The following is a 138,867-nucleotide window of genomic DNA, read 5'->3' on the forward strand; positions in this document are numbered from 1 at the left end:
CGGTTGATGCTCCGTTATTTAAAGTCAGTGGATAAGATTATAGTTTTCAAATTATGTACTTAAATGCGCTTGGCTTATATCGTCCATGTTGCTCCGCTTTTTAACCAAATTACTGTCGTCATAAGCGTTATAATAATTGTCAAATGGTTTTAACGTCAGCAACATTGGTTATGGTCACCTTAAAGGATTAACATCCTATTTCTGAATCATAGACGACTCATTGTTATTTTATAAACCAAACCGCAGGTAAAAAAATAAATAAATAAATAATCAGATTGAATGTGCAGTGTAGTGGTTCTCCGAGAAAAAATGTAGGTTGACCACTAACACGGTTTCCCTTCCCTTGTGTGTTATTCGTAGAGCATGATAGTTCCAGGCTTTTAGTATCACAAGCATATTCCTGAGATTATTCATTACCACGAGAAATAACATCAGCAAGACAACACAGTAACACTGGGCGACCATAGTTCCCCAAACCGACAAATAACACACACACACACACACACACACACACACACACACACACACACACACACACACACACACACACACACACAGATAAAAAGATGTGGGTGTTCAGTCTGATAAAGACCTGTTTTAAACTGCTTAAAAAACGTGAAAAGGCCCATTATGACGTATTGTGTAATTTCTTGTGTTTTTTGCATGTTTTATGATAAAAAAAAAAACACAAACTTTATTCATGCAACACACTGATGAGTAAAGCACAGATATAATTAGGCCTACACATTATTATCTCTCTGCACGCGTATTGAGATGATACTGATCTGTCCAGGTCAAGCTGCTGCAGCGAGACCAGTTGAGACCAGTCAGGCTCCTGCAGCACCTCAGGCTGTGCTTGGCGCCTACGTTTAAAAGATCAGATACGAGACCGATTGAACACGCTCTGGTTTGCTTCACGCTATCATAAAAAAAAGCAAAGAAGTATACAACTTTGAAAGCTGGTTGATGTTGGGCCCAAAACTTGTATTTGTCGGTGGTATTATGGTGGACACAAATACTGTCCACAAGCTTTTCTGTACCTGTGATCGAGGGGCTGTTGTTCAGAGTTTCAAAGTGCTTTGACATGACAAACCACCTTGTGCATTTACAAGTTTTCAGGCCCTGACCTCAAGATGGGATGAATTGAAAGATAAACTTCAGTGTCACTCACGCTCTTGTGGCTTTATGGGAGAAAATCCACGCAGCTAGGTTCTCGTACCCTGTGGGAAGCTTTTCAAGTAGAGTAGTGCCTTTCAGTTGTGCGGTGTAGTTGTTCAGCAACTGGTTTGATGTTCAAGAGTCGAAATGTTTTTTTTCAATAAATGTGTGTCTTCACCTTTTTTGTTCAACAGGAAATTTCATGTGCGTCATTGGTGAACTCAGATTTCTTTACAATGCCAACGGAAGAGGAAAAAACACTTCCAAGGTCAGAGACGCCTGATATTTTTCCCTTTATAAATTAAATAAAATTTGTGAAAAATAAATTGTTCTAGGAAGCAATGAAGTCGAGTGTTGGAAGGATTACTCAGAACCTTTATGGAAAAGAAAATCCTCTTGTACAGATACAACTAGTGCATTCAAAGTACAGACATTTTATTATATGGGACTTAAAGTATCAACAAACTGCAAGACAACTGCGAACACCTGGTTCAGTCATTATCGATGTTTTGTTTTTCATAACATGATCTTAATTGTTGGTTATGTAAAATCGTAATCTATGGAGTAAGTGGAATCAGCTGTTTAATAAATGCAGTGAAGTCAAAAGTACAATACCCTGAAAGTTTTTTAAAATAGAAATACTCAAGTAAAGTACAAATTACTCAATACGGCACTTAAAACTCCCAGTGATAAATCAAGTGCGTGTCCACTGATGTCAGTTACACGCAACTCAGATTGTATGACGCAGTTGGATAAATATATTTTTTGAAAGCGCAACGGCAGCCACAGAGACTAAATGACTCCTTTGACACAGACGGAAATTATGAAGCAGGAGATTCTTCAGAAAAACGTCATTTTGTGTGCATGTGTGTGCGTGTGTGTGTGTGTGTGTGTGTGTGTGTGTGTGTGTGTGTGTGTGTGTGCGTGTGTGTGGTTGTATGTGTGTGATGTTTATTCCAAATAACCGACGTTAGCGTCACAGGGCCGGTATGAGTTTGACTGACTCAAACTCATACCGGCCCAACGTGATTTTTATTTTTTAGAGAAATGTCTCAACAATTTTTGAAAGTTTCTTTTTATAAAACTTTGAGATGCATGTTGATGTCCCTCTCAGAATCATTTTTCCGATAACTGTGACGATCTTCAGTCTGCAAGGTCAGGGGGTCGTCCCGCCGCGGCCCTTCGCCTGCGGCGGGCGGTGGCTTGGTGATCATTTCTTTTGGCCGATGTGTCACCATACGCTTCCTCCCAGTTCTCACTTCACAAGGGAGGCCCGGTTCTCCTCATGTTCCCGGGCCGGGTGCTGCTACTCTTTTCTGGCTGACTCATATAGGGGTCACTTTGGCATGGGAGACCCTGCCAGGAACTATTGCTTCCGACAACACAGCTCCCAGGGTTCAATGGAGCGCACACACACACACACCTCTACCACATGGCTATTAAAGCCAGAAGAGCCCAAAGTAGACCGAGAACACTGGAGAGATTAAACATTATTTGAACTTTTAATACATACAGCAGCTGCCCTTGTGAAGTATATACTGTTGCATGCAGTATGCAATCATTTGGGACACACTACTTCCTGATAACATGAGGAACCTCATAACAATCTTGACTCTCTTTCTCATACATCTGCAGCAGAGGATTGTGGGTCAGAACAGCCAGAAAAGAATGCCAGCTTGCAAACTGCAAAATGTGACCGTATTTAGTACATCCTCATATATTTGGCATACTGCATTTGACATACTATGTCTTGGGACACGTGTAATCTCTTTCTGGCATACTAAATCCCCAGACTGTAACATATTGATCTTGAAGTTATTTACTATTTTAATAGAAAAGTGTGTTTTGTTCTCATGGAGCATGTCGTGTCCTGGATCACTTAACCTTTAGTTAGATTTATCTCATGTGAGAATCACCAACTATTGGCTAATGCTCTTCGGGCATGGGAAAACTAACAACCAGCATTCAGAGAAAGTTGCAAAAGACATTTTGTATTGATAATAGTCACAGATGATAGAAACCTCAAACCTGTGGAAACCTGCTCCCACCATGTTTCTGCTCCGAGATGAAGAAACGATTGTTGTCTTCTCAAAGTAGGCCAACAGTCTTCATCCGTAGAGAATCACAACAGCCTGACCATTATATATGAGACCAGTTTTTGCTTTTTTTTTACAACACAAGAGCGATTTAGAATCCTGCCTCTCATACAAACAAACAAACAAACAAACATGGAGCACATTCACAGCCGCAGAGTTATTTTAAGCAGGAGCTCAACACCCTCATAATTCTCTCAAGAGATACACGACCAGCTGGCCCTCGCTGAGCTCACACACAAATACTCTCTTTTCCTTCCTTAAAGTTTGTTCAGCTTCCCCCTCGCTCCAGAGGGCTGCATACTGAACCGGCAGGAATGCGATTGTACCGCAGCTGAGGAGCCGTCAGACTTGTGGCGACAAGCACACAGTCGATTGCATCACATCCGAGTGAGTTATCTGAGTGACTCTGAGGGTGTGTTCGTGTGTGAGTGTTTTTTTTTTTTTTCTTTTCCGTCCTTTTCATATATTTAGTCAGATCAGGAAGTGTGTGATGCTGTGACAGTAGAGAAGGAAGTGGGCACACAATGGCATTATGTTTGCTGGTAGCATGAGAGGGCCCCGGATGAAGACCCCTCTGCTGCTGCTGCTGCTGCTGCTGACCGCTCTGACTGGAACAGGTAGGACTCCAAGATTAGTTTCTTTACCCTCCCGACTCACCTCCGCTTCCATGTCTCCTCCCTGCTTTCTCTTTCTGCGCTTTAGTTTAGCACTTTAACACTTTGTGAGTGGAACGCCTTGATAGGGCGGATGAATTAAATAGCCATGCTTGAGGACCCCAAAAGGACTGAAAGGTGAAGTTAGAGTTTGAAGAACCTTTTGGGAAAACTTAATCCCGATTTCAAGTTAAACAATAGAACTTTTTTAAAGATCAGCCAAATAATTATATGTGTAATATACTGCACACTGTAGTCCTAGTATTTTTTTTAAAAAAGTGATCTTTTGCTCCTTTCCTTTTTGGTTTTAAACCAAAGAGGAACTTTTTTCTCACAAAGTGAAATCGTTTGCATTGTGACAAAGCTCAGACGGGAACTACTTGCTCAACATGTTGCGTATCTCCACCTACTATACGCGCTGGCCTGAAGGAGCATTTTGCAACAGTTTCGGTCTTTGTAGCAACGGTTTGAAAACATGCTGGCAGAAGTCTGAAGTTCCTGTGTGATCTGACTGTGACAGTTTCTCAGATGTTGTTTTAGAAACTAAGCGGATGAAATCCCTGCAGAAGTCACTGTCCTCGTTCTCTTTGTGTTTCACTTTCAATATAAACGCTGGACATGTTTCACCATTTAATGACGGTACCATGAAGTAATGAGAGGCGTTAAATTGCAGGGGTATGCCAAGATGAATATGACGGCGCAGACCCAGACACTGACACACCGGAAGAGGAAGCAGTTGTTCCAGAGCCCGACGTTGAAACAGAATTATCATCAGGTGAGACGAGAATAATACATAAGAGAAATAATAATACACCATGTGGCCAAAACGTGGACACTGTGAAGCTAGACCTCTTAGTAACATTTTGTTTACACACTTACTCAAAGAGCAGCATAAAAACACTGTTGCTGATGAGAATCAGACATTTACAGATGTAAATCAGGAAACTTTTAAAAGTTCGATGGTGTTTTCTTCAGGGCAAAATATCTTACTAACGATATACTTTTGTTCAATAAAAAAAAACAACTCCTGGGAACATTTTTAACTGCAGATTATAAACTCTTTTCACCTGGTGTGTGCTCTCACACCTGTGAAGGGTCGTCAGGGGACTGCGTGGTGGTTGGTGAGGGGACTTTGGGTTCCTCTTTTCTATCAGAGACAGATAGGAATACAACTTCTTTTTTAATGACATACACAGAGAGAAACACAGATGGTAATTTCCCTGAAAGGCTCCTCATTCTGTTAAAACGTGAGGTTTGCTGTCTTCAATGCATTTGAAGCTACCCGGTCTTGCCCGCGCAAAATCACTTTAAAGGCTTTCTACAAGTTTTAACTTGTTGTGAACTTTTTTTTTTTATTTTTTTTTTAGAGGAGTGGAAGCTCTAACAGCATATCAGTAGAAGGCAGCCTGTCGTTTTGGAATGAGACGTCAAACAATCAGATAACGCTCAAGTGTCCTCTTGGCCATGTGTAATAAATCTTAAAAACTCACAGGACTTCCTCGTTGAGAATGCTGTCACGATGATCACGTACCTCTCTCTCTCTCTCTCTCTCTCTCTCTCTCTCTCTCTGTGTTGTTAAAACAGAACCATCTGATCCTGAAGCCACTGCAGCACCGGAGGACCCCCCCCCAGACTGTGAGTCCACAATAGCTTTTAATCTGGTGTTGTTTATCATCCAACCTCAGGAAGGCGATACAAGAAATTCAGAATGTAACAATATAACGCATTTTCATGTCACTGCTTGTCACATTGTCATGGTGAGACAAGAGAAAAAATGTTGTCGGGCATGTTTCAGTAAAATCCTCCAATCTTTCCTCTTCGCTCGCTTCCAGATCCAATTCCCGAAGAAGATCCCGGCTCAGGACATGGGAATGGTATGTCATGGTAATTTACTACCTATGTCATTAGATTAAGTGTCAGGACAATGAGAGCGACCCTGCACACACAGCAGCACACGTTTATGACAGAAGTAACACATCTGAAGACAGACGACCGTTGCCTTGCTTCTGCAGAGACTTTTGACCTAACGTTGGACGGCAATGCGACTGATTCTACCGAGGATGGAGGAGATACGGAGAGTTTGAGTCTCATCATCATCCTGATCCCTGTGGTGCTGGTGGTCGTGATCATCAGCATGATAGTGTGCGGTATCTTTATCAACCGCAGGTGCAACCAAAAAGCGAGGAATCAAGGTATGTTCATCACGAGAGGGAACTCGTTCATGGGGGTGAAATATTTCTGTTTGTCACATTAAAAGCATTGGAAGAAATCTGTGTAGTATACTTTCAAACATCAAATTTCCTGCTAAATCATCAACATGTCAAATTGTACATTATCTCAGCATTTTAAAAAAATAGCACAAAAAATCTCTGGGGAACTTTTCACATTCTTGTTTCCTATTTTGACTTAATACTGTTGAAAAATATGTGTTGGCTATTAATACAACTCATGAATACTCAACTTATTTAGTGTTTAGCTCTTTTAAGTAAAAGATGGCGATTTCCCTTAATGAAGATGACTGAGCCGTGTTCTCTTCTCATAGGCCTGAGAAAAGAGGATCCATATCTGGATGGGTCCAGTACAGAGAAGGTGCCAATGTAAGTATTGAGAATTTAACTTTTTCCTTCTTTGCTAATTTCAAAGACAGTGGGAAATTACAAATTTCACAGAAACATTTAGTAGCTCATCCTCATATCAAATGCTTGGAGAGAGATACCACTTTTTCTGTTTGAAAAACAGGATTTTTGTGAAAAAGAGGTTCAGTTATTATGCGCTTTCTACCGCGAGAGTTAAGTTAAAGTAATGTAGGGTTAACACAAGAAAACTTTGTGGCTATGTATCTGTCTTGACTGCTACTGAACATTATATCTTGATACATTGAGTCCATCAAATTGCTTTTGCCTTCAGATACAATGCAAACACATTATTCTTCTCTCGACGTGTGTGTCGGTGCGTGGCTATATGCTGGGAGCTGAACAGCACCTCAAATAAAGGTTGAAAACAGACGTTGACCTCAAAGTCATCATGGAAGCAATTGTGAAACTGTGAAAACAGTATTGAAGAAAACACAATACATTCAATAAGATTTCAAATCAGTGAACATTAGAGAAACAAGAGTTGGCCAAAAGGGAATTAGGACAGTAAGAAGGAAATGGGATTCACAAAACTCTAACACCAATTTAAAAAAAAACAAACATAAAACAAACATCAAAGGAAGTACAGCACAGTAAACTACACATAGTTTGGTCTTATTCCACAAAAGCAACACATCAGCATCTTAATGCTAACAGCTTGGTTAGCAGCAAACTGATTACAGAAAAAATAACAAATCAAAAGTTCGAAAAATCTAAAAAAAAATTTAAAAAAAGTCAAGCAATGACAAACATAAAATATGTCTGTCATTACTTGGTCACTGATCTGGTCCTAGACTGTGTCCAAAATTGCTATATATATATATATATATATATATATATATATATATATATATATATATATATATATATATATATATATATATATAAATGTCCTGTGTGCAATGGAGACAACCTGTGATACAGCATTTGCTTCTGGGAATTACACCACCAGCACCATAATAGTTAAACTGCAAATATTGCAGCACTTTCATCAGTGCGTCATAGTCCCAAACACCACTGTGTGGCCTCTTTTGGCGATTTTTAAAGTGACCTGTTAACCTGTTTTCTGTGTGTTATTTGATGTCAAAACACTTTTGTACCTTCCAGGCCCATGTTTGAAGAAGACGTGCCCTCCGTGCTGGAGCTAGAAATGGAAGATTTTGACCAATGGATGAAAAAGGATGGTTGGTAGCTCTAAATAAATTGTGTAAGACATCAAAGTAAATGTTTGTCATGTTTTCTGCAGGTTGGAGTCAGTCTTTTATAAATTATTAAAAAATTTAAAAATGATTTCCCGTGTCTGGAAGTTGGATTACACGCTCCCTGTCTGGATGTCGAAGACCCAAGATACTCAGAGTCAATTTTTCTAACTTCTAAATGTATTTGTTCACACTTTTATCTTCTTAAACATATCGTTGTTTTTTTTCTTACTGTATTGTCCTTTCCTGACAAATTGGACGATAACATTCCTTTGTGTCTAATTGTCTGCCCTGAAATGAAAGCTAGGAAAGATTTATAAAAGGGGTAAAACGTTTATCCAGCAGAGGTCACTGTTGCTCTAATTGTTGCTGTCAGTTTATCCCAAAGTCCTTTTTGTCAGCAGAGTATTGTACGTATTTTAAAGTTTGAGGGTGTAGACTATTTGAGTAATCTCATGTGTATGTTCATTGTTTTGTTTGTTATAGTTGAACCTGTGGAGGACTCTATACATGCATGAGTATATTTGTGGTGAGTACAATCTTCACTTAATTTAGTTTATGAACACATGCAGATTGTATTCAGTTTGATGCCGTCATGATTTATAAGCATGTTCTCATCATCAACTTGTAAAATGATCTCTAAATAATCATCATTAGTCATAATTTGCCTTAAAATGAGTGATGCCTTTAATTTCTCAGCGCTGAAATATTGTTTTTAGGTATCAAAACAAGTCCAAATGCATAAAATAGAGTGCATATGTATACATACTTTTACGTTTATATTTTCTTTTCTGTAAACCAGAGCGCTCATTTGGTATTGTAATGACTAGTCACTAGCATTGTGTCACAGCATGAGCAATTATTTATTGAGCAACGTCCCCTGCAGGTGTGAATAAAACCTGCTTCTTTAATATGAATACACTCAAAACAATAATGCATGTCAAATATCTGTCTTGCACAATAATGTAAATATCTGTCTTACACAATAATGCCACATAGTACAAACAGTCGACTTGGGCTGTTTCCAAAATGTTAGCTCTTTCCTGGCAGCCCGTGTTTGTTGTGATGCAGCAGCTGGTTTCAGAATAGCTCAAATGAACTGTGACCCTTTCGTCACTGCACATCGGTAGCGTTTGAACACCTGCTAGTCATTACGCCAGGCATGTATTGAAGTGTGGCGCAACTTAACCCCGGGATAGTCTCCTTACTGGAAGCGCTCGGAAGGCGGGGTCAAGGTCCACTTCAGCGTGAAATATGTTGACTAACATCATTTACGCTCAGCTTTTTTTCCTCCAGGATTTCATTTCTAAAGCTGTGCAGAGGTTAGAGGATACTTTCATTAAATGTGGAGGCCCTCTGTACACATTAAGTTACACAAGAGATGTCACAACAAAAGTAAATGGGATGTTACGACTGCTGGGATTCCACACTGCAGTAGCTCTGCCCTCTTTGTCAGGCCTGTTGGAAAAAAAAACAAAAAAATCTTCAAACCAAATTAACAAAATAGCTCTACTTTAATCAAAGGTCAGAAGAACAAACTGACGACCAGTGTTGCGATATCGTTTAGCGGTGGCCTCTCTGATGCTGACATCTCTTTTGATTTCTGCAGGTCAACAGAGGACGCTCTCCAAGATGGCAAGAACACACAGTCAACAATGTGTCTGACAACTTGGACATTCTGACCTTTTTCTACAATAATCCAGAAACATCTGTGACCACAGCAACTAATGTGACTGCCGGGGGAACAACACCACGACACTTAAAGGACGGCAGCAAACATTAGTTTCATTTTTTTTAAGAAAAAAGGCATTCTTAAAACAACATTGTCACAAGTTATTCTCCCTGAAAGTATTCAGTGGACAACCATTGGACTTGAACTTGTTAAATAGTGTCTCTTTGATCAGCGATGTGCCTTTCATGTATTGCTACATTGCATTACATTTATTTTGCTTTTCATCCAAAGCTACTGACAATAAGTGCATCTAACCATGTGGGCGTAACTCCAAAAAAGGGCAAGAACCAAGCTATTACATTGATTTACCATGCTGATCTACTTCAAGTGCTACATGTAGAGACATTATGCGATGGAAAAATATGTTTTTGTATTTCATGGGTCAAGGTGTTGTTTGAACAAAAGAGTTCGCACAGTCAGTTCTGCCAAAATCAATCATGCAGGGTGAGAAGTAATTAGATTGAACTTTTAAAAAAGCACTGTGCTTCCCTTTTCTGCAAGATTCATGCTGTTAAAAAGACTCTGCGGTCACCACAGATATGACCGCTCATAGTTTCTGCTGATGGCTTCTCTTCAGCTCAATGCCTCTTTGTTGTATTACACTGTGTGACTCCCTCCAGCTGCAGGTTTTAATGGGGAAATATCCTGTTGAAGATTGCAGGCATGCATGACAGAGAAGGCCACTCCTTTGCAAGCCTGTGCAGAGCTGGTTAGGAGAAAAAGTGGTTTTCATGAAATCTCTTAAGTGTGAAAGCAGTTGCACTCATTTCTGAGTCTTTTGATGAATTATTACCCGTTGCTGAAGCAGCTTTCAAAAAGCGGCAACTGATAATATTTTCATCTCACTGTACCGTAGATAATAACGCTCTGACTGAATACTTTATGTCTACAAATGCTGTTATGTTTCCAGTTTGGACTTAAAAGTGTTGAATCTAATGGCACAAGTGAGTGCCACTTTCTCAACGTGTCAGTCAGTATTTTGCATTATCTTGCACTGTAAATATGAGAATACAGTAAACCAAAAGATATTATTTTCAAGGAACACCTTTTGTAAATATTTCATACGAGGCTGTTATCTTGTTGTTTTGCTGATGACACAATTTTAATAAATAAAAACTCTTGATAAAATCACAATGTGGCTCAAGGGATGGAAGCGATGCTTTGCTTTTCAGACATCTGCACAACGAGACATTCATGGTCCCCAGAGAATGAATCCTCTGACATTGGTGGCCCCGCCTTCGACTCTTCTTCTGACGTCTCCACGTGGCTGACGTTTGTGGTTTTGAGTTAAATGCCGTGACAGCTCTTGGATGAATTGACAATAACTTAGATACACATTCATCTCGGAATGAATTGTAATATAAAAGCTGTACACGGTAAAGGTTTGCTGATCTCCATCTCAGTGTTTTACTTTGCTTTAAAAGCAAATACCTACAAAATTAAGCTTAAGCTTTCCTTGATGCTAATTAGCATTTGCAGCCAAGATTAAGAAACATTTCACCTGGTAAACAACAACTCACTATTGCTATCGTGAGCATGTTAGCATGCTAAAAGCACAAAATAACTGCGAGCAGCCTTGTCGTATACGTGTGTAGAAAACAAATAAGGTCAACGGCACATTCCATCCAGACACACATGATAGTTGCTTCCCGTTTACATCACATACAAAACGGCGGCTTTAAAGTGCCTCACATCTGTCCCATATATGTGTTTCTGTCACAGTCGCGCTCTCTACTGCTAATAAATCCACCGATGAGCTCTGTATGTGTGACGGAATTCAAACCAGTGGAAGGTCTGAAGGGGTAAGGGCAGACAATCCATGCAAACCAATGAATACAAATGAGAAATGAGTCTCTCAGTCCATTCTCTCTTTCTCTCTCTCTCTCTCTTTCATTATAATTTTACTCACAGTGTCTGCATTGTCACTGCAGTCTGGCGGTTCAGACGCCGCTGACTAAACATAAAGGTCAGAAATAAACACCCTGACTTTGTATTTTTTTCATAATCATGAAGTAACGCATAGATGGAAATACTGTTGACACAGGTACATCAAGCCTGCCGCATTTTGTCTGGAGTTAATTTAAGATTGGACTGGCATACTCTAAGGCTTGTCCAGTCATGTTTGTATCAACTCATAAGCAAGATATGTTTCAAATTTTTTGGAAAAACACACTTCATCTTACATTCTTCTTTTCACACCTTGAAAGTTGCAACAGCCTCTTGTCTTAAGAAAAGAACTATTGAGGCTGCAGACTGTATACACACCTCAGCTGCCAAGGCTTTTCATCAGAACTGTGTGATCACATTACACCTGTCGTTCCCTCCTTATACTGACTGCCAGAAATTGATTTTATGATGTTGTTAATTATATTTAAAGAGGCACTCCGGTGAGTTCACTGCTACTACTCAGCCGGTGAAAACAGTTTGATTCTGTGGCTTTGGAGGAGCTCTGTCAAAAGTATTCATTTTGATATCACTTGACTTCAGCTTGGAGACAGAAATATTGTAACCTTTGATTTTGAAAGACGACGTGGGTGTTTACCTGCTTTTAGGGCTACTCAAGGTGTTTATATCTGACCTTTTACAGTGCACAGCTTGAGATCTCTTCGGCCAGAGGTCTTTTGTTTGTTCCAGACTTAAAACGGGTCAGAGTCTTTGCATTTGAAACCCAGAGGCTGTGAAATGACCGGGCTGAATGAGAAAAAAAAAACATTTGAGGTTTCCTTACTTCCCTTATGTTTGTATGCAGGGTTTGTTTTGTAATATTTCAGTTTGGGTCGGTGTTATTGGCTTTTTGTCCTCTAGATTCTTACATTTGCTTTAATCAGCACATTTAGAAAACATCCCCTGCATCCCGCACCAGAAATATGATTTATTTGTCTCATGATAGTATAACGTATGTATGTATGTATGTATGTCTCTTTTAATAAACCTAACTAAGTATTTCACCATTTTAAACTTAACTAAGTAGTTCATTGTCTATTATTAAATCTAAGTATTTCACCATCTTTTATTAATCAAACAATTGGTCAATCCATTGAGAAAATAATCTGCAGATTAACTGATAAAGAAGTGCTTGTTTATTCTATTCCATAAATACTCAGCTCATGAAGACAATATTACTTTATAGATAAAGTACAAACACTAGAACTTCTACCTTTTGATGCTCTCCAGCAGCATGGGGAAGGTTTTTTCTTTTTGAAGTGCACAGGTAGCGTGACTTTCAAACAGCATTGTTCCCACTGTGCCATGTTCTGGCCTGACTGGTTTTATAGGCAAATAAAACAGCAATGCCTCTTCCCAAATATGACTGTGGCAAACAATACTCACACCAGGTACGATACATATTTTCTGGTGTATGTAAGGAAGGGTATGTTTCTAACTTTGATCAAAGTCATGTCTTTAACAGTGAACAGAAATGTGATGTAATCCCCCGGAGGTTCATACCATCATATTTTCAGTGACCCGTCGCTCGTAATTTACTAAGCTTTTGTAGACTGAATCACATTCTACCCAGCAGGCACTGTGGCTGCCTGTCACACTCTATCAGTTCCATTTCACAGCCGTGTTTGTTTGCTTTCAAGAGCTGTGATGTTACAGAGCATCGTCCGTCTGTCGCAATCATCGCATTCGGTCGTTCTTGGGGGCAATCTTTGAGTGGAAAACACAGCGTACACCAGGGAATGTGTGTGTGAGAAAGAAGGAAAGCGAGCAAGAGAGTGTGTTTGTGTCATTATAGGGGACTTACTTCACAATAGTTTTGAATTTGGTCCTTTGTGGAGTCGTGATGATCAGTTTAAAGTGTGTGAAACTTTCCTCTGCCTCTTATGAAAGTCTGCTTCTTGCACCATTTTGTAAAACATTGATAAGACACACCAACAGGCTGTAGCTGAGGACACCGGGGTCATGTCCTCTGTACTGTTTTCCCAGTAAATCTGGGAATCTGAGGCACATACTTTACATTATGGGACTTTAAAATGGTGAGACCTACTTTGGTTTAGACTTAGACATTCAGAAAAATCTGAATGAATAACAACAATTAAACCAATTTACTTACAAGAATGTATTTTATTTAGGTGGGGAAAAAGCTATTATAAAACAGCTTTATGACCACTGGTTGTCAGTCTAAGGTACCCTTAGGGGTCTCAAGAAAAATATGAGGGGGTTAGCAACCACTTATTATTTATACTTTACTGTATATTTGCCACATAAAATCACTCTCTACGTTACTGTTTTTTAAAAAGGTCACTGATTAAAAGATAGGGAAACTCAGAGATATACAACCGTTTTACATGACATGGCAAAGCAAGATTAGAGAAAACTGTTTCATGAAATGAACATATATGACAATTCAGGTCTCTTCAAAATCATCTGCAATTTGTATGCGGAAATACAATCTCAGTATTTCTCAAGTCCTGGCTGCGGCCCTGACACAAACACAGACAACACACAAGATTATCGGACATGTTTTAGTGTCACTGACAAAAAGCCCTGAACAGCGCGTAGACACAGGACACCAATGAAAATCTCACACTTTAAGGTCAGATTTTTGAGTGGAGTCCACTTTTAGGAGCAATTTCCATAAAAAACACACAGCGAGAGAGTATTTAGTGACAAAGTGAGGATTTTTACAGTCGTTCTTTGTCCCACGGTCTGTGTTTCAGTCTTCGTTGACTAGATGCCAGTCTCAATTCCACACTTCTCAGGATCACATGTTTGGTGCTTAGTGATATCTCAGGGTTTCAGACTCTCCCTGGAGGATCCAGATACAGGGCATGAAAATGACCGTGAGCCAAAGCTAACCATGACTGGCACTACAGGGCTAACCTAAGCAGCAGCAGCAGCAGCCACAGCAGCAGCAGCAGCAGCAGCAGCAGCAGCCACAGCAGCAGCAGCAGCAGCCACAGCAGCAGCAGCAGCAGCCACAGCAGCATTCTAATCCATTTTAACCTTTTACCGCTAAATGTGGTTTCACAAAAATAATAATTATCTTCAACTGTTCTTCAGATAAAGCAAGATTTTGTGCACAATTTAAGTATTCCACCATTCAAGGTATCAACATTTTATTTTTTCAATCCCAATGAATATGCGTTTGCTTACCATGAATTCATGCTGGCTTAATAGAGAATTTGCATCTGTTTGCAAAGCTATTGCATACAGTATGTTTCATTCTATAAAAAGCCCTTATGGGCTTTGAAGTCATTACGAATTTGAACCACAGAATATAATCAGTGGTCTACATAACACTGATTAAAGTTTCACTAATTGGCATATACAAATACATTTCAGATGCACAAATCCTCTTGGAAAGTATTTTGGATTGAATTAACTGAAGAGAATAACTGGAATAACAAAGGGGTCATTAACATATGAATTCTGCATATAAATAATGCTTAAGAAACACATTAAAAATCCTGCTTGACATGTTTTTATTCAAGCTTCATTTTTTATTCATGTCCATCAGTGAACTTTTAACTGCTTACTGTCCAAAAAGGCCTCTCAGATCTGTTGGCTTAGTCCTGCTCGCTGTTCAAGAGTCCAGGTTAATTTCAAAGGCTTATCAAGCGTTTGCTGCACTGCTTTGGAACAGTCTTCCAGTTAGTATTCGATCTGCTTACACTGATTTTGCTTTTAAATCCGGTCTTGAGACATATTTTTTTTACAGACTTTCCTTTTTTGTCTGAAAATGAGCCTTAATGTTTACATAATACAACTATGTTGTGCAATTTTAAGTTTCACTTGTTCAAGCTTTTGAGGGATTTTGAACTGTGTGCTTGTATTCAGCTATTCTGGAGTTTTTTTATTTTTTAGTTTGGAATCCCTTTGTGCGATACACATACTTTGAAAAAAAAAGTACTGTTATCAATAATATTATTATTTGTATGTGTAGTGTGTGTTTGTATTTACTTTATATTTATAACATGTAATGTTCCCTAATATAAAAGGTTAGGTTTGTTACCATTACTATGTAATATAAGTCACTACCCTTGAATGTGTATATATATTTAAGTTGCTGATTTGAATGCTTTACGTACCAAACATATTGCGACTGCACTGCACATTGAGCATCAACTCTCTTTTTCAACTCAACAAATCTTCCTAAAAAAAAAGAAGAAAAAAAAACACCACGAGCGTTCCCCCTCACACGGACGTCTCTCAGGGAATATGATCGTTACATCACATTCAAGCGCCCACGACCAAACAAAAACGTGTCGTCATCACGTCGCGACGGCCATTCTCTCCAGTCGGTGGAGAGTCAGGAGACGAACAAACCTGGCGGTTGTCGAAGAGCCTGTGAGCGGCTAAATCACTCGCAACCGACACGCTGTTTGGTCTCAGTGGACGCGGTTCGCCTCCTCTCGCAATGCACGGACGCCTTCACGCGTCGCCCAGAGAAACAACGGAGCCAGCGGGTCGAGCAACGGTCAGTTTCAACACGGCAGCTAACGTCAGCGGCGCTTCACCAGCCAGCTAACGTTACACGAACTTGGAGTCTGTGGAGGCTAGTTAGCTCCTCCCGGCTAGCGCGCTAGCTCCTGTTGGTCGGGTAACACTTTGACGCGCTGCTGCTGGAAACCGAGACCCGAAAGAAGGAGCGTCTCCACCTCACCGGAGAGCCCCGTCGCGTTAGCGTCACCGAGCTTCAACGGGGATATATTTCTGTTTGGATACACAGACCAAAAGGAGTATTACCGGAGAGGCCTGCTGTCTTTTGTTCGCCTCCACACTTCTGAGGTAAACACGGTGTGTATAATTACCAAGTGCAGGGTCACAATAAGTCATAATAATAACGTGGACACGGAGCAGTGGGCCCGAGCGTTAGCCCCCTCGCGAGGGGCTCGCTCGTGAGTCTGGTTAGCGGCGCTCGCGCTCGCCGTCCCTGGACGGACGCACTTCTTGTTGATGTGGAAGCTCGTTGGCGACTTGAGAGAAGTTATCGGTGTCGGGTCCGGCTCTTCTCCGTGTGTCTCGTATGTTTCCACCGTTCATTTAAAGAATCGGGACCGGGTTTGGTGCTTGTCTCTTGACTCACGCTGTCGCTAAAACTTTTTGGGGCTTTTGAACGAGCCGCACAAACTTGAGTCAGAAGCTGCGAAGTGCGAGGAGGTGAATCCACGTGCAACACGTTACACTGTGTGCCGAGCACACACTTTTTAGGAGCTGGATGGTCGAGTTTTCTTCATGCAGACCACATGCGCGGTCAATTTCTGCCTTAGTTGTAACCTTTTTTTTTTTAGCTGAATCAAGTCGTTCTCGCGAGCTCAAGGATGACCAAAAACCACGGGACAATAATAGCAGTTTGTATGTTCATAGATTTAGGCTGCTAAAGTTTCAGATCCCTCTTATTTCGCAATGCACAGGGGGCTAGTTACTCTTGAAGAAAGCATCTCTTGAAGTAACAGTGTGTTGACTGGTTTTTAGAGGGGTCCAACTATCTTTCCCCCGTCTAGTTGCCACTTTATTAGGTACTCCGAGCCAAAGCTAATCTAGTCTGCAAACAGCCCTCAAATATATCATACCTTCATAGAGGTTATGATATTCAGTTTTTGTTGAATTGGTTTGAGATGTTAATTGTCATTTTGGAAGCTGTAGTTTGCTGACCCTTTTTTGATTTGCATAATGTTCTACTTTGAATGGTGTTCATTACATTCAGTCTGTTTATTGAAGTATGTGTTGAAATATATTAGAAACCCTAGTATTATAGTTGTTAGTCTCATCCTGGTTTGGATGCTATGAACCACATAGAGACCGGTTTATTTACGTCACCATATAAGATTCTAATATGGTCAAAGTACAGGCCTGTCTTTCACTTCTTGGTATTTAGAAAATCTGTAATTTCTGTATTGACTGAGTGAACTCAACCATCCCGATTGAACCCCGTTTATTTTCTTGCTGCATTTGACACTTTGGTCTCCAGTATAATCCTCTGTAATGGAAGAACGAAACGGCAACACAATTTATCAGCTTACTGGTGTCAGACTTTTACTTTATTTCAACATGTGGACCATCATTATGCATTTTTTTGTTTTGTTGAATTACTTTCGTCAAAGATGCACTTGCACACTTGGCAAAGAAAGTTGAGAAACTTTGATACAATTTACATGCCAGTGTCCTGGTTTCTATCGGAAGAATCCAGGTGACAAATTCAGCTTTTTCAAAACAGGGATAATGTATCAAGGTTCCTGATAAAATATATTTACATGTGCTACACATAATCTGGATAGTGCCAGAGCACGCTCACTTTCAAACTGAGTTTGACCCCATTGCTTCATGTGGAGAGTTAGAGAAATCTGTGGGCGTGTATATTCACACAGACTCAAGTCTGGAACTGTTCATTACACATTAGAGACTAAACAATAGCATTACATGAACACCAAATAGATTTTCAGTTTCATATATCTCCACGCCCTGATCTTCTCTCACTTGACCATATGGTGTCTTTTTCTTACGCTGTTTTCCAAGTCTTTAACTCACTAAAATTGGATTTATATATCACTGAGATTTAGATTATGTACCATCCCTAACATGAAAGGAATTTCACAAAAGTTGTGCTCAACTGTTAAACCAAGGTCGGGAGGAGGCCTGTGAAGTCTGGTCAAATGACACGTGATTGACACAGTTAACACAAGTTCAACTAACTACTTCACTGTTACTTTGAAAGAGGATGTAGATGGCTCTTGTTTCCTCACCAGGAGAATACAGCAGCCCCTCCACCCAACCTGCCAGTTACCTGCCTTCCCTTGACCTCTCGGGTCTGAGCATGTCCTTCATGAGATTACTAGAATAAGGCACACATCCATCTCTCGCTCCCTAAAGGTGATTTGGTATGCGATAGAAATAGCATAATAAAATGGGCAAGTCAACCTGATAATCAGTGTGAAAGCTTTGATAAGAAAAAAGGAAATGAAAGAATGATATGTGATCACTTCTTTTGTCAGTTGTGTTCTGTATTTGGAGCAGCGTTTTTAAGGACAATGTCAAAAGAGAGTCATGTTGACTCAACAGGCTCAGGGCGAGAAATTGAAGTATTGTTTTCTATTCCAGGGATTACAAAAGTGGAGCTGCAAAGGTGCTTTTCTTTTTGCACAAGATCCATGTGATGCCCAGAGCCTAAAGCACAAAATCCAACTGTTTACATGCAGTCAATAGACTGAATAGATATATTATTGTTTACTTGATTCGATCAACAAATAGGCTTTTCCTTTTTCATATATACATTTACACAACTTTCTGTTGAGGTATTTAAAATCATAGCATGAAGTACACCTTTCCCTGACAGTGTCAATAAAAGAGGAACACACCAAGCCCAGAGATATATTTCAGTGCTGTTATATTGGTCTTTGTAAGAGTCATTTTTTCCCTTCGCCAGCAACATTTGTATGTTTCCCTTTTAATACTGAAAATCTATCTTAAATTGTCAAGTTAGTTTACAATCACAATAGTGTCGACTAGTCGTCAACATGAAAACATTTGGCCTTAATGTATCAGTTTTGTTATTGCGGGCTAACAAACGAGTCTATACGGATATAAGAGATTATCCATTGACTACATTTTATCCACAATCGCCAAAAATAAGTCAGTTTATTTGATTTAAGGCCAACATAGAAGAAACATTTTGTTTTATGTAGTGCAGCCTGTTCAGTTTTACCTTTTTTTTGGCTTAAAAAAATGTGACTTGAAATACTAAGTCCACGCATCTTCAGGGTTGTCAAGTGAACCACGGCTTTGGGGAATATTTGTTGTCGTGTGAAAATGTTTGGACTTTAGAGGCAAAGTTTTTGCTGTTTATTTGATGTCAAATATTGATATTTGAATAATTTTTGCCCTCGTGGTATGTACACTCATGGTCTGGTCATGGTCCAGTAATTGATCATTTTGCATCCCAGTGTGATGAATGGACGAGGCCGTTTAGTTTGACCCAAAACGACTGAATGCTCTGTGTTTCACTTTTAAAAGTGCTTGAGCAAGTATTTAATCCTTCAGTTTATTGCATCATTTTGTGTGGGACTCCTTCATCTCTACGGTTGAGGCGATATAAAATTGTAGTAGTGATGTTAAGGAATACCTTTTTTTTTCTGGCTGCGATTGCTGCTGCGAGGCCTTGGAGAGTGAAAGACGAGGGGGTATCCTCGACTTTGTTTGCGGAAAGCTTCACATTCCCACACTCCTGACTGTTGCTGTGTAACTGACCCCGGGGCCTTCCTCAAACCATTCTCATATGGACAGTGAGATTTCCTGGCTTTGAAGCTTATGTTGACAAAACATGAAGGGGGGTATGAGTCAGATTGGTTATTAAGGATGTCAATAGATGGGAAGTGTGGTATACATTCCTGTAGACAAGACTGATCTTAGTCGCTCCAGGCTGAACTTTTTATTATGCTTAAGTGAGACTAATGTTAGCTGATGATCACTGTGCTAATAATATATTTCCTGTAGGCAACCACTCAACCCTCTGAATGCCTACCCAGTTATGAAACCGATCATATAATCTTGGGTTATTGAGCAAAACTGCAACCGCAAAATGTTTTTTTTTAATATGTTGCGGATGTTTTACTTCTGCGGATGTTTTATTTCTGCTTTGTAATACCAAGTTTGCTTTGTACTGCGCCTCTCGTCACTGCTATCTGTGCTTTAGGCCCGAAGGAGGCCGTAGACGGATTCGTCCTTTTCCTTTCGAACTTGGGGCTAAGAGGAGGTGGTGTCATTGTAAACTTTTCAATTTCCTGCCATAAATTGTGAATACCTTCAAGTCAACAAGGATGGCAAGGTCCATCTGGCCGATGGTCTTGGGTGAAGATGAGGAACGTCTTGTTGTAAGTGCTTTGGTAACGCAACAAGTGCGGTCAAGTTATAATGGGAAGTCCTTTAGGTTTTTGGGGAGCCAAAACACTGTTAAGTGAATGAAGCATTTGGATAATGAGGGAATTGGGACATCCACAGGATTGGGTCAATTGATGATAGAAATTTGATGAGGAGAAAGGGGAAGGTTTGAGGACTTCCTGATACTTAGCTGGTACACTCCTGTGTTAAGAATATTTTAGCTGCAGAGGTTGCGTCTTGTCAAACATGCCAATTTATTTTATTTCACTTTAATTTATACAATCATGATGATGAAAAGAAAATTTAAAAAAGATAAATTGGAGGAAGTAATGTGTGTGTGTGTGTGTGTGTGTGTGTGTGTGTGTGTGCGCGTGCGCGTGTGTGTGTGTGTGGGCACGACATATTTAAAGAAGTTAGTAAACAGTGGAATGAAGAAAGAAATTAAATATTAAGAGGAGCAATGTAGGCGCTACGAAAGTCCAGCTAGCTGCCAGCTGTTTGTGTGTGTGTAGCAGAAGTACTTGAGAGAAAGTGAGATCAATGGAAGAGAAAATTAAAGTGTTTTTCTGTTGGGAGATCCTAGCCACCTTGAAGAGAGCGGAATCTCTTGGAAATCTCTAAGAAACCCATCAAATAGGACTTTAAAGCAACAATGGACAACAAACAAAGGAGGACGGAAGTAAAGGTTAGGCTGCACCTCGGTCAGATGTTATAATATGGCACAAACCCTCAGCTTTTTATCTCACTGTGATGGAACTCCGGACTGCTGTGTCCAAAATAACTGCTTTGTTTACATGTTCACACAAGTTCTTAACTAGACACCCTTCATCATCATTTGGTGGCGTCACTGACTAATGCTACTACTTTGTTAGTTCTATTATGTACATTTTTGAGGGAATGATATAGAACATACACTTCACTTTTGGAAGCTCAGATATAATAGTTGATGGTAACTGGAGTAGACAATATAGTGATGGTAATAGTTTGCTTTTTTTTGTTTGGGGTTGACAGCCCCTGAAGTAGATACTGCGAGCCACATGAATGTGCTAAACCTTAACTGAATCAATTTGAAGTCGTGGGAGATGTATATACTTGTAACATTAGGTAAGTGTTGCTATGATATGCAGTCTCTTATGTTATCTTTGAAATACAATGTCAACTAGTTTTTAGTTAGCATTTAATAGCAATTGCACAAGGTAGAGGTAAAATCTTGGCGCATCATGAGATAAATCTGGGTATGAGCTGGAATTCTAAAATTATGTTTTCTGATTTTATTCAGATACTGTTCTGTAGCGTGTAACCTGTGTAAACGTATGAATTGAGGTTATGCTTTAGGCAAATTCTTTGGCGTGACAATAGAAGTTGTCAATGTTTTAAGTTAAATTTGAGACCTCTTTCTTAAAACTTACAATCACGTTGAGAACTTCATTTCCCTGAAACTTCTCATTTATTCCCTTCTCATGCCTCGCTGTTTTCCAACTTCCTACGAATGTACGTTCACAGGAAAAATTAAGCTACATATCTTTTAAATTCAATACTTTCAGTAGTTTTATTTCATGCTTTCACCTTCCAATTTCTCTATTGCTGTCACCAACCATGTGATGGTACCTTCTGGTCTGCGCTCCCTTAATGTGCTTTAATGAGTTTTCAGGGTTAACTAGAGATGTAAAGACAGCCGAGCGTGGGCGGGTTCTGCAGTTGTGAATGGCCCTCTGCTCTGTATCTGTGAGGCACAAGGAGCACGTTAATAATTCAGTGCTGTGCCATGTAGCCGAGTTGGTTAATGAACACAGAAAGGAATCTCCCAGGCATATTGCTTTGATGTGGGCTATACTGTGAACGCTGTGTGACATTGTGGGGAGGGAGTCGTACATTGGGACATACCAAGTCAATAGTGAATATATTATAGTTTCAAATTATGCTTTGGCAGACTATTCTTTAGACTCCTGAAGATTACGGTAGTTAAAATAGGAAAATGGAGGAGTGTCCCTCTTCATCCTTTCCATGAAGAGACACCTTCTTTGTGTCTTCGTGCTGAAGAAGCACATTTTTTACGGTTCGAGTATCCTTTTACTTGTCATGTCGACAGGAATGTGTAAGGGGACAGTTTTCTCACAAACAGCAGATCTTACCGCCCTAAAATGTTTTTTTTATGACAACATTTTTACCGACTACAGTTCAAATTAGTGGTTTTGAATAGTCAGCTCTCTGAGGCAATTATTAATCTGTACACTTCCACATTTTAAAATACTAACATTAAAATTAATAGTGATGAAAAATCATTATTATATTATTATCACCTGTTATGTTTTTGGTTTGTTGGTGTGTTTGTCAGGGTTACAGAAAAAAAGTAACTGTCCCATGTTCATGAAACTTAGTGGAAAGGTGAAGCAGGGGCCGAGGAGGAACCCAGTAGAGTTTGGAGCGGATCCAAATCGTTGGGCATTATTTTTTTCCCTTGTGGAAACTGGCATAGAGGAGTTCTGCATGCTCAGAGCCTTTTTAGATCCATATGGTTCTTTACATCACTTGCATCCTGATACAATGCATCAGCATAATACAGCACATTTTTTGTAAATTCACTTGAAAATAATTTTAGAAATATAACACTTAAACATTTCATCAAATTAAATAACCTCATCACTTAAACATGCAGTAACTAATTGAGGGCAGGAAGTTGTGAACACAACACAGACATATTGGCACCTTCGTTGCCAGTTAATGTCAAACATGTTGGCAAATGTTTTTTCTATACATTCAGTAGTTAAACAGCAACATTTTATTTAATCTGGAGTTGCGTTTTCGGCTACCTGATGCATGCTAATCCAATTTTCGCTCTTTCTCATCTTTATTAATGCATTATTTGGTACATAATTGAAATAAATGTTGATTATAGGTCCTGTAAATTTGAATAGTACGTCAAGCATTTCCACTCATTAATTTACAACAGTTATTCAAAGTTAAACACTGCCTGAGATTTTTTAGTATAAATATAGTTATGATGGCTGGCATAGTAATGTCTCTTATCTTATTGACAAATTGATATTGTCCAATGATATAATTTGTCACGTAAACACTCGGAATACTTATCAAGAGTTTAATTAGTATGTACATTAGTTGCAGCCCTGATGCACTCGGGCTGATGACGCGTGACCATGTCATGGCGTAAGCAGCACCCCAACACGCCTCAACACCATTGCATCTCCTCCCTGCTACCCACAACTCATTCCCTCTCAAATGCCCAACCAGTCCCTCTGTGAGACTGCAGCAGAGGTGCAGGACGAAAACCATTTGAAAGGAGGCCTCTCCCAGCAGAGGTCCTGTTGGCATGGAAACGCCTGTCTTTGTGAATGGGGGGCTTCTTTTACACGGCTTGTCAGAGGTTTCCCACTGTCTCGTGGTCCAAGAGGAAGCTGTCAGACCTCTTACAGGCAACCCTTTAAAAGTTCACCAGAACTCGAGTTTGTGTCTTTTTTGGGGTAACGCCATTTGTAGTTTTATTTAGCTTCTTAACTGTTTATAAGCTTCTGTGGTCATGTTTCTGCAGATATTAAGCGTAGTTACCTGATTTTGTGAAGGCTAGAGTGTCTCACTCATCTGCTGTTCACACTAATTATACAGAGCCAATGTGGACTTAAAGTTTAGAGAAATGCTGATGTTGCTGGATCAAGCAGTAAGTTCTCTCGTTGACAAATACTTTAATTGATTAGTTAATTTATCAGCTCGATGAGCTTTTACCAAATTTCACAAATATTGAGTTTAAGAGCTCTTCATGTTCATTTGTGGATGAGCACTCATACCATTTGGCAGATTAACAACCTACTCCATGATACATTAGAGATGTTCACCAGATTCTGATCAAATTTGCTTTACATGCAGGTTACAAAAGAGTCGCCATAAACAACAACGGTGCTTTTCATCCAAATATCAAAGTCTCCGTTTTCAATAACTACAAATTAGTAATTAGCTGGCATTTCATCGGTTCTGACGGGTTCGAGATGACGAACCAGAAGAGTGGATGAAAAGAAAATAATGAATAGTGGATTTTCTAGGTAGTCAGTCAGGTTATTTGTCTAAATTAGTACATGATTAGAGGTCTTGAAGGAAAAGCAGCAAGTGTCTGTTCTGTGTGGAGCAGGACAAAGAACCCGTGACCTAATTATGAATTACTTCATTCACCATAATCAACTAAAAAGCCAAGGTCACTGCAGCTTGCATTTCATGTCTTTTCTTTGCCACACAGGTGTCTACAGTCGGCACGCTCTTCATCCTCTGCCCTTCAGACAGTTTTTAAATTATCACAGTGTAGATGCACTGTTTGAAACAGTTTTACGTTCTGAATTTTGCCCATATTTTAATGTGGCCAAAAACCAACATAACCATATGTGGCAATCGAGGTAAAGTCATTGTATGTAGTCTGTAGATTCAACACTAATTATTTTCCTTATGGCGCAGTTTGCCAACATAGAAAAAATGCAGAGAAATTGTCTCAGTTTAAATTTATGTAGATCACAGTTCACTGGCCCACATACCCTTTTTTTCTGGATGAATTATTTACTGTTTATCAAAATTAAACTAGGTTGGGCTGCGCTTACTGCAGCTCTAAAATGCATCTTGTATGAATTGATCCCAATTTGACAGCTTTGAATAGACACAAATTTATTTGGTTCTAAATTCCTCAATATGAAGACAGTATTTGTACCTACATTTATTAAAATGTTTTCCTTTTCTTCTCTTACATTGCATCGTATCCAATCTTTCTTCGGATCAATAATTGACTGTTTTGATGTCATAAAGAAGCAAAGGCATTATAGGAATGTGTGGCATTGTCATGGTAGGATATCCTCCCTTAGACTTGACCTGGGTGGCTTTCCGTTGGAGACGCAGGCAGCTGGCAGCTCAGTTAAAGTGCCTTTAAGTCTATTAGAGAGGATAATCCTTGAGGGAGAGTTGCAGTGAACAGAAGGAGCCGGCAAAACAGTCTGTCATTTCACTTTCCTCACTTTTGCCATCTGACTGTGTCCCGCGTACATCCCCTCTCAATGCAGCCTATCGCGCCCCAGCACATGGCCACCATATGCTTTCTTCATAACTCCCTCAAAGAAAAGATGGCCCCCCCAAAAAAGATGCAGCATATAAAGGAAAAACAATCGAGCCTATGTAGCCAGAAATGTTCCACTGTGCTTATAACAAAGTTGCTATAAATTATCTCTGAGGTGCATTTTTGTTTTGTTTGACATTACAAGTTGAAAGTTAACTGACATGTTTTATTTATTTCTCTGGTGTTGCGGTCTCTTTTGCAACCCATCGTTGTTTTCTCACCGTTTATTGCTCTTTCTGCATTTTCTCTAGCCTCCCACCTTCCACCTTCACTGCCCCTGGCTCTGTCGGTGTTCAGCATCACTTCAAAGAGGAAGGTCTGCGGTGCTGCAGATAACACGCTGTACCCCAAAGCACCGGCAAGCTTTTCCAGAGCCCCTACGCAGTCCCTCGCCTGACAGGTTTGGCCCCTTCTGTCTCTTGTCGGAAAGCGTTTCTGCTTCTCTTATTTCTTTGCTGCTGTTTGAAGGATCTTGTTTTTTTGTTATAGCTCTCTTACTCTCAATCTGACTTAAATGTCCACTTGAATTGCATTGTAATTTTTTTTTCTAATTGAGCTGGAAAAAAAGTGGAATGGGTGGACATCTCGGATGGCCGCTCTACGTTTCAAGCACCAAAGTATTTTGGTAATGGTCGAAGTCGTGGCATCTGTCGGCTTATCTGTGTTTCCATGGTAGCAGCATGTTGCTGCTCAGGTTCTCAAGATTTCCTCTGGGATGCAACACCTTTAATCTGCTCTCTAAGAACATCTTTGTCTGCCCATGGGTTTCTGTGGAAATTACTGTCTCAAGTGCAAAAAGATTAATTTAGAAGTGTGTCTTCCATATAATATGGAGTCAGATAATAGATTTAATATGAAGTACAACCTAATTTAATTCGGAGAACATAAGAACGTAAGTAAACTGTCCTACGATAATGAGCTCTATGAAACTGTTGGACTCGTAGTTGTTCGCATAACAGGAACCGGAAAAGATGATATCAAGCGCAGAACAAAAGATTAGTTATGTTTATCTTTGTTATGTTTATTCTCTGGCAGTAGACACATGTTGGCATTTGTCCCTCTCAATATAATGCAAACGTATCATTCATCCTTTTAAATTATAGGATATAAAATCATTTGAATTGCATTCATTTTCATGTGCCGCAGACTCGGATCCTTGCTTTTATCTCCAATTAGTTGGAACTTTAGGCGACATCACAACTGCACACTGTGTTGATATGATGCAAATCAGCCACATGACAAAATAGAACATTTTGTGACACTACAGATTAAAAAAAAGAACACTGTTTAAGGCACATACCTATGTTTGTCTGTTGACAAATTCTTGTGAATTTTTTCCGGGCAGTACAAAGGAAAGGAGAAGCGTTTTAAAGTATAAAAATATCAACTGAGCCAGCCTCTCATCCTTTATAGTTTCCATTACAAGTTTAATAACAATGTCTGTAAAAGCTTTTTATTTTTTCTTTGAAGTAATGACATCAATCAACTCCGAATCAACAGCCCGACACCGACACGCATGATTGTACTCTTTCATTAATTCGGCCTCCTTTCATTAGTCTCTATTTTACTTTGTAACGCCTGCTTTGCATGACTCTAACGTGAGGTAGTTTGCTGCAGGGAAATCTTTTTTTTTTTTTAAACTGCTGAAACGCAGCTGCAAATTGTGTCATGATTGTGATGTTCAGGTCTCAGTGGCTTGGTGTAGAAAGCTCCTGGAATTGAGGAAGAAGCTGTTGAGAAGGTGGGGTCGCACAGGAAATGAGGCTGCATTCCAGCTGTGATTTATGAAGTGTCTCTCATTCTCTCTGTACTGCTGGCAAGTTAGCAGCTGTTCCAGACAGTTCCCTTACTTTAGGGGAGCTCGACCCACCTTAGCATATTGAACGGTAGTCATTAGTTGCCAGGCGAGCAACGTTAATACTGTGCGATAAGCTAAGTAAGCTCTTAATTTGAAGATTCACCTGTGGCTCTTGAGATTTTCATTTTCCAAAAATCCCTTCCTTTTTGCTTTTCCCTAATGCATCCTCCCTGCTTGCATATCCTCCCCTCTTGGTATCCTCATTGTGAGACTCTTTTTTTTTTTTTATGCACCAAGGAAATATCATGAACAAAGTGCTTATGTGGACAACAGAGCTTGGAACTAAAATGCTGAAAAATATACAGAATGAGTCACGTTTTAAGCTTGTGTCCAATGTGAGTAGAAAAGGCCTGCTTTATTATTAAGCTGTTGGAGACTGTTGGCACTGCTGTGTGAGAACATGTCAACCAGACGGGGCTTGACGTTCACACCTGCGGCAGGAATTAAATACATTCTTCTAACCCCTCTCAGAGTTTGTCTCACCATGTTGGAATACCAGTTCATGGTCTACAATATACAATGTATGCCTGGTATATTACCATCTGAATTAAGCAGGCTGAGCAGGTAAAATCTTCGGCGGACTGGGAAAAAGCCCAACAGACACGTTTATTAAGAGTATCTTTCGATTGGATAGAGCTACATGGCAACTTGTTACTCGACGAGACTGCCACACAAGGTGCCGCCTGCTCATCAGGATCCAAACTAATGCTCATTCGCATAGCATTTCGGGAGCAATTTGTGTTTCAATATCTTGCCCAAGGACACTAAGACATGGAGGACCTGGGGATCGAACACTTTCTTCCCCCACACTTCAAACCATTTCAAGTTAAAACAAGTAAGACCTCTGAAACTACAGGCCCTTATTTTATTAATGTGTCTCAAGTGTTATCTTTTTTTCAAATCAAATATTATTCAAGATGGAGCCAAAAAAGGACAACTATTCTGAAGAGAGCCTTAAAGCAGGATGAGTGTTTTATGCTTGTGTAACTTCAAGTATTGTTTAAGTTATTTCTGTGATGTAACTTTTGTTTTTAGTTTGCTATAGTCTTTATAAGTTATGGCATAATAACAAAGTAATGTATTTTTGTTATGTAAAATAAGGAAGAGCAAATCCCCTAAGCAAGTGCATACATATGAGTTGAGATACTTAAAACTTGTATGATTTTCCAAAGCAAAACTCGAATTGGAGCAAGGATTTTGATAAATAATATGAGGGAAGCACTGAGTTATGCAACCGTCTTCAGTGAACAGAGTTACTCGAACTGAACCAAGGCCAGGAAACACGGCAGCTGCATTCCTCCATGTAGACTCATTTTATTTGGCACATCCAGACCCAGTTGACCCAGACTGAAGTTGCAGGCATCCATAACCTGTGTGTTTGCCTCACTTAAAGGCCTTTGGGAAACATTTAGAACTTTTCCTAGAAAGCTTTTAATATAAGAGTTTAAAGGTGGGTTATTTTGTGTCTGAAATGACAGCTGCGGCATACCTTTGTGTCCATATTAAGAAGAGGTTATAGAGACCAGTATAGTCCCCGACTGAATAGCACAAGTATGTGTATACTCAGTACGCCACTCTAGAGCCAAAGGGACTTTGGCTGAGAAATACTTCTCCTGTTTATCTTGAGATCCTTCAGCTTCACTTCTGTACTTCTCTGCAAATATAAACCTAAGCGAATAACCTCAAATTGTGAAACCTTTTTATTGCGTTGACCATGTCTCTGTCTCACGGTTATCAAATGTCAAACAGCTGGACGTCTGGACATCTGTTCATTTCCCAGAACTGGAAGATCATATCCAGTTTTGTTTACGTCAACTTAGAAATCCTATTCTCTCCACTCAAGCCAGCTACCCGGCGCTGCTGGTGAGTCTAGTGGGTCTAATTATGTTTCTATGCAGGTGCTCAAAAACCAATGGCTCCATTACTCATGTTAAAACACCTTTTGTCTGTTTGACCTGTTCAGCAAATTATACTCTAGGGTACAGAAATAAGATATTGGGTGATTTATGCTGTGTTGATTTGAGTTATGGATTGGATTAGAATGATAACAATCAGGGACTGCGGAAGTAATCTCTCTACTAGTATCATGGATGTCAAGATTTTATTTGTTGAACATTGTGGGGACTGGCTTATGTAAGCACACTACATTTATTTATATTGGGAGAAAAGGTGATTGAATTTTGATATAAAATATGCAGAATTATTTTGTTACAGTATGACGAGAAATATGAATTAAAATCATTAAAAAAAGGCATCTTTCATTTAATCTTCTTGACTTTGAAATTGAACTAACATTATTGATAAAAAAAATTATGATATCGTGCATGTCTTTTTTTTGTGTAAGCAAGAGTCCTGTTAGTGAAACCTTTATTCATAGCATGTCATTAACTTAAACAAAGATCTGTATCAGGACGAGGAAGTGAAAAATAAGGCGTGTCAGCGTTGGCACCTGTTATTTCACTGACAGATATATCTAATCAACATTCAGTTTTTATAAAAGTATGAGATCCGACTCGGGATCGGCATGTACTCAAAGTTAAGTATTTCGGCTCTTTACCAAAAGAGACGGATCAAGACATGCCTTATTCCTTACACATAAGCGAGTAGAATTCAAATTTCAGTTTGATTTGCAAAGAGGCAGCATCGTGTTCATGTGGTTAGCTGTGCACTGGTTTGCCATCAGCTTCTCCCTGTTCACTTCCCTCAGACGAGACGGAGGAAGAACTGACGCATCTGTGGTGGTGACTCACTGTTGAGTGCTGATGCAGGTGTTGTATGTTGTGCCAGGTTGTTAAATTTGAGTTTTTTGGCGTGTTGTTCCTGGGTTTTGGAGAATAAACTGTGAAATGCCAGCATCCCCATCTCACCACTCTGGCCCTCCTGCTTTCTTCTCCTCGTATTCCAGACGGCCCCACGGCCTGTTAACTCTTTGATGACCCCTGAGATTGCTGCACTGACGGCTCTTTTTCCCTCTCTTTGTCTACAGAAAGAATCAACTCTTAGAGTCGGACCTGGAGTGGAGAAGACCAATTGTGCCCCGAACAAAGACAGACAGAGAGAACTGTAAGTAAACACTGCAACTGTGTCAACTTCTCAGGGGTCAGGAAGTTTTTGTGTGTGTAAGTTGTGCTCGATGCATTGGTTTACACACAGGAATCGTGAGGTTTGTGGATATTTTGAATGGATCAAAGTACACGTGTGGTGTTTTGTAGATGAGAGAGGCCGTATAAAGTGTGCCTTGGTGTAACTGAGGTGTTGTTTGGATGTCTAACAGGCAATTATAAATAGTGCTGCAACGGATCGTAAAACTGTCTGTTCGGATCGTATCGGGGATCAGAGTCACGGATCGGATCGGCACAAATTTTTTTTTAGTGGATAACGATCACCAGTTAACCACCACAGTGTGCAATAAAGTTTAACGTTAACTCTGTAATTAATCTGTGGTTCATATGTGGGCTGAACCGGGGAGGGAGAGGAGGGGGGATCACGGATCGACAATGGTGTCCATCACACCACTATTTATAAGGGTCCTTGCGATCATATTTGTATTCTTCAGAATGTATATCTCGCTCTGTCTGTGAACATCATGTTGTTCACACGCTATTGTCTGAAAATAAAATCTTGAAGGTGAACAAAGCAAACAAAGATATAACGCTTCAACTAAAAAGGTGAAGATGAGGTTTGCTAATGTATAGGCCCACTTTCACACGTGTTACACATTCACAAACACATTGACAAACATCGTTACCGGCCTCAAGGTAATGTCATGTTAGTGTTTGTTGGTAGGTGTTGTCAACAGGTGATGGGATGTAAGCTTGAACCCAGTTGTTTCCTAGCAACACATTTCCCATGTCAGGGTCCGTTATTAAGTAGCTTTTATTACCACCCCACTGTAGCGTCAGCCTCCATGAATACGTTCTCAACCTAAAGAAACACTGGATACATAATAGGATTCAAACTAAATAATAAAACTAACACTCAAGACCAAAAAATGTACATTTGAGATTATGATGAGATTATAACTGGAACACCAGAAGAGTCTACAAAGGCTTTTTACATCAGTACAAGTATCTCACGTTGGCTGTTGTGCAGGCTTGTTTTTCATGTCTTAAAAACAGAAGTGGGCTTGTGGTAATGTCTCTTTTTCTTTTCGACTCTGAAGTAAAAGATGACACAGCGTATAGTTGTCAGTGATCCAGATGTAGATGAAAGGCAGTTTGTTTTTCATTACGGGGCACAGCAGAAAACATGCTTTAATTTTCAGTTTCATGTCGTGGTTTAATGGCAACGCCACACAGGCTTACTGTGACTGACTGCCACGGTCTTTCATGATAAATTCATCTGCAGATTCAATTTTGGTCTACTTAATGTAAAATACGTCGCAAGCTTTACAACCAAAATCGCGTTCTTCGAATACCCGTTTTGTTTGACCAACAGTCAAAAGCCCGAAGATATGCTGTTTTCAGTGGTATGAAACAGAAATGAGCAAACTTCATTATCCAGTTAGTTGCAGATTGATTGTCTGCCACATGTTAAATGGATTGTTTCCGCTCTACATGCAACATCCTATGATTTTATAAATCTCAAGCGATGAATAATAGAGATTATCTGTCATATACTGTATGGTCCTTAGCTTTGTTGTTTTAATGTTGTTTTAGATACTGGTCGTTATATTTACTGGTAGAATATAAGAATGTGCCCTGCCAAAAGTAAAAGATGTGGGACATGCTCCACATCAAAGTGGGTCATCTTCAGCATTTTGTTTTTGTAAGCCATGTGTTAGCTAATGAAATAGAAACAAGGTGCCACAAAGATCAAGAAGGGCAAGACAATGTTTGCTGTTGTGTTTGTACGGAAAGCCCCACCCTGGGTTTCATTGTCAGCATCTCAGGCAGGATGCAGACCTTTCACACTTGAGCACAAGACACAGTGGAAGTTGTTGGAGTTGTTATGAACAAACAGGAGGCAAATTCACTCAAGAGGCATCCAATATATTGTTGTGTGTTTGTGTGTGTGTGTCAGTGTGTGTCATTTGCCGGTGGGTTTGTAGGAGATGAAAAAGTACTCGTTTGTAATTTTATACTGTTTTGTTTAGACATTGGGAGAGATCATTTGAAACTTTTGGAAATCTTGAATATTGGCAAATTTGTACAGTTAGGAAATGTCTTTTTGGGGAGGGGAGACGGGGGGATGAGAGGGGAGGAGCTGCCGCTATAGCAGCCACTTTGATAATCAATTACTCTAATTAAAAAATACAAACAACTTTATACAACATCAGTTTGCGCTGCTAGCACAGTTAGCTTCTCGCACAATTAGCTTCTGGCACAGTTAGCTGCGAGCTTAGCCATTGGTAGGTTGAACTGTTGAGTGGCAATAGAAATACTTTCAATATGGTCTCAAGCACCTTTTCACATTTTTCGCCTTTTTACGCTTAGCACATGGCCAGAGGGTCAAGTTGCAAACATCGATCATTGTGATGATACATTGAGGTCGTTGCGGGTGTAGTTACGGGGGTCAAAGGCACACAGTTAATGTGTTCATGTATTCAGTTCCCATCGCTGGAAGAAGGATTCTTCCTTTTAAAGCCATGAGTGTGGTGCAAGGTGTGAATTATTCATCCTCTGCACGCGCCTGTGAATTAAAGGTAAAGCGATAGATAGCACATCGGGCCTTGCTTGGCTCGCTGCTGCATTTTTAAAGTGTGGACTGGCACTCGAATGTCAAAATGTAAACACTGTCTTCCCCTAAAACTGTTACCACTGGTCTCAGGGACCGGATAAAGGAAATGTGATATGTGTGTTTAAATAATTCATCACGAGGGTTTGGGATTGAATGTGCAACTTCCCTATGTATGAATGTTCAGTGTCCTCTCCTTGTGCTCGAGAAAATTATGAATCTTTCGGTCTTTTGTGGAAAAAAATAAATGATAAATAGTCTTCTTTATTTATTACATTTATTTTGACAAATGGAACTTGAGGAAAAACAGGAGGTTACATCTGGAAACCAAATCACTTTGATATTTGTTCACTCAATTGAGCATGCTGTTACATTTTCTGGCAGAGACTTTTTTTTTTATTATAGATTGAACATGAAGGAATATAATAAAAATGTCTGCAGAACCCATGTAGGAAGAAGGGCACTGCTGTCATTTCAATGAAAGGTCCTTAAATAAAAATTTGAATTTGAAACCGCTTCCTAAGCGGAAAGTAAAAGGTCTGAGATTTCGCCATCCTCTGTGTCGCTCCCTAATCAGTCCCACACCTCTCACCCCCTCATTCTCTGTAAATAATTCAGAACAGCCTTTTGACTGCTCCAGAGAGGAGCGTACACACAATTGATAATGGAGGAAAGCTGCAGGGGACAGTAAAGAAATTGCTGCTGAGGCACATTTCAGAAGTCTAGAAAGTTTAAACAACTTAACGTCAGTATTTGTATCATTTTATTCATATAATTGGACATATTCTCATTAACGTCATGTTTACAATGCACATAACCTCGAGTCCTGATAAGACGTCACTGGATCCAACAGTCTGGAGCAGGTTGAAAGTATATGAGGTGCCGAGTATATGTCTTCTATAAACATCTTTATAATTGTATACTTTAAAGACAGTCATTCTTAAAGTGAGCCGAATGGGGGTCAGCATTTTTAATCAAGCTTCAGACTCACTGAATATGGTTAACCAGGTATGCACTGTTTTGTGGTACCAAATTACTTTCCACTAAGTTGTATGTATTTGTAATGTGATGCTGGATACAGAAGATGAGCAGTAACAGCTTTCAGTTCCAGTTTGCAGCATCATTTCTTTTTTCCTATGATGCCATTTAGGGATTGGAATATATAGCTCGCTGATGTAAGTGGGGATCTAAATATCGTTGTTTTTTATATTTAGGCTGTGTGTTTAATTTTAATATTGTCATTGTTATAGGACAAGATGTGTGTTGATGTGAGCATCTGTGTCATCCTTTTGAGGGGTGTGGTTAGCACTTTCTCAGTCATTCATGCTTTAGGGATCCGGTTGGAAACAGGAAATCCTGCTTTGTCCCTGTGTTTGGGAGACAGGAAATTGTGACTTTACCTCTTTTTTGCTTTGGCGTGGTGCCCAGAGATGATTTCTGATGATGGTCAAATGTATTTTTTGTACATTTTCTGATAAAATATGTATTGTGGCTGGTAATTTTTAGCCGAAATCTACTATCACGATATAGGTAATTTCGTATCAAACTATATATTTTAGGATAATTAAATGCATATTTTGTATGAAATAGTGTCATGGTAAAGTCTATTGTATACTCCTTGTGTGAATTAAATAGCTAACAAATGAAAAGTAGTGAGTATGTTCTCCTGTTTTAATTAAGACATTTAGTGCAAAATCAACTGAACAGTTTCAAGTAAAATTACAGTGAAAGATTTCATATGTACATCGTTTGTTAATCTCATTGAACTGAATAATACTGTTAAGTCCAACGTAAAAACTACTCTTGAATTGATATTCCCTTAAAATATTTCACATATTTTCTGAGAAATTTGTGTTGGGATGTGCTTATTATCAATGTATGACTTCATCTCGACATGATTCAATTGAAAGATGATGCATTGAAATTGAAATATTGCCCAACCCTATTGCGTATCCATGTATTATTACTTTATTTAATCCTATTAAGATAAATGATGGATGATAAGTCCTCGGCCCATCCTTGATTTAACCTTTTGATATTCAACCTTGTAGATAAATTAATTCTGCTCGCAAATGCATGCAGATGCTTTTTAATGGCATCAAGAGCCAAGCAATGATCCACAATCTGACTTTTCTCCACTAGAGTGCAGCCTACTCAGAGAAAATGATCCTCCTGCAAATCACATATCTTGTAATAATGTTGAGAATTTTTTTTGTTTAAAGTGACACGCAGATTTGTGCGGTTTTGAAATTGAATTACTCATATTTTTCTAGCAAACCGTTAAAATGTCCCACTTCGTCAGGGATTTTCCTTTCAATATGTCAAAAATTGGGATCTTCCTGGTAATTGAGGACACAATTTGCGAACTCACTTAAATTTATCAACCACTAATTGCTTTGAAGAGATTAATGGCATCGTTTGCCACTTGATTAATAACCACTGAAGTCATTTGTCTACAAATCGTATAGCTCAGAGCGTGTAGCTCGTCACTTTGATATTCAAATACTAAACATTAGGTCACTGTCGTGTTAATAATTTACCTCTGTGATGTTCTGCTGGCATTAATAGTTCTATTGTTTTGTTTGTGGAGTTTATAGACTCTATAAACATTGGACAGTGGTTACTTACAGCTGTCTACCTCAATGTCTCACTTGTGGCGTCATCAGTTTTCTCCGTGAAGAGCGTTCTGTTGGTTTTCTCGACAAAGAGGATCATAGCTTTTAAATTTTACATCCAGGATATAGAAGCTGGTATATCACATCTATTTTGCAGAGAAGAGTGCTTTACATTGACATCAGGACAATATTAAGAAACTATATGATCTTTACCTCAACTGCACACGTTTAGTTTTTAGGGGGTGGCAATATGAACATGGTATATTATACATTTAAGTATTTTGCCATGATACTTTTTCTCTCTTTTCTTTGCACATATAAATAAATCTACCTACTCGCCAAGAAAACAAATATCACGTCGGACTTTGTGAAACAAGCCAAAACAAAAGAGAGCGATCATCGGTGGAGGTCAAAGTATGTTTCTGTGACCTGGCATATCCCAGTTAGATTTATATAGCGAGGTGTACAGTGTCTTTGGCTCTGCACCGTGTTTCAAAAAACAACACTGGTATCGAAACATCACTATCAATTCATAACAAGGATTTTGGTATCAGAGTTTGTATCAAGAGAAAGAAAAAGTGGAATATGTGAATTTTCTTTTTCTTTTTCTTTTAATGGTTGAAAAGCCATGAACTGTGATCTCAGTAATGAAGAATAATACAAAGAGCCTTCACAAAAGCATAATTCAGGATGAAGTGCAGCAGTTTGAGTCATGCACATTTTTGGGAACATAATTAATGATGTATTGTGGTAGTGCTTCAGTATTTCATACAACCAAAATATACAGTATGTTTGTATGATAAAAAAGGTTTATGGAGTTATTTCCTGCCAGAGGACGTTTACAAGCAGGGACAAAAGGTATGATTACATTGATTTGAGTTCATCAATACTGCTTTTTTAGTTGGGAGAAACACGGCAGCAGAAGATGGTAATGATTCGATTGAGAAAATATTCTTTGAGTACATTATTAAAGGCTTTTTTTGTGCTCCTGAGAGGATCAGCATGCGTGAAATGCGTTTTTTTTTTAGTTATTAAATTTGAAGTACAAAAAGCAGCATTGGCCTTTAGGCTACTGTTTGTTTTTCCACCAATTGTTGAGATGCATGTCTCATAGACTTTATCAAATGTGTTTTCTGGCTTTTTAAGTTTTAAAGTCAGTCTGCAGGTTAAATGAAGTGCAGAGTTATCATCATTTTATTGGCTCTTCAAGCCTATTGTGGAATATTTGTAGATTTGTAATCCAGTCAATAAACAATTTTAGGACCACACAGTCATTACATGGGGATGACAGTGGTATAAGCATTCGATTTATTTTGGAAATTACACTTATTGTAAACTAATGAACAGCTTTGTCCATTGCCTCATTCTCCCCTTCGAGTGCAAGGAACAACACAGATCGTTATAGAGCACATTATTGATCGGAACAGCATTTGTTCAGTTAATGCAGTGCTGGATATTACTTGAGGCACACTGCAAATTGTAGAATTTATACAGGACAAGTAATACAGCGATATTCATTCCATGTGAGATGCCAGTCAAGCTGGCCCGCTGGGATTCGATTCTCCCCCATTCGTGCTTCATGTAACCTTCGAGTCATTATGTCTTCCTCTGAAACCCTCCGCTATGGTGCAGGGAGTCTCCTCTTTATGGATCAATACAGAAGCAAGCGGTGAGCTGACAGGGTGAAAAGTAATATTTATAAATAATGAGCGTCCCCCCCCCCCACTTTCACCTTTGTCTTTTCAGTCCTGGTCGTCTGGAGCGTTCAGATTTAAGGCAAACACATTTAGTCACTGTTCAGCCGTAATGTTCACAGCTGCATACCTTAAAGGGAAGGCTTGACTTTTGTTAATGCAAACGGCTGATAGCGCTACCTTTTTTTTTCTTTCCAGATGATTAGAGATAGAGGTCTCTGTGTTTGATGTGTTCAATTTATCCCCTGATGCGCTGTTTTGTTCCGAGGAGATGGCAACCTGGTGTTGGAAGAAACCTCTGTTGCAATGATTCATAGTGAGGTGTCACCTTTAGTAGCACTCTCATCAACAGCCCCACGATGTGCCAGTGAGTGAGCGAGGAGATTGCCCAAGTGCTTTATTATTCGCTGTTTCACCACCCTTTAAAAAAAAAAAAAACTTTGTGCACTATTGGCAAGCGATCACATCTGCACACCAAATTATGATGCACACCACCCAAATAAACGGATGTAGCAATAACCGTTCTTGTCATTTTTGCAATATCCAGATGAAAAGATACTAATGGCTGTTGATTTTAGAGTGGGTGTCTCTGCGTCATTTAACCCAGCCAGCCGGTAGGAGAGGACTGAATAACAGGGTGGACAGCCCAGGGCCAGAGTACTGTTGTACCCTTTGTGGATACACACTTCAATTGACACATTAAAGGTGTATTTATGCATGAAGACAATTTAAGAGGTGGCGTATTTTTACATAAACCATATGTAGACATTAATAGACCCAGATTTGCGCTTAGCAGGACAAACTGAGAGAAGTGTCGCAGTGTATAGCTCAACCTCCATTTTAAACTACACATCTGTAAAGTTGTAATGCATTTTACTGCAATGATGGTGACAATCTGTCTAGTGAGAAAACCTAAACACCCAGACATGGTCTCGCAAGGTGAAACAAATACCAGCATAAAAAAGAAAAGAACGGAAGGAGATCTGTTCAATTCTGAGCTGTCAAACGCACAAAACTAGACATCACATGCGCACAAAGTCGCTGAATAGGTTTCTAGCTTGTTGCGTACGGTCGGCTCATTCGGTTGTTTGGAGCAAATTAACCCTGACCACAAAAACCTATCAAGAGTGTTTCAAATTACATTTCGATTGTTGGACTAATTGTTTTGCCTATAAAATGTCTGAATGAATTGAAAAATGTCCATCAAATTATCCAAAACGTTCAAATAGTTTAAAAAGTGTTCACAAAAAAAAGGTGGTTCACCGTCATTCAGTTTGCATGAAACATCGCAGTAGTTCATTGAGTCATAACTTTTAATCTATGAGACATGATGAACTTTTTTAGATTAGATGATTCTTATATTATCTCGGATGTCCATATAAATAAACATCCATAACTTGATTAGAAATAATAGAAAGATCCCCAGTCATGGCAACTTGAAATCAGTTGCTGTCCAGAGTGACGAAAGGGAGGTAACAAAATGCAAAGACTCTACCGAAAAACAACTAAATGCCCAATTATTTGGCTGTCGCCTTCTTGCACCAAAATATTGTTTATTGGCTTTTAAAAACATCCACTTTCGTTTGTCTTCTTATCTGCATGGCCTTTACCATTTTTCATTGTCTTTTGTATTTGTGGCAATAGCAGTTAGTGAATCTGAATGAGCCATTTAATGTTATTATGTGTGTGCTATTAATAGCATGCTGCTGTTGTTCCTTTAACAGAGAACCCTTTTTTTGGGTCGATCTTTGCCTTGCCATTATTACTGCCCCATGCTATCGCTCCCTAAGGCCTCACAGTTTCATTAACTCTGGTAACTATTAGCTACTGTGCTGAACAATGTTAAACATCGCTGATGAGGTGTGCAGTAAATATGCACTCTCCCTAAAGCTGGGCAGACATTGACTCAAGGGAATTGAAAAGGACGCCTATGTATTGCAGATGTTTGCACTGTATTGGCACTAATCACAGACATGCTGACTGCAGATGTATAGAATATTGGCTTTGTCTATTTGCATTATTAGAAGCGTTATAACTGAAATATGAGCAGGAATTAACAGTGTTTATTTTCCACCCTTTATCTGTTGGAGAAACTGTCATTAAAAGAAATGTTCGGCTTTTAAAGTGGTCATTTTTGTGCTCAAATTATTAGAGCAGACATCAGCCACATCTTGATCGCAGTGACAGATTATTACCATAATAATAATCCTGTCCGCCCCATTATTGTCCCTTAAACGCTTCTCCGGACCCCTCCCCCTCTGCGTCTCTGGCTGTATCATGCTCATCGGCTCATCTGGTGCCTGCAAGAGTGGCTTCGGTTTCTTATAATATTCTGCCCACTGCTTCCTCAATTAATGGAACAGCCAGGAGCTCAGATGTCATGGGATGCACTTTTATCGGCAAGTTGGAGGAGCTCAGTCTAAGTGGTTTACCGCTGGAGCTTCAGGGGGAGGGAGTCTGTACAGTGGTGGCAGCAGCGTTGACGGTGATAGCATCCTCATTGCACAGCAGACGAAGGCAGTGGAAAGACCCACATGGAAATCGTTAAGGGCAGGAGCGAGTAGTGGCCCAGACATTGCATTTGGAGTATTATTTGCAGTATCAGTGTTTCATGGATGGGAAAGGGAACTACAGCAGGATTCATGCGTGCTAGAAATAGAAGTAGAGCAGAGGGAGTGGAAGAAGTGGGAAGCAATCACGCGGGAAATGGAGCGACAAACTGTACTTCACAACTCGCGTGCGGTTTACTGTGGATTAATGTGAGCGTCGGCGTCTGTATTATGTTGACTGTAGAAAGATAGTAGACGGATCTCCGTGGCGGAGTACCTGTGGATCAGCTCCATGTGGAATAATTACAGGAAAGGCACCAGCTGTGAGCACAACTGAGAGGTTTCGGCAAGGACCAGGAAGTGGCTGTGGCTTGCAGCTCGTCACTCTTTTCCACGCGTCTTTTTACCCCAGAGCAGCGGGGCCACTAATGAGCAAGTCGATGTGTGGTTGTGGCTGCAGCATCATCTCCTCTTTGATGAAGAGATTGGGCCGCACGGCGTGCTGCTCTGATCTCTTCTCCAGCCATACTTCAGAACAGCTGCATCGACTGGCCACCGGCTGCCCACCTCAACCGAAGGTAACAATGCGTCGGCGCCCACTGACGGAGCCACAGCCTCCCGATCAGTCAGCTGGAGGCTTTTTATGTGTCATCGCCTGTGTGAGATGCAAGAAACGCATGGCTCCAGAAAGCATGTTTACAGAACGCCCAGTGTGTGAAATACAGCGTCCTTGTTTATCTGCCTCGGTTGTCTAAAACAATTTTCCAGGTATAAGAAGTGTGCTTCCAGGGAGAGCAGTGCATTAATTGATTATTTAATGGCACCAAGTGATTTAACTTCTGTCTCGCTGCCTTGACAACAGTGGACTTTCTTTCAGCTGGCAGTATTTAAATGGATGCCTTCAGACTGCCTGTGGTTTACAGGGGGAAAAAAGCTTTTTCTAATGGAACAAATAATAGCCAAACCAGATTGCGTCTAAGTGCTCGTGTGCATGTGCCAGTGTGTGTGCGCGCATGTTTGTGAGACTTTGCTCTAAGACGGACCACTGTCTCACGGCTGTTGCATCTAGGGTTCCCTCTTTCATTCTTTTCTATGCACATGATGGCATTAGTTTTAATAGTTGGCTGGCACTGACTGTCCCTTCTAGAGTCCTTCTGGCAGAAGGCCATCCTCACAGCGAAGATGGATTGTCTTGGTTTCCAAGAAGATTTATGCTCTCTGAGTAATGACAGAAATCCACCAAGGAACATGTTATTGGGCTGTTGTTGCGTGGCAACAATTCAAATGAAGAGATAATGAGTGACTGAGGCGTGGTGCGTATAGACGAGACCGTAATGCCACTTTTATGTTGGAAAGAAGTTATTGTTTTCCCGAGAACGCTTTGTCGCAAAGTGAAGTAATTTGAAGTGTGAAATTCATGTGGCAAAATGTTATCCCTCTATCGAGCAGCTCGGGGATTGAGGTTTCACTTTCCTCCTCTGAGACATCAGAGCACCAACTCTAAATAGAAACATCGATTACATGCTTCGGCATTGAATTGGAGATGCAAAGATTTCAGCAAACACTGAGTATTTATAGAATTTCTAGACTCTTTAAAATGCAATATTTTTTTTTTTTATGGCCAAATTGCAGAATTTGAGGCTTCAAAACAGCGGAAGTCCCGATGACTACGTCCACTTGTATACAGTCTGGTTTGTTCTGAGGCTGTGTTCTAAAGGGGTTACAATACATCACGATATATTGCAATACTGTGAACGAAGCGCTATATTGCGTTTTTTCAATCTAATTTTAGGAAAACTGTCTAAGCACAAAGAACATGCCACAATATGCACAAATAAAGACAAGTTTACTTTTTAAATGCAATCAGGAACATTATGGCACTACTTTTTGTACAATCTGAGCCAAGGAATTTACATTTGCCCAGAATGGTATGAACATATAATAAAAGTACTTGCAGGATTCCTAAAATCAAGCATAACAAATGTAAACACACGCAGACAAACAGACTATATACATCTTTAGCTATTGATTTAAAAATCATTACAGTATCACAGAACATAATATTGTGATACTGAAAAGTATCACTATTCACCTACACCCCTCGTTGGTTCAGTTTGAACCACTGCTATTGGTCTGTTTGAAAAAACCAAGAAGAGCCACAATACATCAGCTAGATCTATATCTGTTACCATGTTTCTTGTGTACAGCCAATATTTCTGTACTCTCTCCCGCTGCTCTATTAAGGTCATATTGTTGAGATTTATTAGGGCCATCTGAGGGTGTTCAGCTCAGTCCTCTTAATTTTCTTCCCCTACTCTCAACAAGGTTCATGTGCTCGGTGTACCCAGCAGGCTTGAATCAATTGAGTGTCTTTTTAAGTCAGTTTCATCTTTTTCAAAGATCATTGTCACACGTTAGGCCCCCCAGGATCTCAGTTCTCAAAATCTAATATCAAACACAGAATCTCCTCATTAACACATCATGAACTTCAACATTTCGAAAAGGCTTTTTTTCATAGATGCCTCATTGTTTCCACATAATCAACCACCATCAGACATCAATAATTCATGAATAAGTGTCAGTAGAACACTGATGGTTTTAGTCTACAATATAACCGCAATCAACGGAATAAGAAGAGAATATTCACACCCCATTAAGCCAGACTTGAATTACAAAGAAACACTTAATGGGAAACAGTTGTTGTGACAGATGTTACATAAAGTGTGTTTTGCGCACACTCTTGTAGAAAGGAGATGTATAATTTTACTTTTAGCATCACTTGTAATGGAACCCGAGTCTCTTCATACAGCTGTCTCCAAACTGTGTCTCTGTTCTCAGGACCTTCAAAACATTGCTTTCTTAACCAGCTTAAATAAAATGGTCATATACTGGACACTACCTAAAGGTGGAGGAATCACAGGACTAATGGGATGCGGTAGTAAGAGTTTGGTTATTTTACTCTGCAGTGAAATAAATGAGCGCCTCACTTCTGTAAACTGGGCCGTTACTATTGTTGGTTTTTGAGCGTTTCAAAAATACGTCAAGGACTTATTGACTGATGGCATTTTTTTTTTTTATCATAAAAGGGTAGGAATATTTTATTTTTTTGTGTTTTGTAAGATTGTTGTGAAATATATGCACTTAATGGGATTTGCAGTTGAAAATATATATATATTTTTGAATTTCTTTGACATCTAACACCTGACACTCGGGAGTGCAAAAGGTTCAGGCTGATTTAAAATGCGTTCACTGATCAGATATTGGTCAGGAAAGGACACCCTTATAAATCATTTTCAAATATTAAAATGATAATGCTAATAAAAGTAGCACTTTAGTAGCACTTAAATGGCACTTATCACATTTTGTAGTTTGGCCTTCTTGAAGAAATTGTACTTTCTTGTTCTAAGTTTGTACTTGTGGTTGAATGCACTTATTGTGAGTCACTTTGGATAAAAGTATCAGTGAAATGAAATGTAATGTATATTGGCATCAAAAGTTGACTTCTGGCCTATAACATCATAAGCCATCACTAAATTACATCTCCGACAGCCTTTTGAGTTGAATTTGAATTAGCAGTGATTTGAGTGATTTTAGCCATTTGAGAAAATATAAAACGACTCTAAATTGTTATTTCTAGCTCATGAACATGGTTTTACTGACTTTTGGTTTTTAGCTTGTCAACAATGGTAGGAATTAAGTTTGGATTGCAGCTGTGTGGCGGGGCAGATCTCCATAGAAAGTTCATGGCTCCCTTTTGACCTCCCCATCACATCATATAGACCAGTCTGTCCACTCAAGAAAAGCTTGTTCTTTCTAAAGTGTCCTATATTGAGTCTTTGCACAAGGCTGAAGAAACGCCTGTGCCACAGCTGTAACTTTATCAGCAAACAGCCGATTTGGCACTGCCGGCTGATGAAATCCCAACCCCTCCATATCGGCAGCTACACCTGGGACTGTCTGGTTGTATGTCGCACTGCCAGACTGCTGGGCGCGCATGATGAAGGCTGGTCTATATACATGTTCTTGCTCTGTCGAACATTTATAATAAATTAAGGAGTACAATTAACAAGATGGACTGCAAACTGCAGCGTATCATTTGCTCCGCTAAGAAGATGATTGGCTGCGTTCTACCAACCCTCAGGACGAATGTTAGTTTGCTTTCATTTAAAATCAAATGTATTATACATACTTGGTATTTTATATATATATTTTTGTAGTTTTCTCCTATTTTGTGGTTCTTAACTTTATTTTTCCTTAGTATGTTTTAACTTTATTATGTTTATCTTAAGTGACCGCCTTTCACGTCACATAGTTTTGAATTCACCGTTGATACCAAAGTTGCCAGTAAACATATTTTTTTATATATAAAAAAAGCTGAATAAGAAATCAAAACAGAGGAATTAGCTTTGTGTGCCATACTTTAAAAATCCCATAACATGAAAAGAAGCGTACCGATCTAATTTCCCCCCCGTTTACTCTCAGTGGCTCTCTATCTTTTGGGCACCTGTGTCACCTGTTTGTGTTAGGAGACACAAATTCACACCTGCTCCCTCCACCTACCCGAAGCTATTTTTGTCCACTACATCGCTCTTGCGTGCACACGTTTCATTCATCAGTCTCTATTCTTAGTCCTGCAACACTAAAGGCCATGCACCAAGTCTTTGTTCACTACAAGTGTTCCTGGAATCTTTGTCTGTGTCCCACCGCGTTATAAGCTTTAACAGAAGAGCAGTTTTATAAGCGTACTTTCTATCCTAATGTGCACAGGAGTGACACAATTGCCACAAATCTGCTTTTGTATCAAATTAAAAGGTGGACAAAAAGTATAAAACAAAGGTGTTTTTGACTAATTGAACAAACAATAAAGCTCTCAGGCAACAAACAAATCAAAACTCTGTTAAATTCGTCCCGTCTCATCAGCAGCACATTTTTACTGTGCGTCACCCTCTATTATTGTTTGCACTACAAACAGCTGTTTTAACGTCAACAACAATAAAGTAATTTCATGCTGTGTTTAGGAAACTAATAACGAAAACCTCGGCCGTTCCGGTAAAAGGCAGGGACAACTTTGGCTATTCATAGCCTTCCTCCTCTGAGCTCCCAGCAATGAACTAGCAGTCCCGAGGGAGGTCCGTGCAATCTGAGATAGGTCTAATGCTTCCCACCACAGAAGCAGGGCCATGCAGCGAAGACGGGGAGAAGCACATAAAGGAACCAGTGGCTTTTTCTTCAAGGTCAAAGCATTTCGTTTTCTCTGAGACGGATCGAGTGTGTTCTCATCTCGCATGTAGTTCATTGAGGAGATTTGGAACTGCAGTCTGCATATCCCATTCTTAATTTGTCACAGTTTTAGATTAGCTAAAAACCTCATTTGGGCTTTGAACATGCTCATTGGTGACTATTTAAAAAGCCACATTTGCTAAGATTATGTACAATTCAGCAGACAAAATTAAACTTGTGTGTCTAAAAGTGAACCTCTGACCTCGTGTGCCCGATAGTGAACCGCCAAAAGTAGCTTGTCTCTAAATTAAATCGAGAGTAAATAGGATATCCTGTAAAGCTTTAAATCAGAAATAATGTTTTAAAGGTTTGCTTGAAAAACTCTGTGCCACATTTCTCTTGTTCACAAAATAAAACGACAGTCTGGAAGCTCTCTTTTGTATTTATTGTGGACTGCTTTGAGAAATGTCACAGCATGAACACCATATGGTTTTGAAACACAATGAACATGATACTGAACGTGTGTGCTCAGCGATAATGTTTTACCTGCTTTGTGATACACTGTAACTATGATGTAGCTAATATGGACGTCCCACACTACTCTAATCAATCCAATAAAGGCTATATGCATAACAATTTAAAAGCATTGCATTCAGAAAGAAATTGCTGCAACCAAGCAGTTTCTTTTCATTTGTGCTCTTTAACAAAATAACAAAGTATGAAATATCAAATATATATTAATGTATGCAAAGTTGGTGCTCTTGCATAAAGAAGCTTCACTTTAGTACTTATTTCTAACTACTTGTCTTGACGCTTCACATGTATTAAGTCATTGTTACTAAAAAGCCATAAGAAGTGCTTTGCATACTACCAACCCACGTCCATTTGGACCTTTCAAATTCAAGAGTCACACCACTTACCTCCATTTCCATAAGTCTTTTTTGCTGCTTAAAAGGTTGAGTCAGTAGAATTAAATGTGTGTATTACATTGATTTGGTTTTTTAGTGTTTGGTCTTGGATTCTGAAACCAAGATAACTCAAACAAAGCAAAGAAAATACACCTTATTTTTTAATTTATTTTTGCAGTTTGTTTATTTTGATTCTGATCAACTAAAAACACTGCACTTGCACTCAAAGGTACTGCCTGTGGGAAAATGGAAATATTATATTTACACATCAACTATCTTTGGACAAGAGGAATAGTTTCTTTGAAAGAAATATTATATAATATCACACTTTTCCACGCCACCATCTCTTTCCTTAGACCGTTAATACAAAAGGAAAGCTCCACAAAATATCCCTGTCTGTAATATTGTAATACTATTTGATTTTTCAAGCTAGTCTGTGACCCTGTGAAGGGGTTGAAGATTTTTGAGGGCGTGATGGAATATAACAAGATGTAATGAACCACTGTTCCCAGTAGAACAACCTTGGCTTCTACAAATGTCGAAATGTATCACACGTTTTTGGGTTAAAGCTTTATTTGGGAAACGACACACAGGAAAGATTTGGTCGTGAGCCACGGAGTGGTAGCTTATGCAGGGTCTGTTTAATCACATTTGCAAAAGTCTTGAGAAAAGTTTGCTGTATGAACATTGTTATAGACTCAAGTGACGGCAGAAAACCTAGAGGCAGGGTATCCAAATGTAGTTTTCATAATCATATGCGCAGTCAGTTGCCCGTAAGCGTGAGGCAATATGGATTGAAATAAATGTCAAGCTCAAGACAGGATGGTTTGATTGTGACAGATTAGGTACGAGTTAGACTCCCGTCTGCATCGCCGCCTGTGTGACTCGGTGTCAAAAGGAGAAGCTGTCTCTTTGTAGATAAAGCGCTGGTGCCCGTTGTTCCGTTCTACATACGGTTCGAGACATTGCAGGAGTAAGCGATGCGACTTGTGTGTTTATTCTGTAGGTTTGTCTTTGTGAATGCATAACAGCAAGACAGCGTACCGAGAAGATAAACAACATCTTTCATTTTAACGCCGTTTTTAGACGACCCAAAAGGACAGTTAACAGACTCAAATCTAAAGGACAGTTGTTGGACAAGCTTCTGGAACATTTAAGCCATGTTTTGCTTTTGCATTTGACAGATTGGACTTTAGAAGCTGGAACACAAGTAGCTCTCAAGGCTTTTCTGCTCATCCTTCATGTGAGACACGGCATCCAACGCTGTGTGATCTGAAGCCAAACACAATCACTCTCACCTTTTTTCCTTGTCTGCTGCTGAGCAGCGATAGTCTGTTTCCATGAGCAAATGTTTAATGTCCATTGTTTTAAGATAGGGTCAAGAATGCAATATGACAACTGATATTCACACTTGTTTTTGGAGAATGATTGATTGTGCAATGATTCTTTCTTTTTAGCAGTTACATTTTTTTTCCCTCAAACTCAAGCAGAGTGTGGACACGAGAAAACAATTGGCATATGTTAACAATATGTGTCTTTTTCTGTTTCTGTGTGTCTCTTTGCAGAATGCCAAGCCCTTCTCCTCCTCAGACAGCCTAGGGAAGGTCCAGGAGGTAGCAAGCTGGCTTTTGGAAATGAACCAGGATCTGCTGTCGGGGGGCAGCAGCAGCAGGCGGAGTCGGGGGCCGGGGGGTCCGGCAGTCCGAGGTAACGCCTCCTCCACGGCCCGGGCACCCCAGCAGGCAGCAGAGGAGGGTGATGAAGATGAGCACATGAACCGGGTAGTAGAGGAGGAAGAGCAGCTGCAGCAAAGGGTAAGGCCATCTGAGGTTCGACAAATAATGGTGTGGTCGTATGTAAGGATTTGAAATAAAGACCTATAATCTAAATCAGATTTGCGAGTTGTGAGCTGAGGTGTGAAGATGCATGGATCAAATCAATGTAATTGTGGAAGTTTGATTAAGCATGCACTATGGTTACCAATTAGGAACTTTTAGGCAAATATAAATACAACAGACTTAATTTAGCATCAGTCCTTTCCTCCAAAGCCTTACATTTTATTTCCTTTTTTTCTTGGCCCTTTACAGCCTGAGGCGTCGCAGGTTGATGGCGAGGGAGAACAACCATGGGCGCCTAGTGAATCGGGAGCCAGCAACGGCCCTCGGGGAGAGGAGGAAGGGGAGGAAGACGAGGAGGGTCCGCCAAATGAAGTGAACGGAGGAGAGAAAGGAGCCCGATGGATGTGGGGGGCCGAGCAGAGGCGACTGCGAGGCCAACCGCTGGGCGAAGAGGACGAGGAGGAAGAAGAAGAGGAAGAGAACAACAACAGCAGCAGTCACCAAGAGGAGGAGGAGGCGGAGGAGAGGACAGAGGGTGGGGAGGAGAGGGAAGAGGGCGAGGAGGAAGAGGAGGAAGATGAGGACGAGGAAGAGATGGACCAAGACAGTGATGAATTTGAACATTCTGCGGAGAGTGGGAGGGAAGAGGAAGAGGAGGAGGAAGGAGAGAGGGAGGAAGGGCTACGGTCTCCCTCTCTCAGGAACAATGTGTCCGCCCCCAATAACAACCTGGACTCGGGTTGTACTCACCAAAGCTCTTCCAACAAGAAGGTAAGCACAGCTGTTTTTTGTTGAGTTTCCATTGGGAGCCCGGTACCTTCTACTGAAGTAATAGTTCCAATGTAAACATTTCACAGGGAGTTCTGTGAATCCACCAGAGTTATCTGGGTCACTGTTTCTGGACGAGCATTCTCTGTTAAAGTTATTTGTCTCATTTTTCAACACTATTGGCAACACAAACAAAATTCAATTCACCGCCATTGTATCTCAGAGACAGACACCATAAATCTTGAGCAGATGAAACATAAAGCATTTCCAGACTTCATCATGTGAGTGAACAGACTCATTAAGAGTTTCTGCAGCAGGCACAGCAGTTCCAGACGTTTCTCACAAGCAAGTGTTTGGTTATCTTCACACCACTGCTGTGCAAACTCCACACAATGTGCCGCACTGGGAACACTTCATATTTAAAACGGCAGCGCCCTCTTTTGGCATAAGTGTGTAACTGAACTGCAAAGTCACATTGCTTTCTCTTTAACAGGCAGTGACAGCATCTTACCAGTGGAAGGATTAGGATATTAAAATTACATTTCAGAATTAACAATGTACATACAAACCAATGATGGAGTTGGGATTAAATAGGACATATGTGACGTAATAAGAGATTAAACGTAAGCCTCGACCAAAGAAGTGTTTAAGACTGGGGAGAAGGTGAAATATGTATGTATGGACATTGTTTTTATTTCCAACCTCACCAAATTCAGATTTTATTCATTCACTTCAGTATCAGGATCACTTGAGCAGATGGTAGTGTGAATATAAAAAAAACAACTCTCACCAGTACAAATGTTTATTTCCATCATAGTACTAACTACATTGTGCATTTATGTAAATTTAAGCACCAATCAGCTCCCTTAATCTAGTATTTGTCCAGTGATGTGAACCTACTAGTGTTAATCATTTTTAAAAGTGTTGCATCATAGGAGACACCAAAGACAATACACCATCTCAACAGACAGTAATGACTAAAGCTGTGACAGATTTGTCATCAGCACCGAGGTTTTATGACGAGTATACGGCTCTCGCCACATGACCATAGCTGCTCACCGTTGAAGTCGGATTCTTAAGGTTGACAAGCATGTGTCTCTCTTAACAGTCACAGTTGTTTCCTGTATTATATGCCATACCTGTCGTCTTAATATAGAGTGATTATATGCATGTGTCTGTGTGTGACTGAGCCTCTGATGGAGATATTGTCCTTGCTTATATTGGCCTAAATATAGCAGTTAGTTTGAAATGCTCCTGAGTGCCTCTTGCCATCTGACACAGCTGTGTGTCAGTCACTGCAGTGGGTCAGCCGGTTTTACAAATTTTGTTCTGCTGTGGGTCCTGTATTCTTGGTATTACGAGTGGTGCAGAGTAGATTACCATTTATCGACAGTTCACGCTGGGATTCCTTTGACATATTTACACTCTTTAATGCTTTAGGTAGAAGACACTGGTTTTTATGATGGTTTCTGAATGTGAGTGTGTGTTGAAAGTTCAGTTTTGCTCGTCCCTTGAACCATATTGGAGGGTGATGCAAATTTGTAAAGCATAACAAACTAAACCAGAGACTTTATCTTAGAAAATATCATGAAATGCTTTTACTTTTAGATTAGTCTCCTGACTACAGTGTTTACATATCGCACAATACAAATGTTTATATAGAAAAGTCGAATAAGCAGGTAAAAATGTTAAGAATTGAAACCAAAGATTCAGTCATTCTGAATATTTCCTCTAGAGTTGTGTAGGGAGACAACAAATTCATTAGATGATCATCAGACATCGTGAAGAAAAATGCATCAGATGATCATCGGACGTCTTGTAGAACAGCAGCTTTACGAAGAGCCCAATACTGTATGTTTAAACTTGATGTATCCTTCAAGATGACTGATATAAACTGGTGATAAAAATACTAAAATCTTTCTTTTAAAATGGTCTGTATAACAACAAAGTCAAGTTTAATGTTTTCGGTCACAGTGACTTGTCTTTTTTGTTCATTTCAACAAAACCAGAGTTACTGAGGGTAGTAGAGGTAGAAGAAGATGTATTACCTTCATATAAGTTACACACTTAAAGGTTGTGTGTCTGCTCCCATGGAGCATACGTATGCAGTCTTGCAAACTATGATCTGGGCATTTTGACAGCTGCAATATCCGTGAGCCAAACATGGCGCAGCAGGGTCAGTACCCATGTTTGGACCAAAGATGTGTGCGTCCATGCGGAGTCAGGTGATATCCACATGCACTGTATGTGTGGTACAATGGTGCAAACATACAGACATGTGGAAAGTAGAAGTGGCACTATTAAAATGTATAATGTGACATTCAGTTTTCTGTGCATGTCTTCACATGTCCCTGTTGAGGCAGATTGTGTTCCCAGGATCCAGCTGCGGTCGGCTGAGGGCACCAGATTTAGATGCCATGCTTGTATTTTGACCCCGTGCCATAGGAGTGATACTGGGGACGGGGGTGTGTCACACTCATCGTTTCACCCTTTTTTAAATTCTTAAAGAGCTTTGTGAATCAATATTCAAGCCGTGCATTAACATCTCTGCAGGTTTAATGTGCAAAGATATTCTGGAGTTGAGTCTGAACTTCATTTAGATTTACATATCAGATGCCTTTCTATTCAAGGGCTCTACGAAGGGCATGCGCCATATGACATTTTAATGTGTTGAATGACAGAATATATGGAGTTGGGGGAACATGAGGCGCGTATCTGAAGCGGGTGTTGATATCTGCATAGTGTGTCATATACATTAGCCTCTGGGAAAGCAGATTACTTGACAGTAACAGATGTAGGTGGGGGGTAGGGGGGAGTGTTAACTATTATATTCCACGTACACGGTTCCTGAAAATTAATGAGCCCACAACTAATGGAAATACTCCTACTCCTTAAAGGTTACGTTGCAGATTTTCAGTTGGCTTTGTCTCTGCAATGTGGGAGGTATGTGCAATTGGCAAAGTGATCCTTTAAATTGCTTCAGAGAATATTAAGTATTCATTACGCCACATGAAGGCAAGAAGATGTTGTCGTACAGTAGCAAATTAATTTGCCGTTATTACAGTGGCCGTTTGAGAACTCCCAGCAATTGTGAAAATACAGCTACTAAACTCTCCCAGAAGCCCTTTATATTGCTCAGCTTCACATATTAAATGACAGGTGAGTTTAAGCTGCTTTATTTGTTGGGCTGTAGATAAATTACAAATTTGATGATTGTGTTCCTCTTTTCTTTATTTCCATAACTCTGCATGGATTGTTTTGCAATCAAATGGTATTTGTTGACATTTTTCAGGTGACTGAATGTGTTTAATGTTCTACTAAAACACCTTTTCGCTCTGGATATCTCCTACACGGCACAGGAGTGAGCCTCAGACACATTTTTTTTTAAATTATACCGTATTTTTCCAAACCAAAACCGATCTCCAAGTCTTTAAATGTAAAAGGTTTGTTTGACTATCATAGTTTTGAAAATGATATGTGACTTAAACAAACACATTCTTCGCATGTTAGGCTCCATGCAGCTCCACCATTTTAGAATTACTTTTAACATCACTTATGACTAATTACTCATGCATTATGTGCTCTTACAGGATTAAATGTCTCATACAGATTCATCAGAAACCTTTGGTGGCCAAAGGATCTGCGGAGTTGTGATGAGGCAAAGGGGAGGGCACAAGTGCATTGACTGCACGACACATTAACATCAACGCTGGCAAAAATGAAAAAGAAAATGACCTGGATTAAAAGAACATATAAATGTAGTGAGACTGATGTGTTCAGTTTGTCTTTTCAGTCTTCCACTACAGCCATCGGAGATAGTTGCATATATTCTGAACATCTTTGAATGTGAAGTAAAAGTGTCTATTTAACTCTAATCTGTTTGCATCAGCCAGAGTTGCTCGGATGTCCTCCTCCTCTTTGTGCCATGTCTTTTCAGATTTCCAAAGCTATTACTTTTTGAATATTGATGAAAGGACATTTAAAAAGAGAGGTCAGACTCTCACTTTAATGCTTACTTGTTAATGGCTTTGGGGACACAGTGACTTCTATAGACTTCTACTGCAGGCTGTTCAAAATGTGAATTTATTTTAATACATCACACTTTGATATAGCAATGAGCACTACTAACCAGCCAATTGTTTTTACTGTAGCAAACTTAGACAATTTGAAGTGCACTTAGTGCTCCACTTTTCTTCGCACACACATTACCGTTCATTTTCGGTAATTAAATGTTTTTCCAATGGAAAGACAGCCGGCTTATTGTAGGTGGCATCTCCCACACACTGGCCTTGTCACACTGGCAGAAGTGAGCCACAAAAGACCAGTGTTCTTATCCTCCCACATGAAAGCAACCCGTTGAGTCACTACCAATATATGTTGACGGCAAATTGTCTTCACTGAAGCTCTCATTATATACCGATGCACTTCAACAGGCCTGTTGAATTTGTTGTTACCCGGCTGTCTGTCCTCTCCTGAAGGTGATGATTATTCATAACAACTGCTCATCTGTCTCGGTTAACACAGATTCTTTGCTTAATTTATAAGACATTAAATCATATGTCTTAGTACTTCCCCACTGAGGGACTAATAAAGGACTGTATTATCTTATAAATGACAAACAAAATGTTATTAGTGATTCAATACGTTTTAAGGCACCATACTAACAACAAACTAATCTAGGCCTCAACCAACGAGAAGAAGTCACCAGTGCAGCAGCAGGGAAGTGATCCCTCACTGACTTTCCTCTTGCTATTACTGGGTCGTCTAATTATGCTGCAGACAGCTGCTAATTGTCTTCCGTGCTGCTTCAGATAAGATTTTTTAGTTTTTGTTTAAATCCAAATGTGCTAATTGATGTCAACGTCACCAGTGGTTGAGACTCAGATAATTGCCTTGGATAGGCTTTGCTCAAATGATTCTTGGAAAACAAAAAGAGCCGTTCTGTTACGTGTGTGTGCGGGCCCACCACTCCTGCAGGCTCAGCATGATTTTTTTCCGGCAGTGGCTTTTTTCTGCTTTAGAAGGTAACGACAAAGGCACATGGACCAAAAGGATTTGCCCTTCCACAGTAGCATACAGTTGCATTAAACCTGCGACTGTGCAGTCACAAATCCGTTGCCCACAATGAGGATCACGTTTTGGAAGCAGCAGTCTAGTTTACTTTTGATTTGGTTTTTGCACTATGCCGCTTTAATTTGCATTTCAGACCTAAAGGTATTATTCAGGTGTTTTAAAGTGTGGTTTTTTGAGGTAATTTAACATAGTCTGTGGATTACTACAGCAGACAAAGTCATAAGTTTCCAAGCACAGCCAGTCAGATTCTTGTAAAAACCTTCATAGGATATTAGGGGATTTTGCAGCGCAGCATTGTTTTCCTAGTCTTCGCCACCAGAGGGAGGCAGTGGTCTAAGAGTCATGTATCTACAATAATCCGTGACCCTACAGGTTGTGGATGCTTGTTGCAGCTGTGCTTGGAATGCACCACAGGCTTCATCCAGTAATGAACTGTAGTCTGTCTCCCATGGACCAGCGAGTGAGCTTTCATGTGTTTGCTTTCTCCAGTAATACCTTTGATGTCTGGCAAAGGTTTTAACGCCATTGCTTGCTGATGTAGAGAAAGCATGGGGGCGAATAGCAATTTGAGGTAGAAACCTTTAGTTGTATCTACGATATGAATATTTAAATGTAATAAACTATGCCACGCTGCATGTTTGGGTGGAACACTCGATCATTCAACGCAGACTGCAGAGCATGTGCCACAATGTTTTGTTCCCTTACCTAAAATAAAAGGCTGATTATTCATTTTATAATTTTGTTATACGTCAACGAAATCCTTTAAAACAATATTTTCTACTCTCTTAAGAGCTTCAGATATGCACTGAACCAGCAGAAAGTGTGCAGGGCTGTTAATATGCGGTTGTACATTCTTTTACTGATGCTAGTAAAAACTAAACACGTTCTGCATGTTTCGTAGCTTGAGCGAAACACTGTTTCAACTACAATATTACCACTGCTATGAGAAGCAAAGTGATCGTGCCAGTATGCAATCACACCAGTCCTTGCTTTACTTCTAAATATAAATACTGTTGTGAGAGTAAGTGTGCATGAATCTTAAGTCCATCATTGTTTCACACATGATGTGACTGTTCAGGTATTTCCACTGTTCATTGTTTTTGTTAATTTGTCATTGGATTAGAAAGAAAGCGGTTCATTCATGTGTTTTGAATTGTCGCCTGAGTAAACAAAGCTTCTAGTACATTAAGTCTGCAGCATTAGTTCCAGTACCATGATGAATACTTTGAACGTTGATAACGTTATACTACACGGGGATGACCGACAGTGTCCCCCCTCTCACAGAGTACCTCGTCATCTCAATTGCGCTGAAAAGCAGGCAGTGATTTGTAAGTGTACTGAGTTACCAGAAGCCAAACATTCTTGACCTCTGGCACTACAGGGATTGTAAACTCAATGACCAGTCATGGATACTGAGGCACAATGAAAGCAGACAATTGTAAAGCAGACGTTTACCTCTTTAATAGCTTTGTTACTGGACTTTATGGTCAACTTATGAGCTTGTATGTCTTCAATTTTAATTTGTTCATCCACTTGAATGACAGCAAGGTGGAGGATTGGTTTGGGTTGCATTTTAACAATGTTTTGCCAATGAATCTACACATACTAATCATATAGTAAAGATGTATTGATGGTCACAGGGTTAATAGTAACCCTGTGACCATAAAACATTTTTTCTTAATTATTATGATTATTATTATGAGTTTTAAAGCTTTATACTCCAGATTTCCGAACATATTCAACACAGTTTCTCCCATTTTCAAAAAAGGAAAGGTTTAAGGAAAATGTTCTTACATGCATTGCAGAGGCGCCAAAGGTGAATATGATTGCATGGCTTGCCACTTAACAAGTTACTTTGGGCTGATCATGTTGTAGCCGACTGGAACAGTGAGTCGGTCACATAGCTTTATGGCCTAAGATTAGTCCGAAAGCTCAAGTAACCTCCACAAGGTACAAGAGTCGGAGCCACAGCCATTCACAGGCGCCTCACTGGTCACTTCACACTGCATGTGGTGTTTTGGCTGAAAGGGAAAATAAAATAATTGTAAACCAACTGTTAAGTAATTTAAATTCTAAATGCATCACTTGAGGATATTCAATAAAGTCAGGTTGTTGTTTTCTTGTATGTCTACATGGAAAGACATTGCACGTTTTGTCTTTCACATCAAAAAACACAAAGAACACTCTCTCTTAATTGTCTTGGAGTACAGAGGTGTAGTAAGGACCTGATGCATCAGGCGAAACCTAAAGACCTAGTGCCAGAAAGCCAAATGATCAAACAGTTTACTTCCCCTGAAGTTATCTGCAAAAAGGTGTACATGTGAATACCCGGCAAATACTGCAGCTGGTGGTGAGTTCACTGCTGACATGTTCAGTCGGCTGTACTATATTCAGCTCTCATGGAAAGGTAAGGTCACATTAAATTTCAGTCCTCTGAACTCTGAAATGGCTGGGTTTGTAAATTTAAGTCATTTTTCTAGTTTTTTATCACCATTTTTACTACATTATCAAACTACCAGACCACAAAGCTGTCTGGTTGGTCGCTTACTCTGTTTATAGTTTGCGATTGATCCCATCAATATTTATGCATTACCTGCTGCAGAGTCATGATATCACGGGGCGTGAGGGTTTAATTTAATGGAGATGCAACCTGACCAAATCCAAAAATCAAGGGTAAAAATCGATTGAGTCTCCTTCAGTGCTTGGAATACAAATTGTGGAGGTGATTGATTTCTAAGTGGCAACTGCAAGCCTTTAACGTTCGTCCTTGCCTGGCACATGTGTTATAATGTGGCTGTCCTAAACGGGTGAAATCACTACTTAGTTGGTCATCCGAATGTTCAGCTCTCTATCACCAACAGCTTCTGCTGTTTGTTCAACATGCTCAATTGGCTGAACAGCTGCCGATAAGGCGCCAACTTACTCCAAATGTGCTGAACATACTGTAAAAACTATGGGCCGCCACAAACACTCAATGGTGTCCAGCGGCCTGGTGTTTTCAGGCCCTCGGCCTACTCTGATAGATGTTCCTGCTCCGTAATCCTCCTCAAACAATGGCACATGTGAGAATAGAAGAGAGGTTAAGCCCTCTAGGTCTGTCTGTTACCATGTGTTCAGACATGCACACAGAGAAGGCTGTCTCTCGCCACTTGCTCTTTCTGTAGATTTGTACATATTCATTAGCTTGTCAGCTTTGAGAATCAGCATAATGTGCATTAATAACTTTTCTCAATTCCCCGAGTTTGCACCTCTTAATAGCTGCACTTCATTAGCACTTCATTAGCGCCTTTTTGTGTATAAAAGGTTTGGTGGAAAAAGACCAACATCATGCTGTTGCCTCTTGTAGCTGCATGTGAACATGCTTGAATTGACTTAAAAGTCCATCCCTCTTGATGCTTGTTGAAGTGAATCATTGTTTAAGTGCGAGTGTTGCACATACTAACATTGAACTACTGTGGGATCGTCTCCTGAAATATCCTCAGCCTCTCTGCTGAAATAGTCGGAGTGACTGACATTCCTGGACACCTTGGTTCATAGAAGACTTGGGGAAATCTAGCGTAAAAACAAATCCAAGCTTCAACACCTGCCCTGACCAATGTGATTCATACGAGGATACTGAGCAGTTTTGTTATATGCTGACACGCTTTCATGGCGTAAAGTTAACTGGGCTCAGTGATGATGTAGTCCACCAAGTTGGGAGGACCACAGGGGGTTCAGAGAATGACCACAATGAGGAAGCTCTCCGGACTCGTGGGCTCTGTCAGACGACTGCTGGTTCACATTCCACCACCAAGGGGTCATAAGAGCAGATTCCACAGTGCCCGTCTGAGGGGGAGTGGCTGAGTTGGTCCATCCTCTTTTTAGGCCCTGACGGCAGCTGCCTTGCCTGGCTTGGGCGCAACAGTGACCTCACACCTCGGAGATATTTTAAAGGGTGCCAGTCAGCAGAGAGATGAGTTCTGAGTAGGTAGGTGCAGAGGCTCAGGGAGCGCAGCATTGAGACGTCTGTCTTATGATCGTGGAAGGAAGGTATAAGAAAAGTTTTCTGCTCGCGACGATAGTCGGACAGGTTTGGGAGCTCCCTCTGGGATATGATCCAGTAGACGACCTGTTTCGCAATGCTGAGGCATTGCCCCATTCCCCGTTTCTCGTCTGGCGCTCGGAGAAAGATGCCAAATGTTGCTTTTGGGAAAGAGAAGACTTCGTCCCACGTGCCGCTGGAGAAGCAGCCGCTTGATAAGGCAGACCCCAAGCACGTTACCAAGGAACCGCTACCCCCCCAGAAAGTTCTCAAGATGTTCAGCATCAACATCATTGCACAGGGTTTGCCTTTCTGTCGCAGACGGGTGAGTTTTGTACGTATTAGGCCAGTCAGTTGAGCAACTAACCTAAAAATGTCAAAGGTCATCTCTCACCCTATTCCCCTAGGTTGTTGTTGCTTTGTGAAATGGCTGTTTTATCGAAGAGGTGACTCAAAATTGAAGCTCTTTGGCTACTTGTATCTCTGACAAATGCCTTTTTTTGTTGCACAATGAAACATTCACTTTTACACGTTTGCCACCAAATTAATCTTTTTCAGTTCTACTTATTATTCAAATCTAACCAAATAATGTGAAGTCACACTCCCTCAAAACAAACAAGTTGAACATCTCCCTCGTAATGATAACCTGTTTGACCTTAAATATCAATTTTTTTTCTCTCTCTAAGTTTTTACATGGATGGTTTTGGTATAAATAAATTAGAACAAATTGAGACACTTCATTTTAAAATAGATGGATGGATTTCTCTATTTGTCAGACTTCATCCGTTTCAGTACGTCCACAGATATAAAAGTTCTCTCCACGGCTCCACCCATGACGGACGGCGGACACCAACATATAACCTTAAAAAGGCCGTCGCCCAATGAGCCTATTTTTAGGTCATGTTTTAGATGATTTGTAAAAAAACTCTGTTTGATAATTAATATCTTGAACATTCAGATGAATTCATCATTTTCTTTCATTATAAATAGGGTTGTAGGAATTTTGTCTTAAAATGTAAAATACACACATTGGTGCTGTTGCCGTAATTGGGAAATATGTTTGCATTGTAATTTGCCATTCCTTTTATGTGTAAGAACAAGTTGAAGGTTGAAGCGGTTACAAAATATCACTACGCTCCAACTATGACATGCCTCTTGGCAACTATGACAGTAAAAGTGCTTGCATTAAAAGTGTCCTTTGATAAATTAATACGATTAAACTTCCATTTCAAGTAAGATGCTTGTTCGACGAACCAGAGGCAACGTTTGAAAGAATAAACCCTCTAAATGACGCTAATCTCTTCATGTTTTGTCACCGGCAGTCTAACGCTCAAACACGAAGAGATTAAAGCAAGTTACAACACATTAAAATAGTTCAAGCATCATATTTTAATTGATATTATAGAAATTTTGCAGATTTATTTAGAAAAATGCTTTATTCCTGATTCCATTTCAGAATTAATGTTCATGTCACATCATTGTCAATATCTAGTTTTGGTTTATTATAACATATACAGCAGGAAATGCATATAATTCCTTATACTTAACGTTTGTTTGCTATTCTATAATTGGTTTACATACTTGAACAACCAGATTTTAGTGTGTTCGGATTAACTTGTCACGTTTTTAATAAAATATTTAGCTGAGAACATGCAAAATACAAACCTGTTTCTACGCCTGCATTCAACTTCTGAATTAGAGTGGTGCTGACAGTTTCTTTAATGTCACTGAAGATTTACCAAAAAAACATAGGTAGGCAGTTGAATCATTACACCCTAGTCTGTCAGGAAATAAGTGTATATATTGGGGTAGTGAGGAAAAAGGTTGTGAAATAACAAGATTAAAATAGAAATATGGGAAGACGTCACAATGACACACGCGTCTTTTTTCTCTCTGTCGGATCAAAGCTTGCCGCTGTGTTGACCAGCTTTATGAAACAAAGGGTCGGCTATTGAGATTTAGTTTAAGTTCTTGCTGTTTATACAGCAGTTAAATAGTAGTTTCAAAGAATAGCTGTGACGTACCAGGAGGTTTCTTTTGATAACCCAGAGGGCTTAAAATGTCCCGTCACGTTGCATGGCAAAAAAGCAACAACATAAAGTACAATAAAGATGAACAAAGAGGGCGGCTGTGTGTTGTACCTCCTTTTGACATTAAGATGTTAGGCATCATCCCTGATTACATCTTTACGTTTAGCCTGTATCTTATGATAAAGTTATATTAAGCATCAAAGACGTTTGTCTTTACTGCCGAGATTTGTCTGGTCTTTAGTTTAAGAACGACATTCCCATGAGCCTCAGCGTTGCTCCAGCTGAGCCTGTCTGGTTTACCTGCCAACTTCTGGCTAGTGAGTAGAAACAATTTACTGGACAAGCATGTTTTTTGAATAGCCCAAAACAAATAATAAGTAGCATTTTACTATTTCATATTTCTATTACTATTATTTAGCATTTAATTATTGTCTTAAATGCTTTTCTCAATAAATCCAATAGTATTGTAGATTCATTCTAGTCGTAACACAAAATTACAGTGTAAGAATATCACAGCTTAAAGTGTAAGAATATCACAGCTATGCAGAAATTAACCATACAGTTACAAGTCAAAAAAAGTAACAGCAAGAAGTTCAGTTCAATAATAGTAATATATGGTTTATTCTGTTGTAACATGTTATATACAACAATATTATACACATATTCAAATATAGACAATTTGTTGACAACCTTATTCCACGTCTGCCAACAATCCAGCATTATTAGGAGCAGTAGTGAAGAGATCTGTCAGGATAATAATTGGTTTGACTGTTGAAAGAAGTAGAACTGGGGAAAAGCACATCGTTGATCTCTTTAATCTGTATCCCAGTGGATTAGACTGAGGCATCTGTGTTTGTGCTCAGCAACACTTTTACTTTTGATTATTTGCTTTTTATGTTTAAGAAGGCGAATGCATCAGGAAGCTCTCGACTTAAAAAGGAACCGGGGATTTAATGTTGTTTATGAAGTCTGTTAACTAAATGGAGGAAGCCACGCCGGCTCCACTGAACACATGTCAGCTGTCTCCAGTGAATAACATCGCTGGGATTTCCCTGTGTCTCGTATGGTTCCAGTTAAGTTGCCCGAGATTACCTCTTAAAAAAGAACAAACTATGTTGTAAAATACATATTTTGATGCTTCTATTGTCTACTATATAATTTCCAATTTAAAATATTAATTTGTACTTTGATGTGGAAGCTTTCTGAGGCAATTTGGTTTCTCTTATCTACAAATATCTCGTATCTTAAAGTAAGATCTTCCCTGGCCCGAACACGTCTCCTACTGTACTGATAAAGATGGTCCTAGGTTAAATTTCCAATTACGTGTCCAGGAGAAGCCAAACTCGTATTTCCGGCAGCCAAAATGAGCATCCAGCTGTTGCAGGATAAAGCGATCAAGATATAGAACATTAACAGCAGGACATTTTAGTAGCGGTATTGCTTTTCTCACCCACCACACCCTGCAGAGCAGGCCTGTTGAGTAAGGGGATCTGGACCTGCCCACGGCAGCTATGTCCGCATCAACAGCTATCAGCAAGATGCATTTGCTGCCTGAGCAGGTGTTGTGGATGTGTGGCAACTTTCTTTTGCCGGTTTGAAATCGAGCCTCTCGGTTTCTTGGGGTTTTGTCTACGGATTCGTTAATTAGAGCCACGCAACTGCTGTATTTTCTTTCCTTTTTTTGCTCGCTTCATTTATTTTTTCTAATTTCTTGGCTTCTCTCAGTCTGTCTTGACCAAATGTGAGTTTGTATGCATATTTTCTTTAGTTGATTATGAATCGTGCTACCAGAATGATATTAAAAAGCCATCTCTCACTATTTGAATGCACAGTGGTTGTTTTTTTAACCATATATCTTTAAAAACATATGCCCGGATACACAGGACGATCTTATTCACTTTCAGTTTGACTTGTCTGTCCCTGGCGGTTACGTGACCACCAGGGTGACATGATACGGCTCCTGATCCGAGCCGGATCATCTTATAGCGGCTCAAGTGTTATTTGTCTTGACTCTTAACATTTCAAAACCAACCGTTTTCCATCAACAAAACCTTGAAATCACCTCAGCTACATTGGTGTTTGGATCATGTAGAGCTCATTATAGCATCATAATCATCGCCTTGTCTTTAATGTTCTTGCCTCACTTTTAAATTTTGTTTCACCAAAGTGTCAAGGGTTAACATCTGTGCACATTTCGTAGTTCTACAATTCTGCATTTGAGCGACAGGCAGGGTTCAGTAGCCAGTCAAGTTAAATAACAAAACAGTGTTACGGTATCTGTAAACTGAATAAAAATAAGAAATTAATATTAACAAAAAAAAACTATATTACAAGCGGCGCACATTTAAGACGTTGGTGCATTGGGAAAATGGGAAATACTCTGTTTGTGATGAGAAGTAGCCACAGCAGGACCACTAACAGGAGCTAGATTTGAGCAACAAGCACCTGATTTAAAATACCAAAGGTGTCTGAACAACATCAACAATACAGATTATGTGCGCTTTATTAAGCACCATTAAAGTTCAGTAAATTAATCTTCTCAGCTTCTCCGTAACAGTACATTTATTTTAAATTCCTCTGTGCTACATAAAGGTTGCTGCTCCCACCTGACTCCCCATTATTCATTAGCAGTCAGCGTTTCACTTAAGATAAACTTGCAGCCCTGGAGGAGCAGCTGCCTTTACTAATGTCGGGGGCTGTAGATGCACGCGGTTAAGAAAGTCCGGCTCCCCTGACAGTATCATGCTACTTGGCAAACAACATCATGCAGCCCTTTAAATCGTCCTTTCTCCTATTTTTGGATAGTCAAATGTAGAATATTGGGTTTGACAGCATAAGAATTAATTTTTGAAGTTTTTGACCCCCCCCTTCCTCTATGACTGATGCAATATATTGAAACGCACTGGAGAAAAGTTGGCATGAAGTGAGATTCCTTGCTTGACTGCATTTTTGTTATCCTGGAAAAAAAATAAAATTAATATAATATTTAATTGCTTGTTTTTCTCGACGAAGTAAAATTGAACTATGATGAAAATGTGGTTTTAATAAGTATTTTGTAGGTTTTCAATAGAATAGTGGATAAGTATAAATTGTTGAGGTGGCGATGGGGACGATGCATCAATGCAGCGGCGAAACATAATCAAGAGCCCCACTGAGCTGCAATGAACCAGACTCCTAACTGCTCAGATACTGGATACTCAAACGACGCAATTTTTATATCGTAGGGTGTTCGCATTTGGTTTTAAGAAATTGTGATTGACCACAATGTTCCACTGTAATGCAAATAATGTTTTAATATATGTGTTGATCATTAGGGCTGCTGTGGTTTGTTTAAGTTTTAAAACCCACTTTTCTTGCAACAAAGACTCATCCTATCATCTCACCTTGATGCAGTGGACTCTATTTGTTGAGCCCATGCAAACTGCTGATCAGAGTCTGATTTAAAAACGTTTGATTTCGGACATTAAGCCCTCCTCTGAAGTAAGGACCACAGCACACTGCAGGAGGTTGGAATTCATTGTCCTTGGGCTCCAAATAACACAGAGGAAGGCATCTGCCATTGGCTATTCTGAGAAGCAGTCCCATTCCAGGGAGCACACAGATCCCGTCAGCTCGCTAGCCAGCACCCGGATCTGCCAAACTGTTCCGTTCCCCCCCCCCCCCCCATTTCAATCGAGACCCAATTGTGGCGCCCCGAAAACTTTGATTATTTTGTTGAAAAAGATCTAGCTTTTAGCTCGACCTTCTAATATGTAGTTTTTTTCAAAATCTGACTTAAAAAAACAACTGTATATCTGCGTACAGCTTTTTTTTTATAGCCAGATGTCGACTATGTTAAAACGATCTTTACATTTTGACATTGCACATGATCAGTGAACTTTAAGCCTGATCTAGAAATCTCAGCTTTAGTTTCAGCTGTGGGTGCGTGGTGTTGTATTCTTGTTGTGCTTTTACATACAGAGCGTCCTGGAGAGCGATGTGCTCCCACATGCCACGGGGCTGCCTGAAGGCACGGACACTTCCCATGTTGTTTGATACTCTAGGAACTGAAAAAAGATTCACGCTTCAAGCCTGCGTGTTACGGCTGAATGCTCCTAAACACTATTTTAAATGAAGATGTGAACCAAAGTGGAACCTCTTAAACACTTTCACACCCACCACAAACACAAACGCTTGCATTACCCATCCGGATAAATTATTCATCTCGGTTGTGCTGCATTGCACACACACATTCTCCTACATAATTCAACACTATTGCCTTTTTACTTGTGTGTAGTATAGAATGCATACATAAAATTGACGAATATTTAATAGAAACTGTTGCCATTAAATGGTAATAATTTTGTAGTAGTCTGATAACCTGTCCTTTTAATCAGTGTTTTACTGTTAGGGTCAGGGTGCATACGTGAGCATGCTTTTTTTCTGCGAAAGCTATAACAGTGGCTGTTTTGCATTATAATTCTGGTTCTGTCATGTACTGTGTTAATGTGCAATTTATCTAAATGTTGGCACATTTTAATCAAAATCTAGTTTGCTAATCATATCAAACTACACACGCATTGTCCTGATGATGCATACGAATAGAGTTTTTGTCTATTAAAACTAGATGTGCACCGATTTCAATCGTCTTGGCTGGATCCGATTTTTTTTTTTTAAAGTTTAACCTGCTGATTCAGATTTGTTTTTAAAAGCTATAATTAACAGCAAAACGTGACGAGTGAGTATCCACGCTGAGTGGAGCTTGAACACATCAAAATCAAGACACAACCTCTTGTTTCAAAAGTGTATCAGTCGCTTAAATTCTTTATAAAAATTAAACTTTTGGTTGGCTTATTTACTTGAGAATATTTAATGTTTCAGAGAAAAAGCTTCCGGGCTTTAGGAGGATCTGAAAAGTTCACCCCGGTGATCGAGTATGTACTCAAAGTGTGCAGATACTGTAGAGACTGTTACTGCCTCTCTGTGTTGTTTTCTGCGCGTTATCCAAACACTCCATACTGATCAGTTGTGTTTTCAGTTAATGGCCGTTACCACAGTGACAACATTTGTATTGTCGTCATCAATTTGACGTTCATATGATCGGACGTAATTTACATCTCGCTAACTTGGCCTCTCCACCAGACTTTGCTGTGCTCTTCCTCCGGAAATGTGAGCCGCAAATCACCGTGTCCGGTCCTTTACCCCGTCTTTATATCAGCACTTCTCTCTGCTGACCTTCAACGAGCCGCCCCTGTCCCTCTGACGGCGTCCTGCTCGCTATAATCTGGTCATCAGTGGAGGCAGCCTGCGAATGGACAGCCGACCGCCTGTAACTGATGCGGCCGTCTGCATACTTGTCTAATCTTTGTATGAACCCTGCTGTCGTAGCCGCAGTGTGTGGTCGCCCCCCCGGCTTTTGATGTGCACTTGTGTCGCGCTGCAGCGCTGTCTGGACACTCCCCGCAGTCCTCGACTTCCTGCACAATCACGCTACAGCAATAACGTCAGGTCTGTGAAGTGGGTTTTACCTCGTTTTCATAATGCATCAAAAATAAATATTGGTAATATGAATGCTGTTGAAAAGTTTTGAAGTTAAATGGCCTTGTCGGTCAGGTAGTTGCAACACAACAAAGTTTGTAAAGATCTTTTGTTCTTTTCAGGAAGAGGAAAGTGTCTCTAAAACACACGCACACACAATATTGCCACAACGTCTTGATTACAAAAGCCACTCAGTGAAAGCACACTCAAAGTTGGAAGTGACCTTGTTGAAAAACCCTCCACACCCGAAAGTCCCATCTTAACTATTTGTAAAGGCAAAAAACATTGAGCTTCTGTTGAAGTATTAAGTGCTTCCTTTGTACTTTAACGGCAGGAAGGTGTGTGTGTGTGTGTGTGTGTGTGTGTGTGTGTGTGTGTGTGTGTGTGTGTGTGTGTGTGTGTGTGTGTGTGTGTGTGTGTGTGTGTGTGTGTTTTGTCTGTGTCACAGAGGTGTTCTGTTGTTCAGGGTAAGCAGAATTTTAAATACTTGCTCAGCAACAACAGGATTACACAGTCTTTTAGAAAACAAGGCCTCTTGTATTCTAGAAAAAGTGCTCAACTTCTTTGGTTCCAGCTTCTCTCATTTGGGGATTTGGATGTTTTGCTTGGACTAATCAAGACATTTGAAGATGTAATCTCGGACACTTAGTTTTACAAAACATGTAATCGAGAAAATAATTCAGATTGCTAGATAATAAACATTTGCAGCTCTTCTGAAGAAGTAGGCACATTTTCTCAAACCATACAATATCTTAATCCTTCACTTTATCATAACAATTTCAAATAGCCGGGACCAAAAATGAGCCAATAAAGTTTTCGGTGGGTGCAAGTGGCCTGGTGACCGCCTCCGGTCTGAGACACTGTACCCGATTCATCATCTGACATTGATTAGCACACGTACAGTGTGACGGATGATGGATGAGTGCCAGGTTAGGGCCATGACATCCATATTTATAATTTGTGCAGTTTATAAAATGACCTTGGCTCTGGAGTGCTGCACCTCCAGGTCTGACAAGTAAGGCCGCGTTCAGAACAAAAATAGCACTCTGTGTTAAAAAACCACAAGGGGCTGCGTTGCTACAGGTACCAGTGTGAAAATGAAATATGACCCGGGAGGTTTAGTTTGAAGCCTACATCTATGACTTTGAAGGCTTATCACATACCAAAACACTGCACAGGGGGTTATAATACTTTCACATGACGTTCCCAAGGTAAACAAATCAATTACCACTGTTAATGTTGCAGGAATATACATTTCTGACCACAGCACAAACTCATCGGGTTCATTGACATGAATGAGGACACTGGGTTATTATCAGTCTGAATGCAGCCAAACTCCCCACATTTTTACTTTTCTTTTTACTTTCTGGCCACATTGCATAAACAAGCTTCATCATAGTTAATTGAATGAGACTTTCTTCCCCCTTCTGACTTTCTGCATTTTATTATTCAAAACGTCAACGCATTGTTGCTGCGAGGAGGAGGATGCATCTATTAAAAAAGTTCTACGAATATGAATAGTGACTCGAATGACTATTAATAGAGACGTGACGGTTTCCCTTTGCCGTCGTTTGAGAGAGCAGAATAGTGTACAATATTCCAGTCAAAAATACTGTACGGCCAAAGGGTACATCCATTAATACCAAGGTCTGAGAGAGTGTGGCGTTAACAATAATGTATGAAAGACCGCTGCCCTTTAACGTTCGACTGCCTGATCAGAGGAATTTTCTTGCTTCAAAGATTTAATTCTTTTCAGAGTTTCATCTTCATCCTTCTGAGCTGCACAGAAATATGTCATTCAAGGACAAACCTCTCCTTTATGTTATTAACAGTATGAGGATGTGGAAATTATAGCTTCCCTTTCAGTTTCCCGATGTGGGTTTAGAACAGAGGATGGCTTCGTGCCTGACAGAATATTGACTCACTCTTCACAAAACTCTTGCTTTGTCTCCCTCTTCCATTTCACCATCCTCTCTTCCTACATCTGCAGCCTTCTCTTTCACTCGCTCATTCAGTGCCTCCCATCAGGAGAGCCGACTCCTGGTCTTATCTCTGAGGAACAGAGTCAACACCCGTCCTCCTCTCTGGATGGGCGGCTTATTGTCCCGATTGAGTCATTCAGTCTCCCTACAGATCACTCCCTCTGACGGAGCATTGCTCCAACACAAACTGTTTGATGATTGATTTTTAAACTTTTAACTTCCCAAATGACTTATTTACGAACAAAAAAAAACTATTTTATCTACGTTTTGTACGAATGAGAGACAAAGAGAAGAACATAATACACTTGTAAGACATCTCCATCCTCTTGTGACTTCATGCTTTCTTTCTTTAGACGCTGAGTGTGCATGCAGCTGCAGTTTGTATCTTGGAAGAGTACATTTCTCCGAATATATATCGAAATTGATTTGAAATTTGGCTTAGAATGTGTATTTGAAGAGGTATCGTATTGGTAATTGTCTCTTGTGAACATGTCGCAAAACTTTTCTCATTTATGTCATTTCTCCAAAGTCTGTGAAGCAGAAGACAAAATGTGACAATTTCCTTTCTATATTGTACTAATTTACAATGCCTTTTAATAATTCACTACTACTAAATACACTTACAAAAGCAAGATAAGACAGTCAAGCAGCCAGAAAGGAACATAGATAATAACTGAAAAATAGGTCTTCAACGTCTTCTGGAAAACACAAAACTGTTGGTGTATATGTAATATAAAGAAATATTAGAAATGCTGAAGACCAAAATGATGCTTTAAGATGCTTCTCTCTGTAGACATCAGGGGGAAGCATCCTGATGTTACTGACGCTGTAGCCACTGACCTTCATGCTGAGCTGTTTATTTTTTTTATTTGAAACAGAACTAACTGTAGCAACGCCAACAAAGCAGCCATTGATATTAATATGAATCTACAAATCTGTTTGAGCTGTCTGTCTTTGGTGCATGCGATTTGAAAAAAAAAAAAATCATTCAAAAGGAAATGCTTGGAATGACTGCGGCACTTTTTTAAATTAACAACATTTTGGTTTGAGTTTTTCCATTGTGTATAACTTTTTTTTAAATCAATAAGTAAAGAAATATGTGACTGTACAAATGGGGAAAAATAAGTGAAATTTAATTTGCGTGACGCCGACGCCTCAGCCTTCTCACAGCATGTGGACCGCTGTGATTTGAGCGTGGGTGTTGCAGTTGCTTTCAGACAAACACTGTTCTTTGCTTCAGCACTGGTATGTTCCTTTTAAGCCCAACACAGAAATTGCTTTTACTTTTCAGCTGTCTTGGCGCTTCTACCACCTAAGCTGCTGCCGGTCTATACATTTGGTCAGGAAACTAAGGAACCCGAATTGATTTCTATGAACCAAAAGTGAATTTGCCTCATCACCTCCACAACAAACATCAGACGCCCGCAACGAACACCTTCATTTCGGAACCCCAACCCTCTGTAGTCTTTGCAAGTCGGTCTCACAGAAGGCTAAACAGTCGGCCTTTTTTATTTTTTTGACCCTGCAAACATTTTAATAGATTTAAAACGATTCCGTTGGTATGAATCTTTTATGATTATTATGCAGTCTAGGTTGTTGTTGCTGTTCTTTCCCTTCGTCACATACCTCATTCCTCTGCATATTCCTTCGATTGATTAACGCCCTTCCACCTGCGGTTGTGGTGCTTTAGCACTCAGTTTACAGGTTGAGTGAACAGGTGTTGTTTTTTTTCCGCTTTTCTGTGTGAATTCCCCAAGTAGATGAATCGCTTCAGGCGAACAGCTTGACAGATACTTAGACGTGGTTAGTCTTGGTGAGACCACACTTGTTTGTGTTGCAGTTAGACAATATTTTGGAGAATACAATTCTAATGAAGGTTCGTTCACCCAAATTCCACAAAAAGTGTATTTATCACTAAAGTCAAAGCGGTATCTAGCAATGCAGAGTTACACAGTAACTATATATATATATATATATATATATATATTTATATATATATATATACACACACACATACATACATATAGCGTTGGCTTAATTTGCCCTTAATTACCTCTAAACAACTTATCAACCAATGAGTTGATGTGATTTCTGCTCGTGCTGCTCCAAAAAAACAGACAACTGACACTTGAATAAAATCAGAAGTGTGTGTTTTCAGAAACGAATAAGCCAGAGTCTGATTGAGAGTTTAAATGTGGAGCTTTTCTTCTGTACCAGTTAGTTTGACTGAAAATGGTTCACTGCAAGTTTTACAGAAAGTGATCGGAGCTCTTCATTGCTCCTTATCGCTTTTTGAACCTGCTTCTAGTGCTCTTATTTGCTCTTGAATCTATCACTGACATACATTTGTTTTCTTTTTTCCTCTTATGTCCTGACCCCTGTTATGGAACACACAGGTAAGAAAAATCTCCTTTTTTGTTATTATTACTATTATTATTATAGCTGATGAGAACCCGCTGTGGTCTCCACTGTATTTTGTCCGCAGCAACTCAAAATGCTGTTTTGATACCTCTAGGGGGCAGCATGAACTAAACGTGCAATGATCACTGAGGAAGTAGAAAGCTCAGCGTAACCCCACACCTTCACCATGTTAGTATGCTGAGAGGGTTTGTGCATTACGGCTCTGTCTGCACACTGTGTTTAATTGAGCTTGTTTTAACAGCATTGTGGCATTCTCTGGTCTGAACGAAATCCCTCATGTTTGCTGCAGTTGTTTTCGTATCCGCAGTGGTCTTGTGGCTCTCTGTTGTCATGCTTTAGTTTGGTGAAATCCTCGACACCGCCCAATCGCATCTTAGTGCCTGAAGTCTGTTTGACTCCTGCTGTACACAGCTCTGCCTCTTGCAGAAATTAGTATTTATAAGCGGTTCCTGTGTCCCTCGGACACACATCTGCTGTTTTTCAGGCACCAACTCTCTCACCTCCTCATTTTCCACATGCAGACACTCCCGGCTAAAAGCTTCAATAAATGTTCAGGTTGTTATGACGACTATAAGTGCTGCATTCAAAACTACATTAGGAGTCTGAAGAAGCTCCTCCACTGTTGCACATGTCTTTGGGTTTAATGCAATGTGAGGTAATTGTACAGAAAATCCTTGAGAAGCAATTCCCCCAAAAGCTCTGTGCTAAAAGTTCTATAGGTTTTGTTAAAGGTTTGATAAACAACTTAAATGTGAATTCAGTGCAGTCCTCAATAGCTGTTTCGTGTTTCAGGCCGTCTGCAATCTGAAAATATTTTCCCCTGTCATGATATTCTTTGGCAAATGAAATGTTGCCTTACTATTTGGCCCTCAAGTCACTTTGCAACGGTCTGGAGGTGGAATTGCTCAGCTTTTAGCCTCGGTTGTGATGGGACGCAAGACGGCAGATGCAAAGTGGCTCCCAGTAACACATCTGTGCACGGCGTGAAGTGACGTGGGAATAATTGAGGACCTTGTGCTGCATCGGTGCACCCAGATTTTTGTGTGGGGTCAAAAGCGGCCCCTCTGTTTCTTTCAGTGCTTCTGTCTCGCGGCCTGGAAGCTAAAAGGCCAGTCTGCAACACAATGTTAGGCCAGAGTACCATTTGTGTGAAGTCAGAAAGACTGTCCTGTTTTATACTTTATGTAATGGTCATCTTTTTTAAAATCACATTCATCATCCTCTAATTTATCTGCTGAAACAATATGGATTGTTTGACTTCAGCAAGGTGTCTGCAAGTATGAAAATAAATCCAGTTGCATGGCCGCACATCTGCTATCGTGTTGAGGTCACGCCGGGCATCATGGAAAGCATAAACCAACACCTTGTTGATGCATTATCCGTCTCATTGTATATGGAAGAAACCTCTTTTCCCACCTGGCAGCATTTGTCCTCGTATGTGTTCTTAATGCTCAGGACAGTTTTGACCCCCCCACTGAACTAAACATAAAAAAGAGTAAGAATCTCATTTCGGCATCACATATTGATTATTGTATCCGGCCAGCTGCCTGCGTGCGTATGTCAAAGTATACACACTTTATCTCAGCATGACGGAAAATAATTTTGCAGCCTTAGGGATGATAATGGAGGAGTACCAATTGGAAGGAGGTGCGTGTTAAAGCAGCACTTCAAACGCTTCAGTGTTTTCTGGAGTGTTATAACCATCTCCGAGTGCACAGAGACATTACAGTAGACAGGAGCGTGGAATTAAGTGCCAGACCAGAACAAGTATGTCGCCAGTAATCTTTGTGTTGCTGCCAAGACTAATTTAAATTCAAATTGTGTGATATGCCTTTGTATTTTCAGCCCAAGTTTACTGTATACAAGTAAGCCAAAAGCTGCTACAGGGCTTAAATGTGGTTTTGCCAGAAACGACAAGGTCTCCAGTTAATCACATGTTTTCTTGTATGAAAAAAAGTAGATAAATGTTTTCCAATTGTTGGCTATCAGGAACTGAATTATTACATGCAGCTATAGTGTTGTTTAAAAAACAAACCGACAACAAACGAGCAAAAGTATGAGAATTTGCTTTGGATGTAACATGTACCATGAAGAGAAGTTAATTGCCATTGCGGTTTTATTCGACTTATAAATCGCGGTACTACCAAATCATTTAGCTTGTTAGTTTAATTAACCTACTTTTTTTGGTAATCAGTTTATTTTTTCCGACACAAATACAAAATATTCTCTATTTTCAACGTTTGCTGCACTTCTTCGTCCGATATCATTTTCAGGTTTTCCAGTGTTGGTCACATTTAACGCTATTTTCCCTCTTCTCGTATGTAATTAATGAGTTCTCAATCCAGAAAACAGTCAACAATGATAATAATCGTGAACTATAATTCATATTGGACACAAGTCATCATGAACAGGATATGTGTTCAAACCTTTTAAGTTTGTAAAAGTTGTTTCATGTATCTTAAATTATAAGTCTTTCATAATAAAAAAAAAGAAACCTTGCCCTTCCTGGATTTTCAAATGAACAAAAACTAATCATACAAGGTCACAACCAGTGACTCTGCTGCATTTTCTCTGTCCCCCAACAGTTGGGCTCTGTTTGTTTTGTATAACTAGGAATTGAATACCCTGATGCAGTTCCCTGCAGAATTTGTGTTTTGATTAGCAATTCATGGCCTCCTCAATGCATTTTAACCAGGCAATCAATATTCTCTCTGATGAGGACGGGAGAGGGACATTGTTGAGATGAATTTACCAATACAAAATGGAAAATCAATGATGGGCTCCTCAAATCAACGCATACACACTAAGATGCTCACATACATGAACATTGGCTTCCTTATTATTTACAGCTGCAGGGTGTCAGCAGTCGTTACATCGCTGTGATGGATGACAATGAAAGGGATTCCATGGCTACATTAGATTTTCCAGCTCCATCATCTAACCAGGCAGGAACAGACTCCCATTTAAACCGAGCTCTGATGTAATTAGCAACGCCTCATTACTCTGCCTGTTACCCCTCCCACTTGTTTACCATTAGTCCAGTGGAAAAACACAACTGTGTTGGAGACAGACTTCAGGTTTAGACAAATTAAAGTTTTCACTAGATTACAACAAAGTTAACTTTTAGAGGGAGTCTCCCCCCTGAAATGTTGTCAATATTTAGTTGCTGACTCCTTCCTCCCTGATGAAATGTCTGTAACAGAATGTAAATAATTGTTACTCCCGGTTTAATATGTATAACCCTTATACATTTAAGCATATATGTTCTTTTTCCTGAAGCATTTGGGGAAAATGAATTGATCCTTTTTTGTGGATCAGTAAATTTTGAATGGTATTAAAGTCCTTTCACAAGTGTTTGAGAGTATGGTAAAACATATTCGTTGTTACTATCTATCATTCTACCTCCTCTTCATTCTTCTTCCCTACCATTATTTTCAGAAACCCACTCATAAAAACATCCCTCCATAGAGGTCCAACTAGTGGTGAGAAATGTGACAATTACCAACCCCTAAAGCCTGATTGTGTGCATGTACAATGGGACAATACATGCATTGAATCTTAATGACTAATGAGGTGAAATAATGTTGAAAATCTGCCAAGTCTCCCTTCTATGTACCTCCTATCGAGCAGTGTTTACTAATTATACTATTCACAAGTCTATAAGCATGGCTTCCCCCACCATCTTAATACCTGCATCAATTTAAATTAGTTTATTTCAGAAACTTAATTCTGATTCTGACTTCAATATACTGACATTTAGTGAACCTCGCCGTACATGATGTATTATATATTCTATAACCCTTAATAAGGAACAAAAACCAAGAAGGCCTTCAAACAGAAATGCGATTTTGGGGTAGCTATTTCAGCTGCTCCAGGATGAGCCGCACATTCCAAGATAATTCTCCAATATACATTACAGTCCAGTAGGAATGCTTCCTTAAACACCAGAAGGACGTCAGATGTGATCATGAAATCTTTCTGAGAGGTTCTCATGCACGTTGGATTTAACACATTCATGAAGTCACCCGGGAGTTGCTTAAGGCTCACAGTACCCACGTGTGCACTTCATGCTTCATCTCCCCGGATCTTCTCAGGGCCTCCCTCACACCCCTGTACAACATCAGCACGCTACAGTGGATAAGAGAAAGTGCTGATTTGGTCCGACTGGCCGCTTTAATTTGTGATGAGCGTGGGAGAGTGGGACCTCACGGGAATGCCGGAGAGCCTTGTGGCCAGGTTGTGCTGCTGCTCCGCCCCTCTAGCCAGCTGTAGACGCACCTGCGAAGTCAGCTACCCAGAAGAACTTGTTCTCGACCACAACAGGGAAGAGTAGCAATGCAAGTTAAGAATCACGCTCTCCTTTTGAAAATGTCCCCTTTTCTTTGGGTACTATTGGTGAAATTGGTGGTTAAAGAATAATTTGGTGTCCAATCTCTTGAGTTCATATGAGTTCCCGTGCACATTTTTTACCAGTATGCAAATTCACGTTTTAATACTTAAAAATATATTACACTACCTCTTGTGCTGAAAGTTTGTAGACCCTCAACATCTTGTAAAAGAGGAAACTGTGTTGTAAAATTATTTCTGGAGGGTAAGCACACAAGAGACTCAATTTCACAGTTTGTATTTTTATATCATGGCCATTACAAAGGACAAATATTTACTGTCACTCATTAAACAGGATAGAATGACTTAAGATGAACAAAAACACTGCTGGGGTTGTTGAGTGCTCCAAATCAGCGCAGATTCATTTATTTTGTGACTCAAATCGCATAAACCGAATGAGTTGCTGCTTTTATTTTATATCCCTGGTGATCAATGGGAGTATCCAGCAGACAGTGTAACGGTCCAGACAGCTGTAAAGTTCAAACTGTTCGTTCATCCTGACCTGTGCGAAATGGAAGTCTTGTGTTTCGGTGTCATCAAGTCACAGATGGCAGACAATGGCTGCAGACACTTCGACAATTTTATATTAATGTAAACTATGATATGAATAACCATGTTACTGTTCAGTGCAAGTAAAAGTACTTTAGGGACTAAGATAGGGATTCAAACATTGTGTATCTGTAACTATATATGTGTGTGTATATATTTAAAGTAGTTCAAGGTATGTTCAATGTTTTAGGCCTTTCAAAGCATTGGTTTACATCTTTCTTTCATGTTGTGTGCTGATACGAACCGTGAAACAGGTTTGGCTTGCTGTAATCATTCCTCCCATCTATAAAGAGATCCCTTTCTAAAACAATTTCAGTGTAACAGATTGGAATAACACGGTCTTGTTGGTGGAATAAGTGAATCTTTCAAAGTTAGTCTTTTCAGTCTTCGTGCCACCGTCTCTGCACTGCACCTCGGCAAGGAAACTGTGTCCAGGGAAACAAGAAGTGGGAGAATTGTACTAAAAAGATTGTAAATGTGGATCACATCCCTGTGACTTGTCTAACTCAGGCGGCTGAAGGCCAATATTGGTTCCAGTCCTCATTCTTTCCTCCATCTCCTCCATGGAAATTGCTTTAGGAATGGCTCCCTTTCCAGGAAAGACAAGAGAAATGAATGCGGCAAAGCGAAACCTGTCGGCTGGGAACAAGTCGGGGGTTTTCTGTGGTGGTTCTTAGAAGGCAGAGACCGACTAGTTGTAATTGAACTTGAGAGAACTTGAGTGCTGAATTCTGGAGGAGTCTGTTATATAACTGGTAGGAACCTTACCATGTGTGGTTTGTCTGTCATTGACTCTAAACTCATCCTTAAATATGCTTTGGAATATTTGTTTACGTCTTGAAAGTGTTCCTTCACTTGGAAAGAAAAAGAGCACGCATCCCTTTTCTGTTGAGACCAATTAGTAACCAGCAACGCAAACATTTGCTCAGAGCAGTTTCTCACTGCTGCGTTGATTTGCTTTGTTTGTTGCCAGGTGTAGTCCCCTGTGCATTCCTGCATTTCCAAATGAATACTATGTTCCTTCATTAAGACATGCTTTGGATTGTCTTAATGCCAGGTAATGTTCAGCCTGTATGTTGAAGTGTTAGCTGAGTGTTGTAAGGAAAGCCTGAAAGTTTAATCTTTGTCAACTTAGTCTCTCCACACCATCTCTATCTCTTATGTCTGTTAGGTTTAATCCAGTGGATATTGTGTGTCTGTGCGCACAATACTGGAGAAACACAAATGATGTGTCTGTGTTAGAGACTGGCTGAATGCTTGGTAACTATCCATTTGTTGTAAACACATCTCCCCTGCATAACAATTAAGTGTCATCGTCACCGTGTGTATCAGAGACAGATGGCATGGCCAATACAGGAGGGGAAAAGAGAAACTCAAGATGTGCCGTTTCCATTGTTTTCAGCCTGTAGGGGCCGTGGCCTGATGTTCACGCCATTGTTAGCTGAGTGGCAAACTGCAATAATGCACATGGCAAGAAATCCCTGGTTCATATCCAGCCCTGCTTTATGATCTTTGTCACATTTTGAGAAAGAATTGCCCTTTTTATTCTCGTGAAATTGAAGCCTTCATTAGCAGACCTCTGCAGAAATCATTACTTAATGGCAAGCCCTGCATGCAGAGCCAGAATTGGTTGACTCTAATAGCTAACAAGAGCCTTATCCCTGGATGAGGCCAGAGGCAGCACACTGCAGCCTGGAGGCCAGCGAGAGCGATTCCTGTTGCCAGGCAACAGTTTACGGATAGAGGAGGGGGGCTAGTAGCAGGGTCCTCCATTGCTGCCCACGCCCCTGCCTGTCCTTCGTCATTTTTCGCGTCAGGATTAGATCTGCAACTTCCCTGGCCTTGAATTATTGATTAGATTTCCCCAAGCATCAACATTTCCTGCGCTTGTCCTGCATGAGCCATCTGACATCAGCTGTCACTGACCAGCAGTCTGCTGCATGGTGAGGCTCAAGACCAAAAGAATCTAACCAACGCTTGCAGCAGTGCTGGAGTAAAATAAATAATTCCTCCCAAAACTGACAATTTTAATGCTGCAGTTTCTTTTTCCTTCATAAGGACTCTTGAGGATAGAGGACAAGCTTTCTGTGATGTTGTCTTTCCTAATTACTGCATGTATTTGGCTTTCAAAGGGAGGAAAACCACAAGGTGGCAGGCAGAGTTCTTCACTCTCATCACTGAAAGAGTTTCAGAATTCCTTTTACTCATTTCAGGCTCTCTCTGCAGCCTTGTGTGTTTGGTTGTTGTTCTTGATTTCGGATGCCTGTCTGTGATGGAGCCTTATTTGTTTCCTGAATGTCTAATCTGCCAAGTTCATGCCTTTGGCTACCCACTGAGAAGGGGGTCCTTGTTCTGCGTCTGCCTGGCAATCCCAGTGACTGGTGCTGTCCCCGGCCTCTTGTGCACATTAACATACAGCTGTCCCACAGGATGTAGTGAGACAGACACCCATGAGCTTCAGAGGGAAGCTGGGCACTCCCTCTCCTCTCCCAGATTCAACTCACAGGCAGCAGCCGCAGCAGATGGGCAGTGGAGATTAAACCACTAGGCACATGGCAGCTATTGTGGGCTGCCCATTGTGAAATTTAAAGGTCATCTATAGGGTCAAGGCTGAATTGGTGTGGTGAGTCCCACCTACCATCCATGAACTGTGTTGGTGAAAGGTTTTGCTAATGATAGCTTTGTGGCTTGTCAGGAATATAGATCAATAAACAGCGAGCGAAGGGGCAGTAGGAGTCAGCTTCCAGCCGGGTCAAATGTTTAGCATCAGGAGCATTATTAGCAATTTTGCTAAAGTCTCCTTTATTGTCAATAAACACTATAAAAAAGGCCAAACTAGTATCCCACTGACAACCACTGCCTGTGTATTAAAAGCATATTATACATAACTCTGATCGATATGTTTCTTAGTTACGATCGAATACGTGCAGTTAAGTTTTTTTTTTAGTCGATGCCACAGACACTGCTGACCAGGTCTACATCTGAATATAGTCCCCAACAAATATACTATTTGCTGCTGTTTGAGTAATGGTTGCCAAAAATTAATTTCCAGCTGTTGCTGGAAATTACTCCTGAAAGTATGTATTCATCACCTGCTTTCAGGGATTAACTCTTGCAGTCGGAACAAATGGGCTTGGCAGTACATTAAGCACCATTAGAATGGCACAAAAAAAAGACTCAAAGTATTATGAGACGAACTAACACGTTTTAGTTTTTTTTTCATGTTTTTGCCAATAAGAAAAACATAGAATATTGCCAACCTATTGATTTCCTGGTTTTTAATGATCGACCACCATTGTAGCCTCGATATACAGTATACCCACCGACTTCACAAAGTAAAACAACACCCTGAAAAGCTGTCCTATTGAAATAAGGAGCAAAAGTTCTAGACTTGTCGGTAAACACAATTTTAAGTAGCTGCCTCATTTTGACTTGCCTGACATTTCAAATCTCTAATTTTAGGTTGAGTTTGACATAAAGGTTAGGAAAGAAGGCTGAGGAAATGGATAGTGACTAAAAGTGATGATACCCTGAAACAACCTTTGCTGGAGTTTTACTAAAGGTTCATGAGTGGCCAGAGAAACCTCCAAACCGTGTACTTTATCAATTTTAAATTTCATCAAATATTGATTTCAGCTATGAATAAATGAAACGCGTTACATCAACACCCACGCAAATGTCTGCTCCAATAACGAGTACTGCGTTGATGGGGATGGCGTTGAGATAACCTACTCTGGCTGCTGTGCTCATTTAGCTCACTCGCTGAGCAGTACTGACCCCAAAGTTGTGTCCCACTATTTTTTGAAATGCAGGCTAACATCCCCTAAAGAAAGACAGTGTGGCGTCTTAGTGGAAAACATTAAACCCTCCCATGCTGTTGCAGTTTGAGAGGATGACAGTGTGTGCTGAGGGAAGTCTATTTTTGGGAAGTTGTTCCAACCTCACTTCCATTTTCCACTCTTTGGTTGTTTGGTTGGTTGGTTCTTTGTTTGAAAAGTTGGGGGAAAGTAAAGAAAAAGAAATGACAGCATGACATGTGTATTAAAAAAAAGTTCTGATAACCATCTACCCAACACAAGCGGGATGATGGACTGAGTTATAACAGCTGTCAGTTTAAAAAAGAGGAAAACCCTCTGATTTGTTGATTGTTGTTTTTGAATGCATCGCTCAAACATATTGAGTGACTACAATCTTGACGCGTGTATCAAAATTTAAAGGCCAGTTTTTAAAACTTTGAAACTTTGAGTGTTCATGCTTGCCATTTGAACCCAGGAGTGCCTGCACCATTGAAGCAGGAAGGCATGCTTCCTTTTCTTTTTCCATGCCTCTTACAGGAATGTCCATAGATGCTTGTGAGCTCGCCCTCGAGCTGGATGTCGTTTCAGAGCTGACAGCTCATCAAGATGAATGACAAGTTTTTCGAGACTGAAGCGTGACAATTAACAGCTTGAACTAACAATACACTTCCTGCCACGAAGCGGAAAATTTGCATGTTACCGCGTGTTATTGGTTGACCTCCAAGTTACACGGGTAGATATTTGCAAGTTCATGCCACACCTCTAACATTAAACTGAAAATAGAGGGATTGTGTCAGGCAATCTGAAGTCAACTTTGAACAAGTTACCGATGGAAAATAGTCATTTATTTCTCTCAGAATATACACAAATTAGCAATTGAGTGAGTAATCAAATTCCACATATTTCTGCATATTGTAACACTAAAATCTAAATTTTTTAATTTGTAGCCACTAAAGACAAATGTCAAGGCTATTTAAAATAAAAAAATTAAAAAATAACACAATGAAGCCAGTAGTCAACATTGTGACGGAACGTACTGTGAAATACACAGAACGTAACCTCTAATTAAATCAGGGAGTCTCTTTGAAATGAAGGATCTCTTTTTTGAAAGAGAGACCTGAGCTGAGCAGAGGGAAAGAAAAATAAACACAGCCAGATAAACAAAGGCAGTATACAAAGAACACAGGCAGGCGTAACTACACCACATACAGCGTTAAAGAAAATCACAGGCATCGCTAAATGGATTTTAAGTTCAAAGTTTAAAATCAGCTGGTGGGGTGACGTTCAAATTTTAAAGACCTCGGTTATTGATTCCATTTATGAGGTGAGCGCCATACAGTGGAAAGCAGTTTTCCTAAATTCCCCGGGGGGTATATATATATTGCCTTTTGAAGCACAATGATAATTGTGCACAGACATTAATGGTTGACTCTCAATGGCTTCAATAGAATATATCTTCTGTGTAATTTGGGTTGCATTACGGAGTGAAAATCGTAAATTTGTATTACATTTCGAACGGCAACATTTCCATAATGTCGTGAAAGGCATTGTTCTGCCTAGAAACTCGCTAGTATCGTATAACAATATTGCCTCATGCCCAAGACTTGCACTCTGCTGCTGGTGTATGACAATGCATTGCATTTTCTTGTTGCCAGAGCTCTTGGGGGAGTTCTTGTATCCATTATGCATGGCATAAAGCGCTGCACATGGGCAAACAAATCAACAAGCACACACCAACTCAGAGCTCCTAAAGGTGATGCTCCAAATGACCCGATATACTCTCTTCGCCTTATTCATTCTCTGCCGGATATGAAGTATTGGAGTGGCATCTTCTGTGTAGTTTGGTGTGTAGGAGTGCTCTCGCAGTATGTGTCAGACGCTGGATGAGTCGGAGGCAGGGAGGAGGAAAAGACTGCAGCAAAGTTTGAATCGAATTACTGACACATAACTCCTGCTTTCAGTGTGTATGCCTTTTTATTTTTTTTTTAGGGTAAAGCCACCAACAGAAACTTGGAAATGCTCTGCTACACATTCAACTTAATCAAATAATTTCAACAAAAGCATTGTCAGTTTATCTTCTTAATGACTTTGATATGTTATACAAGAGCTTGTGACAAAAGTCTGACTTTTGAAGACTTTTAAATAACACAAAGTATGCCATACTGTTTCATTTATTTTTCCATAAAAATGCATTTCCAGCTATTCAAGATTTCCTTTTGACAAGCAGCTTGGTTTTTCCTCTGTTCTGCGTCTGTCTCCATGTTGCCCAGCATGGGATGTAACTCCTCAGAGACCCCATGCTGCCGCCCCTCACAGCCAGACAGATTTCAGTCTCAAGACACAATGGACATATGGCAGCCACTAACATCAGCCGCTCCGAGTGTAACTGCAGACCTGGTTGTCTATTTATTGCTCTTCTGTGATCTTACCTTTTTTTTAATTTTTTTTAATTATTTATTAAGTTTTTCTCTGGGGCAGTGCATGTTAATAATCATTACTGCAGATATGCCAGAATTAGCTAGAAGGCTAGTTTTCATCCCTAGTCCCGGACCAGGTGTGGCATTTGCAGCCTAAAATCAAGAAATTGGTTTTAAATATTGATCATGATGTAAGGCATATCTATTAGTCAAAGATAAACACAGACAGACATAGGCCAAACACAGACATAGGCAGCAGTATAAACACTAGTGATGGATTTTATTGAGACAAAGTGTTTGCAATAAAGCTCTTTTTTGAGAGGCTGTTCATCTTCTTTTGTTTAGCAGAGTTATATTATGTTTGTCTATTGTTTAGCTTTCTTTCTTTAAAGAGTCGACTGATATTTTTCCCTATGAAGTCTTACATTTGAATAGTACGTTAGCAGTAGTATTTAACTAGCGCATTCTCTTAAATACTACTCTGCAGTAGTACCAAGTATTTGTATGTCTGTGTGGGAGTGAAACAAACATGCTTGCAAGGCATCCAAGGTTCACTGCTTCCCTGCCCTTCCTGAAATGAAACATTTATGCCCTTTGACCTTTGTCATTCCATATATCCTTTTAAGTCATCGGAGACACATCTCTCTCTCTCTCTCTCTCCATCACTTCTCTGTTTGCTCAGTATTCTCCCTTTACTGTGTCTGAGCAAGGCCGGTGTCCTTCACAACAAAGAGATCCCCTCTTTTCCTCATATTGTACAAAAATTCCAACCTGGATTACTTTTCTTATTAAGTTGCATTGCCTCAGCCAAAAAGGCTACTTGATCCTCAGGCCTACCTGGATGGCAGATTAAGCATGGTAAATATGATCCCATAGCACGGTACACTTCATGAGCCCAATCATTGCGTTAATTCTGATCATCTGGTGCATTCTTTCTCAACAAGCAATTTTCTCTTTGCCTCAGGCTGTTTTATTAAGAAATAGCTCCACATCTTCTTTGTTCACAGTGCACACCACTATTGAGTTTCTGTATTTGTGAATGTAGAGAGATACAAGATACATGTTTTTGCCATTTCTTATTATCATTAAGACACCTAGGTCCACCTATTTAGGCCATCTTTATAGATGCATTCACCGGGTTTGCTTTTATATTCTCAGTTTTTAGAAGTCTCAGTTTAGATTTCTTGATTATGTGCAACAGAAAACAGTCGTGAAAGCTACATTTAATCAAATTCATTAAACAAATTGATTCATTAAAAACTGAATTTAAATTATGCAATTAAAAAATCACTTAAGAGTTATTAATTTGCACATTTAATAATAATTTGATCAACCTGTTAAATTATTCTATTTCCTGATTATGAGCAAATATATTTATCTTAAGACAGATTATTTAAAGCAGCTATTATGTGGTTTTAATTGCAAAGAAATGCTATAAAACCCCATGACTGCGCTCTATCTACTCAGAACAGCACACAGAAAGTTAGTAGCTGGTAAAGGTAGTGGAGCATTTAACAGCTAAAGAACCAGACTTTCCCCTCAGGGATGATAGGGACCAAAAAAGACTGAACATTGGACTTACTTTTACTAAACTAAGTGAATGATATTGTCTCTGGATGTGTCACTTTCTTGTTTACTATATTAACCATAAAAATAGCGTGCGGTTGGGCTGATGTTTCATTGAGTTAAATGTGGTCAAGTCCAGTCGATGGTCTTCATAAAAATGGCATTGCTGTAACGTTGTATCAAGCATTCTTTACCGACAAACGGTCCAAATACAAAGATGTGTAAACTGCTGTCTTTTCGATCTTTCTCATTTGTGCTATCAGACGTGGCAGTTGATAGCAATCCTTTTAAGTGTCCGAGTTGACTGCTATCGCCCACTCTGCTGGTGGTGCATCAAAGATAGCCATAATCCCAAACACTTTAGACAAGAGCCTTGGCTTTTAAAGCGTGGCCACTAGACTCATCCAAACAAGATCAAAGGTACCCTTCACTTTGTGGAAATTGGATTTCTGTGTCAACATGGGGAGTCATATATTTTATTCTTATCAAATGTTTTTTTTTTTTTTTGGCGTCACTTTCCTTTTGAGCTTTTTTTTCTACTTAACCTAACTATCACAAATAGCTGACTTTTTAACTTTAACATGCGTAAATTTACAAGATTTTCAAATTGCATTCTTCCCAGATAACCTCTTTAGTGAGACTCACAATCCACCGTAGTTTGTCTTCCTCTCTCTTGAGTTTGATCATTCTTCAAGTTCAAATATATCTCCATTTATCGTAGCAGATCTGAAGTTCATCCTGACGTTGTGGCATGAAAGTGTTTACCAAAGTTTATGGCAATTCTTTGAACGGTATTAAGCATGGTGGATCATCGCAAGTTATTAGCTAAAATAATCAGAAAGGGTTTACTGCTTCTACAGAATGACATGGTGATGCGTTGTGAAGTTATTGATATTTTAATGGGTAATTGAATAGTTCAGTCATTAAGTGACCTAATTTCACAACAATACATTCAATAGTTATTGAGATATCCACTTGGCAAATACTGATCAATTAATTTACTTGATTCACTGCTTCTAACAAAGCGTGTTAAATCGCATCCTGTGATCCACTTAGATTAAGGTAAAATCTCCGTTCAGAGGTTACTCAGGCATGGTTTCTTTTGAAAGTCCTTTATTTGGAACAGCACATATGCAAATGGTTGCTTTGTTGCCGAGATAAAGGGTAGTATAAGAAGATGGTGTTCCAGATGAGATCATTATCACAGAGGGGGATAAAGTACCAAAGGCAGTTTTATGCATGAGGTTTTGTAACAAGTTCAGGTCGAGGCACGCGACCAAGTCACAGTCAGAATGTCCCCACACGGTTTCCCACCACCTTCTCAAGCATATTTAGGGATCTGCATATGACAGGCAACACCCAGCAGGCACAATTTGGCTCGCACTGCTGCATCTCGGATGCAGAGTGGTAATTCTGGATGATTAAAGAGGTTTATTCGTTTCCGTGTAAATGTTGATGCCAGCCCCAGCCAAGTTTCACCTGGCTCATCACACACATTTCCATAACCCTCTTTCATTTTTGAATGAGATACGACGGCTCAGACTGCATCCAAATGCAAAAACTAGATGGGCCTAACGTTGGGAAAAGATTAGAAATGAAGGAAAATGTTAATACCTCCTATGGTACAATTTGCCACTCAAGTGTTTAGTATATGACCCCCCCTCCTGAGGTACTTATCGTGTAGTATACTCGACATTTTAAGAGAATTTATTTGACTTAGAGAAAATCCAAGTTTTGTTACTTGCTCAAGTGCCAAAATCTGCTTTAAAACTTTTGAACAGTCCTGACTGAATGTTGACTTTTACTCATTTCAGAACTTTATACAAATACTCGGGTCTTGGTTTGAAACTTAAATACATTAGACTGGATATTTACTTTGTATTTTTTTTAACTCAACACCGTACTGCTGCTACGATTATCTTCACATAGACACAGCACCTTTTGTTCGACCTTTTAGTTTGGAGGAGTAAGGCTTTTTCGTGCATCATTGATGTAAAGATGGTGGGTGTCATTGTTCAGACATTGTGCGTTTTGTACTATCCTCTGAGACATACTTTATACAAATATACTTTGGACGAGGGGAGGAAGAGGATGCAGTTCAGAGAAGTCCCTTGTGTAAAAGTTGCCCACACATGGTGGCCAACTTGTTCTCGCTGTGTCGTAGGTCAAATGTAATGAGGGTCTGAATGAAGGCTGTGGCTCCTGGAGAGGGTCACGCTTTTCTGTTTGAAGCTTTTTCTCACATCGGTTTCCCCTCAAAGATGGTTCCGCTGGATACGTTCGCGATGGCCTCAGGATTTGGGTATGATGTTTGTTATTGGACAACATATCGATTGAGAGCACCAGTCAAGTCTTTAAAATGCAAAGAGACACACATTCAGCTATTGATCGCTTGGACTTCATTACTTCTAGTGCAACAAATCAAAAAATGAACACCTTTGAGGACACATTTATGATGCATTGTCCATATTCACTAAAATGCTACAAGGACACCTGGGCGACGGTTGTCCTTGTGGTCCTGCTGTGAAGAACTGCAGTCTGCCAGGAAGCGCGTATTATAAAGCAGTGGTTCTCAAACTTTTGTCTGTCACGCCCCGCTTTGGAGGAAGCAAAATGTTCTGGCCCCACCGCCCCAACAACATTGGAACAACACGGTACAACTTTTTGAGAGTCCTACATCTGTCCTTTTTTAATTAATATATTAAAGGAAATTGAAATCCAAAGTAAACCAGATTGCTCCATCTGACAAAAACTAATAACATGGGCAATCACCTTTGTTAAAACAATGCAAATAAAGTTATATATGTTAAAAAAAAACTAATATTTGGCAAAAAGATTACCAAGAAAGCTGGTTGGGTCCCTGTTTTGTCCCCATAGTTTCATGTTGAAGTGTCCTTGAGCAAGACACTGAAGCCCCAGTGCTTCACAACAGCACAAAGCTCCTTAATTACTAAGAATGGGTAAAATGCAGAGAATAATTCCCCCACTGTGGGATTAATAAAGGATTCTTTAAAAAACACTAGAGAATCGTGCCTCACAGTTTGAGAACCTCTGTCCTAAAGTGAGATTGTGTGTAGTGTTGCAAAATAAATTAAACAAACATGTCAGTGGGGCACAAGTGTACTTCGATCGCAAAGCTTTCCTTTTTTTTTCTTTTTTTTTTTTTTACCCCCACAGGAAACCGTTGATGTCTATAATTCTTCCTGCATTTTTTCCTTTAGACACCAGAATATTTTTTTCCCCCTGTGTATGATTATTCTCACCTCAATGTTTGTTTTTTTGTGTCGGGATTACTTTCCCAATGGAAGCCAATATTAAGCAGCAGAAAAGCGACATAATTTGTTTTCCCCAAACAAGGTCCAATTTGTCTGAGCTTTAGCACCACAATGAAAGGCATCAACCAATAACGTTGGTTGAAACTGACATATTCAAAAGGCACACTGGACGGAGGCAAACTTCATTACTTTATATTAAGATATCCAAAATCTAAGTCTATGGGTCTATTATGATATTATCAATAAAATACAGATATGTTGCCCAGTCCTAGTTGCAACGGTTGCGACTGTCACATCACTGCTGGTATGAATAGTTTTAAAAATGTTAGTTTTGTAAAGGTGAAACCACGACACATTTTAGATGTCAGACAGTTACATTTTAGGTTTAAAACGCAATCAGAAAGCAGCATCTGTTAGTTAATTTTTCATTCTGCTCATCAAGAATCATATTGTTATAGATTTTGTGTTATGCTGTTGTTCTTTTAGAGATTTGGAGCATTTTTATTGTTCTTTGTGTCCAGATTTCATATTGAGTCAATATCATCTTCCCATAGCACTCACATCAGACTGACTTATTGCTCAGGAGGAAATCAGCTTCTCTGTCCTTTATTGCCCCAATAAGGGCTCTGTGGTTACTTTTGATAGTTCACGGTGCTACATTAGTAGACTGTTATTTTTATACTCCTTGAGTTCCACTTTGCAAATCACAAGTCACATCCTGACTATAGAGGCAGTACAGATGCAGTCGGGCGGACATGTCGTGCAACAGCCTGCAGTTCTAATTAGAAACTTCTATTTCTTAGAAATTCCCAAAAAATTCCGCTTTGCATCATAATTGTGGCGTGCTGCCTTCTGCTGTTTTGTTAAAGCAAACTTTATTGTGACAGGCTTTGTGCAAATTTTAACCAGTTTTGTAGAAAGGTTTTTTCTTTTTACTCATTCATTAACTGGAAGAAATTCCAATTTATATTATGTTTAGTGAGTGATACACTACAAATATGACCCGGCAGACATTTTTCCCAGTGTTTACTGGCAAGTTGGGAACAACACTGGACAGCAGCTTTTTGAATTGTAATGTTCTCCCCTTAGTGGGAGAGATTTTGGTATTCAATCCTTTTCATTGTGTCGACCATGGCCTATTCATTCATTTCTCTCTGCTTGTAAACATTTTAAAATGCAGCGTCTGTTTGAAACTCCAATTTCTAAATAATTACCAATAATTGCAAATTCTGACCTGTTTTTCATTTATTTCCAATGATCACCATCGACGTCACAAGGGAGATACCAGTTGCGCTCGCTTTAATTTCTTTTTTGACCTGACCCCGTCCTACTTGAATGTTTCGGTCGCGTGGGTGGCTGCAGGATATGATAATTCAGCGCCTTGCAGATGATGCTATTATTATCATCCTTCGCAGAATGCCATGATCCATGGTTTCCTTATTCATCAAACCGCCCCCATAGGCATTGCATCTGTCCAGCCTGGAATGGGGCTCACACTTCACCATTTCAGCAAAATCTATTGAGGAGACCCCCTAGTCCTCATTTCTTTTTTCACAGGGAAGACAATCGCACAATGACACGGCGCCGTTTAGTGATGCATCACTGCCCGAGAAGTATTTGCCTCCTTCAAGTTCACCACCTCACATCAAACATTTGCTCAAGAAAGCTTCTTTTTTTCCTGTCGTGAAGCTTTTTCCCACCAACATCTGCTGATTTGTATTAGTAGGCTAGTCACGTTCCTCCAACAGCACGAGACAGGTGTTAGACCTTTAAAACCTCTTTTTAAGGATTAAACGATTAATGGGTGACTCAATACAAAATATTTGACAATTAAGATCAATTTAGGGCTGCATATAACATTTATTTCATCTGTTAATCTGCTGATTATTTTACTGGTTTATAGATTAATCACTTGGTTTATGAAGTAACAAAAAAATTGCTGTTCCTTTTTTTTTATATACCAAGTTGACGTTAACAGTCCAAAACCCAAAGATATTAAAATGACTGTCATAGAAGACTAAGGAAACCAATAGATCTTGATATTTCAAAAGCCATAACCGGTAATCTTTTTGGCATTTTTACAATTATATTAATACATTGTTGCACATTAATTATCTGTCCATCAATTTAATCAACTGATCATGTCACCTATAAAGTAATTCATTATTCAAGCAACATGTCAAGTCAAAAAAAATGTAAGGATTTACTTGCTATTTGTATTTGCCGCTAGAAGGTCGTCCCCATTCATGAATTGCTTCATACATCCAAGGATGCTTGTCAAATCTGCAGGCTTGTACCATTTCTGTTGAGTCAGTGGGCTGAAACCTTGGTGTGGGTGCTGTCTATTATTTGTACATCGTGAAATGAGAAAGATTTGCATTTCCACACAAGATAACTACTGCACTGCGATGTAATACGTGCATTTTTACACATCCTCTGCTGTTCAAATACTGCAGAAATAGGAGCTAATGTCTGATGGAGCTCTGATACCTGCGAAGGTTTGGCTGTTGATTTAAAAAAAAAAGAAAGAAAAAAAAAAGAATTACCAGTAAATAAATTACAAAAAAGGTTGCTTTATGAGCAAACACTTTTTTGCAGTTTAACAACTGACCAGCAGGATTTTGCTTTTGATAAGCAGAAGGTCAGTATCAGGAGGAGGGGGGTAGGCCGGTTAATGCTTTACCAACTGGCAGAAGGAGAGCAACAAAGAGCGCCACGGCCTATTCAAAGGCCACAGTGCAAGCGCTCTTGCATGCCAAGCATTCCAATGTGCTGTGTAAAGGTTGAACCGGCAGAGAGCAACGAGAGGGCCTTTCTCATGAGGGCCACCTTAAACACACACACGCAGACAAAGCTCAACCGGCTTTGTCTGCGCACCCCAACATCACCCAGTTTGTGTGTGTGTTGCTGTGGTGAGAAAGTGTGACTAAAATGCCAGGATCAGCCAAATCCTTTGACACCTGTCGTGTCATTCAAACTGACTTTTTTTCAGACTTTCTGAACATGATTAGCTGTTACTTGATTTGGTAAATCCCCATGAAAAAAAAAAGCTATATAGCGTTTGTGTCACGCCACATACTTTTATGAGTGTCTAATCCAAAGTAACTTAACAATTGGAGCTCAAATTGTGGCGGATTTGTAGTCTCTCACCAAGTCTTTCTTTTCAGTAACAAGCCCTAATAGCCCCCGCGCCCCACACACACACACCTCCCCCTGCCAGGACATGCCGTAATTACAGGTGTAAGTCGGGAGTGGCTGAAAGGCTCCCAGATCTCAATGCCCCATCACCTGGGAATAAAGCCCTTCCCATGACCCTTCATTGTGCGCGGTGTTTCGATGATCTAACGCAGACGTCTTGTGAGGTCACGGGTAGCAAATCTTGAAGCTGTATAGAAACTCATGGTGTGGTCCAAACTGGAATGCACTGGATATCTAAAGCAGATAAATAGAGTTAAGGCAAACCCATGATCAAAGTTTAATTCAAACTGCGAACAAATGTCACTGTTACAGAGGTCAACTGGTCAATTTGCTGTATCAGCGTGTTCCCTTGCAGCACTGTGGCGTCACATAGGGACACTGTTTAATATTCTAATTTCACCTGCACTAAATATTTTTTTGAAACTTAAGCTGCCATCTTGAGGCTGTTTTTTTTAAGGAGCTGTAATGCAATCTTGAAGCAGTGTTTTTTTTTTCTTTTTGTTAAGCGGGCAGGTGCTGTCTCCCTTTACCTGCCATACTGAAATGCAAATATTGACCCGCTCCGTGTGTGTGTGTGTGTGTGTGTGCAAATAAGCAGGTGTTGCGGACGTGGATCCATTCACATCGATGATGGATTATAATGGCCGTCTGTTTGCTTCAGAGGCGCAGTACTTGAGTAAATGTACTTGTGACTTTCCACCACTGCTGTGTGCTTCACACGGAGGAGAGTTTGCTGTTTGATGCAGAGAATTTTGAAAACCGAGTACAAATGAAGGGAGCGTGTACACTTGGGCGGGGCGAGTGGATGGTGTTTTTGGTTCTGCAACAAGTGCGGGGGGGTTCCTCATTTTACGCATTAAAGACAAGCGCATACCCCACCCGGCCTCCGTCTGCACGCATATGTCTCCGGTACCCTACCCTGGTCTGCTCGCGGGAGGATGCGAGTGTTGGACTGCACCATTCCCGTCGTCTCCACCGGGGAGGCTGTAATCCGATCCTGTTTGGAGGAGCCGTAGTGCAGCCTGTGTGGAGGAAGAGCGCCCTGCCCCGCCCTCTCTGACGCGCCCCCAGTCCACTCCTCCCACTTTCTACCGAGTGTCACCCTCTTTCTCCCTCATCTGTTCACTCCCTCTGCTCGGTGAGGCTGGTCGGCGGCTCACACGCCTGCGGGATCGTCGCATCGCATTGTTCACCTCCATCGACAGAGCTCCATTTAAATCTGCGTGACACGGCGGAGCTTCCTAATCCTCCTCCTGTTATTATTACTATTATTATTATTATTATTATTATTGTTATTATTTGTGTTGAATGCCTTCACCCGGGGAATCTACCGCACGCACGCCAGTCCTGTGACGTGCCCGAGCATGTTCACACCAGAGACTGTGTCGGATTTACCTGAGAGTACGCTGCCCTCGCGCCGTCAGAGCTTCCTCCCCACCGCGCACGCAGATCTGGACTTCACCGATTGTCACTGAAGAGGAGAGAAAAAAAGGAAAACACCGGATTACAAGGATGGGGTTCTACGGCACTTTGAAGATGATTTTCTACAAAGTGAGTAGGATCTGCTCGTATTTAACCTCCAGCACACACACACACACACCCTTCTCCTATTATAATTTAGGGGTGTCTGACTCGCTCCGTCGCCCTCGTTATCGTTGACGCGCCTCTCGCGGCAGATTGTGCGGCCACTGCGGATGATGAACAGCAGTGTGGCGGAACCCCCGGAGACTCCGCGCTAATTGCCCGGGCCTATGTGTAACGTTAGCGCTGCGTTCAATGTCGGGATTTCCACGACGCGCATTTGGCACCGTTTCCTCCGTATAGTAACTTCGGCTGCGTGAACAAACGCCACCCGCCGATTCAGTGGCGAATCGTTGCATTTTTAAATAGGTTCCTGCTGTGGCACTTTCACGACTGTTTTTTGATTCTGCATTGCAGAATTAAATATATGCCCTGTACACAACTTGATTTCCCGGTTCTGGCTGGCATGAGATCAAATTGTGCCTCACATTTGGCTCGATGCTGCCTGCACTTGCTGTTGTCCTCCCCTCTCCATCATCTTATAGCTGCATTAGTTATACATCACATATACTACATATCCTCCTCCTGTGTTTTTAAAACATGCAGATATCCACTTCTGTAAATAACCATCGGTTCCAGGAAGAGCAGCACGTTTCCCCTGCAATATCCTCCCCAGTGTGACTAGTTATTATGATTCTACATTATGCAGCAGTGGTTATCTTGCGGTGGCCAAAGTGACTGCTTGGGATTCATGCATGTGATCAGTCTGCCGTTGCCGGTTGGAGCAGCCTTTTTCTTTGACATTGTGCACTCGCCTCTGGCTCCAACCACAGATAATGGGTCACTGTGTCAGACTGCGTGAGGTAGAGAATATCCTCGAGGATGTTGGGTGTATTCTGCTGGATGGCAGCCATGAAATGATACTCCCTTAGTTGGAAATGCAGAGTGCAAACACAAACATGAAAGGGAATCCATTACGCAGTGTGTGTAATGTAAACAAATTAGTTAAATCATTCAAAATCAGACTCTCCTGTGGTGGAGGGATTTGTGTGTGTCGCTGTGTGCACACTGGCTATGTAGTGTTGAAGCCTACTTAATTTATCCTAATAATTAAGTAAAAATGTCACTCTAAATCGATGGGCAATAGTTTATACAAGTGAACTGTGACCCTTTTTTTGTTTTTCTTCATCCATTTTGTGGATGTGCTCATTCAAAGATATCAGGATTTTGAAGTCAGCCTCTCAAGCTCAAATGTGTTTTCGCTGCTCTTTGATGATACTGAAACGCCAAGACTGATTTATTTAAGATTTATTCAAACCCATTTTCCAGTTCGCCTTGTCCCTATCAATTCTACAAGTCGCCAATTCTTTCCGAAATGGACAGTTCTCAGATGCGTTGTGACGCCGATTGACACGATGGAACTGTTTCCTGTCTGCGTGAAGCAGTTTCTGAAAGATGAGATGAGATCCTTCAAGTGACTGATGCTGCAGGATGTAGTCTGTGTTGAAATGAATCAACACATTATGTAAGAGTGATTGCTGTCTTTAAAATATCATTAACTCTCTGTGTATCCATCTGTCGTGCTTTTGGCCAGATAGGGAAGCCAAGAGGAAGGAGGGTAGGACTGATTAGCGGTGATTTACAAACACTGCGTGCTCTGGTTACCTTTTTCCCAGGATGAAACGCAAGAAGGGGCTGGTTCCACGCTGCTTTTTTTCCACGCATGCATTTAGTTTTTCTTTTCTTACATGCACACACACACACACACACACACGCAGGCACACACACTCAAAGCCAGCCAGCACTCCCCGCTTTTTTTCTCTCTCCCACTCGGAAACACACACACATTCATGCATACACACACCCAGGCTCTCCTTGGCTACTGAACTGCCTTTGCAGTGAGATCACCGCTTAAAGAACAAGGAAGTTGGGTTTAAGAGCTGGATCTTCACAAGTCGGAATATCTTTTAAATCCCCCTTTATGTTCCTTAGCACTCAAACAGACTGTCAGCCAGATATTGTATATGGAGACAAGTGGAACTTAAGATGCATACGTACCAAGCTTCTGAAAAACATTTAGACAATTTACATGTTTGTTTTTCCACGAAGAATACATTTACCAGTGCCTCTTCTCTACGTTCCCGTAATAAATCACTCAAGATCTGTGTGGCTCTTCCCTTGAATCGCCCCTCCCCTCTGCAGCTTTACACAGGAGCTGACTTGTAAGGAGCGGATCACAAATCATTGGTCAGATCCTAGTGTAACGTCAAGGGGGTTTCTAACCTGCAGGACAAGTTGGTGTGCTGATCATGTCCACATGCCTCCTATAGACTCAGTTGTGTCAGTTGCTTGGGTGCATTGATTTGTTCTGGAGTCCAAATTTAATACTGAGATAGGGAAGCCTGTGGTGATGCCTATAATGCTGTGGGTGCAACTGCTGATATCCTGCTCATCGTTCTGCTTTTCTCAATCGTTTCTCTCGGTTCATCGTGCTGCCCTCAACACTCAAATGTGCCACTTGGGCTGAAAACAATGTGGACAAACACACACCCTCCAAATTATAGTGATAAACAAAAACAAAAAACATCTTGAGGAGAGATGTGTAATCATCCGACTGAGGAGCCAGACAGTATGGAGTCACATGTCCAGTGCCAGTGTATTCTTAGCATCCAATACTACAATAACACGCCAAAAATACATCCAAATACAACATATCGTTTTCCCCAAAAGAAGAGTTTATTTTGAATGCGGCTTTTGCTCTCGAAAAGCCATTATCAGCTTCTAGGACAGGTTGCGTCTCGCAGCACAACAGGCTGCTCTGGAACTCGAGACCAAATGTCGACAAATTATTTTAACCTTAAAATGAAAGTAAAAAAAAAAAAAAAGATTATGCCACGAGTAATGGAAGAGAACCTTGTGAAAAACATGCTATGTGCTTTTCTGCAGTAATACATGATTCATCAGCACAGAAGTGATGCCCATTTCTTGGTTTTCTGCTGGTGGCTCCCACGATACAGCATTTTATTTTAAGTGAATCCAGTTGAGAGAACAGTCTTTTTGTTGTTTTGGAGTATCACATTAAAACCTACCTAAGCTTTTATTTCGGCATGAAACATGTTACTCAAGAAACAAAACAGGACCGTTGCATTGTTAATCTTATTTTGGCCAGACACTCCAGTTCCATTATTTCGTTCGCTTGTGAATCGTGAGGGGCCGGCGATGAGATGCTGATCACTTGCATGTGTAGTGAGGGGCCTTGCCAGAGAGAGTGGCAGGCATGAGATGAAGAAAATTGGCTTGCCAGGGCTCACACAGGCTCCTTTGTTTGCACAGTTGGGTAGGTGGTAACAGGGACTGGGTGGCATGTTCACATGCAGGTGATGGAAAGAGATAAAGAACTCTGTTTTTCTGTCTCAAGTGTCCGTATACATCAAGCTTTAAAAAAAAAGGAAGAATGCACCCCGTAGCCTCCTTGAACAAGTTTCTCTATCTTGTGGTTGTTTTGTGTGCATGAACATGTGGTCCACTTGGAGTTTCGGGTGTGAATGTGAGAGTGCCTCTGTATATCATGTGGTGTCTGGTCACCTCCGACATGGAAGATAATCAAAGGAAAGCACAGCGTTGTCATAGAAGCTCCTGCTTTGTATCTCACAGCGTCAAGCTGCCTCCGCTACAGATTTGTTATGGAACATGTTAATGCATTTGATTCTCTAGCCGATGCATTCGTTTAATTCCCTATTTGCATGAAGCTGTTGCAAAACTGTGAATATGCTGGATTTCAGACATCATTTTAATAGACACCAAATACAAAGTATGCCACTTTGCATAAGCAATTTTCTGCTTCCACCCCTGATTTAACAAACTTACATGACGCATGACCCTTCCTTTTTTTTAATTTGCCTTTCAAGAACTGACTTCTCACTTGAAAAGTAAAGTGACTTAGACTCTGTTTTTGAAAGAAAGTTATTAGAAGGGAAGAAAGCAATGATGGATTATACAAAACATGCCCAAACTGCCGCCTCCAACCACATACTATTGCTGCACATTTTTATTTACTTCTCGGAAGGATCCAGTGTAATAATTAGGTTTCTGTTTACAACAGAGGAGTAGTCTCCTCCGTTGTGATGCCCTGCTGGTTTCTAACGTTTTTCTTCTCTGTTTTTCTTCCTCAGATGAAGAGAAAGTTGGACCATGGCCCCGAGGTCCGATCTTTCCCTTCAGGAAAAAAGCCCTGCAAAGGCACAGAGTATCCGAGGTAAAGCATCCTAGATTTCCCTCTAAAGTCTCCCAGTTGCTCGTCTGACACGCCCTCTCTCAACTTTCCTCGCACACCTGTGTCCTGCATTTATTTCCCGTTTTGGGGTTAAGGCAATCTTTTCCACGTTAACGAGTCTTATCTCCTTATTTTAGTGCTACTCAGGTATTAAATGAATCTACCATGACAGGAAAAGATGAAAAGATATCAAGCGGCATGAACAAAGATGCTTTGTGTCTTCAAACAGAATGATGCTTCACAACTTATTGCATCTCCAGCATCCAGCCAGCCGTCCCCAATGTTTCTCTAACCCTGAATATTTAATGCCAGTGTTCACATGTAACCACATTAAAATTCAGACTGAACACAGTCACTTAACTGTAAATGTTGCTATGTAGCTCGCTCCGGCTCAGTTTCCACAATTCATTAAAAATTAATCAATAATGAAATGGAACCCCCAGCTTTTCTTTTTCCTGCCAGCAAGCAGAATTTGAAAAAAAAAAAATGGAGGGAGCCCGCTGGATGTTTTCTCCCACTGCCCTGACATCACGAGTGCTCACGGGCGCCCTTTTGAAGTCGTGTGCTGCTTTTCACATGCAGGTTCTTACAACTGAAACTGGACTTCACCAGATTTCTGCGGGATTGTGCACACTTTGAAGTCATTGAAGAGTTAAGGATAACATTCGGTTTGAAAGTAGGACATGTGTGATAAGGGATGAAATATATCCTTATTGTTCTGAAGTCCGGAGTTTTATTTACATCTTGGTTTCTCGGGGCTAGAACTCTACAACAAAAACTGTTTTTTATTTACACAGCCAAGAAGTAATTATATTCTTCTATAATTTAAATAGATTCAACCCGTATTATAACAAATCTGTTCAGCTGGCCATAAACTGTATGTCATTTTAAAAAAGGAATGGAGGTCAATAAGGAACATTTGCATAATGTTCAAACCAAACACCATTTCTTGTATTTGCTTGGAAGAATACACAGGCTTTAAGCTGCGGTTTTCATTGCTGAATCAAATCTGTTAGTGGCAAAATGCGTTCAGTTTTATGTGCAGCGTTAAATATTTAACTCGGCAGTATTTGCAATCGTTTGTGTTTTCCATGTAAAGTTTGCAGTGGAAATATCTGCAGAAGTTGCAGCAAAACAAACCCGTGAACAACGTATTGAGCTACTTGTTCTCATCAATAGTGCATCCTTAATGTCTGTAATATTTCCTTAATGTTCATTTTTTTCTCGTCCACCCTGTCATGTCTGCAGTCAGCCATTTGCCTGTGAAGATCTAATTTTATTATTAGTTTTTAAGCGTTTTACCTTCCTTGTAAATTGCAGCCCGACAGGAATCGTCCCATGTCCGGCCACACCCACCACATTTGGCCACATTAGAACAGCCAACTGTCAGGGGCAGCAGAGACGGCGCATCACCTCAATCCAGCCACCCACGGGTCTCCAAGAATGGCTCCGAACATTTCAGGTGAGCATGGTGGAGTTTTCTTATTTTTTTTCTTCTCTTTTTCCTTCTCCTCCCACGGGCAACTCCAAAGCCCTTGAGCAAAAGCTCATCAAAAAGCAGATGTTGTGCCCAATAATTGTTCACTTAGTTTCAGAGATAATTGCTGCCTTGTTGTCCGGGCCCACCACATTAGCATAACCGCTGTAGCGTGGAATTGGAATTTGCCGTACCTGTTCAGACTTAAAAGCAGAGTTATAACATCTATTGTTTCTACTGTAGACTTAAAGTCTGTACTAAATGTTGAACAGATGTTGTCTTCTTTGGTGCTCTGATGAGAGAAATTAGCCACTGCGGTATAATCTAAGCCTGTTTTTACCTGGTCATGTATTTCTACTGCATCCGAGGACACGAATGCAGAATTTGTCTCTCTTATGAGGTCAATTTATGTCCATGATTAGAAAAACTTGGAATAGGCGCGTTAGACTGATGGAGACATAAAGTAGTACTGTCTTTATTTCTCCATGTTTCAGTTTACCCTATTTTCATATTAATTTTCCTATGTTATTATATGCTGTACAAATGCAACATAATAGAGCCATTTCCTTCATGTTAGACTTCAGCTCTAATGATTCCAGACTTCATGGGAATAGGATGTCATTTAAACATATTACCCTTCATGTGGTCTCTCTGATTTCCTATATAATAGGTTGCCATTGACTTCATTACCTCAGAGAGCTTAAACCCATTTTCTTTGACTTGCTGGGCGAACCTGTGACACCTCAGTGTTTATTTTACATATTAGTCTTCAGGCCTGACCTGCTGCAGTCTTTAATTTGACAGCACAGGCTTCAGGCAGCTAAACCTCAAACATTCTGTACATTCCCCAGTCCAGTCCTGTCCTGCAGCTGCTGTGAGAGAGGGAAACTAGAAGGCAGCATACTGTAGCTCGAGAGAATGTTTTTCACAAAAATGTCCAAACTACTGGTGTTATTTTGGGACGTTTCACTCTCAAAGACAAACACAAGGACACACATGGCCATGGCAAAGTCACATGTTACATTGGAGGATTAGTTTGAGATTTTGGAAAATACACTCGATTGCCCTTTTGCAGAGTTGGATAAGAAGCTCGAGGACACCCACGTGTTCCATTAAAAGGAAAAATTCGCCATCCTTTTTTTTGCGTGGTTGTAGTTGATTGAAGTAATGTATTCCTTTTTGAGCGCTAAATTGTCTGAGAAAGCTAATTTCGCCTGCTCGCTGAGCCGTATTGGCAGTGCCTACATGTACCAGGATGCATTGTGGGAAAGCTTCAGACACCGCTCCGTCCTCGGCCTTCTCAGCCGCAATTCTTGGGCAGTATACTTTGGCTCAAATAAATCCAGCTGAATATTTAAGCCAAGCAAAAACACTATCAAATGTGTCCTCGGCCATAACGCCCACAATCCATTCATTTTTTGAGATTTTCACAGTTTTCCACACAAGCCGAGAGAATAAGTTAGTAGAGAGCATGGCTCGGGACTACCCGGAGAAATCCGGGCTGAAAATGCCGGTAGTTCTTACTGGTAACAATGTACGTCAAAAAATATTTTGCAGCTTTCTGGGTCAATATAGCAGGCACTAAGGGAACACCGAATGGACAGCCAACTAGCTTAGCTTAGCATGCAGATTGTAAACAGCTGGCCTGGCTCCTTCCTTCAGTCGCCTCTAAAGGTGACTAATTAACACAATATATCTGGTTTGTTAAATACGTACAACAACTGAAGTGTAAGAATGCTTTTATGGAAGATGATATGCTTCTAAAATAAAATCTAAAACCTGCTTTCACACAACCAACACAAAGCACTTCTGGCCTGATACCATTGCTTGTTAACTTAAAAAAATATATATTTATACAACACATCTTATCTACTGAATGTATCCAAACAACCAGCAGTTATTATCACTGGCATAACATTTATAATAATTGCCTCTTGCCTCTCAATGAAATGAAGTGTTCCTGAGCAGATACTTTCACACTTCCCTGAATGTCTGAACTGAGATATTTTATTAGCATCTCGTCAAAATGATCAGTGGTTCACACTTGTGCATCTGTGAACCAGCCTGGATTCCCGGCATGTTTAAGTGTCAGCACTGTGATCCCAGATGTTAGTTTTTTTTCACACCCATTCTCAGGGGAAATTTGTGGGAAATTTAGAAAAACATTAACTCAAGCAAGAGTACAACTGACTTATTGAGAGAAAAATTGTTTGAGAAGCAACAATGAAGGACTGTATTTGATTGTGGAAGCTCTTGGAATACTCCGCTCTTCAGAATTCTGATTTGAGATCAATATTCAACTAGGGCTGGGCGGTATAGCGTCTGTCAATATTCCGTACGATATGAAATTTTCATATACCGTCGTCCGGTGCACGGATCCAAAAATGAGTTGTTGACAAGCACCCGTAAGGACGATTGATATTTTACAGTTTAACACCGAACGCGCAGCGAAACTACTTACTTGTCAGGTTTCTTAGGTTTAGTCATGGTGCAGAATTACACAGCCAAATTGCATGCTGGGAAATGCAAATTTGCCGGGCGGCAAACAGCTGTTTGTGTGTCCCAGAATGCATTGTGGCATCATTAAACGAGGAACAATGGCGGAGGAGAAATCAAAACTGAAAGTTGACAGTCTCTAAATACTACTGTTGTTGAGTTACAAAAAGTAATTTTAAGATGTTTTCTGGCGAGAAGTTGGTTGTTTAATTTTCAAATCTGTGGTCAGTTTGTCAAGAATCAGCCGACTTAAAGAGTTACCGGCAGTTTGGCGATGAGCCGACAGCGGGCACCTCACCGCCCCCTGCTGCCGGCTGAGAGGGACCCGAACACGGCAGGACTTTTTAAATGATTCGCTGGCTCCGAGTTCTCCGTAGAGGAGGTTATGAGGATATAACGAGCGATATTTATTAGTTTATTATTTATTCACAGTAACGTTACGTCAGTTTGACTGAGGGAAAGGTTAAGATTGTTATAAACGGTTTGTGTCACAAAGTGTTGTGTTGTGGCGTTTAACCCTGTTAAAGAGCGTTAGTTGTGGGTTATCAATTGTTATGAAGTTAAATACACAACTAAAGTTTGAACCATGACTGGAGTTAGAACCTTGACACATAAGTATACCGCTGTGGTTTCTAGATCAACCCGTGTAATCATAATGGTGTTACTTGCACTTGTTAGGGCTTATCACAGCAAACCAAATACACTATTGTGTATTTGGCAGGTGATGAAAAAAAAACAAACTATGATTTATTAACCCCATGAAATGGATCTTACTTCTTAAAGTTGTCAAACTATAAGTTAGAGGGTTTTAGTTATAACAAAAAAAAAATCCCCATCTCATATTAGGAACCTGTAGTTGTTTAAACAAAACGTAATGAAAATTGATGCTACGCATGAGTAGCTGTTGCATGGCCGACCCGATGTCAGGGAAGAGGTCTCTGAACCCCTTGATTACCCACAGAACCAGCACCTCTGGCAAAAGCTTTTAGCTGCTAAATTACAGGTAGTTTTCATGCGCTAGATTTTCCATCCTGCCTCGTAGCCTGTAATCATTGTTAGATTTCCGCGCCCCACAGAGAAAAACAACTGCGGCTGTTTTGTCCAACATACAGTGCAGCGCGAGTCATCAGCCAGAGATAAATATCACAATGTTCAAGCAGAAGAAATAACCCCACAGAGTTTTATAATGTTGTTGATGAAGTCTGGTTTCTGATGTTCATAATTTCCACAAATGTCTCGCCTCCGGGAAATAGGCAGGTGCCTGAAGTAACTCTTTGCTGCTGTGGGTGGGGGGCCACGTAGGGAACATTAACGTGTTACAGGCGCAATGCAGAAGGCCGTTTGTTTCCAGCGCTCTCCAATCAAAGTAAAATAAGAGCTTACACAAGCACACTGAGAAGTCTGCTTTTGACCACGATAAATTGGCACAACTACGGTCTGCTGCTATGTTTTTTTTAGTTAGCACAGCTGTGTTGACTGTGGCAATCCAGATGTGTGGCGGTGTAATTAATATTCTGCTGACAGAGTTCAACTAGTGTATTGCCACCTGTAGTAGCCAAAAATATTTTCCCCCTTTATTTTAAATTCTTTTGTGAGTACAGACTGCAGATGAATCAAAAGCAATAGAAACCAGCAGCTCCTATAATGTTGTACTGATACCACATGTGAAAAAAATCACTAAAAAGCTACATCAGAAAGTGTTAATCCATGATTTAGTGTATAGATTGAAGAAGATGCAAAGTTTCTTAATGTAAGACACACAAATTATATTATAGGAATGCTACGCTGTGTTTGAAATCAATTGAAAATGATGCAGAACTGTCCAAAATGGAATGGATGTCATTTATTATTGCTGACGACTCAAGTCTAATGTTACTGGATTTTATCCTGATTTCAGTTGAGACGACTCTCTAGTACGTTGCTCGTTGAGAGTTGCGAGTTTCAATCAGTCGGCCAGCTCTCAAGTAATTACCTCCCGGTTCTGTACGCTATGTTGTGTCGCTTTTGTTCCTATCGAGGTTTAAACACACTCTAGACATAAGCTTTTTAAAAAAATGTTAAACGTTTCCTTTATGTTGCAGAGCTGGACCGGCCCAGAGAAGCTGCTGGCGCTGGATGAGTTGATTGACAGCTGTGAGCCCACACAAGTCAAGCATATGATGCAGGTGATCGAGCCGCAGTTTCAGCGAGACTTCATCTCCCTGCTGCCCAAAGAGGTGAGTTCCTGAATCCCTGTTATGTCTTTACACGGCTTCCTCTCCACTCCTCGCCCTTCTGTCTGACCTGAGCCCCCGTGGGAATTCCTTCAGTTAGACATTGTTTTGAAGGTACAATACGAGACAGAGACGTGGCTTCCTCTCCAGCCCTAATCCTGTCGCAATCTTCCCTCAGATCATTTAAAGACATCCATAGTGAGGTGTCTTGTTTTTTCCTCTGCATCATAACTGACAATTCAAACACTCTGAAGTGCCACGCTGACGATAAGATCACATAAGGGATTCTTACACAACAGCCTCAATCCACCGTATCTGGTGCAGCTGATCAAATACTTAACACCTCGACTCTCTCTGGCAGGTGTTGGGATGAAAGCTGGGGGCTGCAAGCATGGAGTCTGAGGCAATACAATGCAAGAAGTTGCTCTAAAGCCAAATACACAACAGCATCATGTGTGTTCTCACCAGCACATGGGTCCCCTTTTATTTAGTTTTCTGTCTCTTCTTCATAAATTTATTTATATATCCTGTTCTCTCTGACTTCTTTTGATAATCCCGTCCGTCCTCTCTGCCAGAGCTGCTGGAGATGTATTGAAGGTGGCTGTCAAGTAATTTTAACGGGACAATGCCTGTGGCAGCACTACAGCTACAGTTGAAATTGAAACCATCAAGAGAACCTTTAGAAAGCGGTGCGTCAGGCTTAAAAAGCAATCACCGGAGGATCGAGGTCCCTTCATAAAAGTTTTGAAATATCCTGAATCCCGATAATGACAACTGGCTTAGACAGATTCTCAGGTGATTTAGGAATGTCAAGGTTTATGGGTTTTGTCTGGGGCAAGTGATTTGAGATAACTTTAAAACTCAACTTTAATACCGGAAAGCCTTTCTCGGGTTGAGAAAACAACATGAAAACCTTCTGATTGCCCTTCATAACGACGCTCAGTCCTCTTTAAAATGTTGTCGAATAAGTTTTGAACTGCGGGAAGTTATTTGAAAAGTAACATCTCCAAAGCTTTCATAAAGGTACAGCAATATTCAGTTCACGTTTGAATTCATCTGTTACAAATAGCTGTCTAGTTCTTAACGGAACTAATTCACAATGAATACTGAGTAAATAAACTTAGTAAATAAACCTGGTTAACAGTCTACTCAACTAATGTTTACCTTCTGCAATGATTCAACAGTTACAGCAGCATTGTACTAGACATATTTAAATAGCGAGTTTAACAATAATACAAAGAACTTTCATTTATATAATTGTATCAACAGAATTGTTTGACCAGCTTCTCAAATGTGAGGATTTAACCTTTTGTCAATAATAATAGTTAATGGAATATCTATGTTTTGTTGACATTTGCTTGGATAAAACAAGCTAAATCAATAGTGGGCAGATTAATCGATAATGATGATGAAGAACAATCTAGACACGATCAAACAGCAACATTAAGACTGGCACACTGGTTTTGACAAACCAGCCCCTCATTCTCCTGATGTTTGTGACACCACTCCTAAATTAATCAGTGTGTTGTGGGTCATTATCTCGGATTATTGTAATATAATAAAAGAACAATATTTACACAACCGGTTACAAAATGAACCTATAATCTTTCCCCTTTTTTTGATGATACAGAACATCTCTTGTCCCAAAGGTTGATCCACCGCATTGTTTGGTAAAACAAACATTGTGTGTTGAGACCTTTGTCTAAACATATACCTGTTACAATATGTTAAACAGCAGACCGCAGCGTTTTTTTCGCTATTGCTCAGGGGTCCGGATTTATGCTCATTATACCAGGTTTTGTGTCTTTTTATGCCGGCTTTGGCTTAACGAATTGTAGCCCCGACATTATTACCCGCAGTGTGGCTCCTATTGTGTATTTTTTTGTTCGGCTTTAATGGAAATGTTGATTCAGTTTTATGGTAATGCCATTGTTTACCCTTGCTCAGTTAGACCCATGCTGTCATATTTTGCACACAGTTTGTTCCGTTTTGTTGTCCTGATCTAGTTACTTCAATCTTCAAGGTGAGTCGGGCGTTCGTACCGTTGTCTACACCCGCAGCGGTGAACAATGCATCCTTTTTGTGTCTCCCTTTTTCTATTGACACCTTACGCATTCCTCGTGTTTCAACAGCTGGCTTTGTACGTGCTGTCGTTCCTGGAACCGAAGGACCTCCTTCAAGCAGCCCAGACGTGTCGCTACTGGCGCATCCTGGCAGAAGACAACCTGCTGTGGAGGGAGAAATGCAGGGAAGAAGGTGAGTCTTAAGTCTTTGCAACAGATGCAGACAGAGAACATGCAGTCGCACCGCGGGAGCAGTCTGGAGCTGCAGCTGTGGGCAATGCTGTGCTTAACGGTCCCGCTGTACCCGTTTTTAAAATAAACTTTTAGAGGACAAAACATGAGCCCTAATCCAATCTGTTTCCATCTCTCTTGTCCCCTCATAGGCATCGATGAGCCTCTGCCCCTCAAGAAGAGGAAAATCGTCAAGCCTGGCTTCACTCACAGCCCCTGGAAGAGTGCTTACATCAGGCAGCACAGAATAGACACCAACTGGAGGAGAGGGGACCTCAAATCACCCAAGGTAGCTTTGCCTTCAAACCTAAATTCCCCAGCGGGTGGATGATCTCAAAGACCTGATATAAAATGGCTTTGAGTCACAGAAAGATGATGGAAAGTTAGCGGGAGGTCACGTCTCAACAGTATTCTTGTTGAATAATAATTTAGCTGCAGCACAGGATGTTCTTACTCTTTTTAATCTTTAATGTAAGGACTCTATTTGTCCTTTACCTGTTCAGAAGATTCCCGTAAAGCACGAGCAGCATGCTAGAGCCAATCCTTAATGGGCCTTGTTTGCTTTGGCTCGCTTTGAAATGGCTGTCGGTCATTTTAGGCCACCGCTGGTGCTCTTCATACTCCTTTGCATATGTAGTGTGCTCTGACGTTTGCTGTGCTAGCAGTCTTGCGACACAGTATTACATGCGCACAAACACACACACATACACACACACACACACACACACACTGCTTAAAGAGCCGCGTACACCTGCAGCACTTGGTGACATTTTCCTCTTATCTCCCCTTTGATGTACAAAGCACCAGAGACGTCTCATTGTCAGCCTCAATTCCTGCTGTGTCACTCAGCATCCACCCCGCCGTCCATGTCCTTCTCATTGCATCTCTCTTGATCTGTCTCTTCTGAAGGTGCTGAAAGGCCATGACGACCACGTGATCACCTGCCTCCAGTTCTGTGGCAACCGCATTGTCAGCGGCTCCGACGACAACACGCTCAAAGTCTGGTCGGCCATCACAGGAAAGGTACACGTTAACGGCTTTTTTCATTCCCTGTTCCCCTTAATGGCTTCCTTTTCTGATGCTCCGTTGTCAGACTTTAATGGACGGTAGGCAAGTTCAAACTGAATTCACTTCATTGATTTTCCAGACTTGTTCATTGGGAAGCAGATGAGACATTCATCTAAATTATTAAAAACAGGAAAACTTTGCTCCCCGTCCTGTCAACATAGTTAGTAATTGGTAACATTAGCCCCATCAGGTGAAAACATCCTGGCAAGACTCCGTTCCATCTCTCTCTATTCTCTCCTCTTACATTTTGTGGTTTTGCTGACTTGTTACACGGCACGTGTCTGCAAGAGCAGTTAGTATTCACAGCTGAGGCCGGTTCAAGCTACACAGAGCTTGGCTGCAGCTTTACGCTGCTGTGTATTCGGAAGAAAAGCATTGGTTGTACTCTGGTTTCGGAGAGAGATTCACAGATTGTTGTGAATCGCAGCTCTTTTCATGCCTCGGTGTTGGACTCCATTTACAAAAGAGATTTTTAGCAAAAGATATCCTCTGTAAACTTGTCGTTGCTTATTCCTCTTTTTCACTCGGTTCCTTTTACTTGGAGAGGAATTGAGGTAAGTGGAGCTGTACACCCCCCCCCCCCCCTTTAAAGAAAAGCCTTTCGAGAACTTGATGTTCTGCACAATCACACTGCAGTAGGTCTCTCTTTGGGTCGGACACAATATACCAGAGTTTGCTTTCCATTGATTTAAAGACTCGGTCCAACCCAATGGTAAAATTGGCATTCAGCCAACTGGCAATTACATGCACGTCGGTCTCATTTGCTGATCTGATCAGATCTTGCCAAGGTCATCCGATAGGCACGGAGCACAATTTGGCTCTCCTTCACCCAAAGACATCTGGATGACGGGTTGTTGAGCTCCAGCTGCAGCGGATCCACATTGGTAGAGGAAGTCTGCGCTGAGTCACATCACCAGCGGGCTCGTACGCTTTTTGTGAAACCACCCGGCCTTCAGACCAACGTCACAGCCACACAGTACATCGTCTGTGGTTTCGACAACGCTAATCCGCCTAAGATTTGTTTGTTTACATTAGTCATGAAGAGGAGATGAGCCGAAATCCGTTTCTGTTTGGGTGATGTATTCAGAGCACAAACCCCTTTGTGGATTTCATCTCTTTGCTTCCTTAGCACTCAACTCAAGAAAGAGAATCTCTCACTGGAGACAAATGGCCAATTAAGCCTAGTCAACCATTTCGGGCGAGCAGTCTGTCGAAGCCAGTAAAGTAACAATACAATGGTTTAACCAGCACCTGCATTTGTTTTTCCTCCTCTGTCAACATCCTTTATGGTCTCTGCCAGCACTTTGAGGACTTGATTGCTACGTTTTCTTTGCCGCCAGTTGTCCCCGCGACATACCGGCCTGTAAAGTGGCTATCAGTGGTCTCAAGGTGTTGAGTAAAAAGACAGTTTGCGACAGCCCTTGGCTCAAAATCCACCTGCCAATATCCACTCCTCTTGTCCTTCATACTGTAAATCATATCTACTTCATAATCGTGTTTGACCATGATGTGCCATTTACCGCACACCTGAGAAAGCTCAAGGTGACCTTGCACAGGTCAACCGCTAAGACCAGAACTCCGGTCTTACTCTAAATAGGATCTATCAGAGATGGCAGCGCTCTAATGAATGGAGATGAAGAGTTCTGATGTATTAACGATCCTCCTTTTGAAACCTGACGCCAGTAGACGTTATGTTGAAGATGTTTCTGTCCTTGCATGAAAAGTAGTCTCTCCGATGAGTTAATGAGGTACAGATTACGAGGGTAAATTGGCTCATACGCTCGTTTTTCTTCAGATGGGAGATTTGAAATGCAGCGCTGGCGGCTTTCACTGCAGGTAGAGGATTTAATTTGAGGGGACAGAGAAAGAAATTGGTCGTAGAAATAGACCAGATGTGCCAGAGGTTGAGCAGCGTTAAACGTTTCTCCTCGGCCACTTTTTGCTGCTATTCCACAGAAACATTTTGTTCAATTTAGAGCAATCAAAAGGATTCCCACTGTGATGGGACAATGTGGGGGGATCACGTGGTGTTACATCACTTTAGCGGGATCCAAATATTATGGTGTGTCTCCACACACAGTATCCTCTTCACAGCTCTAAATGGAGCGGTATGATGCGGGAAAAAATTAGTAACTGATGTTACGATCATTTTTTTTTTTTTAATTTGTCCAAATATCATTTCTTCTGTTATAGATTTGCTTATGAATCGTGTATTTTGTTTAACTCTTGTAGAGGACAGAAAGCAAAGTGTCCCATTATATTGACAGGGTTGTTAGCATGGACGCAGCTTAATTTTAATAAATTTCAATAAATCCTCATCAGTGCAAGATTGCCAAATCCTTAAAGTAATGTGATTCCCTAATGTTCCATCTTTGCTGGCAGTTTTGTCTTTCCCTTGATTTAGCTTGTTATATAAATCACAGTGAATTGAACTCTTGCTGTGAGGAAATCCAAATTATTATCCGAACATGTAAATGCCTTCATGTAAATGCCTCCACACCTCTGGCAGCACTGGGCCGTTGCTTAGTGATCAGGTAAGACAATGGGGATTTGATTGCGGTGTAAGTATTTCATCAGAGATTTAACAAACACACCAGAGTCTGAGATTAAATAGGATTAATGCAATTTGGAGTCTGCTGAAGCAGCGGACGCTTGGGTGCCGCCTGAAGGCTTTTTGTCTTTACCTGACGGACCTTTGTCTCCGCGGGTCCTCCAGCCTCGGTGAAAGATGTTAATCTTCCACGCACAAACGGTCGCACACATCTCAACGCTTCGAAGGTGGCGGCCTGGTGCTCAACAGAGCAGCACGTGTCCTTGGTGGTGCCTGTCAGCGGCAGTCTCCACTGTCAGGCCGATCCAAGATGGCAGACCATTGGGAGAGGCGTCCTCGGCCCGATTTCCAGTTTAACTTCTCCTCTTCTTTAACTTGCAGAGATAAGAGATTTATTTTTGAGCTGTGAACTTAATTGGAACATTGTCTAGACAAATTAAAGTGATTATGGTCCTCTAGCATTATTGCAACTGTGGCTTTGTATTGTGTCTCCGTGATGAAGCTTTTTACTGTGCAGGAGACTCAACAACCGCCGCTCTGTCGGTAATTGGAGTCGACCAGTAAATCATAACTATGTGGTCAAATCAGCGGCAGAATAATTGAGCATGTTGCCATCCTCGTCCTCGCTCGGCCTTTAGACCTTCAGTCTTCAGGTCTTTTTGATCCATCTCCTTTCTTCCACCAGCATGTTTCAGTGAAACTAGCTGAGACCGTGGTCAGTTTGAGCAGCTGCAGGGGAAAGCATGAAAGGGTCGCGACAGAAAAATACTGCACTCATTACTTGATCTATCAGGAGGCCATGGACGCCATTATATTGGGCATTATTGGTTTAACTATTTGTCCGCTTAGCTGTTGGGGTTTTCATATATATATATATATATATATATATATATATATATATACATATATATATATATATATATATATATATATATATACATATATATATACATATATATATATATATATATATACATATATATATATACATATATATATATATATATGAACTCCATAGTTGCTCTGGTCGTTAAAAGTTTCTCTCAATGTAGAAACCATTTGAGCAGATCTATTTTTGAGTTGTGTTATTAGACTCCAGCGTTCAGCCAAGCAGAACGTTTTCCACGACTGTGGTAGAAGTACTGGCACCACCCAGGGACATCTGAGAGCTTTCTCTTGTGCTTCTCTCTGTCTTTACTGACAAACTCTGAAATCAGTCATTTTAAAAAGACATGAAAACATGTGACTGATCCTTAAAGCAGCTTTTACTGTAGATTCAGCTGTGGCCTGGGGGTAATCTCTTAATCATTAAGTGAGTCTATAATGTGATTTCTTGACTTGATGTAGTCTATCTTGACCTTTTTTGCAAATCATTCGCTCCATCAGCTTTAGCCCTGTTATCCCTTATTTTCTGATATTTCCTGCTAAGGCAAAGTATGTGGCTTTTTCACTCCAAAGAGACGTGGTATAGCGCTCTGTAGCTGGCTGCTATGATGGATACACTCTCCCACACTTCTTTCTTTCAATGTATGAAAACATCATCTTAAGCACAGTATAAAACCCCTCCGGTTCATTAAAAGGATGCACATCTTCTTTCACTTTCAGGGACGGCCTCATTTTATGTTTGTTTCAGAGACTGATAAAGACGCTTAAGCCCTCCATTTCAGGTACTCTCTTCCCACACGGTGTTTGAGGAGGCACTAATCACACACACGGATTCTTGTTTTGGAACCTCGACCGCTGGCTCAGATTCACAAGGAAAATCTTTCATCCCTGAGAGTATGATTACAATAAACTGCAGGCCCGTGGTTGAGTATTACAGAAGAAAAGCAAATGTTTATCACAAATGTGGATTAAGATGCATGCTGGGTAATAATGCTGTCAATAACACTCATAATGTCCCACAATATTCCAAAACATTAGCCGTGCATCTGCCATGTTTTAAATGCAGAATACATTTTAATTTAGCCAGGCGTTTTTGCGACTGCAGTATTATTCACTTGACTACGGAAGCTCAGAAAAAGGGCAGCGGTAATAAAACAAGAGACTTTTAACACTGAGGTTGATTGTCAGGTCATGCCACATTGGCCCACAGTTAATGGAGTGATTCTCTTTATCACGCAACAGAGAGGGCGAAGACGGGCTGCAGCAGCATCCTCCTCCTCCATTGGCTTCAATAAAAGCTCTCACCCTGCGCCGCCATTTGCTGCTCAGCGGCTTATCGGCTGCTTTCCGGGGGTCACATGGTGAACACCTCAAAGACGCGCTCCACCCAAACCTGACATGACCACAGCACTCGCCACTGACCCCCGTCCACAGATCGCTCCTGTACCCAAATAAATTGAATTAAAAACATCGAGGTTAATTAAATTAGAAGCTGTGGAGATGCAAATTCAATAGATCAGAAAGATTTCCATAACTGCTTAAATCAATAGCTAATCTAGCATCCCTAATGAGGATGAATGGGTGTTTTTTTGTTTTTTTAATTTAAATTGAAGACAGTTGGAAAACCTTCTTGCAAAGAGAACAAATTGTCTGCTTTTCCAACAGATAAGTAAAAGCAATTAAAGATGCTCAGAGAGATTTTGTCCCAGCTGCAGGTATTCAACGACTAGGTTCTTCTTTCCCTAAAAAGGTCTCATAAATTACATTTTTCTTGTCTTTTACCCCCTGGAAGCAGTAAGGGGTCACAGTGGGGGAAATGTGATTTTACTCAAATGTGATGCATATATTAATGAAATGCACCCGAATGTCTTTGAAACGTAACATCTCACGTCTCTGATCCGTCAGTGACAAACGCGCTCATCATCTTTTTCTTCTTCTGTGATCTTTTCAGTGTCTGCGCACGTTGGTGGGTCACACGGGGGGCGTGTGGTCATCCCAGATGCGAGACAACATTATTATCAGCGGCTCCACTGATCGCACACTCAAGGTCTGGAACGCAGAGACAGGCGAATGTATCCACACCCTCTACGGGCATACCTCAACAGTGCGCTGCATGCACCTACATGAGAAAAGGTACGAGGCCCATTTCACTTCTAAATCTGTTTGAGGTTTTATCTTTGTATTGGTTATACAGAATATACAGCTTCAAGAAGATGTGAGGGACATCAAACGGCTCGCCTGCCTCTGTCCAGGCAATAAAATCCTCTGACCAACACCTCTAAAGTTCTCCAAATGGCATTATATTCTTGTTTTGTTGAAGACAAACCAACATGGGGACTATCCTTTCAATGTGCCCTACGTGCGCTGTTATTATTAGAATCATTACGCCCGACTTCACGGCGATCCCACCGAGCAAAAAGAGCATCTCTGCAACATTCTTAGAGGACAGTGTCTCTATGAAAGTGAGCATGTGGTCTCTGAGAGATTAAATAAACCCTGTGAGCCGTCTTAAGTGAACTGCTGCTCGCTCATTCACTTAGTATTACACTCCGGAGACTCAAAGTGCTCCTTTCGCCTTAAGGCCCACCAAGGTTTTTGTATAGCATTTGATTACTCACTCAGTGGAAATGCTGCAGGCAGACAGTGAATAACATGCTGGTGATTTCCATCTATGTAGCGCTGTAAGGCATTTTATGAATAAAGAGTATGTGCTGTGTGTATTTACACTAAGTTTATTTTAAAAACAGAAGTCATTTTTAGAATAATCTCAGTCTGTAGTGTCGGGATTCTGATGAATATTTAAAAAAGCGGTGTCAATCATTTTCCAGATTTAAATAAGTTTGTGTTAAAAAGATATCCTCAGCACAAACCGTTTTTTTTTTGTTTTTTTTTACTGTTTTCGCAGTGATAATCTGGGATTTTCCGTAAAGGGAGTTTCCCTTTCTGTAACGTATAATATATCGTTCCTCTCCGGGGGGGTGAAGGCGCTGCTGGAGTGCAGCTGTTTGAGTTAAATGAGTGTTTTTGTGCTTTCAAGTATGAACATGAATGTGTGACGCTGTAGGTTACTCAAAGTGAGAGGAGTGAAAGAATATGTTCATACCTGTCTCATTTTGCCGTCAATGCAGCTGCCGCAGTATGAATCAAAGTATTGTGTCGACTATATTGAATTTCATCGTACAGAATCTGTTACTTGTGGGAGAAGTTAGTGAAAGTGAAGCTCAGCAGTAAGACTTCAGTTTGAACTCTTTGTGCTGCACCCAGACTCTCAGAACGTTTCCCCACATGTTTCTGACACATGTTGCGTGTCTCTTCCTTCCTCTCAGGGTGGTCAGCGGCTCTCGTGACGCCACGCTGCGTGTCTGGGACATTGAGACGGGTCAGTGTTTACACGTGCTCATGGGCCACGTGGCGGCCGTGCGATGCGTCCAGTACGACGGGCGGCGAGTGGTCAGCGGGGCGTACGACTTCATGGTGAAGGTGTGGGACCCCGAGACGGAGACCTGCCTCCACACGCTGCAGGGCCACACCAACAGAGTGTACTCACTGCAGGTGAGCAGACACACACATTCAGCAGTAAGAGTTATTTACATTTGCACATCAGAAGCTTTTTATTTTTTCATTTTGGGCTGGACCTGCACAATCTTCAGTAGGAAATACAGCAGAATCGTGTTAATCCAGCCATTCATCAAAACATATTAGCACACTCAGTTTCTCTTGTAGCGTGGCAGTCACAGGGTGAACATATAAAAAATAAATAATTCTCTAAGGTTGTTGCTTTGTCAATGTGGTTTACACGCCATAAACACGTCAATGTAATGTGATTGCACTAACGCTTTTATCTGTCTTGCTCATTTTTATCTACTCTTTTTAAATGTTTAATGTAGTCTGTCTGTGTGTGTGGTTGGGGTTGTTTTAAAATGCATGCCTCGGTGTCCTCTAAGATGTCCTCTCACCCACTCTGTGTGATTACGGTGCACTTTTAGCTGGTGCCATCAACCTCAGGGAGGAGGCTGTTTACTGCACTGATAGATTGGTTTTTGTAGCACGCTGCATCGTTAGGCTTTTTAAAGTGTCGATGCTCTACTATTGGACGTGCAAATACAAGGCAACGCTTCACACGGATCAATAAAATTCATTAATTTCAATGGGTTTAATCTTAACTTTGTTAATAATAGTAAGACAGTCTGCTGCTCCTGCCTCAGCAACAAGTCAAAGTCACCGTTACTGTCATCTTGATTTAAAAATGAATTTCATCAACATTCGGTCTGCTCTCAGAACTGAAATAAGTGTAGAGGCTGAACTTTTGACCCCCTCTGCCTTCTAGTTTGATGGGATCCACGTGGTGAGTGGCTCTTTGGACACGTCCATAAGGGTGTGGGACGTGGAGACGGGCAACTGCATCCACACGCTGACGGGGCATCAGTCCCTCACCAGCGGCATGGAGCTCAAAGACAACATCCTGGTCTCAGGCAACGCAGACTCCACTGTCAAGATCTGGGACATCAAGACGGGCCAGTGCCTGCAAACACTGCAAGGTGAGTCTGCCGTCCGTGCTCCAAGAGATTGTTGTGTTTATATTAACTGGACCAAACCAACCTAAACATGGACGGTTAAATCGTACCAAAATTATATTGTGACAATCTGAATATTGTTATCATTCTACTACATATTTACATAGATTGGTTATTTGCTGCTTTATTAATATAATTGTACAGTTTAGTCTATTGAAGGTCGTTTAATATCTGGTACTAGTTGGTAGTATCTTTCTGCACCATATTTCATGCATGTTGTACTTCAGTAGGTCAAAGTTATTCTAATCGCGTTGACTGTAATTATACTCATAACTATAAATGTATAACTTAAACAGAAATATGGCAACAACAAAAAGCACAAAGATGGGACTTAGGTCATTTATAGTCTGGATTTTAATTGGACGGTCAGTTTCAAGCCGTCTGTGTGGCAGTACGGCGCCAACACCTTGTGGGCCTGCTGGTCCTGATTACACTCTCATTTCCTTTGTGTCCGTTTTGAATAGTTCAAAACCCATTAGCAGCAGCGCTGGTGCTTCACAGGAAGTTGGAAATCCTTTGCTGAATAGCAGCAGCAACCGGCAGCGCCCCCGCCCCTAAATGCCCTCATTAGCAAACTACAACCCTGCATGCTAGTTCTACAAACACCAAACACCCCCTCGCTGAACAAAGGGATGCCCCAGTGAGAGTCTGAGCACAGAGGGGAGGGACACGGCGCACCGGGAGGGAGGGGGTGTGTGTGTGTCTGTGTGTGTGTCCGTCCTGTAACGATAGGGTGACTACAGTGAAGGGACGGACGCCAGGGGGCTTTGTAGGTCATATAATTAGGTCAGCGGACAATTTCTGCTATTCATTAGTGCGTTTTGATAAAACAATGGGCCGACAACAAGGTCGTCACTGTCAGCTGAAGAGAGCATAGGTAATGATGGAGCAGGCTTTGTTGTGCTAATGCCGGGAGGGGAGGAGAGCGGCAGGCATGTTGGGGGTTGGTGCAGTGCACGAGTGAATACTCAAGTAAATAACAGCCTTTGAACTAACTGGAGACAGAAATGTAAAATATGTGAAAGCTTGTTGATGGTGAGATTCAAAAGGAAATTCTCTGCAAATGGATTGTGAAAGCGGAAATAAATTGAATTTGTCTGACTGAAGTAGCTGCTACAGCGACTTCCGGTAAAAAAAAAAAAAAAAAAGCAGTTCATTTGCCAGCACTTGTTTGTGCTTTGTGTCGGCGTAATTGATTTAATTAAGATATCATTCATTTTTCAAGCCCCGAGGGAAATCTCAAGTCGCTGCACGCGTAGTGTCACAAATAAAGTCACCTCAATGGAGGCAGTAACAGCCGCCATCTTCACTTAAAGTGTGGCGTCCTGCCAGCTACCAGCACACCAACACAGCAGACGGAGGTGTAGCTGGAGCTGTAAGCCTGCGTGACAGTGACGAGTCCTAAAGCCGGCTGCCTGCAGCAGGAAGTCTTGACTACACTGTCACAATAGCTTCAGGAATAAAGGAGGGGAATTCTCCCTTTGTGTCTCAGAGTTGTTTATTCTGTATCCAAGTCTCATTTCAAATGCACCCATCCACATCTCTCTACCCATGACATTACTCTATTTATTTCAAACGGCTGTTTTTGACAATTATACCAGGAACTACAGAGGCTAGGGCATGACATTGTTTAGTGAGCGTGGAGAGCCTGGTCGAGGAACACGCATTCAGACTGCGGTTCCTGCCGGTAGGAATGCAGTGAAACGTTTCTTTACGTCCTTCTAAGAATCTGTTTCTTTGTGTGTGTGTTCAGGTCCCCACAAGCACCAGAGCGCCGTGACGTGCCTCCAGTTCAACAAGAACTTTGTCATCACCAGCTCAGACGATGGCACGGTCAAACTGTGGGACCTGAAGACGGGCGAGTTCATCCGCAACCTGGTGACCCTGGAGAGCGGCGGCAGCGGCGGTGTGGTGTGGCGCATCCGAGCCTCCAACACCAAGCTGGTGTGCGCGGTGGGCAGCCGCAACGGCACGGAGGAGACCAAGCTACTGGTGCTGGACTTTGACGTGGACATGAAGTGAGAGGGAGAGGGGGAGGGCGACGCGGTGGGGGAAGGAAGAAGAGAGAGAACCGCGGAGAGGAAGGAATGGAGAGGGAAACGGGAGATGAGATGGAGCCCAGAACTCTGCACCCAAACTCGCAAAATCTACCACCCCCACCGACAGTGGGTTAGTCCTGTCCTCTGCCATCAACTTCCCCCGCCCCCCTTTGGGCAAATGTTACTGACGGAGCCGCAGACCCTCACACGTGTTCAGCCCCCCGCTTTCCGACCCCCCACCACCAGTACGCGGGGGAGTCGGGAGGGGAATCGGGCTGGAAACGAGGCGTCGGGACGCCGCCGGTCTGTCCCTCGATTGGCTGGGAGAAAGAAGAGAGGAAGGAAGGAACGACTGATGACGACTGAACTCTTTTGAAGTGACTCTCAATCAACCCTCTCGGTTCGGGGTCCGCTTCGCACAGAGACTTGGTTCCGCTCAAGCCTGACAGATTTTGAGATGTATAGAGATCTATTATTTTTTAAAGACCCCCCCCCCCCACCTTCACACACACACACACACACACACACACACACACACACACACACACTCCTCGCCCTCCCATCAGCGCGCACGCCCCCTCTCACACACATACACTCAAACGGCCAACCGGAAAACGTTCACTGTAGGAACATGTAGAGGAAGGTGAGAAGACATTTAAAGGCATCTTTTCTCACACAGCTGCTTGTTGGAGGGTTCGGCCTGTAATCGGGCTCGTTTCCTGTCACTCCATTCCCGTTCTTATTGTTCTCCACTTGGTTTCTGTAGTTTTCTTTACAATATCGCACACAAACACAACTGTGAATTTCAATACGTTCTTGATTTATCACATGAAAGAAGCTTCACTCGTGTTTTTTTTTTTTTTTTCTTAGCGTTTGCCAACAGCAACAAATCCCAGTATTAATAACCTGCTCTTTTTAGGTTTGCTGTTATTATGTCACACGTTTTTTTCTCTTTTTTATTTGAGTTGTTTGTTCCTCCTATCTTTTTTTTTCTACATCCCTGAGTCTGGAGCTCCGTCTCCACATAAACATCAGTGCTGTCCAGAGTTTTTCAGTCGAGCTGGGGAGGTTTCCTCAGCGCTGTGACGAGGAGAAGTAACGGTTCTTTGCTCCAAGCGCTGTGGACTATTGCCCCTGAACGCCCCAGCCCCTTCCCCTCTACTGTTTTCTCCCAGTGGCCAAACTGTATTTATGCTGCTAGATGAATGGAATAAAAAGAGAGCGATGGAACTTTTACTTGCTGTGACGTTTTAGTCCCAGGCAAAATTCCAAATTGAACTCTATATGTTTGGACTTTAAGGAACAAAAGATCACAAAAGATAACATCCAACTTTTTTGTTTTATTTTGTTTGTTTTTGCCACTGAAACTTGAGCCAAACGTGCCTCTACGAGGCTGAGAGGAGGGAGCGCGTCCGGCAGATACTGACGGGAGCGCCTGCAGAGAGGAAACCAGGGGGATGTACACTGTTGGCGTGTGTGTGTGTGTGTGTGTGTGTGTGTGTGCATGAGTGCGTGTGCTAGCGTGTTAATGGGCAACTTGTAAACACATTCCTTGGGACAACGCTCTTTCAGCCTGTTCTTTGGGGAAATGTACAAATGCTGTGTGGACTGGCAAAAGAAAAAAAAAAAAAACTAGCAGATGTATTGATTTTAACACGTGAATGAAAGAACTGTCCGTATCCGTGTGATTGGTGTTCAATTCAAAGATGTCTGAAGCAACAGAGGAGACCATCACAAAGCATCCACTGACGGGTCCGAGCTGCCGGGAGTCTTAGTGTTACATGTGCTGCAGTTAAAATCTCCGGGGCGGCTGCTCGGCGGCGGTCGCGGCCTCGAGGGATCGTCAGTTGGGGGGAAAATAAAAACACAAAAGGCAACAAACGTGAACAGAAACATTGTAGCCAAACGAAAAATCGTCTCAATCTCCAAGAGTCACAACTCAAGCTGAACTGTGAAAGTGGTATAACACTGTATATTAAAAAAGAAAAAAAAGAAAACAATCTTGCTCTATCTCCTCTCGTTGTTTTCTCCCTCTGTTTTAATTTATGATCTGGTTTGAGAAATCAGATTTGTTGCAGGTGTTTTATTTTTTCAGTTAATGTAAACTGCCTGGCAAAAAAGAAAACAGACAGAAAAAACCTTAAAGGGATTGTGTATTTGTTTGATTCACTTAGAATTTTATTTTCTTATAACTTAAGTGCAATAAAATGTGGGTTTTTTCTTTTTTCATTTCAAGCATATCGGTTGTCTGTTTTTGTTACCTGTGTGAAGGCATCTTATATGTTCAATAAAGCAAATTATTTGGTTAATTACAGCCACGATGGAAATACTTTTAACGTGTATGAGAGTGCAGACTTTGTAGACCAACTGATGGACACTCGTATCCAGAAAGACACCCGCTAAAGCTTCGGCATTATCATTATTTTGGAAGTCCAATCTGAATCAAAACAGTCTTCACAAAATCACTTCAATCCCACTGACTTTTTCTTTGGCATTAAATCTATGGGGGAAATTTTTAAACCAACATTTTAAGAGTTAGGATACATTTTAATCACACGTGTAATATTTCTACTGAAAACATAATTATGAGGATTTGTTTTTCTCCAATTTTGCCCTTAATTGAATTATTCTTTTCCAAATTGACATAAAATATACATACACATATATAAATATATACATACACGCGATCAGAACGTGTTGCTCCCGGGCTGCTGCACCTAAAGCGCCATGAAGAAGACCACGTTGAAGTTTAGTTCCTCCAGTGTCTGACATCGGGGCCGTTATCCGTCACGAGCCCGTCCGGCTCGCCGTAGCAGCAGTAACGGATTCCCTTCCTGCCTGTTGCCTAGCGATGGCTCCTCTCTGGCCTCGCAGTACAAGCGGCATTGTGGGAAAGCGGCGGCGGCCGCACATCCACACATGAATGGACGCGTGGGGGAGTTTCCACTTTGGTTGGCAAGGTTACCCTGAGCGCCCGTTTGTTCCCAGGCTGAGCTCCTGTGTTGTGTGAGCAGCTGACCGGTCACGCAGCAGAGTAATCTGGTTTCTACACTATTTGTTTTCCTGCTTTCAGACACGCACTGGATGCTCCAACAACGCCATGTTTTTTGGGAGGTGAAAACAAATGGCCAGAATTTATATCTGCAAAACTTTTGATAGGAGGTAAATCTCTTTAGTATTTTTTATAAAGCAAATCTTTGGTTCCGGTTGCTGCTGCGATGGAAATTAAATACATTTGGGGATTCAGACTGTTGGTCCGAGAAAACAAGAGGTCTGAAGATGTGAGCGTCATTTTAATCACTATCTTGGGGACATTTTATAGACTAAAGTGGTCGTGGAACTACTGCTCAGATCTTTTACTAAAGGAAAAGTACCAATTTCACAATTTAAGGATGCTCTTTTACAAGTAAAGTCCCGCCTTTAAATTTACACTCGGAAGTGTGCTCGTTCTGCAAATAAGTCCAATTGAAGGTCTTCACTGCAGATGGGATTATCCTTTTCTTTCTTTCTGTCTCGAGGGAGTTGCATTAAATCTGATAATTTACCCCCAGTGATGTCATATGTCCAAAAAAAAGGCCCGTTTCTTCAGGTTAGAAAGCCTCCCTCGCTGCAGCTTCTCACCGTCGAGGGGCCTGAGGTGGAGTGGGCTGACAGCTGCAAGTTTCTGGGCCTGTAGCAACAGTGCAGAAAAGCGCACCATCGGCTTTATTTCATCAGGCTGCTGTAAAAAGGCCGGACTCAGCCACCGGCCCTTCACCCCGAGCCTCCACAGGACCGACTGGGAGCTTTCTCACCTGTGGGATCATCGTGTGGTTTGGAAACGCAACCCAGACTGGAACATCTCTTCAACGAGTCATTAAAGCTGCAGAGACTCACCTCTGACCTCCACACGGACACGTTGGACACGCTGCAGCAGGAACGCTCAGAGCGTCCTCTGAAGCGCGTGTCGTAAAACATTCATAGTAAAAAAGGAAGTCATATCACATAAGGTACGTCGAAAAAATACATCGTTTTGAAAAATGAATAGTATAACGTGATGAAAAATGATAGTCATAGTATAGTGCCAGCAAAACAATTACAGGATATGATATCGACATTGGTCACAGTATAAGGTCTGGAAGTCGGGTTAGAGGCAGGTAAGCAGTCGTTTCAGAGTTGAAAAATATGAATTAGTCATATTATACCACAGTATGTTAAAAAAAAAAGGTCATAGAAACATCTTAGTAGAGTTTGTCTGAAAAAAAGTAGCCGTAAAATCCAGTCAAGTCAAGGTTGGTGCATGTTGAACGCTCAACACGTTTAATATTAATAAACAAGTGACGGTGCTCGGCGGCAGCGGGGGCGGGACCTCAGGGCTCTGAGGAGCAGTGCAGCGCGTCGTCTGCACTGGCTCTTTACAGCCACATGGCTGAAGTTCAAATGCTGCTCGATGAACTAACGTTGCAACCAAATTCTTCACCTTCCCTTAAGTCTGCAAGCAAAGTGACCAACAATGCTGGAAGATGAGAACACCGGGAGCCGATAAACCATGATGGATTTCTGTTGCGAGGGGTCACAATCTAAAAAGGTCGTCCATACACTGGACAGTATAAGTACTGTCCTTATTTACTTTCCTCCACTGAAGGAAACATATCGCTAGAATTAATGAACGTCCTTTTTTTATGTTCGTACGAGGAAACAACTTTTCTTACAGGTACACTGTAACACACAGGATCATCTGCAGTAGGAGACAATGACGGATGTCCGCAGGCAGTTCTTTAATGAACTTAATTTGAGGAAGTGATGAATCATCTCCCTCCTTGAGGTTATTAGCCATTTATCTAACTTACGCGTACTGCCTGGATTGCGCTGCACTTCGCCTTGATGAATGAACGTCCCTCTCGCTGCTCTCGCCACTTGAAAGAGCCACATCCACTGTTGCCGCTCTGCACTGACTCACCCGGCGACAAACAACACGCCACGGACAAGCGATAGATAAACGAGTGAGCGATGCTGCCTCGCGGAGCCAAATTTGATGGTACGGGAAGCATTTAAAGGGGGCTGGGATGTCAAGATGGGGAGAAAAAAAAGGGGGGAGAAGGGAGGACTCCCACTCCTCATTCCATATCCCTCCATCTCTTTGTTCTGTAATCCTGCCCCGCAGCATCGTGGCGCTCCTCAATGCCAGCAGATTCTCAAAGGGCCGCAGCATTAGCTGTGGTAGTGTTTCACGTCTGCGCTTAATCCTATTTTGGACCTTTGTTGTAGCCCGACAACTGATAAAAGAGCACTTAATCACCATAACCTGCCGTCAATGGAGGATGCCGAATGGCGGTACAGTATCGGAGCTCCCCATTGATCCACGCAAACACACATCGGAGGATCTAAAATGTCTTCCTTCAGGGAGCGGACGTTGATGTTGGTTATTAATCTGGAGGGTTGCCCTCTGCGAGCTCAGGATGTTCACTCAACTCAACTGAGTGTGTGAATTTGACAAGTCTGACCTTGTTGTCCTTTACACACGTCTTGCCCCCCACACCCAAAAAAGCTGTAGTTCCTTTAAAACCCATTGAAATGCTGGGTTCGTTATTATCAAAAACTGGCAATTTGAATGAATTCCTTCGTTTGCTCGCAGCGCACCGAATCACAATTTGTGTTTCATAATGAGATGTGTCGGAGCCATTCTTGACGACAATAATCCCGGGAAAGAGAGCAAGAAGCAGGAACGTTCATTCATCTCTCTCTCTCTCTCTTCAAATCAGACAAGGTTAATAACAGACTGCTGAATACGAGGCGGCTCAGGTCAGCTGAAAACTCTCTGATTGCCCCGATGGGATTCATGACGCGTCTTCGGCATCAAGAACCTGACAGCAGGAGGAGAAACCGCTGCGCTCGTTCATTCATATCACTGACAATCCCACGGACCAGCAAACACCAGACATATATTTTAAATCACAGTGAAGTGTGGCTGAATTACAGAGAAACACGTCCAATAATGTGCGAGACTTCTCCAAAAGTTCTGTTTGATCCAGCGGCGCAGCAGCACGAGGATGCCATCGATGGCTTTGACGTCGCGTTCGTGGCAAAGCTTTATTGTCGAGACGTACTTCGAGCTTGAAGATGTGTTGGTACTCGCCCGAGAGGCGCTGCTCTTCTGTCCCCGGGAAAAGTTTGACCTTTTCTTTTTGGTTGTTGACACAATGGCGTGACCCCGGGGGTCATCGAGGTCTCGTCCTGTCAGCGGAGCCGCGAGAGTTAAGCCGTGAACTGGTGTGAAAGCGCCCGAGGAAAAGAGGACGTCAGGATGGTCTTATCTGTGAGGGAGTACTTCCAGCACCACTATCCCATGACGTGGATAATTGAACGCCTCTTCGCAACGTCCTTTCGGGCTCCCTCACAAGAGACGACAATAGCGAGGGGAGAGGTGGTGAAAGCGCAGGGCGTCGCTGCAGAGCGGTGCTCGGTGGGAGATGAGGTGTGTCCACCACGTCGGTACAATTTAGTGCTTTTGTGATCACAGAAAGTCCAAAAGGAACAGCAATTCTCACCATGTGGCCGCTGCCGCGACTCGCATCTAAAAATCAAACCAATTGGATCACGGCTCGAAGTGAGGCGCGATACACCGGCCGACATCGCAGCGTTTTTGTAAAACTAGATTTTAAAGCGTGTGCCCTCACTATGGCGGAGTAACAGCATCAAAGAAGGACGAGTTTGATTTGACGAGAAGGCTTTCTTGATCCCCGGCGGAGGAAACTCTTTTGCCACCAAATCAACTCATACGGGCAACAATAGACAGTAAACAACTGACAGAGAACACATTAAAACTCATAAACAACATTCTAAAATGCCAAATGAGACACGCATGACATCAGAAAGATGCTAAATAAAAGAAACCACCTAAAAGTGTTCATTAAAAAAATGTCTGCTGCTGGAACAAAAGAGCTTGTGAGTCGTTCAGAGGAGCACTGAGGCATCTTTATGTCGCCCACTTAATGAGCTTCTGAGTCCATTAAACACACAGCGGAAGAGACGGCCTTCACAATAAACAATCGCTTTTTCAACTTGGCCCTTTTTTTTTTTTTTTTTTTACAGCGAGCTCCGGGGTACTGATGTGTCTCTGCTTGCTGGAAATGTATATTGTGACAGTCAGACACAGATTGCAAGCAAGATTTCATTAAAGCCATTTAGGAAAGTGTGACATGACACCGTGCACGATGCAATTAACCTGCAGGATCACCGTTACCCCACGGTGTGCTGAGGCCTCCCGCTATCTCCCCAGACGTACGCTTTAAGGCTCGAGGGGGGGAAAAAAAATCACATCCCTCACTTACTACACTGGAATAGTGGGCTGTTTTAGACAAAATGAAAATCTACTATCAAGTACAAAGACAATGAAACACAGTGGTCTGTGTTGCGTAAGTCAACTCCGTTGGCGTCGTGACCTTGAGTTTGTCAGATTTAAAAGTGGGAAAGTGAAAATGTGTTTTCCTGCCGTGGAGGACTGTAAAGGAGCATCCGGCTTCACGCTACGCCAGAGCCCATCTGCAACACTCGTGTGCGTAGGCGGCGGAAAAGTATGGCAGGGGAGGATGCCAGCGCACACTGCTATGGAGAGGGCACGCACGCTGACTATCCAGCACCACCTGTCTCACTCGGCTAACTGATGAGCACGAGGTGTGCGACGGGGTGCGCTCTCATTTATCTGCAGAGTCCATGAGTAAGCAAATTCACCTGTGGCGTCGTCCTCCAGTGCTAATTACGCGGTCAATTTTCCGCAACAGAGGACCGAGCGAACGGAGAGACACATTTGTTACGTTTGCATGAATATGGAGCGGAAACGTCTAGTCTGTGAAGTCTGGAAAAAGGCACTCGAGTCCGCTCGGTTCTCCTGCGGAAGCAGTTGTGTGCTCCTGCGTGTGTGCGTGTGTGTGTGTGTGTGTGTGGAGGCTGGTGCTCGCTTGCCTTCGCCCGCTGTGGTTTTGGCAGGAGGAGCAGCGCAGTCCCTGATGCCCTGCACCTCCTCACCGTAACCCTCACACCGTCTGCGTCCCATGCTGAACGGTTTCAAGAGTGTTTCAGTTTTAAACGTGGGTCCTAATTTCGTAGTTCAATCATGAGAACATTGTGCGTGTAGCTCAGGGAGCGTGGCAACAGACTTTTGTAGGATTTCATGAATGTAGACATGGGTCATTGAATTTGGTTCAGGTGTATAAAACTTATTATTCAATTCACACGTCTGCGCATGAAGACGGGACTCGATCCCAACAACGCGGGGTCGTCCAGCGGAACAGAGTTGAAGCAGACTCAACTTCTGCTGCAAAGCGACTCCACGTCAGCCAGCAAGGAGTCGAGCACACGCAAGTGTATTGTTCTGCTGCATGACTTTGGAACATGAACGCTGTATTTCCAGAGTTGTAAAATACTGTCTCTATTACAGACTGATGTGCAGAACAATTTCATCTTTTACTTAAAATAGATTTCCTGAATTGTACTTTTATTGCCAAACAGTATAAAGGGGATGTGTTGCGCTCATTTTCAGGTTGTAACTTTAATTTTGTGTTTTAACTAGAACATGTTTACATGCTTTAATGTAAAAAAAAACAACACTTTTTCTCACAATGTCTGTATGAAAATACCTGTATTCACCCTCTGTCTTTATTTCCTGTTCTGATGAGAGGACAGAGGATGTTGTGTGTGTGGAGATTGTGAAACCCTGTGAGGAAAGTTAGTAATTAGTGATGTACAAAATAAGTTGAATTGGCTTCCAAGAACAAAATGAAGCATCTTAAAAACTATCTGCATATCTTTTTATAATTACATGTTTTCTGATCTCGGCAGCTCACAAAAAAAAAAAAAAAGAAAAAAAAAAGGTGAGTTTTTCATGATTTTTCCCGTGTCAGCAACACGGCTCAGCCCGGCTTTTAAACGCTGTTTTCGGTTTGAGTCGCTGCTCAAGCTGTCAGGTCCTCTCCTTCGGTACACAACATGTCTCATAAGTTTTGTCGGCCTCTTTTATATCTTTAAACGAGCTGCTTGAAAAGACTGTTAGACCTGGCCAGTTGACTGAGGACAGGAATGAGAGGTTTATCCAAAGTTGGACTGCAAAGTAAGACAGTTTCCTTTCACCAGCACACAGTAAGAGGAATGATTGTGAAAAAAAAAGCATTACTTTATCTAGGTTAAATATTATCCAGAGACGGAGAGAGAGAGAGAGAGGAAGGATGCAATGGAGCAATTACTTAAAGTGCCTTTAATACCGGGACACTAATTATACTCACCATCTGCAAAATATTGCACAGCCGTGATTCCCAAGACTGCTGCGTTGATACGCTTTCATCATGATCACACTTCCCCCAGGAGGAAACACTTCCTTCCAACCTGGGACCAATACAGGTCTGCAAATGGCTCCTGTCATGTGTTGCCATGTACCAGTATGATTATTATGCTGTTAGAGGTCGCCGCGGCACTGAGTTAGCGTTGTACACGTGTTCAAGTTAATTTGACGAGCATAATCGCATACAAGAGCAATTAAAACTGCTTTGCGGGGCGATGGCAATTAGTTAAAGCATCGATACAGACAGACAAATTGTATATTCACAGAAGTAGATGAAGATTGTGTTTTTGCAATCCTCAAATTAACAGGCGGGCTGTTCCGGGCTTTAGGTGCATAAACACCGAATGCTCGGTCGCCAGATTTCGACTGAGCTCTGGGAATTCGATGGAGACATCTGTCTCCTGACCTGAGAAATCTGTCGGGCGGATACATTGGAAGCATGTCAGATACATAATCTGGAGCCAGACCATTAAGAGCTCCATGGAGCAGGAGAGGGATCTTTAAATCAATTCTGTAATTAACAGGTTGCGAATTTGAGAAGTGGAATGAGTGAGACTGATGAACGATGCAATGATCGAGCCAGCTGAAGGCACGAGCATCGAAAGCTGCCTCCAACTCGGAGGGAAAGAAACAGTAAAACTATATATAGACTGTGTATGTAACAACTTATGTTATATGTGACAGGCTTAAACAGAAATACTCTCGCTCGCCCCTCTGTGGGTAAAGTATGGCGCTGGAGGCGATTAGCTTACTTTAGCATAGACAAGTTAACACTACGTAACTAAAACCTTTTACTATTTCTATTTTTACATGGATCAAACGAATGAAACACGCACGTTCCTCCGTGCACCTTCAAGGTGCTTTTAAACCTTCATAGCGCTCCTCATCAGCTGAAGTGGTGAAATAAGACGGCATCCTCCTTACTCGAGCCGAATACTCAGCACTTTGCACAAACCTCTTTAACAACTTCACCTCTCAGCTGTTAGTACCTGTATCTACACGTGTGTACTGACATGTACTCGCTGTACACGTGTACTTCCTGCATGCGTCATTTCCTTCATGGCCGCTTCGCGATTCCATTGAATAGTTTTTGCCGAGATAAAGCACGTAGCATTCAGTGCCGCGGTCAGGTGGAGGAGACAGAAGGTTCCACTATCCTCCTATATATGGTCATGTGTTATCATGTGACCCAAATGTCACATCGCAGCCTCACGACCGACGCCTGAGCCAGCTTCATTTGCTGATTACGACCGCGGGACGCGGTTTAACGCCCTGGGGGACGCCGGTAAAGCTAGCGTGAGCTACAATTGTTTTTGTCAAGGTCAAAAATGAACCTTCACGCTCAGTTTAAGAGCGTGGAGCGTGATCTCGGAGCGGGAGTCAACTTTACCTGAAGCCCAGAGATGAAAGACGAGCGTCGGTGGGATAATAAATTACGGCGACGCCCCTCGTGACCTCGCTGTGACCTGAAGTCATTGCCATTCCCTTCTCTGCTACATTATTCCCGCCCCCCCAAATGGCTTTTTTTTTTCACGTCTGCAGTGATGTGAGGCATTTCTCCAGCGGCATGATGAAGCTTCCCAGACAAGCGATTCACGCCGAAACGTTGCGTAGTCATTATTGATTCTCGTTGTTCTCGATTTGTCTAACCGCCTTAATTGCTGAAATACTATTTTAGAGAGCAGATAATCCCAACCATAATATCTGTGGTGCGTCTGCTAATCCCTCTCCAACGCTATTGAAACTGTATTTTCTGTCGTTGTGTTTTTTTTTAAAATCTAAATTAATTAGTGTGACATCAAAGGAGCAGTCTCACTCTATAAGCAGAAAATGTAATTAGGCACTAATGAAGAAAAAGAAGTGCTGCTTTCATTCCTCCACCGTGACACTAAAGGCTTGCGTCACATCAATATCTCACTTTCTTTTTCTTTTTCTTTTTTTTTAACCCCGTGGGGAGTTGATCAGCGAGTTGCTGGGTGAAGCGCGAAACCCCCCCTGGGTGAGAGGAGACACGCAGGATAGAGGGAGGGGAGCGCCGCTCCTAATGACAAGTGGAGGAGCGCTCAGACTGTCGAGAAAGCCCGACTTCAAAGAGCCGCTTGAGAGGAGAGAAACATGGCAAACACGGGCGTGAATAACGTGTCAGAACAGAGAGCGGGCTGAGGGCGTCTCGGGGAGCAGATTGCAGAATACAGGTTTGGGATTTCAAGCAAAGCCTGATGCCCTTAAAACACCGTCAAGGAGACACCCGAGGAATCAGGTCCACTTATCGAGACCGTGCATCGCGCCGTCCCGAACGCGCGCTCTGCCCTTTTGAAGCCCGCAGGTCTTTGTTTGTGATGTATAATTAAGGAAACTGAGGCTGGACGTCGGAGCGTTGCAACGCTGTATATTTGATTGATAATAATGACGGTAGCCCCCGGCTGTGTGAGACGACTTGCATGATGATGTGCAGCGCACACAACTGATCAAAGCCCTAAAATATGAAATGTGAAGATTAATGTTTGAAATGAGAGTGAGAGAAAAGAGGAGGGGAGATCCTGAAAGGAGAGCGATGGGTTTCACCATAGAAACAGCAAATGAGCAAACGAATGCGTGTCAGACGTTTTACACAAATAGACTATTTTCTCTCGGGGAGGACTCCTTCACACCCTGGTGAAATAAGGCGTGCACAAAGGGCCTTTCCCGGCGGACCGTGATGTATGCGATCAGTTTGCTCGACACAATGAAGATGCTCCGGGCCCGTCGAGAGCGGATGCGGTGGACGTTTGCAGCGCGGCTGATGACTGCCAGACCCTTGGGATAATGAGGCCCGGGATAAGAAGACTGTGAAGAGGGATTGGAGGAATTTGTGGCAGACTGTTGGCAGGATTGTGTCGTCTGAGCCGAGCTCTTACACCAACTGCATTGGAGGACGACTCTTTCAGATGAGGGGAGGATGCTGGGAGGAATGTGGAGTAGGCCGCTGGTGTGAAAGAAGAAAAAAAAAAACTCCCACGTGTAACAGCCAAAACATTCGGCCCTAAAACATGCCTGATTCCCCCGTGTGGCCTGCTGCTACCGTCGAGACAGGAAGTAGAATAGAAGGATGTCAGCCTGTCAGACAGCGAGTGGGATGAGATGATCTGTCAGCAGATGGGATGAGTTGACATCACCAAACATACAGTATCGTGTCTGTATCACAGAGGAAACAGGAGAGTGTCCTGGTTTTTTGACAGTTTTTGCTGTTTTTTCAAAGTGCAAACAAACCGAACTTAAATTGTTTTTCTGAGACCAAACTTTGCCGGGCGGTACGTTTGGGATTTGAGTGGAAATAAAAACTAAAAAAGCTAAACAATGCGACTGTTTGTGGTCATTTTGCGTCTCTTTCTCGGTATTTTCATCGCTTTGTTTTCGCTTTGCATCTCATTTGGTTCTCTTTGTTGTTGTTTTGTCTTTTTGTTCACCACTTTGCATCTTGTGCCACCCGTCTGCGGGAAGAGAGTGTTTTGCATGCGAGTGTGAATGGCAATGTTCCATCTTTTGTTGTTTCAAAATTAAATAAATCAAATAATTTCTATTTATCAAAATCATTCACTTCCCCAACAAAAACACTATTCAGCCTCCCATTTCCAGTTGCCAGTGCAGTTCACCAGGCCATTCATTACCCTCTCTCATTCATAGTTTCCCCTTGAACCAAAGGGAATGATTAAAAAGCCCCGCGATTGGTTGGAGAGTTTCTGATTCTGCAGCCGCCCCAGACTTCAATCAGCCTCTAATTGAAAAGTCATAATGAGGTTCAGTCGAGCTCAGCTAAAGCACTCCAGCTTGACTTCGATTCCACGTTGAGCTCGTCTCCCGCAACAAAAGCGAAGACGCAGCCGTGTAAATTTTTCACACAAACAACCCCCGCGGAAGCAGATTTCCAGAGAGGCTTTTATTTAGATTTTTTTAAAATTTTTTTAATCAAGCTTAAAATTAAGTGACATTAAAGACGGATTTAATGGAAATTGAAGGCACGAAAGCAGTTTGTGTTTTTCATTTTGCCGTACGTGTAATTAGTTGCAGTCCATTCGGAGTCAGGGAGGAGACGGAGGGAAAACAATGCATACATATTGCATTAGGGAGCAGACGGCCGGGGAGGAGCATCATGAATCAAAGATACATAAACACAGCTCATGATGTTAATCCAGCGTTCATTTTCAAAGCTGTGGCCACTTGTAATGAGCCGTATATTTCTACAAAGTATTTCTACAAAGTGGTGAAAGATGCAAAGCCGGAATATGTGTTAAATTATCCATTCGTAGGACACAGTTCTCACATTTTCTATCTGCTTATTTTTCCCATCCAGGAACATGAAACGTGAGTTCTACAATCTCGGATGTAATGAGATAGTATGTCGGCTTGCATGCTTTTATTTCACCTCCAGCCTCAGCGACTCTGTGTTAGTATTCCTCATACGTCTCATCTCACTGCTCCAGCTCTGGGGTATATGTGAATGTATGTTTTTATTGTCGAGGTGCTTCAGATGAAGACTGGCTGCCTTCCTGCGGGCATCACAGCGACGCAGGAGGCAGACAATCAATCGCCACTGGCCCGAATCGCCTCAAATTAATTTCCCAATGATTACCTCCAGGTATCCATTGCTGCTGTTTTTCTTCTGCAGATCTATAATGCAAACACTCTGCAGCGGCTCCACACGTGTGTTGCTTTTGTGTGTGTGTGTGTGTGTGTGTGTGTGTGTGTGTGATGCACAAGCCGACCGCAGAAAACTATAGCTTGTTGATAAATGAGCACCTCTGGGCGCTGAGGGAGGGAAAGCATGAGAAGATAGGGAAGAAACAGCAGGAGAGGAGAGGAAATGAAGAGTCACTGCGTGTGCGTGTGCGTCTGTGTGTGTGTGTGTGTGTGTGTGTGTGTACACGGAGAGGCTGAGAACATTTTTTTCTTGGACAAAGGAAGTGAATACTTAATTTGAGAAGTTTGCCAGATAATAAAAGGCCTAACGAGATGCACCAGTCCATCTGGAGAAAAGGCTGCGAGTGAATATCTGTCCCGCTGATCAATACTCACATCCTCTTCTTTGTGTACGATGCTTCCATAAACTCAGTGGCAAAGCTCATTACTCTGCGCCCAGCTCAGACATATAGTTAAAATATCATTTCAAGCTTCAGTGCCACTTTGCTCATTGTGTTTTAAAAAAAAAAACACACAAAAAAACGAGACGTCTCCTGAACGAAGGCAAAATGGATTCATGATGTTTTCCTTGTACGTTTCCTAAATCACGGCGAGTCATCGCGTGTCTGTTTGCTGATTTCCAGAGCAGCCCAACTCCAAGATCCTGTTGGCATTTCGCCTGAGAGGATTGTGGGGAGAACAAGAGCACACAGAAGCAGCAAATTCAAACCATCATAAGTCCAAATGAATCTATTTCCATAATTCTCACAATTATTCAGTTTCTTCACAACTCTGCGCTGGGGGCGACGCTCTGAGCTTTTACCGACCCATCTCCATTACCCGCAGCTTGTCAGGAGGCAAGCCGAGCAGAACAAGGAAGGAGGACCAGCGGTCATAATGAGACGCACGATAACAGAGCAGAGGATGGAGATGTGGCGGTGACTGATTGAAATGGTGCAATGACCCAAACAGCCCGAATGGGTTTGAAATGAAGCTCCGTCTCAGAAGCGCGCGGCCTTCGACGAGCAGCCCTGGAACTTACGACGGAAAGGACAATTAGCGAGCTTTCCATCATTTCAAGCAGCCCGCCGTTGGTCCAGAACAATATCGAGCGCCGCCCTACATCATTTAGAGAAAACTATTAATTAAACATGGCGACTTACCGCACTGGTGGAGATGTGATGACATTAAAAAACATTCCTGACTCTTGTTTAGACGTGTTATTTGATTAACTAGCGGCCACAAGCACGGATGATTTAGCGGTGATAAGTTGTTCACTGGGAGGTGAAATAAACCTCATTGTTGTTAATTCTCTGTGGAGTGCTCCTGCCTCTGGCTATTGTAAACACTGGTATGAAATTATTCATTTGCAGCACTGAAATAAAACAAAACCATTCTTGCGCTTGCAGCCTTCCTCTTCTAGTAGCCCTTTCTGTCTTATTTCCTGTCTGGTCTTTTGGGTTCATTTCCGTGGCACCGCTAAAACCTTTCAGTCTGTTTACACCAGCTCCAGCAGGTGTATCTACAATCCGTCACAGGTCGCTGGTTCTCCGTCCGCCCACCTGCTCCCCGTCGGCGCACCTTCAAGACTGCTAACAGGAAGCGGTGCTTTCTGCCAAAATAAGAGGTCAGAGGGCAAAATGCTGCTCCCTTTCCTTCTCGTGAGAGAGTGTGGCCCATTTCTAGGGCGCACTCCAAGCACTCGGCGCTTCAAAAAGGCATCACATGCACGATCAACGTCCGTGTCTGAGAACCTGTTCAAACCTGGCGTCAAAACGCCTCTCGGGTGATCCGATCGCAGGCCGACAGCTCACAGTGCGTCGGTTCACATCCGTCGTTAGATTGCATCGCCACATGCGTCCCGAGCGGCCACTTGTGATCGGATCTCACTTGCCCGCTCTCGTCACATTCGTAGGATGAAGGTCTATTTGCGAAGACTGAATGCGTTGTTGCTTTTAACCAGCGGGAGGAAACAGTAGTAGTAGTATCACAAACATTTTCTACATTTGCTTTCATTTTTAAAAAGGTGCAGTCGGGGCTCAAAGGTTAACCTGATCCCTCGAGCACCCGCTGGTCTTGGGACAGTCCTGAACCGGAGGTGCACTTATTCATTGCAATGATACACAACGCAACACAACAAATTCTTCAACAAACTGCAGCAGCCAAACAAACTGGTGCAAGAGATCAACTTGAATCCACTGTTAACCTCACGATCATCGAGACAGAAAATACTATATTTCTTAATTTGATAGGTTTCCAAACAATTAAACTCCTCCTGTCTCATATTATTAGAACCACCGTGCAGTAGTCATTATGTTGTGTTTATAGCTGTCCAGCATGTCATCATAGATATATAGTCAAGATAATCAGTTAAAAATCGGGATAATGGTGCACACTTTGGGACATTTTTGGGGTCTTTTCTCAAAGGAATCAAAGCTTTGAACTTTTTGTTCAATCTAAACATCAGTATTTAAAGCATGAAAGCTCCGTTTGTGTTTTCTTTTTTTAAGAGCCTTCATATTTTGCTCGAGTTTACACCCTTGTGTTTTTGACTAACTATTGAGAATGAAATCCACCACCTGCAGCCATGAAAACCTCTTTTAAAACATAGTGGAGACTGTTGCCATTTTCTACACCAGTCAGTGATGGTGCCTGAAAGTCAAAGTTGATGCACAGTCGGGATCAACACTCCAGGAACTACAAGCAATGTAATATTCATGCTCGGGCCTAAATAATAAATCCTACAGAAGAAGAGAATGTCTTGCTGCTTCACATCAACAGGCCTTCAAAGGAGAGAAACTGTCTTTTCTGACAACACAGTAAGAAAAATACTTAATGTAATCAATTAACCATCAGTGCCCAGTCATTACTTCTTCTTACATTTCCAAAAATATGCATTATCTAACGGCAAAACATCATTTAAAGATGTAGCCCAGTTTTCAGTCCTTGTTCCCGCATTCCCTTTTCCTTTCTAATCATCTGCTCGACAGCAGCGAGCACTGCTGTATCCCTCGCAGTTAGTTTGTCTTGTACAATAGCGAGCGTACAGTATCAGAGCCCTGAAATGGAGCACAATGGCGTCCCCAGATAAAAGCCCCCAAAACTGGCATCCATAGATGAGGAACAAGAGTGTGTGTTTCCAGCCCGACCGTCTCAGTCTCCCTCTGCTGCTCTGACAGCTGTGTCTGTTTCACAGGTCTCATTATGAGCCTCTGTGTCTCAGCTTTCTCCCCGCACCTCGCCCGCTCTTCTCCCTCTCTTTCCTTGCGACTGAGCCTGATCTTTGACTGCCACCCATTTTTCTTTGCGGGTCCATCTACTGCCCTGATTGGCAGGTAATTACCAGCCAGGTGACAGCGGCCTGTTCCGAGAGTTGAGAGAGGTCATTTATTTATTTATTTGGTGCATAGAGTTTTTCTGAAGTTCTTGGAGCCGGATACTCCCTGTGAGGCGTCGCTGGGTGTGACAGTGCAGAGCTGTTAGTTCAGTCTTTGTGTGTGTGGTGTTGTTCGTGCTGCTCCCATCCAACATCCTCTCCAGCCATCTTTTGATCCAGTCACTGAAAAGCGGGCGGTGAAAAAGGGCTTGTTTTCCGCCTCAACCACTGTTATTACAGCGGGGACAGGCGAGTAATTGCTCCGATGCAAGAGCATGTGAGGTTATGTAGAAACGTGGAAGACGAACAACGAAAGAGCAGAATGAGGGGAAAAGATGAAACAAAGCCGGAAGACAGCGTCTGAGAACAATGAGATACTGGATTACAGTGACAGTTTAAAGTCAAACGGAAATGCTATTTTGATGGTGTCTTTCTTGTTGAACAATGAGGGGAGGGACAGCTCAAAAGAAAACGGGTTGGACTGTGACGAATAAAGAGACTTGGAGGTGGCTGAAAGTTTTGTAATAGATGCCTTGTGTTGCTTCAAGCATTTCTTAGTGAAGCATGCAGTGCACCAAATGTCCCTTTGAAAATGTGATGTTGTAGGTTTTGCATGACTCAAGAGGTTTAAGGAACGAAGCTGCCGATGGACAACATTGAGAGAAATGAGACTGATCCAAACATGTAAAGCTGCGGGCTGTGAAAGCCTAAATATTGTGCCGTAAGATGCTAAAAAGCCCTGAAAAGCAGAAGAAAAGTCCTTTCCACGTTACACAAAGTCATTTCATACAAGTAGATTATAAAACATACAGGTTATCAGCTTTAAACAAACTCATTACATGACCTTCTACTAGTACATGTGGAAAAACAAGCTGACACAATTTTGTAATCATTTTTAATTTGTGTATAACGTAATTGTGCTTTCATTAAAATCCTTAATAATTCATGCCTCAACGTGCCCTCATATCCATAAAGTCATGGTTTAACAACCAGCCCGCTTCCCCTCGGCTTCTGCTTCCTGGCCTTTTGTCCCGCTAAGTGGTTGTAATTGTTGTCTGTGTGATCTGGTCAGGTTTCTGCTGGCCGCTACCCCTCAGTTATCTCATTCACAGAATTAACACATTAAAACAGCGTCCTGCCGCTACAAATGTTGTTCTGTCGCCCATTAGCTTCTTACTTAGCATTAGCTTCTCAGCGCCAATAGTGACACAGATGCTAGCTAACTAACAAAGGAAAACAATGCAACATTTAGCGTCATAATGTGCTCTGTAGTTAATCATGAAGCCGGCTACTGTAATGTATTTGTTCCCTTTTGAACTGCGTACGGGTGTATAAGCAGATACACTACTGAAAAAAGAGACTCATCTGTTCCTGTGAAACTGTTAAAGTACGTCCCATCTCAGTAAAGCCACGGCTCCTGTCAGAGTGACGCCCTTGAGATATTTTCAGAACAACATGAACAAGTTGAGTCTCTTCTTTCTACTCGGCATACTGTTATTGCAGACTTGGACCTTGGTTACATAAGAGTCAGTAGTCTTTATTTAGCTCGAGAAGGCTCTCATTTGAGGTGCAGCATAAATGATGCAGCGCTCCGAATGACGCACGTAGACACAAAAGCGACGGAAAGGTTTCCCACCGCGGCCGCCACTTTGGGCATAAACAGTCCACCATGCAGGCAACACGGCTGAGTCACAGACTTGACCACTTGTATGACATCAGCACCCACTCCCAAAAGCAAGTGGACCAAAGTAAGCGTTCATTTTTGAGGCTCCAGTGCATAATTCAACAATCAGGTATTCAAGCATAAAAGCGGAGCTCAGAGAAATGTGCTCTCGCTCTTTGAGTTGCGCCCTGATGCTCCTCAAGATGTCAAAAAGACCAAACAGTCCTGCAGGCACACACATGGGTGTGGTGGGAGTCGAGGCTTCCACTTCCCCAGACCAACACCACAGAACATTCTGGAAACTGCTGACTGCCGACGGCCGCGACCACGCCGACATGCAGAACCATCATTTACCAACAAGATGGTGCCTTTTGCCCCGGCTAACCCTAATACTTACTCCCACACATGCTGACAGCCCTGTTATCATCTCAGAATTACAGCAGTCTTCCTGCTCTTTCACTCCATTTGTAAACTCTACTAGCATCACCGGCCTCCCTCTTTAGCCCTGCGATGCATCTGCACGTATCGACAACGGTGAGAGATAGAAGGACGTGGTCTTCATCAGAAAGCACCCTGTGCTCTGATTGATATGCACCAACTGTCCTCATAAAGGCTGCTACGACTTCTACCGCTGCTGCTGTTGCTGCTGCTGCTGCTGCACTGGAAGGGGAAAAAAGGCAGGCAGGCACAGAGCTACAGCACAGAGGCGGAGATGAAAAGCCCACAGCTTCTCTGTTGAGCCCTAAGAAAACAGAACAGAGCTGCACTCGAAGCTAGACAGACCTGCAGATGTGAACTTGTTAATCTCATGCAAACCGGCCTAATTGATACAAGTCCATTCTTGCTTTGCACGTCCTCGTGCTACGACGTCTGAAAGGTTAAAAAGATTGTCTCCAGTTGTGATTATAATTGACAGGAGTCTCTGATCTGTGGGAAAGGAATGATAGTTTATCCCCAGTGATGCAAGGAAGAGAAAGACAATCATCATGGCGTTTGTGTGCAGGCTTTTATTTGGTTGTCTTTTTGCTAAAGGTCAATGCGTTCCAGCTGAGTGGGGCAAAATAATCGAGACATATGCCAGAGCGAGCACACATCACAGGGTTGCTGCCAGATTAAACAGGCCCTTGTGCTGCATTACCTACAGTACCTACAGTATGGCAGCCCCAAAACATGCCTTAACTTATTAAAAGGAGACGAAAGAGAGCCTGGCAGTTTACATAAACCACAGCAGATATGTGCCCTGTAGGCATAATCAACAACACCAAAACATATCCTTAATTAAAAATCATTAACTCGATGCATTTGCTATTAACGGCACCAATTAATTACATAAAGAGCTAATGTCTCATAAATAATGGAAAGCAGGGTAGATGGATGAAAGGATAGATGCGCTCACTGTAGCGCAAGAGGGAGAGAACAGATGGATGTTCCTCTCGCTCGTTTTGCTGCGTCAGTTCATGTTCGGTCTCCCGCCCAGACCACTAAACTACACTAATGGGGCTCTGGTGTCAGCGGACCGGCGGTTGATGGCGACAACTTTGTTTAGGGGAACAAATGAATCCGTCTGAACCGCTACTCGGGCCATCTGTTGACGGTCGCCCACTATCAGTGACGGCCGCAGCAAAGACATGAGGCCCTGGTGTGAGGCCCTTGGCTAATGTCATTAAGTGTGTAAGTGGCCGGCACACTTTCACATCTTCATGTTGTTATTGTTGTCGTTGCGAGAGGAAGTGTTTCTGGGTTGGCGAAGCAGATGGTCAACGCTAAGCCCCAGTCTTTGTTACTCGTGCGTGAACATTACACTCCAGTCACAGAGCATCCGTCCAAAAAATGTATCTGGCTTTGACGGTCAACATATGTGAAGGTATGTCGAAAACCATCGACCGTCGGGATGAATCAAATATTCCACCAAACAGATTTTTCACATGTGTGGTCCCCAGAGGATTAATCGCTTCCCTATAGCGCCACCATGAGGTTATTTATTTAGCAATATCTCAACCACTATTGCTGTGGCATCAGGACACGCCGTCACACCCGCACCTGGACGAACAACTTGGATTCACTGACCTTTCTTTAAGCGTCATCGCCATCAGGTCAAAGTATCAGTTCGCACTATATTTTGGTTTATGTAAGTATTCGCAAAATGAACAACACTCTCTCGTGATAATCTTCTTTCTATTTGGCTGCAGTTCATATTTTTTAATGCAAATGATTAAAGGAGTCTTTGACGATTCTGAAAATACTTAAGAGACCAGCGATCAGTGTTGTTAAACAACATTTTGGGTTTTTCCAAATATCTCTCTGAGTATTTTTTTATTTTTTTAAACAGATGCTTCGCTCCGCAGCTTAGATGTATTGGCAACACATAAGAGCCAAACGGGGGCTAGCCAAAGCTGAACACTCAGAGAGAGTGAGCAACAGAAAAATCTACAAATCATAAAAGGCAGCTGCGTCTCAATACAGGGATACATCGTTTTTTTAACGGGCAAAGCAAATCCTGAATCAGCTCCATTCTCTCTTTTCTTACGCACAGTAGACGCATTATCTCCCTCACTGTCCCTGATTCCCTTCTTTGTTTCTCATTTCTCCTCCCTCCCTCCCTCGTTACCCACTTCCTGTCTGGAGCAGCAGAAATGAAAATGCCACTATTTTATATCTTTGAGTATATCTTTAAAAAAAAAGGGCTCCCAAGGCTCCCGTCCAAGTTGAAAGCGATTTTTTTGATATACTGCAGAACAATTTCATGCCCAATTCATTTATTCCCTCGGTACTTTAATTGTGAACTATTTCCAGATACACTGTAAATTCCCCACCATCTAATATCGTAAGAGTGGTGGTACCAATGCTTTTCAAAGTTTAGTGTCTGCAGTTAGAAACTTCATGCGCTGTAAGTACTTTATTACGCAGCCTTAATTACAGCCGTTCAATTTACACTTTTTCTTACTAAGCAAGTGCTGGAACTATGAAATATGAATACATTTGGAAAACATTGGTCTAATGAACTAATGAGCCACAGTTTACAGCTGAACTTCCATCTTTGTCAGTTTCTCACTTGTTGTTGAAGGGAATTCAGTACACACATGCAGTGCTTTACTATTATTTGTTGACTTAAGTAACTTCAAACCTAGGCTGTCTCATTTTAATAGAAACAAAAATAATTGTCCCAAGATTTCTCCCCCATGGAACCATTTAAAACCCCAAACTATCCCACCCCCATTTCTCTCATCCTAGGCCCAAAACCCCCACAGCGAGTTTACACCACACTGAAGTTATTATCCCATGAGCCATCAGTGGAAGTCACAGGCTATGGCTTGTCAACCACAAACCACATCTGCCCCCAGAAGAGAGCCACAATAAAACAAAGTTAATGTGCGGCGCTGGCGTCAACGTGAGACAGTGCAGAGTTTGTAAATAGAAACCAATTTTTTTTTTTTTTACTGGGTTTGAAGTATGATTTTGCCGTTTGGCACCACAGAGAGCTAACAGAACTAACAGAGCTAATAGAGCTAACAGAGCTAACATAGCTAACGGAGCTAACAGAACAAACAGAACTAACGGAGCCAACAGAACTAACAGAGCTAACGGAACTAACAACTAACGGAGCTAACGGAACTAACAGAACTAACAGAGCTAACAGGACTAACGGAGCTAACAGAACTAACAGAGCTAATAGAGCTAACAGAGCTAACATAGCTAACAGAGCTAACAGAACTAACGGAACTAACGGAACTAACACAGCTAACAGAACTAACAGAACTAACGGAACTAACGGAGCTAACGGAGCTAACAGAGCTAACAGAGCTAACTGAACTGAACACGCAGCAGGACTGAAAGCATCAAACAGAGAGCGTCGACATGATTGTTAGACAGCGTGTTGCCGTCGCAAGTGCAGACAGCTGCATAGATTCAAATGAGAGTGCGTCTGTTGTGCATTAAAATGTGTCAAATACATTTGCAGCCGAGACGAGGGCAACTGTGGTTTGCATTCTATCAAAAAATTTAGTAGTGGTTGTTGCAGATCCACCTGGCAGAGATCGGCACTCTGCTTTCAACTTTCAACTCGAACATGACCGTGAAACTGAGGTGCTACTAAACAAAACACTGCTTGAAAATATTAGACAGACAGACAGACAGACAGACAGACAGACAGACAGACAGACAGACAGACAGACCATTATCTGTGTTTCTCCTTATACCTCAACCCGTCGCCTTCTGTGATGTTTAAGCCGCCAATATGCTTTGTCGGATCTGTCGGGTGGCTTCGTAAACCCTCTCTCACCCTACACCTTTTCGGATTAGGGGGATCCAACCATTTCTGTAACTTTCTAAAAAGCAACTGTCCAAGACTCACACCCACTTCACGCTGTGACTGGTAAGCTGTGTGGAGGTGCTCTCTCTTTTTGCTATTGGTTACAGCTATATTTATTTAGCTTTTTAGGTGAACAATCGAGTCCGACATTAGGAAAGTTTTGAAAGAGAGACTGGCTCTCCCCCCCTTTCTATCACAGCCGGTGTTTCACTGCGTCTTCCTTCCAGTGAGAACAACTATAAACTCTTCTGATTTTTAACCATCTGAGAAGCAACGTCTGCGTCATCTCCGCATACCTAAGCCACGTCGTTAACTGCCAGTCGATCCTGGTGTCATAGAAGTACATATACAAATTATTTGTAATATAATGTTAATAATATAATGTTGCAAATCAATAAGGAAATATTTAGATAGTTATGGGAATATGTCATATTTAGGTATTTCATTTACTATCATCCAGTTATTTTAACTATAAATGGCATTTCATTACTTTTTAGAAACCTCACTACATTAAGATATGATATATCGATACAACAAAAATAAAATATACCATAATAACGGATTTTATCCATATTGCCCCTCCTAACATTAACTAATAACTTTACTGCTGGGTTGCTTAAAAACCCAGAGTTGCTTTTATGCATTGTGCTATCCAATCGTATTAGCCTTTTTATATATTTGGCAAAGTGATTTGTTGATCAAAAGATGCAGCCTGGTTTCCCGTCTACAGCAGATTACAGTATTCATCACGATATTGGCATCGTGTATATGCAACACTGATGGACTTTGCTAAAATGAGACTCACAGAGAAAACGTCTTTGTCAAAGCAGCGAGCATGTGCAGCCCGTCCACTGTGTATGCAGACACAGAGCCTCTCAAATCAGAAAAGCCTATTAAGTCCACGCACTGCAGGAACTGAACCATAATAGGATACCTCTTATCCCCGCTAAACAAGGACACACAGGTTTAGTCACCGAAGCACACGTGCACTGTATGTGATATTAATGTATCTATGAGGTTTTAATTAAAAGATAAACACGGCAGGGGTTTAACAAGAGGCTTAATTTCACTAACAGATGAATGCACACCTGTTCCTTCAGGATGTTGGGGAATGGATTAGTTTTGATTAGATTCTATAGCTGATGGAGAAAACTGAAGAGGGTTATTACAACAAGCTGCTTGAACTGCAAACCTGACCAGCAGGGGCTTACAACTCAACGACAGCAAAAAAACCCATCTCAGGTGAAGTTTCTGTTCCACAGTTTCTCCTTCTGTCCAAGAAGTCCAATCAATTTAATGATTCATAACTGCGTGATTGATGCAAATAATTGGAGAGTTAAGTAGTTCTGCAGAGAAGTGGCAAGTGAGTGATCCTGGAGCAGCTGTGTGCAGCACTACAGCAACACCA

General features: G+C 41.4%; 3 protein-coding genes across 5 annotated transcripts; all 3 read left to right on the forward strand.

The window, feature by feature from the left end:
* The first annotated feature begins 3,692 nt into the window (after positions 1-3,692).
* On the forward strand, positions 3,693-10,537 carry tmem154 (transmembrane protein 154). 2 transcript variants are annotated; one of them, XR_011078197.1, is made up of 9 exons: positions 3,693-3,871; positions 4,581-4,682; positions 5,492-5,542; positions 5,740-5,781; positions 5,920-6,099; positions 6,450-6,504; positions 7,648-7,747; positions 8,226-8,268; positions 9,349-9,361. XR_011078197.1 is itself a non-coding variant. In XM_068589212.1 (9 exons), the coding sequence occupies exons 1-8, from the start codon at positions 3,787-3,789 to the stop codon at positions 8,255-8,257; spliced, it is 624 nt and encodes a 207-aa protein (XP_068445313.1). In that variant the 5' UTR covers positions 3,693-3,786; the 3' UTR covers positions 8,258-8,268; positions 9,349-10,537. The 2 variants fall into 2 exon arrangements, 1 of the variants encoding a protein (XP_068445313.1); XM_068589212.1 differs by having other exon boundaries at positions 7,648-7,724; positions 9,349-10,537.
* A 5,136-nt stretch (positions 10,538-15,673) lies between these two features.
* LOC137792949 (F-box/WD repeat-containing protein 7-like) lies at positions 15,674-52,237 on the forward strand. The gene is made up of 6 exons (XM_068588787.1): positions 15,674-16,206; positions 25,645-25,793; positions 30,238-30,314; positions 47,479-47,727; positions 48,001-48,522; positions 52,110-52,237. Exons 4-6 carry the CDS (start codon positions 47,548-47,550, stop codon positions 52,113-52,115), a joined length of 708 nt encoding a protein of 235 aa, XP_068444888.1. The 5' UTR covers positions 15,674-16,206; positions 25,645-25,793; positions 30,238-30,314; positions 47,479-47,547; the 3' UTR covers positions 52,116-52,237.
* Positions 52,238-57,568: 5,331 nt separating this feature from the next.
* LOC137792948 (F-box/WD repeat-containing protein 7) lies at positions 57,569-116,456 on the forward strand. 2 transcript variants are annotated; one of them, XM_068588785.1, is made up of 11 exons: positions 57,569-57,938; positions 94,445-94,527; positions 95,866-96,007; positions 100,600-100,734; positions 102,864-102,987; positions 103,178-103,314; positions 103,935-104,048; positions 109,481-109,662; positions 110,856-111,081; positions 111,857-112,067; positions 113,857-116,456. In XM_068588785.1, exons 1-11 carry the CDS (start codon positions 57,711-57,713, stop codon positions 114,123-114,125), a joined length of 1,851 nt encoding a protein of 616 aa, XP_068444886.1. In that variant the 5' UTR covers positions 57,569-57,710; the 3' UTR covers positions 114,126-116,456. The 2 variants fall into 2 exon arrangements, with proteins under 2 accessions (XP_068444886.1, XP_068444887.1); XM_068588786.1 differs by lacking the exon at positions 57,569-57,938 and adding an exon at positions 89,873-90,302.
* Positions 116,457-138,867: the final 22,411 nt, after the last annotated feature.

This window comes from Clinocottus analis, unplaced genomic scaffold, assembly GCF_023055335.1.
Source record: "Clinocottus analis isolate CAN_PGR_092001 unplaced genomic scaffold, fCliAna1.0.p SCAF_22, whole genome shotgun sequence".
Taxonomy (NCBI): Eukaryota; Metazoa; Chordata; class Actinopteri; order Perciformes; family Cottidae; genus Clinocottus; species Clinocottus analis.

What these genes read in the sequence shown, in the direction of transcription:
- tmem154 (XM_068589212.1), top strand. Translation starts at nt 3,787, where the DNA reads ATGTTTGCTGGTAGCATGAGAGGGCCCCGGATGAAGACCCCTCTGCTG. An exon ending in CGGCTCAGGACATGGGAATG is followed by an intron (nt 5,782 to 5,919) that starts GTATGTCATGGT and finishes TTGCTTCTGCAG; the next exon opens with AGACTTTTGACCTAACGTTG. An exon ending in CCAAAAAGCGAGGAATCAAG is followed by an intron (nt 6,100 to 6,449) that starts GTATGTTCATCA and finishes CTCTTCTCATAG; the next exon opens with GCCTGAGAAAAGAGGATCCA.
- LOC137792949 (XM_068588787.1), top strand. Translation starts at nt 47,548, where the DNA reads ATGAACCAGGATCTGCTGTCGGGGGGCAGCAGCAGCAGGCGGAGTCGG. An exon ending in AAGAGCAGCTGCAGCAAAGG is followed by an intron (nt 47,728 to 48,000) that starts GTAAGGCCATCT and finishes GGCCCTTTACAG; the next exon opens with CCTGAGGCGTCGCAGGTTGA.
- LOC137792948 (XM_068588785.1), top strand. Translation starts at nt 57,711, where the DNA reads ATGCTGAGGCATTGCCCCATTCCCCGTTTCTCGTCTGGCGCTCGGAGA. An exon ending in AAAGGCACAGAGTATCCGAG is followed by an intron (nt 94,528 to 95,865) that starts GTAAAGCATCCT and finishes TGTAAATTGCAG; the next exon opens with CCCGACAGGAATCGTCCCAT. An exon ending in GTGCCTGCAAACACTGCAAG is followed by an intron (nt 112,068 to 113,856) that starts GTGAGTCTGCCG and finishes GTGTGTGTTCAG; the next exon opens with GTCCCCACAAGCACCAGAGC.